Source organism: Cynocephalus volans, chromosome 14, assembly GCF_027409185.1.
Source record: "Cynocephalus volans isolate mCynVol1 chromosome 14, mCynVol1.pri, whole genome shotgun sequence".
NCBI classification, from domain to species: domain Eukaryota; kingdom Metazoa; phylum Chordata; class Mammalia; order Dermoptera; family Cynocephalidae; genus Cynocephalus; species Cynocephalus volans.
The window spans coordinates 29,995,341-30,139,519 of record NC_084473.1 but is presented as its reverse complement, the minus strand read 5'-3'; the positions used below and the strand labels follow the sequence as shown (position 1 = coordinate 30,139,519).

Here is a 144,179-nt window from a genome sequence, read left to right as displayed (position 1 = left end):
ATGATCATATTAAAATGAGGTCATTAGGTAGGCCTTAAGACAATATGACTTTATTCTTATAAAAAGGGGAATTTTGGAAAGATGTATGTTAAAATTTTTCTTTTTAATTTTGATCTATTTTTGTTTTTAATTCCATCAGTTTTTGCTTCATTTATTTTAAGCTATGTCACTGGATGCATACATATTTAAGATTGTTATATCTTCCTGGCAAATTGATCCTATTATCACTACAAAATATTTCTGTTTCTCCACTAGTATTTTTTGTCTTCCAGTGTACTTTGCCCAATATTAGTACAGTTATACCAACTTTTTTGTGCGGGTGCTTGCACAAAGTATCTTTCTCTATCCTCTTACTTTCAATCTTTCTGTGACCCTATAGTTAAGTGTGTCTCTTACAAATGGCAGATAGTTTTTAAAAGATTCAATCTGAACTTTTTTGTCTTTTAATTGGAGTTAAGTTTAGGTTTACATCTATCTCCTTACTATTCATTTTCTATGTGGAAAATATATCCATTTTATTTTCTTCTTTCTTTTCTTTCTGGCCTTATTTTCTTTTTTGATAACTGGCTGGTATGGTATCTGAATCAGTGAACTTGGAGTTATAAAGCAGCACTCTAACCAACTGAGCTAACCAGCCAGCCCTGCTTTCTGGTCCTCTTTTGGGTAGTAAACTTTTTAAAAATTATTTCATCCCTACCCTCTTTATTAAGTTGTTAGTTATACGTTCTTTTACTATTCTTTTATTTTGGTGGTTACTATAGAGACCACAACATAGGTATTGCAGTTCTCCAGAGAAATAGAATCAACAGGAAAGGTATGTGTGTGTGTGTGTGTGTGTGTGTGTGTGTGTGTGTGAGAGAGAGAGAGAGAGAGAGAGAGAGAGAGAGAGAGAGAGAGAGAGAGAGAGAGAATGTATGCATTTACTTATTTATTTTAAGGAATTGGCTCATGTGATTGAGAAGGTGTGGTCTAAAAATCTGTAAACTATGTTTCAGGCTGGAGACCCAGGAAAGAGTTACAGTCCAAGTCCAAAAGTGGCAGAATTCTTTCTTCTTCTGACGAGGTCAGTCTTTGTTCCATTGAGGCATTCAACTGATTCTATAAAGCCCACCCACATTATGGAGTTTAATCTGCTTTACTCAAACTTCACCCATTTGAATGTTAATCTCATCCAAAAAACACCTACCCAGAAATATCCAGAACAATGTTTGACCAAATATCTGGGCACTGTGGCCCAGTCAAGTTAACATATAAAATCAATCATCACAACATGCATCCTTGACTTCTTATACTCTAATACAAATGATTACTTTTTCCATTTTATTGACGAAAATAGAAGCTTGGGATATTTGACTCTATTTTCCTCTTCCTGCTTTTGCTTTATTGGTGTTCGACACCATATTTATTTCTATATTTTAAACCTCGCAAATCTTAGTAAGTATTAGTTTTGTGATACTGATGTGCATCTTTCCCCAGCTTCACCTAGGCTGGCACTGGCAAACCCATTGGTAACTTGGTCCTTCCCAGTTCACACATGAAAGCTTACCCTGTCTACATACATCTTAGACTTTAATTACTCACTTTAGCTCCAGATATCCTAATTTGAGAATTAGAATTTAGCAAAGACCATGGGTTTAATCAAGTGTGTATTTGCACTTTCTCCTACCAGTCACCAGAATGGTTAAAGGTTTGAAAGGGCTGGACCTCCATTTGCTTCTTGGACCACTTGAGCTGTCTGTAATTCACAATAAAGATACTTCAATTATGAATTTCTATGCACTAAACAACAAAAGCAAGTTTCTTAAAGTATAAAATATAAGAAATATAAGGAAAGATAGGTATAATTATACAAATAATAGGAGACTTTAATATAATCGAATACAAATCAAGTGGACAAAAATATGCCTGAATATATAATATCTGAATAACAAAATTAATAAGGCAGATATAATAGCTATTTTGATCTTTATACCCTGATAATAGAGAATACATGTTCTTTTCAAGTAAATATGGAATATTTGCAAAAATTGACTATATATTAGAAAACTTCAGTAAAAAAAAAGTAAAACCAATACAAGCAATATTCTCAGACCATGGTGCCATAAACTAGAAACTGTTCACAAAATTTTAAAAGGGTCTATTGCCCTGAAAGTTAAAAAAAAAAAACCCAAAATCTCTTCATTAACTCTTGAGTCAAAGAAGTGCAACCTGAAATTATAAAACTTCTAGTATATACTACTAATAAAAACACTACTTTTCAGAATTTATGAAATATAGCTAAACCAGTTGTCAGAGGAAAATATGTAGTCTTAAGTAGTTATATCAATAAAATGAATTAAAATAACTTAAAATTATAAAAAGAAGTAAATTAGAATAAAACAAAAGAAATTACTAAAGATTAAAACGGAAATTGATCTTGAAAAGAAAAAAATCCAAAAGAATAAATAAATAAATGAATAAATGGATGCTTTGAAAAAAATATCAAGTAGGCAAGCTACTACCTGAACTAATTAAGAAAACAATCACAGATGGGCAAAATAAGCAGAAATAAGGGAGAAATAATTACTGAATTAGAAGAATCTTTAAAATGAATCACAGGACATATTCGCACAATTTTATGTAAATTAATTTGAAGAGTGGCCTGAGTGGAAGCCCAGGTGAGTGCTGGTTCTGCATGATGCCATTGCTGCTGGCCCACACCTGAGCCCTGGAGAGGCCTACCCACAGTCCAAGTGGGAGCCCAGGTTAATGCCATCCCATGCACTGATGCTGCTGCCACCATGGGCCCATACCTGAGCCCTGAAGAGGCCCACCCACTGCCCAAGAAGGAGCTAAGACATAAGGAACTGCACTGAAACAAGAAGAGTCACTAGCATTGCCTATAAATAGAGGAGGAAATCTTCCCCCTCATAGCCCACTCCAGAGCAATAGAAGAAACAAGTGTCCTACCAGATGACCAAACATCAACAAAAAAATACTAGAACTGTAAATAAACAAGAAGATATGACACCACTGAAGGCATATGATAATTCTCAAGTACCAGACCCCATAGAGCAAGAAACCCTTGAAATGTCTGAAAGGGAATTCCAAGCACTGAGCTAAAGAAAACTCAAAGAGGTAAGAGAAGAATCAATTGGAGAACACAGTGAAGCAAGAAAAAATATCTAGGATATGAAGGAGGAAATTTACAAAGAGATTAATACTTTAAAAAAGAATGTAGCAGAGGGCCAGCCCATGGATCACTTGGGAGAGTGTGGTGCTGACAACACCAAGTCAAGAGTTAAGATCCCCTTACCAGTCCTCTTAAAAAAATGTAGAAGAACTCCTAGAACTGAAGGATTCACTCAATGAAATAAAAAACAGAACAAAAAGCTTGAACAGCAGGCTAGAGCAAGCAGAAGAAAGAATTTTGACCTCAACAATGGTTTTTTTGAAATAACCCAGGCAGACAAAAAAAAAAAAAAAAAAAGATAAAAGAAAAAAGGAAGAAAACCTAAGAGAGCTACCAGACAATCATCATCCCCATGATTTGGATGCACAAATATCCTAATCATGGGTAATCCAGAAGGGGAAGACACAACAAAAAGCATTAAAAACCTATTCAAAGAAATAATAACAGAAAACTTCCCAGGTTTAGGGAGAGACGCAGACCTTCAGATCCAAGAGCCCAAAGATCCCCAACCAGATTCAATCCGAAAAGATCCTCTTGAAGCCACGTTATAGTTAAACTGGCAAAGCTCAAAGACAAAGAGAGAATTCTAAAAGCAGCAAGAGAAAAGTGTGAAGTCAACTCTAAGGGAACCCCCATCTGACTAACACAGAATTCTCAACTGAAAACTTACAGGCCAGAAGAAAATGGGATGATATATTCAAAATACTGAAAGAAAAAAATTGCCAACCAAGAATTCTATACTCAACAAGGTTATCCTTCAGACATGAGGTAGAAATAGTGTATTTCATAGACAATCAAAAGTTATGGGAATTCACTACTACATGACCAGCTCTGCAAGAAATTCTCAAAGCAGTCCTTCATCCAGAATCTGAAAAATAATTATCACTATCATGGAGTCACAAGAAAGAGCAAAGCCTGCCATTAAAACTCAAATGCAAGTGAGAAAGAGAAAGAAGCTAAATTATGTCACTTCAAAAATCCAACTAACATTGATAATGAAAAATTAAAGGTGAAGAAAGGAAAAAATGATATTAAAAACAAAGAGCAATTTAATGACAGGAGTAAACCAATATTTGTCAATAACAACCCTAAATGTAAATGGATTAAACTCCCCATTCAAAAGACACAGACTGACTGACTGGATTAAAAGTCTTGACCTAAGTACTTGCTGTTTTTGAGAGACCTACCTCACCTATAAAGACACACACAGACTAAAAGTGAAGGGATTGCAAAGGATATAACACGCAAATGGAAACCAAAAAATGAGCAGCAGTAGCTAGTCTTATATTGGATAAAATATGCTTTAAACCAAAAACCATAAAAAGAGACAAAGAAGGCCATTATATAATGATAAAGGGATCTATCCAGCAAAAAGACATAACAATCATAAATATGTACACAGGCAAGACTGGAGCACCTAGATGGAGCACCTAGTAAAGCAAATACTCTTACACCTAAAAAAAGAGATAGATCCTAACACAATAATAGTGGGTGACCTGAATACCCCTCTTTCAGCATTGGACAGATCTTCCAGGCAACAAATCAATAAAGAAAAACAGGATTTAAAGTATACCTTAGACCAACCGGGCAGACATCTACAGAACATTTCATCCAACAACTACAGAATACACATTCTTCTCATCAACATGTGGAACATTCTCCAGGATAGATCATGTGTTAGGTCACAAATCAAGTCACAGCAAATTTTAAAAAATGAAATCATTCCAAGTATCTTTTCAGACAGCAATGGATTAAACTGGAAATCAATAACAAGAAAAACTCTGGAAACTATACAAGTGCATGGAAACTAAACAACAGACTCCCAAATGACCTATGGGTCCAAGAAGAAATTAAACAGGAAATAAAAAATTTCTTGAAACTAATGAAAATAAAGATATATCATACCAAAACGTATGGGATACTGCAAAAACACTACTAAGGGGGAAGTTTATTGCAGTAAATGCTTACAACAAAAGAATGGAAAGACTTCAAATAAATGACCTAACACTACACCTCAAAGAACTAGAAAAACAACAACAATCCAATTCTAAAAGTAGTAGACAGAGAGATATAATTAAGATCAGAGCAGAACTAAATGAAATAGGGACCCAAAAAACTATACAAAAGATCAATGAAACAAAAAGTTGTTTTTTGAGAAGATAAATAAAATAGACAAACCATTAGCTAGGTTAACCAAAAAAAAAAAAATAAATAAATAAATTAAAAAAAAGAAGAGAGAAGACCCATATAACAAAAGTCAGAAATGAAAGGGGAGACATTACAACTGACACCACAGAAATGTGAAGAATTGTCAGAGATTATTATGAACAACTGTATGCCAACAAATAGGAAAATCTGGAGGAAATGGATAAATTTCTGCACAAAAACATACTACCAAGACTGAACCAAGAAGAAATAGAAAACCTGGACAGACTAATAACAAGTAATGACATTGAAGCAGTAATCAGCAATCTTCCAACAAAGGAAAGCCCAGGATCAGATGGATTTACTGCTGGATTCTATCAAACCTTTAAAGAAGAATTAATAGCACTTCTCTTCAAACTATTCTAAAAAAATGAAACAGAAGCCATTCTCCCAAACTCATTCTATGAGGCCAGCATCACCCTGATACTCAAATCAGATAAAGATACAACAAAAAAAGAAAATTACAGGCCAATGTCCTTGATGAACATAGATGCAAAAATCCTCAACAAAATATTAGCAATCAGAATACAGCAACACATTAAAGAAATTTCACACCATGATCAGGTGGGTTTCATCCCAGGGATGCAAGAATGGTTCAACACATGCGAGTCAATAAATATGACATACCACATCAACAAAATCAAGGATAAAAATCATATAATTATCTCAATAGATGAAGAAAAAGCACTTGACCAAATTCAACATCACTTCATCATAAAGACTCTCAGCAAATTAGGTGTAGAAGGAAATAATTTAAATGCAATAAAAGCCATTTAAGACAAACCAATCACCAATATCATCCTGAATGGAGGAAAGCTAGAACAAGACAAAGATGCCCACTCTCACTAGTCCCATCCCATTTAACATAGTATTGGAAGTACTAGCCAGAAAAATCAGGCAAGAGAAAGGAATAAAGGGCATCCAGATTGGAAAGGATGAAGTCAAACTGTCCCTGTTTGCAGATGTCATGATCTCGGATACAGAAAAACCTAAAGACTCTACCAAAAAACTCTTAGAGCTGATTAACAATTTAGGTAATGTTGCAGGATACAAAATCAACACCCCAAAATCAGAAGTGTTTTTACACTCCAGTAACAAATTAGCAGAAAAAAAAATCAAGAAATCAAGTCCATTTACAATAGTCACCAAAAAATTAAAATACCTAGGATCAATTGAACTAAAGAGGTGAAAGATTGCTACAATGGGAACTACAAAACACTACTGAGAGAAATTAAAAAGTACACAGAAAGGTGGAAGACATGTCACGCTCTTGGATCGGAAGAATTAACATCATGAAAATGTCCCTTCTACTCAATGCAATCTACACATTCAATTTGATCCCCATCAAAACCAATAACATTCTTCACAGAAATAGAAAAAGCAATCCTAACATTCATATGGAACAACAAAAGACCCCAAATAGCCAAAGCGATCTTGAGCAAAAAAAAATAAAGCTGGAGGCATAACACTACCCAGCTTCAAATTATATTACAAAGCTATTGTAATGAAAACAGCATGGTACTGGCATAGAAACGACACTTGGATCAATGGAACAGAATAGAAAACCCTGGAATCAACCAATATTCTTACAGCCAAGTGATCTTTGACAAAGGCAACAAAAATATACATTGGGGAAAAGACTGACTCTTCAATAAATGGTGCTGGGAAAATTCAACATCCATATGCAGAGAATGAAACGACCTGTATGTCTCACCATATATGAAAATCAACTCAATATGGATTAAAGACTTAAAATATAAGACCCAAAACCATAAAATTACTAAAGGAAATCATAGGGGAAACACTCCAGGAAATAGAACTTGGCAAAGACTTTATGAATATGACCTCAAAAGCACAAGTAACAAATGAAAAAATACAATGGGATTATATCAAACTAAAAAGCTTCTGCACAGCAAAGGAAACAATCGACATAGCAGAAAGACAAGCTATGGATTGGGAGAAAATATTTGTAAGCTATACATCCAACATGGGATTAATATCCTGAATATATAAAGAACTCAAACAACTATACAGTAAAACAACAAATAACCCAATTAAAAAATGGGCAGAGGAGATGAATACACATTTTTTCAAAGGAGGACATACAATGGCCAACAGGTACATGAAAAAATGCTCAGCATAACTAGTCATCAGAGAAATGCAATTCAAAACCACATTGAGATATCATCTCACTCCAGTTAGACTGTCCATTATTAAAAAGTCCGAAAATAACAAATGCTGGTGAGGATGTGGGGAAAGGGGAACTCTTCCACACTTCCATAATGGCTATGCTAATTTACAGTTGGTGGGACTGTAAATTAGCATAGCCATTATGGAAAACAATATGGAGGTTCCTTAAAGAACTACAGATAGATCTTCCATATGATGGAGCAATCCCACCATAGGGTATATATCCAAAGAAAAGGAAATCATCATGTCGAAGGGATACCTGCACTCCCATGTTCATCACAGCTCTATTTACAATAGCCAAGAATTGGAACCAACCTAAGTGTCCACTGATGGATGATTGGATAAGGGAAATGTGGTATATATACACAATGGAATTCTACTCAACCATAAAAAAGAATGAAATTCTGCCATTTGCAGCAACATGGATGAGTCTGGAGAAAATTACGTTGAGTGAAATAAGCCAGACAAGTAAAAAGAAATACCACATGTTCTCACTCATAACTGGATGCTAAGAAGGAAGGAAGGAAGGAAGGAAAGAAAGAAGGAAAGAAAGAAAGAAGAAAGAAAGAAAAGACCATAACAACATGTTGAACTTTCAGAAGAGAGAACAAACCTAAGAATACTAGAGATGGGGGGAAGGGAGAGAGGGGGTATGAGGAGTGATAGGTAGGGTAAAGAGCATAAAGAAAAATAATGATTTGCAATAATAAATATGCTAATAATAAGAAATAAAACTAAAAAAAATTTGAAGAGCTAGACGAAATGAATAATTTTCTAGGAAAACATAATTTTTTAGACATTATGAACATGAGCCCGAAAGCACAAGCAGGAAAAGAAAAAATAAACAAATGGGACTATATGAAGCTAAAAAGCTTCTGCACAGCAAGGAAACAATCAACAGAGTGAAACAACAACCTACAGAGTGGGAGAAAATTTTTGGTAACTGTGCATCTGACAAGGGATTAATATCCATAATATACAAGAAATACAAGAAATTATACAGTAAAAAAAAGAAATAACCCAATTAAAAAATGGGCAAAGGGGCTGAATAGACATTTTTCAAAGGAAGACATACAAATGGCCAACAAGTACATGAAAAAATGCTCAACATCACTAGTCATCAGGGAAATGCAAATTAAAACCATGTTGAGATACCACCTCACCCCAGTTAGACTGGCTATAATCAAAAAGATGGTGAATAACAAATGCTGGTGAGGGTGTGAAGAGAAGGAAACACTGCTACGCTGTTGGTGGGACTGTAAATTAGTACAACCACGATGGCAACAGTATGGAGGTTTCTCAAACAACTACAGATAGAACTTCCATATAATCCAGCAGTCCCACTTCTGGGTGTATACCCAGAGGAACGGAAATCATCATGTTGAAGGGATACCTGCATTCCCATGTTCATCGCAGCTCTGTTCACAATAGCCAAGACATGGAACCAACCTAAATGTCCATCAATGGATGACTGGCTAAGAAAACCGTGGTATATATGGGCCAGCCCCGTGGCACACTCGGGAGAGTGCAGAGCTTGGGAGCGCACTGGCGCTCCCACCGCGGGTTCGGATCCTATATAGGAATGGCCAGTGTGCTCACAGGCCGAGCGCAGTGCGGATGACACCAAGCCAAGGGTTGCGATCCCCTTACCGGTCACAAAAAGACAAAAAAAAAAAAAAAGAAAACTGTGGTATATATACACCATGGAATTCTACTCTGCCACAAAAAAGAACAAAATACTCCCATTTGCAACAACATGGATGAGCCTGGAGAATCTTATGTTGAGTGAAATAAGCAAAGCACCGAGGGATAAATACCACATGTGCTCACTCATGTGTGGGAGCTAAGAGAGAAAGAAGGAAGGAAAGAAAGACCACAGTAGCGCACTGGATTTGCAGAGGGAGAGAACATTCCTTGGGCTACAAAATAGAGTGGAGGGGAAAAGGGGAGGGAAAAGGAGGTTGGGGGTAATTGGGTGGGGGACACGGGATACAAATGAAATTTGTGGTAATGGGTATGCTGCCAGTATGAATCTGCCCCTGACATCAAGGGCACGAGGGATGACAATCAGCTTTGTATCACATGAATATTCATAACCCAAAAAAACCAAAAACCCCAAACAAAATCGATTCCAATAGAAATAGGTAAGTCTAAACAAATCAATTTCAATGGAAGAAATAGAGAAAATTGTCAAAAAGATTTTCCAGTGGCTTCATGCCCCAGTAGCTTCATAGGAGAATTAAACCCAGAGACCGGAAAAGCACAGTCGACAAACAGCTCTTAAACATAAAAAGTTGTTCATCCTCACTTATAATAAGAGAAATGCTAATTAAAAGTACATCTATTATCTATCAGCTTGGCAAAAATACAAAAATTTGACAACACATTCTGTTGGCTAAGCTGTGAGGGGAGAATCATTGGTGGGAGCACAAATGGTACAACCCCTGTGGAGGAAAATTTGGCAATTATCTATTAAAATTACATGTGCATTTACCTTCTGATCCAGCTTCCACTGCTAGAAATCTGCTGTTAATATACATTTGGCAAATAAGAAATGATATATGCACAATATTATAAATTGTATCATTGTTTTATTTTTAAAAATGTTGCTGTATTTTTTTATTGTGGTAAAATATATATAACATAAGATTTGCCATTTTAACCATTTTCAAGCATACAATTACGTTCACAATGCTGTGTAACCATCACCTCTATCTATTTTCAAAACTTTTTCATCATCTTAAATGTAAACTCTGTACCCATTAAGCAATAACTTCCCATTATTTCTCCCCCACCCCCAGTTTCTGGTAACCTCTAATTGTAACATTGTTTCAAACAGTATAATATTGGAAATGATCCAAATGTTTATCAGTATAGGGCTAATTGAATAAATCATGGATAACCATATCATGGAGCACGATGCAGCCACAAAAAAGAATGAGGACTATTCCCAGTTACTGATATCTATCTGTTCTTAGTTACTGATCATCTCTAGGGTATATTGTTTAAAAAATGGTGCATATAGTATGCTATCTTTTGTATAAAAATGGGGAGGAGAAAGTATATACATACATTTGCATATATTTACAAAAAGAAACACTATAAGGATGAACCAGAAATGAATAAAAAGTGGTTACCTGAAGGGTACAAGAGTATGGGCTGAAGTGAACAGGTGTGAAGTGTAGGAAAGACTTACATTTTAAAAAAGATGTATACTTTTTAATATATAATCTTATATTTGGAACCATATGAATATTTTACACATCCAAAAAATTAAATGAAAGAAAAAAAGCAAATACGAAAATTGAAGACAAATGAAAAGAAATGAACTTACCTTTGTATCTAATTTTTAACAACCGCACAGAGAAAACAATAATTCCAAATGATTCTAGAACTCAGTCCTGTACTGTACTGCAAAGAAATCTTAAACTTCATTCAGTGAATTTATTTTAGATTGTATTATTATTTTGAAACTACAGAAGAAGAAAGCAAACAAGTAATTATGTTCATGTTGTTAGAATCCAATATTTTTGGCAAAGGAGAGAAGAGATAAAACAAAATTAAAAAACATAGGTAATAATCTTATGATGTTTAATTTGAATTGGAACTAGAAATATAAACTCATGATTGAAACAAACATATTTCATAGTTCTGGCCACTCAAAGGATCTTACAGCAATGACGTCTAGGGAGCAGAATACCTCAAGTGGCCAGATTTTGGGTTATAAATACTATTTCTGGGGGAGATGGCTGATTCCAGGTCTGGGACAGAGAATGTATAAGGTGATCCTGGAATAACTTGTTCTGCAAAAAGCATATAGGTGCTCTGAGACTAAGGTGGTCATGTCAGAAGGACCACAGGAGCCAGCGTGAAGTGTCCCACTGGCCAAAGTTGGGACACTTGAGGATCAAAAAGAAAAATGACTCTAAATAATCAAAACATATTAAACATCTAAAAATCAAGCCTCTAATTATACTGAGAAAAACCTAAAACAAAGCAAAACCTTACTTACTAACATTGGGGATGAGTGCTACGGCAACTTCTTACTCTGAATATCGGTAACTAGAGGGGAAGAATCAAGCACACAGTCTGTCTTCCCAGTAGGTACTGTGTATCAGGACAGTGACATAGACCCAGTGGTTAAGGGAAAGCTCTTCCTTACTGGAGAACGCATGCTAAAAAACAGAAAGAGACAGGGAGCTGGGTAGATACAAAGTGTCAACACACAAATCTGGTGCTGGTCCCAAGGAGAAAAATATGGATTTGCGGTGAAGGGCTCTGGCAATCACCACTTTAGCCCGATCATCAAATCAACTTCCCTAACGGTGGGATAACCAGACAACACTCACTGTCTCTGGATGCGATGCATGGTGACTCACACAGTATCTCCTACAAAGTACTCTTGCCTGAAATGTCTGCTCAGAATCTAATGAAGCCTTTAGGTCTAACTTCAGTTTACAGAAAATATAGGGGATACAGAAAAATAAATAAATAAAGCCACAAGGAAACAGACAAGTGAAGAGGAAAAAAAAAAAGAGGGAATGGCTGTTCTCAATTAAAAGAAACTTAAGAGACACATTCCTCAAATGTAAGGTGTGGCACTTGATTAGACATTGGTTTAGAATAAACCTGTTATAAACACATTTTGGGGGGGATAATTGGGAAATTTGAATATAGACTAGGTATTAGGTGCTATTAGGGATTATTATAAATTTTACTATCAATAAATAGCACAGAAACGATATTGTGATTATGTAGAAACAGGTCCATCCTTTTCAGGCATGCATAATAAAATGAATAGGGGTGAGAAGTAATATTTCTTCTGCTAAAATACTTCTAGCAGAAGAAAATTGAAAGAAGCAAATACGGCAAAAATATTAACAGTTTTAAAACCTAAATGAGGGTGTATGACTGACTGCTCATGGCACCATTTTTCTCTACTCTTCTTTATAGTTTGACTGTTTCAAAAATAGAAACTTAAAAAATATTTTGTAGTTAAAGGTGTCTGACAACTGAAATGTCTGGCTGCCTGAGTGTATCCCTGGCTAGTCTTTGAGATTAGCGGAGATGGAACTGGAAGTTATTGGCTAGAGTGATAGAATTGTTTCTTCACTGGCTGTGAACTCTGGTGCCCTTACCTACAAGGTTGGGATGTGGCCAGCATGGCAACTGGCCAGGACAAAGATCACAGGGTGTCACTGTGTATCCAAGGATTTCTTCCTCTCTCCATCCTGCCCCGAGGCTTTGAGTTCTGTCTCACTGGGGGTCAAACTGTCCTGGACAGAGTCCCTTAAGCAGTGAAGCATTCAGATGGTCTTTTCCTGCTTGTGGCCTCCACTATACCCCATTAGGGGGGTTTACCTGGGATCAATTAGTGGTCCGTTACCTCTATCCCTGAGAGTCATTTATCCTCACATATCTGTGTCTCTGGCCTGATAAAAATTTGGGGCTAAGGAGAAAGCATAAAATTCCTCTCATAGAACTAAATCACTATCTTTCCTGGAAATACTAAACTTGAGAGAAATAGAGACTGTGGTATTTAAAAACTCTAGTTGATACTCTAGTTTTGAACCTCAGTGGATCCTACACAGATTCACTGTAGGACATACCTAAAAATTCTAGGTGACTTTCCCATTTTACAGATGAAGATAATTAGGCTCAAAGTATGGTGTTTAGAGCTGGGGCTAGAATTCCCTCTGAGCGCAAGCTCTTTTCAACCTATCACACTTCCTACTCAGCTGCTCCAAATTCTTGCTTCCATCCAGATCCTTTCCTGGTGCTACAAGAAGTTTTCTAGTTATTTCTGCTCCTGTGCACCTTGCAACCTACTTTGATAAACATTTAAAAGATCAGATTGTGTTTAATTAGAAAACCATGAGTGAAATAGCAACACAGAGCAGCATATGCAGAGGACAAGTGAATAACGAGTGTCGATGACAGAGGATGCTGCTGGAAAAAGGCACAGCGTTGGGTTGGTTGAGCCTTTAGGTAGTTTCTCAGTGAGATCCTCAAATTGTAGTTAGCCTTGCTGGGCAAAAAACTTGGTATTGCCTATGTTTCCAGAGAGCACAAGGCTGCCTAGGCCCAATCCACCCAAGCGAAATTCTCAAGAGATGGCTGTGAAAACGAGAAGGCCACTTTATTTGTTTTGAGAAGAGAATATGTCCAACCGGGGGCCCAAGTATTTGTGTCTGTATTCATGGCATTCTCTCCCTAAGAAACAGGGAGGTAAAATCATCACCAGCATTTTGCCTGGTGATTTTTGAATCAGAGCAAAGAATGTCGAGTAGACTTGGAGGGCAGCTCACCTTAATGTGACCATACCCATTAATCCATTCTGTTCAGTGTCTTCACTGTATTGCCTTTGGACTTGGTGGAATCACCACTGTCAAAGCTTGCTCTTTGGTTTCTGTTGATCACATGTTAATATAGTTGATTAGAAGACAGGTTTTTTTCAAGTTCATTCATACTTTGATTTGACTTCTAGGTCATTCTTCCTGCTTTGATTAAGCAGTCATCATGCCCCTCTGGGTAAAAATATCCTCTATTTCATGACACTTTCGCTAGTTCAATACCTAGATAGTAGCTTATGTCAAAGACCCAGTGATGTCCCACTGTGGGTCCCACCAGGCACCAAGCAAATGGGAAAGGCTCTAGGCCAGTGTTCCCCAGATAGGGAAACCAACTGGGGCTATGTGTTCATTTTCTATTGCTTATAACAGAATACCTGAAACCAGGTAGTTTATAAAGAAATGAAATTTATTTCTTACAGTTTCAGAAGCTGGGAAGTCCAAAGTCTAGGGAACACATCTGGTGGAGGCCTTCTCCTGGGTAGGCACTCTCTACGGAGTCCCATGGTGACCAGTGTGTGACATGGTGAGAATGGGCTGAGCAAGAGAGAGTTAACTTTCTCATTCATTCTCCTTATAAAGACATCAGAACCACACCCATGACCACCAATGAAAACATCAACACATTACTCCATGAATGGACCAATCCATTCAGTAGGGTACCTCTTAAAGGCCCCAGTTTTCAAATACAATAATTGAATTTCCCACCCTCTTAACACTGTTATAATGGGAATTAAGTTTCTAATACACCAACTTTTGGGGGACACATTTAACCCATAGCAGGCTATGACTGTGAGAAAGTTTTCCTTGGTTAGAAGTCATTTGGAAGCTCAATGTGAGGCTGACATGGCTCTATCAGCCTTTCTCCATAGCTAGTTGCCAGCTCTGCTATCTCTGAAGGACCATTTTGAATAGGACTCCCACATCACCTTGTCAGAGTTGTCTTCTCTCCAGGAGCACATGGGGAGTAAAACTGTCCATAAAAGGTGCATCGAATGGCATGTACATTTGGAGCAATGGCTATAACACAATTGGGCTTTTAGGGTTATTTGCTACTACCTCATAGACAGGAGAACTGAGGCACATGGATGTGAGGTGAGGTGAGATGGCATGAAGTGATAATACCCAAATATAATGTTACAAATCAGTGGAGGATTTGATACTAGAACCTAGAACCATATGCTAGCCTGTTTTCAGCTCCAAATAACATTCCCAGAAGCTGGAAATAGGCCAGGAATTCTCATGGTTAGTTTACAGTCAGGAAAACAAAAGGTGAGGGCCAAAGCGGACCTATGTGATCTCATCTAAACACCGGGGAGAAGGGGAAAACATCTCAACAAAGGCTCCTCAGAGCCCCCATGTCTTCCCCACTGTGGTGGCCAGTGTCAGGCCACCTGGCTTCTCTGGGGACTGTGCTGAGAACTGCTGGCCAGGCTGCTTCTCCAGCAGAGACAGTGCGATGCCGAGGGCTCTTGGAATCACACCTCCGGCTGGTGGCCTCCCCAGGTGCTCTCTCTGACTTGTCGCCCACCAGGCTATTGGCTATGGCTGGAAATCCTGCTTCCTGCAGGAAAGTATTGCACAATGAAACAATTGCTTCCTCTGTGCTTTGAACACACTTTTCCCCTTGGGTCTGAGCCAGGGCCTGTCTTTGGGGACAGGAGCAAGGGTGGGTTACTTTCTGGGTAAGAACCATCTGACTTCAAGTCCTTTCTGTGTCAGGTTCCTCTTGAGGTTTGAGCTCACCCCGGCATTGCAGATTCTGACAACACCAAAGGCAGGAAGTTTAAGGGAAGGAGATCTACTGGGAAAAGCACAATGAGGCCCACTGTTAAGGCCCCCGAATGGCCATGAGCATTCCTCTGAGGCCACAGAGGCCCCTCCACATGACAGAGCTAGTTCAGATTTCTAGGTGTCAAGCATGACCCTGGGGCACTGAGCCCAGAATTTGAACTTGGTTTTGGAGCAGAAGTTCCAGATGCTTATTGCCAAGACTGTGCCAGTCCACGGTGACATTTCATGGGGTTCCAGGAACCTCCAGCATCAGGTTGTCACTGTTCTTTCTATCATGGAAAAGACTTTCCTTTATTTTGTAATTGTATTTTTTCTACTTTTTGGATTCCAGTATGAAATTAATAAAATGACAATCATTCATTTTTTTAAAAAATGTATTCAATTAGCAAAATAAGGTTAGCAATTCTTACATCCTAATTTTAAAAAATTAAGTTTAGTTTGTGAAATTATTGTGTGAAAACTACTGTTTTTGGCTAAGGGAAAATTGGTTTCCTAGAGGCTTGGGATTAGGAGGGGTATTTTTTAGAAGAGGTGGGTTTAGAGCACCTTGCTCCTAGATTCGTTCAGCTCCTAGTCACAACATGCGCTGCTCCTTTATGAGACCTTATCTGCCCTTAGTCTTGACCCAGTTTGTACATCGAGTGAACCTGCTCCTCCAAGAACACAGTGAACTTGGCCCAGCAGAGTTGTGGTCTGCATCCACCCCCAGAGCTTATATCCTTTGATGTTTACACTTCCGCTTGACTAATGGCTTGTCCATTCTCCTTCAAGACAGAAAGGGATGTCTCCTGTTCTTCCTAATGATATTTTTGGCCAGCTACTAGGGAAAAGGGTCACATTAATACATAAAGTGTCCCATGGAACAGATTCTAATTTGGTGATATGATTTGAAAGCTCTGTGTAACCTTCAAATATCTTCCAGAAAGATCTGCTATCACGTCTTAAATCCACACTGAGTCATTTTTCAGCAGTCTTCCAAAAAAAGGAAAAATTAAATTTAGTTAAGGTTTGATATTACCTGGAAGGGGTAGCACGTTGGCATAGTTTTATAGAGCTACATAGCCTACTATCCTGAAAGAGTTTATTTGATCCTCATTTTCTTATCTCAGTTAGCATATCACAGGGCCCCAAGGGAGTGGGACGGGGCACGTAGGTTTTGATGTTGGGAAGAAATGGAATGTGCATTAGGGTTTTCTTTTTTAACTAGGTTAGATTTCAATTCTGGGCAGAGTTGGTTGCTGAAGTCACGACGTGTATGTGAGTATGTGTGTGTGTCCAAGCACAGGGAGGGAATGAAGATTTGTAAATAAGGCAACAGGAGCTAAAAGAAGACATGGCCAAAAACATTTGAGTAAAGGCATTAGCCACAACTCTCCTTGCTTCACAATTCTTTCCAGAGGTGGCCCTTAGGGTGAGGAGAAGGTTTGCCCCTAACATTGACAAGGCTACCTAAGAATCTAATTTCACCTGTCTACATACTTAAAAGTTATAAATCAAACATATGAACTATTAAATAAAATATATTCTGTCTTCTTAATTTGACAAATGTACAATTGATCCCCACTGTTTGTGGACTCTGAATTTACCTGAATTTATCCCTACTTGCTAAAATTTGTAGACACCAAATCAATGCTTGGAGCACTTTTATGACAATTCAGGAACATGCAGAGTGGCAAAATATTTTAAATACCCACTGTTTGAGATTGTTAAATTCAATTTGTGATGCCATGTAACAGTTTTATTCAGCTCTGTGGTTAGTGTTTTGGGAGACTTTTAATCAGGAGAAAAACTTCTACTTGCCGTTTTTGTCGTTTTGCTTAAGTTTTGAATGGATGTGGGCTTTTAAAGTGCCTGTTCATTTTGTGGACAGTATTTCTGGTTTGGGAGTACCTGCTTTTGTCAGTTCTGTCCTGTTTTTTGCAGTTGTACGGGCGACAGTGTTGGTGGTGGTGGTTAGAGGAAAGAGTTGGTGTGTCCTGTTTTTCTTTCATTTCTGTGGAATCCCTAATTTCTCCCTCTTAGTTCCTTCCTTTCCTTCATTGTCTCCTTTCCAAGGAATAGAATTCTTTCTCTAATTCTTCTATAGATTCTGCTTCTCTGAGGCTGTTACTTCTGGACCCACAAACTTTCGAGTATTTTCTGCATAGCCAGGGTTTTGAAGTATCACTTTCCAGGCTGCTGTGTTTAGTATTTTTGTATCTATTATTTTATTTTCTTGTTCTAGAGTTGATTTTTGCTTGTGTTTCCTCTAAGTTCCCCTTCTCTTTTTTTTCATTATGTCTTTTTATTTTTCCCTCCCCATCTCTTCACACCCATAGGATTGTGGTTATGGCAACAGGTTGTTGGTAGAAGCCCTGTTGAACTTTGATTCTTTCTTTCCCCTGAAGAAGCTTAGTTTATTTCTCTATTTCAATTTTTTACATTTAATTCTTCAACTGATTTGAAATTATAAAGTAAGGATCCAGCATTATTTTTTTCCTCAAATAGCCAATGTTGAAAGCCATGTCTTAATATAATTAGGTATTCATTATTTGGCTTGTGATGGTTACTTTATTAAATACTAGAATCTAGGTTAGGAGTATCTATTATATTTCATTAAATTCAAATACCAGTTCTATAACATGTTCTGATGCTTTTAAGACATAAAATTTAATTTTAGATTAGTTTCAGATTAACAGAAAAATTCTGAAGATAATGGAAAGATCCCTTATACCTCACACTCGGTTTCCCTGTTTTTTTGTTTTCCCTTAGTAATAAAGGACCTTACATTAACACAGTACATTTCCTACAATTCTTACAATTAATGAACCAATATTGATACAATATTGAAATTAACTAAACCCACAGTTTATTTAGATTTCCTTAATTTTAAACTAACGGTTTTTTTTTTTTTTTTGTATTCCAGGACCCCATTCAGGATACCATATTTTATATTTAATTGTTATGTCTTATTAAGATCTTCTTGGTTATGATATATTCTCAGATTCACCTTGTTTTCGATGACCTTGATGGTTTTGTTGAGTACTGGTCAGATCTTTTATAGAATGTTTCTGAATTGAGATTTGCTTTTTTTTTTTTTTTTTTTGGTTATGTTTGTTTTTCATGGTTATACTAGGGTTATGGATTTTGGGGAGAAAAATACAACAGAGGTAAAGTGCCATTTTCAACATTATATCAACGTTATATATAGGGCACATACTATCAATATGACTGTCTTAGTTTGTTTGTGTTGCTATAACAAAATACCTGAGACTGGGTGATCAATAAATGACTGAAGTTCATTTCTCACAGTTCTGGAGGCTGAGAAGTCCAAGATCAAGTTGCCTGTAGGTTCAGTGTCTGATGAGTGCCTGTTCTCTTTGTTTCCGAGATGGTACTTGTTGCTGTGTCCTCCAAAGGGGCTAAATGCTGTGTCCTACATGGAGGAATGATGGAAGAGAAAAAAGGCCTATGTTAGTTCCCTCCAGTCCTTTTATAAGGCAATAACCCATTCATGAAGGCTCCACCCTTATGACTTAAATAATTCCCCCAAAGGCCCCACTTCTTAATACCACCATAATGGGGATTAAGTTTCAACATGAATTTTGGAGGGGACACATTCAAACCATAGCAATGATTTCTATCATTGTTGATGTTAACTGATTTCTTTCTTTTTTTAATTGCGCACTTACAACTAATTTGAAGATTGTGGTGTACTCTAACTCCTAGTAATGTTGAAGTTGTGTGTCCTGTGTGGTTTGTGGCTTTATTGTTCTCCTTCTTAATTTGAATTAATATTTGGGGTATAAAAGGGCCCCATCTGCCATTTTTCTCCAAACCCCTAAATTCCCAGCTTTACATTTAAAGTGAATTTCTTGCAGACTGCTTAGAGTTGAGTCATGTTTTTTCTCCCCTCCTGAGAATCTTTGCCTTTCAATTGGGGTTGTTTACACACTTTATATTTAAAATAATTATTGATATAGTTTTTAAAAGTCTATCATTATGCTATTTGTTCTGTATTTTTTCTATTTTCTATTGTCTTTTTCCTGTTTCTTTTTGATTGTTTTATAATTATATTTTATGGTTATTATTTTGCTAATTAGTTTTATCTTTTTGATACTTTTTGTGATTGCTCTAGGTTTCACTATTTATATCTTATATTTTACCTTCGAATAATATTATATATCAAATGTTATATTTCTTTATCTATACTGTAAAAGCCTCCCCAAAATACATTTTTATTTCCTCCTTCTCCTCCTTTATGCTGTTTATCAAACATTTTACTACTGCATGTATTATGAAACTACAATACATTGTTTCTAATTTTATTTAGTCAGCTAATTATCTTGTAGATGATTAAAACTAGGGTAACAAATGTCTTTTATAATTACTCTAGTACAAATGTCTTTTATAATTACTCTAGTTTTTTTAAAACTAAGTTTGATGCTGTCCTTTTTTGAGTATATAGATTCACACTTTTATTTAGTATCATACCTATTTTAGCTAAAAAACTTACTTTACTATTTCTTACAGTGTATACCTGCTATAAATAAATACATTCATCAGGATAATTTCGTTTGACCTATATTTGAGTTTGTTGATCCCTACCAAAGCTTTGTCTTGACTGCTGATAAGCCCATTGAAAGAACCCTTCATCTATGATTCATGTGTTTTGTTTCTAGATTTTCTATTTGGCATTTTTGTAAGAAGAGTTTTCATCTCTCTAGATAATATTCATTATCTTTTCATGCATGTTGTCCACTTTTTCCACTAGAAATTTTTCATATTGACCAAATTTTTATTCCCAGTCTGATAGTTTGAACACCTTGGTAACCTCTGAGTCTGCTTCTGTTGACTATTTTATCTCTCTACAATGGAACACTTTTTTTTTTGCCCTTTTGTTTGTCTTGTAGATTTTGATTGAAAATTGGACAGTGTGTGTAGAAGGAAATAATTTGTGTTTACATCTAAGAATTTACACCCCGACAGCCTCTTCTGTTAGGCTATTAGTGTAGGGCATTAAGTCAATCTAGTTGGTAGTTGAGCAAGGTTTGGGTTTTGCTGCTGTTGTTACTTTAGGTGCACCACAGGCTTCAGATTCCTCCAGAGATGCGGGTACTAGAAAGTTTTTCTCAGTGTTCCTGCTCTACCTTTAGCAATCAGTTGTGTCACAGATCTCTCTTTCTCTCTCTCCCTCTCCAGACTCCTGTCCTTTTCTTATAACTAGAAGCTGTTGATTGTTACTTGGTGTTAGGCTCGTGGTGTGTCATGGAATGATTCTTGGTTCTCCTGTTTCACTGTCAGTCTTAGGGCCCTGTGCCTGGTCTTTGAGGGTAGAGCCCTCTCAGCATTCCTGCCCTTTCATCAATGGCAGTTCAATTTTGGTTTGCATCTGTATTAAGTCTTGGTCAGGAGAAGACACCTTGCATTTCACTGGTGGTAGAAGACCTCTACGTTGTACTGAGACAGGATCCTGCTCCTTACCCAGGAACAGAGGGCCTTGCTTCTGCCTTTCCCTTCAGAGCAGTGGGTCTCTGCCTGGTTCCTGGCATGCGAAGGATTTCCCATCTCTCTCCCAGATACAAAAATATTTTGCTTCTATCCCACCATCAGAAGAAGTGGATCTTTACCTGTGGCTTGGGGAATGAAAATTTCGTACCCCTCTCTTAGCCGATTAAGTCTTTAAATTCGTATGGGAGCAGGGTGTGGAAAAGTGGGCAGTGTTTTGTGGTTGTTTCCCAAAGGTAGTTATCAGCACCTGCCCACTGATGCTGCCAAAGGAGGATCTCTCCAATTTTCTGCTTGCCCTCATTCTTTCTTGCAAGAACACTGTGGAGGCCCATGGAAGGAGCTTGGATATAACTGAACCTGATAGGAGGGCCTATCAGGTTCCTAGTTATTCCAAACTCTTATCCTATCCTACACTCAGCTTTTAAGAATTTATTACAATTTTTAGCTAATTAGTTTTACCTGAGTTTTGGTAGCCTGTTCCTCCCTTATGTTGCCAAGTGTCAAATAGTTCATGTTTAGTGTCTTTCCTCAGATAGGTTTGTTATTTTGGAATTTAGTTCACTTGATTGCCTTGCAACTTCAGCTCGCTGATGAATTCAGGAAAAATTATAATTTTATAGGTTATCTAACCTTTTCTTGTCAGGATGGGGGTGACAATCTTTGGCTTCCATCCTAAATAGAAGTAAAACATTCCTGTCCAATTTTGATGGTAAATGGAAAAGTGTGACAGCCACAGCTTGAGAAGGGCATGGTGTCTCGGGTCAATGTTCCTCAGGAATGAGGTGTCAGCTGAGGGTGAGTGGAATCTAGAATGGATAATAGAAGAGGGAGACAGTGAGTACCAGTCATGGCTTCAGAACTAGTTGTAGCAGCAGGGACTGTGATTTATTAACTGCACATATCTTCCCCTTGTAAGTTTCCCTCAGGAAAAGAGTCCCACCAACATTCCCAAGGAGCTGCTCCCAGAACTTACACAAAGCAAGTGGATCCAAGAAGTGCAGGGATGCACTACGGTAGATGTGTGGCATGCCATCTAGTCATGCCTCTTTCTCCAAGTGTTCGCTCTCGCGTAGGAAGAGTGGCCTTGTTCCTTCTGAGGGGCAGCTTTCATTCAATGATTGCTTGATGTGGGGGTCTAAAGAGCTGACTCCCTTGCAGGGCTGGCTACATAATCTCTATGGCCCAGTGTAAAAGTGAAAATGTGGGATCCCTTGCTCAAAAATCAGAAAAAGGTGCAATTAAAGGCACAGAATTATAGATTATGCATATGTTTTGAAGATAAAGATGACTTGCTGGGGAATGGAATGTGGGATGTGAGGGAAATAGAGAAATCAAGGTTGAATCCAAAGATTTTGGGTTGATTGGTGAGATCTGGAGATCTTTCTAGGATGTCTTCACTATGCAGAATGCTGATGAAAAAAATGATGCGCCTCCCCAGGCTCTGCTTCCTCCTGTGGCTCTGCCTGGAACTGGGTGAGAACATTTGGGGGTTGGAGGTGGGATAGAAAGCGCACTTCAATCTCTAGTGCAAGCTTTGTTCTCCAGTTCAGCTTTATTATGAACACAAGGGATATTTCTTCTCCTACTTGACTCTTGTATCTGCTTATCAATTTGGCTCAGAACTTGGAGAAGAAAGGTGTGATGAGTTAATACCTGCAACTTCCAACACGTGGTGCTGGGAATCCTTCAGAATAGATTCTTGTTTGGTGACCAGATTACCCTGTGGCAAGAATGAGCCTTGCGGTGTGACCAGAGTAGAGGATTTAGAATGTCATTGACTGGTGTGGGCTGCTGTCCATTGTTGAGAGCAGTTATCATGGGGTTGCCTGAGACTGGCATTAGATCAGAGTGTTTTACTTCTAGTAAAGTCTCACTTTGGAACACATGGTGCTTCAGTAAAAAGGCTTTTTAGGCTTGAGGGCATACAACAATTTTCTATCAATTTGTTTTTAACATTTATCTTTTTAAAATCTAGGATTGCTGGATGTCACTGCTGTGAAAAAGTGGTGACAAAGGAGTGCTTCTAAAATCTTGATGCTGCATTTCACTCAAGCCTGTAAGATCCATATAGCAAATGGTTTTTGGTGCTTTGCTCACATCCTCTCAGCACTCAGTCATGTATCAACTGGCAGCTTCCTACCAATGACTCTGAGCTAAACTCAGTCCACGATGCTTTCTCCACTATTGTGCTTACCCTGGTTCCTGCTGCCATTGTTGTAAATGAGGGATGCAACTTTTACATCTCAGGGTGAGCCCCTCACCTGCAAGTAGGTATTCTTGCTAGCACTTTCTGAGATTTGGCACTGCTGGGCTTATGGTCCACTCTCTGTACTTCTGCTTCTGTGGTTTCTGCCCAGTTTCAACTTTGCTCATCCTAATTTCTGACCCCATTTTTGCAAACAACAGTATAACTTATGCACTTCTGATGAGTCTTTGGGAACTGTATTTTTTTCTGGCACATTATGAACTCTTCTGTTGCTGGCTCCTCTCTCTACTCTGTACTTCTCTTTCTTGCATTAGCTCATGTCTGATCTCAGCTACTTTTGGCAACCCTTACATATATTATGAAGTTTAAAAATATTATCTGTCTCTTAGTTGTGTTAATAATGGAGTTTGCAGGATATCTTTTATTTTACTTATTTTCATGTCTCTTTGCATAAGGACAAGGGGTAAGATCTTTATTTATGCAAATATGTTCATACCAGAAGTCTTGGTGGTTGTATGATTCAAGGTTCCATTGAGAGACAAAAATTATATCAATTATTTTTCCAAAAATAATCTATTATAAAGAAAAGACAAAAGGGAGAGTGAGGTATCCCAGAGGCAATAATGGCAGGAAGCAGCTGCCACACCTAGAGCTGAGGGAACAAAGAGAGAAGAGGTTGGGTTTGATAAAACTTCCAGGCTTTGGAGAAGGGTCCCTGAAGACCTGGCACTCAGAGTCTGGGGTGGGGTCACCCTTCTTGGTTGGTATGTACCTGCAGAATTAGGAGCACAGGCCCATGAATTTGGAACTCAGACATCTGAAGGGTGAATAGCTGCTTGATTGGAGCTGATTTCTCAGGGTCTTGGAAGAGGAAACCCTTGGAGCTGAGACCTGGACCTCTGGGGAAGAGGTATGGGCTGGCTGGTGTTGGTAGCTCTTAGTAGAGGGCAATGAAACCAATTTTGGTAGTGAGGGAAAAATGCAAACTGGAATCAACTGGTGCTCCCAGTAGATGAACCATTGCTCTAGTGACACTGATAGGATCTGGGATTAAACAGGAAGAAGCAAATCTCTTGTCCTACCTGCAGGCCCCCAGTCTCACATGAGTGCCGCTTATTGGCAGAGAGTAACAGGCGGCCAGCACCATCATGTAGCAGAGTAAAGAGGCTGGGTTCGAAGCTGAGAGACAACAGGTCAATAATCAGCACAGTGGTCCCTTTCATGTGAAAACACATAGCTTTCTTTAATTCTGAGAAAATTGGCATTTTTGTTTCTTCAGCTAATTCATTCTCTACTTTCTTCTTTAGATCAAGGTTGGTATTTTGGGATGTACTCTCCATGGTCTTTATCCTTTTATGCTGCATGTGTTTTTAGCTTGATCTTCTAACTCACTGATTTGCATTTCAACTATTCAATTAGGTAGTTGATAACTGACTTTTTTCATTTCAATGATTTGTTTTCATTATTAAGGCCTCTAATGGCTCTTTCATATCTACCTGCTCTTGTTTCATGGATGTAAAATCCCTCCTTATCTTTCTGATAAAATGTCCTTATTTTAAGATGCTGGGCCCTCAATTCTTTTGGCTATAGGACTTCCATTTCCATTTAAGAATATAACAAATATAACTGGAAATACGTTGCTGGATAGTAAGTGCATTTTTTTTACCAACTCAAGCACAAATAAGTCCTTGCAAAATTCACCACTTGGCCAAGTGCAAAATCTACCCATTTTCCTGTGGAATCTAATGTCAGTGTTCTCTTCAGCAAATACATTTGAATGAAGAGCAGTGACCTATCTTTACAAGCTCAGAGGGGTGGGAAGAGCTGGCTAGGGCAGACTTAGATGCTGTCCATAGCTTTGAACTTGAAAGATTGTGCAAGGTTCATGTACTTCTTCTTTTATCCTGTTTTTCTCCCTTTACCAAGGGATATTTGCCAGGCATCCCCATCTTCCATGACACACACAGAAGCCATACCTTGAGGAAAGCCATACTCTGAGACTGCTGGTATTCGATGGAAGTCTTATAGGATGCTTCACTGACAGCAGCACCGCGTTCATCAAATTCTTGGCTGCCTGGATCAGCGATACAGTGTTGTCCATCCCAGAGATGACAAACTCTCCACTAAGGTTCTGAACCTTGGCCTTGACTGTGCTGTAGGTACTGGTGGGCTAGCAGGTATGGCTTGCAGGCTGAGTCTGAGCAGTGCTCTGTGAAGGTGAGGCTAAAGTAATCCATCCTGGATCTTGTCTTAACATTTAAAAAAAAAAATTGAAACGTAATTGTTTATACATATTTGTGAGGTACAGAGTTGAATATCAATATCTGTGTACAATATGTGATGATCAAAAACATGAAAATTTGTATGTTCATCACTACAAAATGTAATCATTCTTTGTGTCCATTAACCAACTTCTCACTAACCTCCCTCTCCTTCCCTCTTTCTCACCTATAATAACCACAGTTCTGCTCCCTCAAAAGCTCAACATATTATTTTGTTCTCCCTTCCTTCCTTATTAATTAATTAATTAATTTATTTTTTAGCTCTCACTTATGAGTGAGAACGTGTGGTATGTCTCTTTCTGTGCCTGGCTTATTTAACTAAACATAATTTTCTCCAAGCTGATCCAAGTTGCTGTGAATGGAAGAATTTCATTCATTTTTATGGCTGAGTAGTATTCCACTGTGTATATGTACCACATATTCTTTATCCATTCGTCCATTGATGGACATTTAGGTTGGTTCCAACTTTTGACTATTGTAAACAGAGCTGTGATGAACATGGGAGTGCAGGTATCCCTTTGACATGATAATTTCCATTCCATTGGGTATATACCTAGAAGTGGGATTGCTGGATCATAAGGTAGATCTATCTGTAGTTGTTTGAGAAACCTCCATACTGTTTTCCACAGTGGTTGTATTAGTTTACAGTCCCACCAACCATGTAGGAGCGTTCCCTTCTCTCCACATCCTCACCAGCATTTGTCATTCTCTGTCTTTCTGATTATAGCCAGTCTAACTGGGGTGAGGTAATATCTCAATGTAGTTTTAATTTGCATTTCCCCGATGATAGTGATGTTGAGCATTTTTTAAAGTGCCTATTGGCCATTTGTATGTCTTCCTTAGGAAAATGTCTATTCAGCTCCTTTGTCCATTTTTTAATTGGGTTATTTGTTTTTTTACTGTTATTGGTATTTTGATGGGGATTGCATTGAATCTGTAGATTGCTTTGGGTAGTATGGAAATTTTCACAGTGTTAATTCTTCCAGTCCATTAGCACGGAATGCCTTTCCATCTTTTTGTGTCCTCTTTAATTTCTTTCATCAGCGATTTGTAGTTCTCACTGTAGAGATATTTTACCTCCTTGGCTAAATTTATTCCTAGGTATTTTATTTTCTTTTGTTAGCTATTGTAAATGGGCTTGCTTTCTTGATTTCTTTTTCTTTTTCTTTCTTTCTTTTTCTTAAAAATTTTATTTTGTTGATATACATTGTGGTTGATTATTGTTGCCCCTTACCAAAACCTCCCTCCCTCCTCCCTCTCCTCCCTCCCACCAAACAATGTCCTTTCTGTTTGCTTGTTGTATCAACTTCAAGTAATTGTAGTTGTTATATCTTCTCCCCTCCCCGTTTTTTCTTGTGTGTGAATTTATTTATTTATTTATTTATTTATTTATTTTATTTATTTATTTTTTTAAAATTCTATTTTGTCGATATACATTGTGGCTGATTATTGCTCCCCTTCACCAAAACCTCCCTCCCTTCTCCCTCCCCTCCTCCCCCCCAACAATGTCCTTTCTGTTTGCTTGTCGTATCAACTTCAAGTAATTGTGGTTGTTATATCTTCTTCCCCCGCCCCGGTTTTGTGTGTGTGTGTGTGAATTTATATATTAATTTTTAGCTCCCACCAATAAGTGAGAACATGTGGTATTTCTCTTTCTGTGCCTGACTTGTTTCACTTAATATAATTCTCTCAAGGTCCATCCATGTTGTTGCAAACGGCAGTATTTCATTCGTTTTTATAGCTGAGTAGTATTCCATTGTGTAGATGTACCACATTTTCCATATCCACTCATCTGATGATGGACATTTGGGGGGGTTCCAACTCTTGGCTATTGTAAAGAGTGCTGCGATGAACATTGGGGAACAGGTATACCTTCGACTTGATGATTTCCATTCCTCTGGGTATATTCCCAACAGTGGGATAGCTGGGTCGTATGGTAGATCTATCTGCAATTGTTTGAGGAACCTCCATACCATTTTCCATAGAGGCTGCACCATTTTGCAGTCCCACCAACAATGTATGAGAGTTCCTTTTTCTCCGCAACCTCACCAGCATTTATCGTTCAGGGTCTTTTGGATTTTAGCCATCCTAACTGGGGTGAGATGGTATCTCAGTGTGGTTTTGATTTGCATTTCCTGGATGCTGAGTGATGTTGAGCATTTTTTCATATGTCTGTTGGCCATTTGTATATCTTCCTTAGAGAAATGCCTACTTAGCTCTTTTGCCCATTTTTTAATTGGGTTGCTTGTTTTTTTCTTGTAAAGTTGTTTGAGTTCCTTATATATTCTGGATATTAATCCTTTGTCAGATGTATATTTTGCAAATATTTTCTCCCACTCTGTTGGTTGTCTTTTAACACTGTTAATTGTTTCTTTTGCTGTGCAGAAGCTTTTTAGTTTGATATAATCCCATTTGTTTATTTTTCCTTTGGTTGCCCGTGCTTTAGGGGTCGTATTCATGAAGTCTGTGTCCAGTCCTATTTCCTGAAGTGTCTCTCCTATGTTTTCTTTAAGAAGTTTTATTGTTTCAGGGTGTATATTTAAATCCTTAATCCATTTTGAGTTGATTTTAGTATATGGTGAAAGGTATGGGTCTAGTTTCATTCTCCTGCATATGGATATCCAGTTATCTCAGCACCATTTGCTGAAGAGGCAGTCCCTTCCCCAGTGAATAGGCTTGGGGCCTTTGTCAAAGATCAGATGGCAGTAAGTGTGTGGGTTGATTTCTGGATTCTCTATTCTATTCCATTGGTCAGTGTGTCTGTTTTTATGCCAGTACCATACTGTTTTGGTTATTATAGCTTTGTAGTATAGCTTAAAGTCAGGTAGTGTTATGCCTCCAGCTTTATTTTTTTTGCTGCTTTGGCTACACGTGGTCTTTTATTATTCCATATAAATGTCTGGATAGTTCTTTCCATTTCTGAGAAAAATGTCTTTGGAATTTTGATGGGGATTGCATTGAATTTGTATATCACTTTGGGTAGTATGGACATTTTCACTATGTTGATTCTTCCAATCCAAGAGCATGGGATATCTTTCCATCTTCTTGTATCCTCTCTAATTTCTCTCAGCAGTGGTTTGTAGTTCTCATTATAAAGATTTTTCACCTCCTAGGTTAACTTAATTCCTAAGTATTTTATTTTTTTGGTGGCTATTGTAAATGGGCAGGCTTTCTTGATTTCTCTTTCTGCATGTTCACTATTGGAGAAAAGAAATGCTACTGATTTTTGTGTGTTGATTTTGTATCCTGCTACTGTGCTGAAATCATTTATCAATTCCAGCAGTTTTTTTGTAGAGGTTTTAGGCTGTTCGATATATAGGATCATGTCATCTGCAAACAGGGACAGTTTGACTTCATCTTTTTCAATCTGGATGCCCTTTATTTCCTTCTCTTCTCTGATTTCTCTGGCCAATACTTCTAACACTATGTTGAATAGGAGTGGTGAGAGTGGGTATCTTTGTCTAGTTCCTGTTCTTAAAGGAAAAGCTTTCAGCTTTTGCCCATTCAGAATGATATTGGCAGTGGGTTTGGCATATATGGCTTTAATTATGTTGAGATACTTTCCCTCTATACCTAACTTATAGAGGGTCTTTGTCATGAATGAGTGCTGAACTTTATCAAATGCTTTTTCAGCATCTATAGAGATGATCATATGGTCCTTGTGTTTGAGTTTATTAATATGGTGTATCACATTTATTGATTTGCGTATGTTGAACCAAGCTTGCATCCCTGGGATGAATCCCACTTGATCGTGATGAATAATTTTACGTATGTGTTGCTGTATTCTGTTTGCTAGTATTTTAGTGAGGATTTTTGCATCTATATTCATCAAGGATATTGGCCTGTAGTTTTCTTTTTTGGTTATATCTTTACCTGGTTTTGGTATCAGGATGATGTTTGCCTCATAGAATGAGTTTGGGAGATTTGCGTCCGTTTCAATCTTTTGGAATAGTTTGTAAAGAATCAGTTTCAATTCCTCTTTGAATGTTTGGTAAAATTCAGCTGTGAATTCATCTGGTCCTGGGCTTTTCTTTGTTGGGAGCCTTCTGATAACAGCTTCAATCTCCTTTATTGTTATTGGTCTGTTCAAATTTTCTGCGTCTTCATGGTTCAGTTTTGGGAGCTTGTGTGTGTCCAGAAATTTATCCATTTCCTCCAGATTTTCAAATTTGTTGGTGTATAGTTGTTTATAGTAGTCTCGAATGATTCCTTGTATTTCAGATGAATCAGTTGTAATATCACCTTTTTCATTTCTAATTTTTGTAATTTGAATCTTCTCTCTTCTTTTTTTTGTTAGCCATGCTAATGGTTTGTCAATTTTATTTATCTTTTCCAAAAACCAACTTTTTGATTCATTGATCTTTTGTATTGTTTTTTCGGTTTCAATTTCATTTAGTTCTGCTCTGATCTTAATGATTTCTTTCCGTCTGCTAACTTTAGGTTTGGATTGTTCTTGTTTTTCTAGATCTTTAAGGTGAAGTGTTAGGTTGTTCACTTGCCATCTTTCCATTCTTCTGAGGTGAGCATTTAATGCAATAAATTTCTCCCTTAATACTGCTTTTGCAGTATCCCACAGGTTTTGGTATGATGTATCATTATTTTCATTAGTTTCAATAAATTTTTTGATTTCCTGCTTAATTTCTTCTTGGACCCATATGTCATTAAGTAGAATGCTGTTTAATTTCCATGTGTTTGTATAGTTTTCAGAGTTTCGTTTGTTATTAATTTCTAGTTTTAATCCATTGTGGTCTGAGAAAATACATGGGATAATTCCAATTTTTTTGAATTTGTTGAGACTTGATTTGTGACCTAATATGTGATCTATCCTGGAGAATGATCCATGTGCTGCTGAGAAGAATGAATATTCTGAGGTTGTTGGGTGGAATGTTCTGTAGATATCTGCCAATTCCAATTGGTCTAGAGTATTGTTTAGATCTTGTGTTTCTCTGCTGATTCTTTGCCTAGATGATCTGTCTAATATTGACAGTGGGGTGTTCAGATCCTCTGCTATTATGGTATTAGTGTCTATTTCCTTCTTTAGGTCTAATAGAGTTTGTTTTATAAATCTGGCTGCTCCAACATTGGGTGCGTACATATTTATGATTGTTATGTCTTCTTGATGGATCAGTCCTTTTATCATTAAGTAGTGTCCCTCATTGTCTCTTTTTCTGGTTTTTAGTTTAAAGTCTATTTTGTCAGATATAAGAATAGGTACTCCAGCTTGTTTTTCTTTTCTGTTTGCATGGGAAATCTTTTTCCATCCTTTCACTCTTAGTCTATGTGAATCTTTATGGGTTGGGTCCTCCTTTTTAATCCAGTCAGCCAGTCTGTGTTGATTGGGGAATTTAAGCCTTTTACATTAAGAGTTGTTATTGAAAGGTGTTGATTTATTCCTAGCATTTTATTGGTTGTTTGGTTGTCTTAGGTGTCTTTTGTTCCTTTCTTTCTGATTTACTGTTTGTTTTCTGTGTTTGTTGGTTCCTTAGGTAGTAGATAGCATTTTTGTTTGTTTGTTTTCTCTTCACGAATGCCATTTTTATTATACTAGTGGGTTTTGATTTTTCTTGGGTTTTTACGGCAGTGGTAGTTATTTTTCAGGAACCAAACCCAGTACTCCCTTGAGGATTTCTTGTAAGGGTGGTCGTGTGGTAGTGAACTCCCACAGTTTTTGTTTGTCTGAAAAATATACTATTTGCCCTTCATTTCGGAAGGATAGCCTTGCAGGGTAGAGTATTCTTGGCTGACAATCTTTGTCTTTTAGTATTTTGAATATATCATCCCATTCCTTTCTGGCTTTTAGGGTTTGTGATGAAAAGTCTGATGTTAGCCTGATTGGGGCTCCCTTATAGGTGATTTGACGCTTCTCTCTTGCAGCTTTTAAGATTCTCTCTTTGTCTTTGTGTTTTGCCAATTTGACTATAACATGTCTTGGAGAAGGCCTTTTTGGGTTGAATACATTTGGAGATCGTTGAGCTTCCTGGATCTGAATATCTGTGATTTTTCCTATACCTGGGAAGTTTTCTGCCACTATTTTGTTGAATATGTTTTCAATGCAATCTCCGTTTTCCTCCCCTTCTGGAATACCCATGACTCAGATATTTGAGCGCTTAACATTGTCTGATATCTCTCTCAGATTTTCTTCAATGTCTTTGATTCTTTTTTCTTTTCTTTTTTTTGGTCTGCTTGTGTTATTTCAAACAGCCCATCTTCAAGTTCAGAGGTTCTCTTTTCGCCTTCGACAAGCCTGCTGGTTAAACTCTCCGTTGTGTTTTTTATTTCGCCGAATAACTTCTTCAGTTCAGCAAGTTCTGCTACACTTTTTTTCAGGACATTGATTTCCTTGTACATTTCCTCTTTCAGGACCTGTATACTTTTCCTCGTTTCATCATGATGTCTGCTGAGTTTTCTTGTATCTCATTCAGTTTCCTTAGAATTATCACTCAAAATTCCTTGTCAGTCATTTCAAGGGCTTCTTGTTCTATAGGATCTAGAGTTTGAGATTTATTAACTTTTGGTGGTGTACTTTCTTGATTTTTTGTATTTCTGGTATATTTTTTTTGATGTTTATTCATTGTGGCAGGGAGTTTCACAGTCCACCGGTTTGAGAGTATTGACTAACTAAGATGTTGCTGTGGTTGCCAATTTGGTATAGCTACCTCCGTGACTGCTCAGTTGGCCTCTAGTGCCTTGTGTGTGTGGTTGCCTCGGGTCTTGGGCCTCTCTGGGGAGCCTCCTCTTTGGTCAGCTTGGACTCTGCTGGGCTGCTGGATCACGGGGCGGTACCGCAGGGTGTGTGGTCTCTGCTTAGCTTCCACTTCCCATGCAGGACTTCTCCCTCTTCCCTGCGCTCGGGCCCGGGGTGCTGGATCACACAGTGGCGGCCCCACAGGTTGTGTGTTTTCTGCCGAGCCTCCACCTCCCTAGCCTGACGTCTCCCTGCTCTGTGTGTACTGGGGTGGGCTGGGACGTGTTTTCTCCAACCCTCGTCTATCAGCCGGGCCTTCAAGACCCTGCTCGGCACCGCCTCACCCAGGAAATCTACCAGGTTTCTGCTAGGCGCAGATGACTGGTCGCTCTGGGTGCCTTTGTAGCACTGTGTAGATCTTTCTCCGGACTTATTACCTTCCTCCTGGTATCGCAGTTATTTGTGTACTTGTCTTATCTTCCACACCAGAGCGTGAGCTCCTCTGGGTAGGAGCCTGCAGCACACGGTTCACCTTTGAATCCCCCCGGGGTGGACCGACTCCGGTGCCCACCCGCAGTTAGCTCTCCAGCAGGTTCAAGTGAACTCGGGAATGCTCCGACCACACTATTCCTAACCAGAAATCGGTTAGGCGTTTTTCTGCACTGGTGGCCACAGAGATGGTATCTGCCTCCTGGTAACAGGAAGTTTACCAGGGGCCGGAGCCCAGGGTGCGGTGGAGTGACAGTCTGCCCGGCCCACACTTCCCTGCCCTCCTGACGCTGGCTGGGGATGCCCCACGCCACCAGCCCTGCCAGAGAACCGTGGAGGGAGTGGGAGGGGAGGCCGGCCTTCAGGCCCCGGGAAGCCCCGCATTGGGGCAAGCAAGTGGGAAGGCTCAGTGAGGAGCCGAGCCGGGTGAGGAGGACAGGCCTGGCCGAGCCGGGCTGGAGTCGCCACCACTCAAGAAAATGGAGGCAGCCCCGGGGCTGGCGAGTGGCCTGGTGGGGCAGGCAGAAGCCGGGTGGGTGTCCACCCTGCGAGCAGGGCCGCGCCAGGGGTCACTCACGGGGCTGGGCTGGGCCAGGTGGCTCCCTCTCTGCCTCCACGTCGTCGCCTTCCCTGTTATCGGCTGCTGCCGCCTCGGGCTGCTCGCTTGGTCCTGCGGCGCGGCTCGGGCACTCCCAGGACTTTTCTTTTATGCTGGCCTGAAACCTCGAATCCTGAATAGGGCAGCTGGCCGCCTTCAGTGTGGCCCTGGCCTCTGGGATCCTGGAAGTGTCGACAGTGGCCCCAGTGCCATGTTCCCTGTTTAGAAACTTGCTTTTGCAGCTAAGAAACAGTTCTTTTCCTGCTCCACACTTCAAAGCTGTTGCCTGTAAATGAGGCAGCCTCTCCTGCCAAGGGCAAAGTGGCAGTCAGCCCCCACAACCGGCCACCAGCAGCAGTTCTCCCTTAAGAGATGGCAAGAGGAATGTCTACAAGTTTCCCAGCTGCCTAACCTTGATTTATTTTTCTGCTAGTTTGTTGTTGGAATGTAAAAATGCTACTGATTTTTGTATATTGATTTTGTATCCTGCAATTAGTTTATCAGCTCTAAGTTTTTTGGTAGAGTCTTTAGATTTTTCTATATATAGGATTATGGCATCTGTGAACAGGAGCAATTTGACTTTGTCTTTTCTAATTTGGATGCCCTTTCTTTTTCTTGCCCGACTGCTCTGTCTAGTACTTCCAATACTAGGAGTGGTGAGAGTGGGCATCCTTGTTTTGTTCCTGTTCTTAAAGGAAAAGCTTCCAGCTTTTCCCCATGTAGAGTGATGTTGTCAGTGGTTTTGTCATATATGGCTTTTATTGTGTTGAGATATTTTTCTTCTATACCCAATTTGTTAATAGTCTTTATCATGAAGGGATATTGAATTTTGTCAAATGCTTTTTCTGCATCTACTGAGATAATCATATGATTTTTATCCTGGACTTTGTTAATGTGGTGTATCACATTTATTGATTTGCAAATATTTTGTATGTGTCCTTGCATCCCTGGGATGAAACCTACTTGATCACGGTGTATAATCTTTATTTATTTATGTTTCGTATAATCTTTTTGATGTGCTTTTAATTCTGTTTGCTAAATTTTGCAAAGGACTTTTGCATCTATGTTCATCAAGGATATTGGTCTGTAGTTTTCTTTTTTTGTTGTGTCTTTGTCTGATTTTGGTATTAGGGTGATGCTAGCCTCATAGAATGAATTTGGGAGAATGGCCTCTGTTTCAATTTTTTGGAATAGTTTGAAAAGGATTGGTATTAATTCTTCCTTAAATGTTTGGTAGAATCTAACAGTAAAGCCATCTGATCCTGGGCTTTTCTTTGTTGGGAGACTACTGATTACTGCTTCAGTCTCATTGCTCATTATTGGTCTGTTCAGGTTTTCTGTTTCTTCTTGGTTCAGTCCTGGTGGTTTGTATGTGTCCAGAAATTTATCCATTTCCTCCAGGTTTTCAAATTTATAATAGTCTCTAATGATTTTTTATATTTCTTTGGTATCAGTTGTAATGTCTCCTTTTTCATTTATGATTTTTCTTATTTGGATCTTCTCTCTTCTTTTTTTTGTTAGCCAATGGTTTGTCTGTTCTGTTTATCTTCTCAGAAAACCTACTTTTTGTTTCATTGATCTTTTGTATCTTTTTTTTGGTCTCTATTTCATTTAGTTCTGCTTTGATCTTAGTTATTTCTTTTTTGCCTACTAATTTGGGGATTGGATTGTTTTTCTTTTTCTAGTTCTTTGAAGTGTAATGATAGATTGTTTATCTGAAGTCTTTCTATTCTTTGATGTAAACACTTATTGTAATAAACTTCCCTCTTAGTACTTCTTTTGCAGTATCTCACAGGTTTTGGTATGATATGCCTTTATTTTCATTAGTTTCAAGAGTTTTTTAAATTTTTTGTTTAATTTCTTCTTTGACCCATAGGTTGTTCAAGAACATGTTGTTTAATTTCCATGTTTTTGTGTAGTTTCCAAAGTTTCACTTTTTATTGATTTCTAGTTTTAATCCATTGTGGTCTGTAAAGATACTGATATGACTTCCATTTAAAAAAATATGTTGAGACTTGATTTGTGACTTTACATGTAGTTTATTCTGGATTATGTTCCATTTGCTGGTAAGAAGAATATAAATTCTGTAGTTGTTGGAAAAGTGTTCTGTAGATGTATGCCAAGTCTAATTGGTCTAAATTATAGTTTAAATCCTATGTTCCTCTATTGATTTGTTGCCTAGATGATCTGTCCAATGATGAGAGAGGAGTGTTGAGGTCTCCAACTACTATTGTATTGGGGTCTGTATCTCTCTTTAGGTCTGATAGTGTTAGCCTTGTATATCTGGGCCAATCCTTTTCTTGGCAGCCCTGATCTTTTCTGATGTGTATCTGAGTGGCCCTTTACATCAGGTAAAGCCAATCATCTCCATCATTATCATGCACATCTGCATTGCCAGCATCCAAATTGCTCTTTTCTTCTTCTTCTAGTTGTTTTATTAAATATTTTCCCTCAGTGGCAAATTGTATCTGTTTTTCTTTCATGTCTCACTGTTTAGAAATATGAATATTCTCAGCTATGGGATAATTTTTGTAGATTAGATTTCCTGTTACATAGCCACTTTGTTGTATAGAACATGGAGCAAAGCTACTATTAAGTTTTGTGCTTTGTACTGTTTTTTTCTGAGAGTGAGGGATGGGTAGGACAGGCCCTTAGGCATTATGCACCATCAATTAATCTTCTGCAGTAAACTGTTATTTTCACCCTGAAATTAGCAGATACCAAGGCACTTCACTATTTGTCTATCCTAGACACTGATCCCTTGTTATTGATTTCTAGTTTTAATCCATTGTGGTCTGAAAAGATACTAGTATGATTTCCATTTTTTAAAAATATGTTGAGACTTGATTTGTGACCTAACATGTAGTAAAATGCTGGAGACAGCATTTTCTGTTGCAGTTGATGGCCTGCAGAAGACCGATGGGAATCTCTAGCTAGTCAACCAGCCTGTTTGCTTCCCCTGAGGTAGGCCTACAAATTTCCTCTTTATTATTCCTTCGCCCCTCCTGATCCCAGAGTCTTCCACCTGTAGATGTAGAGCTCCCATGATGGTGAATGCTCTCTCTGTGGTTGTGCCCTTCTCTGGGCTCTCACCTGCTAGATAGTGTATGGTTTTTCCTCTTCTCTCCAATCCTGTCTCCTCTGTGTCTTGAGGATGTCTCACAATTTCTGATCCTTTGAAAACTTGTACTGGCTTTGTATTTATTTGATTTTAATAATTATCTTTAAAATTATATCTAGGGCTGGAGAGAGTAGAGCATATAGCACACAGTTGGCTTAGAATATGGAAACTAGAAACCTTCCTTGGAATTTTATATAGTGGAGTTAGGAGGGCAATGTGTTATTACTTCTCAGCTCATGGAACTGAAAGTATGAGAATTTGTACTATGAACATGTGTTCCACAGAAAAACTATCCACAGCTGGAAAGGAATGAAGCTAAACATAGGAGAGAGAAAGAAGGCCCTGATAGCACAGATGGAGCACAGTTCTTGAGGTCAAGGAGCTGCTCTGGTCCTACCTTTCTTTCTGCACTTTTAGTGACTCATCCCAGGATCCTTCTGGTTTACTCCTCCTTCCCCCAATTTTGACCCTTCCCACTTTTTATTTTGCTTGAGCTGCCATATATGCCCTACTTCAAGGTAGATTTTTTTACCCCTATAATTATACCTCAGAAAAGCATTGATCATGTTTAAGGCACCCTCCCAATTGTTTCATTTTGAATAACAAATTGCTGTTTGGGGAACACGTGAACCAGGAATAACCTCCATCCAGTACCAGTTTTGGGTGCTATAGAGTAGATTTTATTAGAAATCTAGTTAAAAAAAGGACAAAAATTTAACATGATTTTGGATGCCACAGTAATACAGTAAAAGGTTTACTTATGAACATCAGAAATATACAACTCCAGGGTGAATGGAGAAAAAATACTCTGTTCTATATTATGTGAATATTCTTCTGGTTTGGGACAAAACTTCCCGGGAAAGTATTGTATACAGATCCAAAAAAATGCTATCTCTGAAAATCTAGAAATCATGATATACTCTGGGAAATCTGTTGAATGTTTTAGTAATAGTAAGAATGCATCAGAAGAGTCTGGATGGAGTGATTTAAAGAAATACATAACATTCTTTATAAAAATATTTAACACAATCATCTCTCACAATATTATTTTATGTATGATTTTAAATGTACATGTAATAGAAATAACAAATCAAGTATCATACATAGATATTTGACTATTTTATCTAAATTCCTTAAAGCATATATATTCATGGTGGGTCAAAAATTAATTTTTTGATTTGAAAATTTCCTCATTGGGAAAACAGGAAACTGTAGCTGAATATACAAGAGAGTGGAAGTTGGATGTCAATTGCTAGCAACAAGAATGGTCCTGTCAATATGTCAGGAGCCCGTGGGTGGGGTATCTCTAAGTGAGATAATCAGTAAGGTGTGTAACCAGCTTGAAGCAACTGATTGTCACTGTTTCTCCCTCATGAAGTTCAGCTGAGTGAAATAGTTATTCTTTTCTTAAAGTATTAAGATCAAGGCCAAGGGAAACGGAAGAGCCAGCAGCTACTTATGCTGTGGGAGAGATAGTACCACTAACTGATAATCCACTCCAATTAGGAAGTGTGGTGTAGTGAAGACCATGGTAGAGAGACATGGTCCTGGTTCTAGAGATAAGAATGTAGCCCATGTGTGGAGTTGGAACTGTGGAGTTTATTGAGGGCTGTGAATTCCAGTAGCTGACCAAAGTGAGAAATCCAGGAAAGAAAAGCATATCTTAGAATCCTTCCAAAGGCCCTTTGTCTTCTGCTAGTCTTTTCTGGGAATGCAGGTGCCATGGCAACAAAAGTACAAAAAACTGTACAGACAAAATTTCAAATAAATGTTCAAAAATGCTACTCAGAGGGAAAAGCATATTTTCATATTGTGACTTGGAAGCTTCAAACAGAATTGAAGCTCAGAAGAGTTTAAATGTCTCAAGGAAAGGACAGCAGTGTTCCTAATGATGTTTAGGTTCAAGTCCATAGATGCTCAAGCCAGAGAGGCCATAAGACATCCAGCAGTTAGGCTGCCCTCTTCTGAGGAGAGTGAACTGAAACAGTCCTTTTATTTTTCAGATGATGTGACTCTGGCCCTAACTGCTGATCCTTGGTAACACATGTTTAGGGAGAAACCACATATGGGCTGAAACTAATGGAGCTGGACTGCTTTTGATATGGCCTGGCATGAAATTCGGTTCATAATGAGCAACAGAAACCAACTCTGGCGAGCTCAGTCTTCAAACACTGGATGCTGTTGCCATGCTGAAGTGTGGTTGCTGGGTGGCAGACTAGGGGCACTAATTTGCTAAAGGAATCACTCCCATATACATGATTGGACTAGACTTAAAGGGATTTCAACACTGAAAAATATTTTGTCTCCTCATGTATGTAATCCAAGAAGAAAACAGTATTAAACCACAAAATAAGCAAACATTTAATTTTTCTTGGGGTGACTATTTTAATTCTTCTTTTGAAATCTCAAATAACAGATTTTTAAAAAAAATTTTCCCTTTCTTTTGATGCTTTTACTATGCTGGTGCCTTTAGAACATGCTGAATTTATTTACTGGGAAATTCAGCACCACTGAAACACCAGCCCCACAATGAATCATCCTCATAGAGTGTTGAGGAGGTATGTAAATTGTTAAAACCTCAAATGAGGGCAATTTGGTAATATTAGCAAAATAAAACATGCCCATACCCTTTGGCCCAACAATTCTATTTCTAGGAATTTATCTTACAAACATGCTCATGCCTGTGTGTGCACAAGGTTATTTATAATAGTAAAGGTAGAAACAATCTTTATGTACATAAAAATTAGCATCAGGGAAATGCAAATCAAAACCACATTGAGATATCATCTCACCCAGCTAGACTGGCTATTATCAAAAAGGCAGAGAAAAACAAATGCTGGTGAGGATGCAGAGAAAGGGGAACTCTTCTACACTGTTGGTGGGACTGTAAATTAGTGCAGCCATTATGGAAAACAGTGTGGAGGTTCCTCAGACAACTATAGATAGAACTACCATACGATCCAGCAACCCCACTGCTGGGTGTACACCCAGAGGAATAGTAATTATCATGTTGAAGGGACACCTGCACTCTCACGTTTATCACAGCTCTATTTACAATAGCCAAGAATTGGAACCAACCTAAATATCCTTCAGTGGATGACTGGATAAGGAAAATGTGGTACTATACACAATGGAATATTATTCGGCCATAAAAAAGAATGAAATTTTGCCATTCACAGCAACATGGATGAACTTAGAGAAAGTTATGCTTAGTGAAATAAGGCAGGCACAGAAAGAGAAATACTGCATGTCTTCACTCAAAAGTGTGAGCTAATAAAAAGAAAGAAAGAAAAAAGAAAGAAACCAAGAAACAAAGATAGAAAGAAACAATAATCACAATAATGTGTTAAACTTTTAATAAAAAAGAGAACAAAACTGGTTATTAGAGGTGGGATGGGGAGGAGGGTTAGCAAGAAATCGGTCAAGGGTCACAAAAGTTGATTATGTTTTGCAAACACGAGTATACTAATTAACCTGATTTGATCACCATGTATTATACACAGGTATTGATATTCAAATCTGTACCCCACAAATATGTATAATCAATTACGTTTCAATAAAAATATTCAAAAAAAAAGACTATAAGAAATGTAAAAAAAAAAAAGACATCCAGAGAGTGAACAAAAATGCGTTTGTTAGAAAGAATGAAATAATTCCTTATATATTTTTAGAAACATTATCTCCAAGATATAATGTTAAATAAAAAGTGAAAGGTACAAGATAAAGTAAACAATTTAATGCCATTGCATAACACACATTTACTTCTGTATGTACAGAATACTTCCAGACAGATACATAAAAACAGGTGGCGGTGCTTGTCTCTTAGGAGTGGAACTGAGAAGTTTGCCAACAGAGATGAGAAAGGAACTTGTTTTTCACTGTATATCCCTTTTTACCTTTTGAAATCCATAGCATTTGTGATGGGCTTTCCAAAGAGAAATAAAATCAAATAATCTAGGCAAACCAACTAATTTTTGCTTTAGCAAATGACAAACCACCAAGTCTTGGACCTTTGGAGTGACTTAATAGTTAAAGCCATGAAAGGAAAAACTGGGAACCCAAGGGTATGTTTTACTAAGAAAGGAAAAGATGGATTTTCTTATATGATTCTTATGACTGCACATGTGTTCCGTGGACTGTCAGCATGGGCCTCATTGGGAGCTTGTTAGAAATGCAGAATTTCAGACCCCGTCCCAGACTCACTGAATAAGATTGCAGAGCATTAAGAAGATTCACAGACTGAATGCCTGCTAAAGTTTGAAAACAATATATTCCTCTGCTAGTAACCATCATGGTGTTCATGGTTCACCAGCATTGTTTTCTTTTTAACCAGTGGTAGGTGTTTGGGGAACCAACTAAGCTTTGCTTGACCTGGCACAAGTGGCACTAACAGAAGCCAGAAGTCTAACCTCAATTCCTTTTATATTTTCTCAGACTATATACTTTTTCCTCTACCACATACTGGCTATATTTGTTCTCCTCATCCTCAGAAATAGAACCCCTAATTTTTTGTCAGGCTGCCCCCCAAAACGATTACGTTCCTCAACCATCCTTGTAGCCAGGTGATTATGTTCTGGCCAAAGAGTTGTTTGTAACTCCTGGGACATGTCATTAAAGGGAGAGACAGAGCCCTTTTTGAATGTTCATCCTTCATTTTACCTGAAGTATGAATGTAATGTGTAGAGCTCTAGCAGTCAACAGGTGGCCTTGGGAGTAGGAACCATGCACAGGGAGCAAGATCAGAAGAATCCAAATGCCACCATGAGATCATGGAGACTAGCAAATGCTAGGCAAAGCTCAACAATTACCTAGTTAATGATGAATTTTGCATCTTGAGGGTAATTTTTCGTGTAAATGAAATTCTGAAGCTTTTGAATATAGATGTGAAAAGAAGGCACCTGATTTCTCAGTGTGTGTGTGTGTGTGTGTGTGTGTGTGTGTGTGTGTATGTTAGGAGGGGGTTATTGGAGCATCATAGCTGATTGATGGGCCATGATAAACTGAAAAGTCATGTTTATTATTTAAAAATATTGTTAAAATACATTCAAATGTAAGATTTCCCTAGAAAAAGTAAAAAAGATGAGGGAGGCAAGGTTAAAGTCAGAACTTCAAGTGATTTCAGTATAGTAGAAGGAAATTAATGAGGTAGGTGGCATAGAAGTGAATTCAAGACAGAGCCCTCTTCTGCAGGAATATACCCTAAGGTAAAGAAGCCACTCGTGTGTGTGTAGTCATGTGTGTACATTTTCTATGCACATGTATGCTATATGTGAGTCACGTACACAAACACACCCTCCTCCATGGATTGTGCATTTGCTATTTTACTCAATACCTATTTTATCTCAGGTGCTAGGTGGGTGCTGATGATATCAAGATAATAAAAACTAGCGTTTTTGAGGAACTCATATTCTTCAAGCATTATGTTCAAAGCTTTAGAGTATCTCATTAAATCCTCCCAAGAACACTTAGGGGGAGGTGTTTGTAGTAAACATCTCTGACTTTCTAAAAGACAGAATGAAAGTAAAGTTTTATTTTTCTTTGTTATCCACAAATGCTTCTAGTGTTAGCTCCTGACACAAATTGAAATAAAAAGAGTCAAATATATGTTTATCAGAAAAATAACAAACGGATGTCCTTTAAAGTAGAGGCTTGTCTTCAAAGCCTGAGACATGCAGCTCAAAATATTGTGCTATGTGTTAATAGGGAAGCAAGTGTAATGACAGAACTAGTGTTATAGCTGACACTTCGTTGCCTCAAATTGTGATGTTTGTAGGCATGCCACTTTTATCTTCAGAAAAGAATAAGTTGTTAAAGACTAAACACATTAACACTTGTAATCTTGAGAAAAATCAGTAATCTTGCCTTTGGATGTAAATGTGAATGTATTATTTATGAATATTTATTTTTCCTGAATCAATTTAGAGAAAGATGAAGACCATGCCCCTTTGTCCTTTAATTCTTCAGTGTGCATTTCTGGGAATAAGGACATTCTCTTTTACAATCAGTATAATTATAAAATCAGAAAATTTAACATTTATATATTAAGATGATCTAATCCACAGCCCATATTTAAGTTTTATCAATTGTTTCAAACATGTCTTTAACAGCTGTTCCCCCTTCCCCAACCCCCCCACGCTGGCTCCAGGTCCATCCAGGATCATGCATTGCATTTAGTTGCCCTGTCTCTGTAGTCATTTAGCTGGAACAATATCTCAGCCTCCCTTTGTCTTCTTGACCTTGATGTTTTTTATTTTATAGTCTCTCAACTTGGGTTTGCCTGGGGTTTTCTCATCACTATGTTCAACTTGTGTCTTTTTGTCAGGATTACCACAGAAGTGATGTTGCAGCATATCAGTCTGTTTATGTCAACATTTACAGATTTAATTTTGATCACTTGGTTAAGATGGTGCTTACCAAATTTCTCCACTGTAAAGTTAACTATTTTCTGCTTATAATTAATAAATTGATTATGGAAGATACTTGGAGGCTATTTAAATACTTAGTTCTTTCTCAAATTTTCACACACTCATTTTAACAACCATTGATGATTTTCTTTATTTTATTTATTTAATGTTTAGATAGAGAATTATTTTCTCAACATACAAATGATGGAAAACATCACAAATTGAATTTAAAGTTAATTGGTAAGGAACAAATTTAACACACAAAGATTGACATCCTTAATGCGTAAAGAACTCTTAAAAATGAATTAGAAAAATCTTAACAGAAATTTGGTGAAGGACATGAGCAGACAAGTCACACACCCCAAAGAAACACACGTGGCTATTAAATACATTCTAAGATGTTCTTGTGGGTGGGGAGGCAGCGACGCTCCCATCTCAGGACCCCTGGCATGCTCCATTGCTTGCCTGAATGTGAGTGGGGGCGGGGGGTGGGGGTGGGTGGTTGCCCAAGGCTCCCTTGCCAGGGCCCAGGTGTGCACCCTTGATGATTTTCTAATTCTTTCCTCTCTTCTATATTTATTACTTGCTATTCTATTGTAAGAAATAGTGTTCCTCTCCCCATTTATTAATTGTTAATTTGCTTATTCATATCAGTACGGACATACAGATTCTATTTTATTCAGTGGGTTATAATCTGTTATCACAGTTACTTATTTGAGGCTCAAATCGCCCCAGATTTAACCTGCAATAGACTCCTGTGTCTATTTGACATATCCCCGTCATTCTTTGAGTGCCTCTTTACTTTCTCGCATAGCAAGATGTTCTGCACTCATTTTGTACTTTTCCTGCCCGTCCTGGAATTAGCCTTTTCTCCAAGAACGTTTGTTCATTTTGGTGGAGAATGCTATTTAGAGATTAGGATTTAGGTACTATGTGTCTACATTGCTCTTAGGCATTCTCAGAAGACAGGACTAAAAAAATATAATACACAGAGATATACAACCACACACATATCTATATTTATTTCCTTATTTATCAATCTATGTGAAAAAATTCCTGTGTTCATGCTGACTGCTCCGATTACAATTCAACACCACACAGTACATTTCATCTCCTCTTTTCCCATATTTGTAATTACTTTATTTAACAATGAGAAATCTGGCTCTGATCATCTTGAATATATTTATACATTTACTCAAGCCAAAAATGCACAGGGAGTAGGTTGGTAATTCATACTTTTGTGAAAAACAAACCTAACAACTAAGCTAATGTTCATTCACAATTTTCTTTGAGGTAAATTTTATATATAGTAAGATGCACAAATCTTAGAACTATTTGATGAGTTTTTATAAATGCATGCATGCGTGTAACTAATGCAAACCTTTATCACAATATAGAATATTTCTATTGTGCGAGAATTTCCCCGTCCCCCCTCCCATGCAATGTCTCCCTTGCCCTAGATAACTATTTTTCTGTTCTTTTTTTCACCATAGATTAATTCAGCCTTTTCTAGAACATCTTATAAATGGAAGCATTCAGTATGTATGCTTCATTGTAGAGCATAATGTCCATGGGACTGATCCACATTTTTCTGTATATCAGCAGTAGTAGCTATTTTTTGGCTGAGCAGTAGTAGCTATTGTTGGAATATATCACATTTCTTTTGTCTACTCTCCTGTTAGGGAACATTTGGGTTATTTATAGTTTTTGGCTATTATGACTAAAGTTTCTATGAATATTCTCCTACAAGTGTATGTGTGGATTTAAGTGTTAATTTCCTTTGGGTAAATACTTATGAGCTGAACTGCTGGATCACAGGGTAGGAGTGTATTTAACCTTATAAGAAACTGTTTACATTTTTGCCAACATTTGCTGGTGTCAATTTTTATTTATTTATTTTTTATTTTTTATCTTTCAGTCCTATTTTCCACAAACGTTTTTTGTTTTAATTTAACTTAATTTTATCAATATACAATGTGGTTGATTTTTGTGTCCCTTTACTGAATCCTCCCTCCTCCTTTCCTCTCCCCTCTCCCTCTCCCCCCTCCCTCCCATCAACCTCATATCTGTTCGCACCTTCAAGGAATTGTGATTGTTGTGTCTTCTTCCCACCCCGCACCATTTGTTTGTGTATTTATTTATTTATTTTTAGCTCCCACAAATAAGTGAGAACATGTGGTATTTCTCTTTCTCTGCCTGACTTGTTTCACTTAATATAATTTTCTCTAAGTCCATCCATGTTGTTGCGAATGGCAATATTTCATTCTTTTTTTATAGCAGAGTAGTATTCCATTGTGTAGATGTACCACATTTTCCATATCCACTCATCTGATGATGGGCATCTAGGCTGGTTCCAACTCTTGGCTATTGTAAATAGTGCTGCAGTTTACATTGGAGTACAGGTATACATTTGACTTGATGATTTCCATTCCTCTGGGTATATTCCCAGCAGTGGAATAGCTGGGTCATATGGTAGATCTATCTGCAATTGTTTCAGGAACCTCCATACCATTTTCCATAGAGGCTGCACCATTTTGCAGTCCCACCAACAGTGTATGAGAGTTCCTTTTACTCCACAACCTCCTCAGCATTTATCTTTCACAGTCTTTTGGATATTAGCCATCTTAACTGGAGTGAAATGGCATCTCAGTGTGTTTTTGATTTGCATTTCCTGAATGCTGAGTGATGTTGAGCATTTTTTCATGTGTCTGTTGGCCATTCCTTTGAGAAATGCCTATTTAGCTCCTTTGCCCAGTTTTTAATTGGGTTACTTGTTTTTTGCTGTAAGGTCATTTCAGTTCCTTGTATATTCTGGATATTAATCCTTTGTCAGAGGTATATTTTGCAAATATTTTCTCCCACTCTGTTGGTTGTCTTTTAACTTTGTTAATTGTTTCTTTTGCTGTGCAGAAGCTTTTTAGCTTGATATAATCCCATTTGTTTATTTTTCTTTTGGTTGCCTGTGCTTTGGGGGTCTTATTCATGAAGTCTGTTCCCAGTCCTACTTCCTGGAGTGTTTCCCCTATGTTTTCTTTAAGAAGTTTTATTGTTTCAGGGTGTATATTTAATTCTTTAATCCATTTTGAGTTGATTTTGGTATATGGTGAGAGGTATGGGTCTAGTTTCATTCTCCTGCATATGGATATCCAGTTTTCCCGGCACCATTTGTTGAAGAGGCAGTCTCTTCCCCAGAGTATGGACTTGGTGTCTTTGTCAAAGATCAGATGGCTGTAGATATATGGGTTGGTTTCTGGGTTCTCTATTCTGATATCAATTTAAAAAATTTTTTTAGCAATTGTAATATAATAGGTGCATAATAGTATCTCATAGTGGTTTTAATTTAAATCAACGTGATAACTAATGATATTGAGAACTTTTCCATATGATTATGAATGATTTGTACATCTTCTTTTGTGAAGTGTCTGTTTTAGTATTTTGACCATATTGTAATTGTTTTCTTTTTTATTATTGAGTTGTAAGAATTCTCTGTAGATTCAAGATATAAGTACTTGGTTAGAAAGGTCAAAAAGATTGTCTCCTATGTTTTCTTCTAGAAGTTTTATAGTTTTATGTTTTATATTGAGCTCTATGGTCTATTTTGAATTTGTTTTTGTATATGCTGTGAGTTATAGATCACATTTTTAGTATATGGATATCCACCTTTTTCAGCACTATTTGTTAAACAGTCTTTCCTTTCTCAATTGAGTTGCTTTTGAGCCTTTGTCTAGCTCAGTTGACCTTATTTGTGGATCTATTTCTGGGCTATATTTTGCTACATTTATCTATGTTTCTGTCTTTTCATCAATACCACATTATCCTGATTATTATATATTTTTAGTTTGTCTTGAAATCAGCTTGTGTGAGTCCTCTAACTTTGTTCTTTTCAAAATTATTTTGGCTATTCTAATTCCTTTGATTTTCCATATAAGTTTAGAAGAAGCTTGATATTTCTACAGAAAATCTCGGTGAGATTTTGATTGGGATGGCATTTAATCTGTGGATTAATTAAGAGTGAATTGACATCTTAACAATGTTGAGTCTTCCAAAGAATTTTTTTTTTTCAGGAATGGATTTTGAATTCTGTCAAAGCTTTTTCTGTATTCATTGAGATGATCATATAGCTTTTCTCTTTGCTCTAGTTTAATCTGTGAATTTTATCCATTTTTAAATGTAGAACCAACTTCTCTGTCTGGGAAAAACACCACTTGCTCATGATGTATTGCCTTATTTCATATATTTCTGTAATTGATTTGCTAATACATTATTGTGGATTTTTTGCATCTATGTTCAAAAGGGATATTGGTTTGTGTTTTTTCTTTCTTGTCATGTCTTTGTCTGCTTTTGGTGTCAGAGAAATGCTACTTAATAAAATTAATTTAGACATGTTTTCTCCTCTCCTATTTTCTGGAAGAGTTTGTATAGAGCTGGCATTGTTTCTTCCTTAAATGTTTGGTCAGTGAAGAAATCAGCACCTGGAGTTTTCTTTGTGAGAATAATTTTCATTACAAGTTTTATTTCTTTAATAGAGAGAGGACTATTCAGGTGGCCTGTTTTTTCTTCACTGAGCTTTGGTAGTTTGTGTCTTCCAAGGAACTTGTCCACTTCATCCAAGTTGTTGAATTTATGACCATATAGTTGTTTATAATAATCTCATATTATCGGTTTAATGTTTGTAGAATATATAGTGATGTTCCCTCTTCCATTGCTGATATTGGTTATTTGTCTTTTTCTATTTTTGCTTTATTATTCTGGCTGGAGTTTAAAAAAGTTAAACAAAATCTTTTCAAAGAATCAGGTTTTGATTCCACTGAGCTTTTCTATTGCTTTTGTGTTTTTAATCTACTTTCCCCCCCCAACTCTTGACTTTATCCTTCTTTCCTTCTGTACTTTGGGGTTTAATTTGCCCTTCATTTTCTAGTTAAAGGTGGGAGTTTAGATCATTACAAAATCTTTTATTTTTCAAGATAAGCATTTAAATATTGCAAATACTTCTTTACCTACATCTCACAAATTTTGATATGTTTATTTTAATTTCCATTTAATTGAAAAAGTTTTCTATTTTGTCTTGTGATTTCCTCTTTGACCTATGAGTTTTTAAAACTGTGTTGTTTAATTTCAAGTAGGTATTTTTTCAATATCCTTCTGCTATTGATTTCAGCTTCATTCCAACTTGGTCAGAAAACATTATATTTTATATGATTTTGATTCTTTTCATTTTCTTGAGACTTGGCTTAAGGCCCAGGATATGGTCTATTGCATTGAATGTTCCAGGGACACTTGAAAAGAGTGTGTTTTCTGCTCCTGTTGGTGAAGTGTTTTATAAATGTCAATTAGGTCAACTTTATTGAGGGTGTTCAAGTCTTTAGTATTATTACTGACCTTCTGTTAAGTTATTTTTATTGATTACCAAGATAGGAGTGTTGAGTTATCTAATTATGGTTGTGGATTTTTCTATTTTTCATTTCAGTTCTATCAGGTTTTACTTTACATATTCAAAGCTCTGTTGTTAGGTGCATATACATGTTTGATTATTAAATTTTCTACATGGATTGAACTTTTTATCATTAAAGTGACATCTCTCTATATCCTCGATAATATTACTTGTTATGAAGTCTACTTTGTTTGATATCAATATAGTCAATCCAGCTTTCTTTTTGATTGATGTTTGCTGGGTATATCTTTTTCATTTTTTTACTTTTCGCTTATCTATGCCTTTTTGCTAGAAATTCTTACAGACGACATATACTTGGGTTTTTTTTTATTCATTATGACAATCTCTGTCTTTAGTTGACATCTTTAAGCCATTTGCATTCAATGTAATCACACCAATAGTTGATACAGTTGGATTTAACTCTATCATCTGGTAGTTATTTTCCATTTCTTCCACATTTCTTTTTTTGCTTAACATTTCCTTTTTTTAAAACCTATTTTGGATCTATTGGCTATTTTTTATTGTTCTAATTAATATATACTACTGGCTTTCTATTTATACCTCTTTAACATATTCTTTGTATGGTTGTCCTAGAGTTTACTATATGTGCTTAAATAATTGTTGCTACATTTAAATAATACAAGGGGTCTTCAAAAAGTTATGGAAAGATTCATAGTATCTTTTAATTCTATTTTCCCACAAACTTTTTGAAGTACCCTCATATTATACCGTTTCCTGCATAGTGTAAGCACTTTACAATAGTGTACTTCTAATTTCTCCATGCATTTTATTTCTGCATATATTATAAATCTACTATACAAGTGTACTTCAAAAGTTCATGGAAAATTTTGCATTATGTTTTAATTCTATTTTTCCACGAACTTTTTGAAGTACTCTTGTACATTGGTACTATTTTTACTTTAGAAAATTAAAATTTTAAGGCAAACATTTTCTGTTCTATATTACTATCATTTTAACCATTTCTGTAACTTTTATTGTGTAAACCCAAGTTTCTAGAAGGCTTGTATCATATTCCTTTTGCCTGAAGAAATTCCTTTAATATTTCTTGTAATGTAAGCCTACCAGGAACTAATTATCTCAGCTTTTGAAGTATGAAAAATTATTTTGTCTTCCTTTTTCTAAGATATTTTCACTGGGTATAGAATTCTGGGCTGATAGTTTTTCCTAATGTATTTTAAAGATGTCACTCCATTGTCTTGTTTGCACAGTTTCTAACAAGAGGTCTGTTCCTCTTTAGGACATGATTTTTTTTTTTTTAACCCTGTCTGCCTTCTAGATTTTGTCATTATTTTTGGTCTTTGAAGTTTAAATATGATATGCCTGTGTGTTTGTGTGTGTGTGAATATGTACAGACACATTTAGTATTATTTAGTATTTATTTTGATTCTGGTTGTCTGAGCTTATTAGAAGTGAAGTTTGATTTCTTTCTTATTTCTGAAAAATTTTTCACCACTATCTCTTCAGATATTTTCCTCCTGTGCTCTCCATTTTCTTTTTCCAGAATTCCAATTACACATTTATGAGACCATTTAATACTATTCCACAGATATTGATGCTCTTCTCTCTCTCTCTCTTCTTTTAACCTTTTCCCCTTCTTTGTATTTTAGTATCTGTGATTTCTTTTGATTTATCTTCAAGTTCAATGATTGTTTTCTTAGAACTGTCCAGTCTAATTAATAAGCCTGTCATAACAATTCTTCATCTCTGTTACTATGTGTTTTATTTCTAGTGTTTCCATCTAACTTTTTCTTGTAATTTCAATCTCCCGAAATTCTCCTATTTGTGCATATTGCGCACGCTTTCCACTGCAGCATATTGATTATAATTACATTAAATTCACTGCTTGACACTTCTAACGTCTAGGTTATCTTTAAGTCTATTTCTGTTCATTGCATTATCTCTTGTCATGGGTTGTTTATTTCTTTTTTTGTGTGTCTCACTTTTTTGATTGAATGTTTTGACATTGTTTGTAAAACAGTAGAATCTGGGGTAAATAGTATTTATGCTAGCAATGAGAATACATCTTAGTGTGCTTGGCTGTGAGTGTGTGTGAAGTTGAGGTGGGTTTTACTTTTGTTGGTAGGGCTGTGTTAGTGAATCACTATTTTCAAATTCCTCTGTGTTATTCTGTGCTTTGAGTGAAGGGTAGGATGTAAGCGAGTTTATTTAAATGTTCCTGATTTGGTCTCAGCTTTTGACCTTTCCTATATGTCTGCATCATAAAGGTTTTTTTTTTTTTTTTTTTTTTTTTTCACATTCTTACCCTTCTCCTATTGATAGACTGCTATTGCTTATTATTCAGTGTTTGCAGGATTGGTGTTGGGGGTGGTGTTTTTCTTTATTATCATGGTCCAGCACCAGTCTAGTTTAAACACATTTCACTAATAAGAACTTCAATTTTGTTTGAAACTGGGAGAGGAATATCAAACATTTAAGAACTCTATATAGTTCAAAATATGAATAAAGTGTAATATTAGCTAATAATAAAGTCCTTGCTACATGTCAAGCACAGTTCTAAGTGCTTTACATACATTAATTCATTTAATCCTAGAAGCAATTCTGTCAGCCTAATGTCCTTCTATCACTGCAAGTAAATTTACTAATACTATGTGTTTTAGATTTTTCACATATAGATTTTAAAACGCATAACAACTGTTCGGCCAAGAAACTTTGGACATAACTGTTGAAAAATTATATCACTTTTTGGACAACTCTTTTTGCATAAGTTTACACCATGAAATACCCTAAATAAATGCGGCGTAAGAAGAAATATTGCAATTTTATGATTTTAGGCAAAGATTCATCAATGTACTTTACAGATAATTTTTTAAATCAGAAGATATCATGTGGAACAGATTTGAATTGTACAATATGTTTGGATGAGCCCCAAATATTTTGCTTAATGTACATATGCTAAGGAAGAAGGATGAAGAAGTAGCATATTTTAGGATTCTTCAATCTGATGCATGATTTCCTGTGTTTCAGAATGCTCTTATATTTAACTTTTATTTTGTTCTACATGTGTTTTTCTTTTCATTAAGTGCACTTTCAATGCAAGATAATCACAAGCCTCCGAAAGATTGAAGTATTTGTAATTACTGGGTCATATGGTAAATGTATGTTTAATTTTATAAAGTACTATATACTGTATTACTAAACAGTTTACCAATTGCATCCCCATAAGCAGTGTATGAGAGTTCATGTTTTTACACATCCTTGCTATCACTTACTGCTTTCACTTTTTAATTTTAGCCACTTTAGTGAATATGCGGTAGTATCTCATTGTGTTTTAACTTACATTTTTTCTGATTACTAATGGTTTTGAGAATGTTTTCATGTGTTTATTGAGAAGCTGTAGGTTTTCTTTTGTGAAATATCTATTAAAATATTTTACCCATTTTATTTGGTTGTCTCCTAATTACTGAATTGTAAAAATTCTTTATATATTCTGGATATAATTCCTTTGTTGAATATGTGTGTGGCAAAGTTTTTTTCCAAATGTGTGCCTTGCCATTTAGTTTTCTTTTCATTTCCTTTTTTTTATTGACACATAATTGATTATACATATTTGTGGGGTACAGAGTTGAATATCAACACCTATGTACAATAGGTGATGATAAATAAAATTAGTATATTCATCATTACAAAATGTAATCATTCTTTGTAACTCTGTATTAGTCCATTCATGTTGTTTATAACAAAATACTCGAAACTGGGTGATTTATAAAGAAAACAAAATTTATTGCTTACAGTTTCTAAGGCTGGAAAGTCCAAAGTTTAGGGAACACAGCTGAAGGCCTTGGTGGTGGTGACAGTGATGGCTGAGTATAACATTGCAAAAATGGTGGAGCAGAGGGAGCAGAGAGAGAGAGTAACCTTCTCATTCACTCTCCTTTTAAAACCCTACAAACCATGCCCATGACCACCATTTTTAATCCATTCACTAGGCCTGGTCTTATAATCTAATCACATCTTCAAGGCTTCACCTTTCAATTGCCATAATAGGATTTCCCACCCTCTTAACAGTCACAGTGGGGACTAATTTTCTAATACATAAAACTAGGGGGGCACAATTCAAGCTTCAGTGAGTTTGCGGGGCGGGGGGGGGACATAATTCAAACCACTATAGACTCTTTACCAATTTCTCAGTAATTACTCCCTTTCCCACCTTTAGTAACCTTAGTTCTGTTCTCTTCTTTTGAAAGTTCAACTTATTATTGTGATTGTTGTATCTTTCTTTCTTTCTTTTTTATTGATTTATTTTTTAGCTCCCACTTATAAGTGAGGACATGTGGTATTTCTCTTTCTGTGCCTGGCTTATTTCACTTAACACAATTTTTTCCAAGCTCATCTTTGTAACTGTGAGTGACAGAATTTCTTTCTTTTTTATGGCTGTGTAGTATTCTATTGTGTACATACAGCAAATTATCCTTACCCAGTCATCTGTCTCATCTGTCAATGGACATTTAGATTGGATGCATGTCTTCACTATTGTAAATAAAGCTGCAGTGACGTGAGAGTGCAGATATCCCTTTAACACAACGATTTCTGTTCCTTTGGGTATGCAACCCAGCAGTGAGATTTCTGGGTCATATGGCAGTTCTAGCTGCAGTTGTTTGAAAAACCTCCATACTGTTTTCCATGATGACTGCACTAATGTACAATCCCACTAATAGTGTAGGAGGATTCTCCTTTCTCCACACCCCAGCCAGCATTTGTCATCCTCTCACTTTTTGACAATAGCCAGTCTAATTGGGATGAGATGATATCTCAATGTGGCTTTGATTTGCATTTCCCTGATGCCGAGTGATGTTGCGCATTTATTCATGTACCTGTTGGCCATTCGCATGTCTTCTTTTGAGAAATGTCTTTTCAGCTCCTTTGCCCATCTTTTAATCAGATTTTATGAATTTTTACTGTTAAGGTGTTTGAGTTCCTTGCATATTCTGGATATTAATCCCTTGTCAGATGTATAGTTTGCAAATACTTTGTCCCTTTATGTAGGTTGTCTTTTCACTCTATTGATTGTTTCCTTTGCTGTGCAGAAGCTTTTTAGTCTGATACAATCCCATTTGTTTATTTTTTCTCGTGTTGCCTGTGCTTTGGGGATCTTATTCTTAAAGTCTTTGCCTGGTGCTACATCCTGAAGTGTTTCCCCTATGTTTCCTTCTAGGAGTTTTATAGTTTTGGGTCTTAAATTTAAGCAATTCATTTTGAGTTGATTTTGGCATATGGAAAGAGGTACAGGTCTAGAGAACATGTGGTATTTCTGTTTCTTTGTCTGGCTTATTTCACTTAACATAATTTTCTCCAGACTTATCCATGTTGTTGCAAATGGTAGAATTTCATTCTTTTTACGGCTGAGTAGTATTCCATTGTGTATATATACTACATTTTCTTTATCCAGTCATCCATTGATGGACACTTAGGTTGGTTCCATATTTTGGCTATTGTAAATACAGCTGCAATGAACATGGGAGTGCAGGTATCCCTTCAACATTATGATTTCCATTCCTTTGGATATATACCCTGTAGTGGGATTGCTGGATCATATGGTAGCTCTATCTGTAGTTGTTTGAGAAACTTCCATATTGTTTTCCATAATGGCTGTGTCTTTTGCTAATATTTTAAAAGGATTTTTGCATCTATGTCCATGGGGAGTAGTGACCTATTATTTATTTATTTTTTTTGTAATGTCTTTGTCTGGTTTTAGAATCAGGATAATACTGATCTCAGAAAATAAAATGGGAAGTATCCCTGAGTATATGTTTTTAAAAACATCTTATTGAGATATAATTTACATACCTTAAGCCCATCCATACAAAGTATACAGTTCAGTGGTTTTTGGTATGTTCACAGTTGTGAAGTCATTATCAGAATAACATTTTAGAACATTTTCATCGCCCAATATGAAACCCCATACTCATTTGTAGTCACTCCCTACTCTCTCCTACCCTCAAGCCCTGAGATGCCCCAATCTACTTTCTGTCTTTATAAATTTACCTATTCTAGACATTTCATATTAATGAAAACATACAACAGGTAGTCTTTTGTGACTGGCTTCTTTAACTTAGCTTAATGTTTTTAATTCATATTGTGTCATTTATCAGTACTTCACTGCTTTTTAATTGCTAAATAGTCTTCCACTGTATGAATAGGCCACATTTTATTTAGCCATCCATCTGTTGATGAACATTTAGGTTGATTTCACTTTTTGGCTATTGCGAATAAGAGTGGTATAAACATTCTGTGACCAAGTTTTTATGTGAATATATATGTTGATTTCTCTTGGGTACATAACTAGGAATGGAATTGCTGGGTCATATGGTAACTCTATATCTGTCTTTCTGAGGAACTGCCAAATTGTTTTCCAAAGTGGCCACACCATTTTATATCCCCACTAAAAGTGTATCAGATTTCTAATTTCTGCATATCTTTGCTAACATTTGTTATTGTCTCCCTTTTTGATTATAAACATCCTAGGGAGCATGAAGTTGTTCCTCTTTGTGGTTTGATTTTGATTTGCATTTTATTAATGGCTAATTGCGATGAGCATCTTTTCATGCGTTTTTTAGTCATTTGTACCAGGATACTTCAAAAAGTTCATGGAAAAATAGAATTAAAAGGTAATAGAATCTTCCCATGAACTTTTAAAATCTTTCCACAAACTTTTTGAAGTGCCCTCATATATTTGCTTTGGAGAAATGTTTATTTAAATCCTTTTCCCACTTCGAAATTGGATTATCTTGGCATTAAAAGTTTAAAAAAAATATATTCTGGATTCTAGACCCTTGTCAATAATATGACTTGTAAACATTTCTCCAACTTGTGAGTTATCCTTTAACTTGTTTAGATGGTATTATTGTCAGCATAAAAGTTTTTAGTCTTAATGAATCCCAATTTATTTTTTCTTTTGTCACTTGTGCTTCTATGTTCTGAGAAATCATTGCCTAATTTAAGATCATGAAGATTTATGCCTATGTTTTCTTCTAAAAGTTGTATAGTTTTGGTTCCTACATTTATGTTTTTTTTTTTTCCATTTTGAGTTAGTTTTTGTATATGATGAGAGGTAGGAGTCCAATTTCATTCTTTCACATCTGACTGTCCAGTTGTACAAGCACCATTTGTTGAAAAAGCTATTCTTTCCCCATGAAATTATCTTGGTACTCTTGTTGAAAATCAGTTGGCCGTAGATGTATGAACTTATAGCTGGACTCTCAATTCTATTCCATCTGTTTATATATTTATTCTTATGTTGGCACTACGCTATTTTGATTACTGCTGCTTTGTAGTAAGTTTTGAAATTGAGAACTGTGAGTCCTTAAGTTTTTTCTTCTTCTTCAAGATTGTTCTGTCTGTTCTGAGTCTTTTGCATTTTCATATACATTTTCGTGCCCACTTTTCTATTTCTGAAAAAAGGTTAGCTGGAATTTTGATAAGGGTTGAATTTAATATGTAGATCAGTTTGGGGAGTGTCTTAGTCTTCTCAGGCTGCCCTAACAAAATACTATAGGCTGTGTGGCTTAAATAACAGGAATTTATTTCTCGGAGTTCTGGAAATTAGAAGTCCAAGACCGCGGTGCCAGTAGGGTCATTGTCTGGTGATGGCTCTCACCTTAGGTTGCAGATAGCTGTCTTCGTGCTGCATCTTCACCTGGCAGAAAAAAAGAGATCTCTCTCTCTCTTTTTCTTCTTATAAGGCCACAGTTCTATCAGAATAGGAATCCACCTATATGACCTCATTTAACCTTAGTTACCTCTAAAGATCCTATTTCCAGATATAGTCACATTGTGGGTTAGAGCTTTAACTTATGAATTTTGGGGGACCACAATTCAGTTCATAGCAGGGAGTATGATATCTTAATATTGTCTTTCAATCCATTAACAAGGGATAGCTTTCCATTTATTTGTCTTATTTAATTTCTGTCTACATTGTTTTGTAGATTCTAGTGTATAAGTCTTACACTTTTTTTGTTAAATTTATATCAAGTATTTTGTTCTTTTTGATGCTATTTCAAACAGATTACTTCTAAATTTTATTTAAGATTCTCATTGTTAATGTGTAGGAATACAATTGATTTTGTACATTGATCTTGTATTTTGTAAACTTGTTGTCTTGGATTGAGTCTCCCCCTAAAACATGACCCTCACTGTGACAGTGTTAAGAGAGTGGGAAATCCTATTATGGTAATTGAAAGGTGGGGCCTTGAGGAGGTGATTAGATTGTAGGACCATGCCATAATGCATGGATTAATAATGGTGAGGGGTGTGGTCCTGAGGGCTTTAAAAGGGGAGCACAAAAAGTCTGTCTCTCTCTCTCTGATCTGCTATTTTCTGCCATGTGAGAACCCTGGGTCACTGTCACCACCACCAAGGCCTTCCCCAACTGTGTTCCTTGGACTTTGGACTTCTCAGTCTCCAAAACTGTTAAGTGATAAATTTCATTTTCTTATAAATTATCCAGTTTCAGGTATTTTGTTATAAGCAACAGAAATGGACTAATACACTTGCTGAACTCGTTTATTAGTTTTATATGAAAGATCATGTCATCTGCAAATAGGGACAGTTTTGCGTTTTCAACCATTAATGGTTAACCATTAACCATTAAGCAATTTCAACCATTTAACTCTTCTGTATTTTGTTCTTCTGTTATTCCTTTCCTACCTTCCTTTTGTATTATTTGGTTCTTTTTAAGGTTTGATTTTAATTTTTCTATTGAATTTAGAGTTATTATTGATTATGTCCTTTTTATAGAAGTGCCTTAGGGATTTCAATACACATTGATAACTTTCATAGTGTAGTTGTAGTTGTAAAGCACTAGTTCACATAAAAAATGAAATCTTGCAACCTTATAAATTCATATCTCTTCATCCTTTATGTTATGATTGTTATATGAGGGTACTTCAAAAAGTTTATGGAAAGATTTGTATTATCTTTTAATTCTACTTTCGTGGAAATTTTTGAAGTACCCTCATATGTGATACATCAACATACATTATGAATTTCATTAAAAAATGTTATAATTTTTACTTATAAGTAGTTATATGGTGTCTTAGTCAGTTTGAGCTGTTACAAGACGATACCATAGACTGGGTGGCTTAAATAACAAACATTTATTTCTCACAGCTTTGGAGGCTGGGAATCCCAAGATCAAGGCACTGGCAGATCTGGTGTCTGGTGAGGATAGTCTTTCTGGTTTGCAGATGGCTGTCTTCTTGTATCCTTACATGGCTGGAAGATCATCTTTCTTGTGCTTCCTCTTATAAGAATACTAATCCCATCTGTGAGGGCTTCACCCTAATGACCTACTTAACCTCTTCAAAGCCTTACTTCCTAATACCATCACATTGGGGCTTAGGGTTTCACCATATGAACTTTGGGGGGCATAAATATTTATTCCATAACATATGAATTAAATAATATTAAGAGCAAAAAGGCAAAATTAGGTATTCTTTCATTTACTCAGGTGTTCATTTCTGATGCTCTACATTTTTTTTTGCCAAGGATTCACATTCTCCTAGGTATCTTTTCCTTTCAGCCAGAACAACTTTCTTTAATATTTGTTGTAGTGTAGTTATAAATCCTCTTATTTTTACTTATCTGAAAATATCCTTATTTTGCTTTCATTATTAAATGATTATTTTTGCTGGATCTAGGTAAAATTGTGGGCTGCCATTTTTTCTTTCACCATTTTAAGGATGTTCCACTCTCTTCTGGTCTACATGTTTTCTTTTCTCTTTTTGGCAGCAGACCAGTATGAGGATCTGAACCCTTGATGCTGGTGTCACGACACTGTGCTCCAACAAACTGAGCTAACTGGCCAGCCCAAGGTCTACTTGTGTTCTGATGTGAAGTTAGCTGTTAATCAGATTGTTGTTCTCCACATATAACATGTTGTTTTTATTTGACTGTTTTTAAGGTTTCTGTTTGTCTTTGGCCTTCAATATCTTAAATATGAAGTGCCCCAGCATGGACTTCTTTGTGTTCTTTTGCTTGTTACTTATTGAGAACCTGGAATCTGTAAACTTCTGCCTTCTGTAAAATTTTGGAAATATTTCAGCCATTATTTTTATTTTTATACATTTAATCTCTGGTAATTCCAGTTACATATACAGATGACTGTTTTATTTCATCTATAAGGTCATTGATGCTATGTTTATTTGTTTTCCATCTTTTTTATAATGATCTATCATCAAGTTTATTACTTTTCTCTGTCTTCTTTGTTTAGCTATTATGTCTATTCTACAATTTTTATTTCAAAAATTGTATTTTTTGGTTCTAGAATTTCCATATTTAAAAAATCTCTTTTATATCTCTGCTGGGATTTTCATACGTTGGAAGCATGCCTTGTTTTATACTTTACTGAGGTTAGTTATCGTTATGGGTTGAATTGTGTCCCCCTGGAATAGGCTGGGACCCTAATCTGATATGAATGTGTCTTTATAAAAATGGGAAATGTGGACACACACACTCACAAACGCACATACACAGAAGGCTGTGTGAAGATGAAGGCAGAGGTTGGGATTATGCTTCTACATTCCAAAGAATGCCAAAGATTGCCGCAAACCACCAGAAGCTGGAGGAGAGATGTGAAACAGATTCTCTCTCACAGGCTTCAGAGGAACCGACCCCACTGACGCTTTGGTCTCAGATTTCTAGCCTCCAGAACTGAGACAATACATTTTTCTTGTTTAAGCTACCCAGTTTGTGACACTTTGTTATAACATCCCTAGCAAACTAATAGAATTATAATAGCCATTTGTCTGTTAATTGTAAAATTTGGTTTGTTTTAGGATCAGACTCTTTGATTTTTTTTCTCTTGAGAATGTGCTTAATTTTAATGATTCTTCTCATGTCATGCAATTTTGGATTGTCCTGGACATTATCAATGTGAGGCTGTAGAGATTATATTTGTATTATTTTTCTTTCATTAATATTGTTTTTTTTCTTTTAGGAGGTAATTTGCTTGGCTGGGCTTAAACTCCAAACTCTGTTTCTTGAGACTCCGTTTAGAACTTTTGTCTTAAGATGAGCTTCTTTGAGTCTGCTCTGCACATTGCTGTTCAAGGGCCAGCCAGAGGTGTGCACAGACAGAACTTGGGGATTCCCCTCTCTGGCTCTTCCATATCCAGGAGTATGGAAGGTTTTTTTCACGTGGGTGTCTACTGCTGCTGTGTGCTTGCTAAACTCCATTTAGCCTAGGCTAAAAAAGTCTCATGAAGGGGGACCTTATGCCAGTAGCTGTTAATTTCCCCTTGTCCACGTGCGCATGAATTCTCCATCAGTGTCTGCCTGTTAGTGTTCATTCTACAATACCTTCACATAGGTTTTTTTCCCTAAGTTTTATCATTGCTTTCTGCAGTGTGTTTGTGTGCGCGCATGTGTGCATGTGTGTCCAGTAAAATCTTGGTTCATTGTGCCTGGATGCAAAATTCTTTACCTTCATTTTTGAAGGATATTTTCATTGTATATGAAATTTGTGGGTGAATTTTTGTTCTTTGAGGACTTTAAATATATAGTTCCATTGTGTTCTGGGTTGCATATTTTCTGAGAAATATATTGTCTTTTTAACTTTTGTTCCTCTGCATCATTTTTTTTCCCTGTCTGCTTTTAAGATTTTCCCCTTTATCTCTGGTTTTCAACAACTTGATTATAATATGTCTTAGTGTTATTTAGGGTGTCTGTGTTTATCTTGCTTGGGGTTTATAAAGCTTTTGTCAGATGAATCTGTAAGATGTAGTTTTCACTAAATTTGGAAAGTTTTCCAACATCATTTCAGTTATTTTTTCTGTCCACCTTCCTTCCATTTCTGGGATCCATTAGATATATGTCAGACTTCATGATATTGTCCTACAGATCACTGAATCTCTTTTTTTTTTTTCAGTTTTTTTTTTCTTTGTGTGCTTTCTTTTGGATAGTTTTTATTACTCTGTCTTCAAATTTACTAATCCTTTCTAATTTGTGTCTAACTATTAATCAAATCCAGTGAATTTTTCATTTTAAACTTTTTCGTTCTAAGAAATTCCATTTTTAAGTCTTCCATTTATCTCATTATGTTCATTTTTTAAAATTCCTAAGCATACTGAACATACCTGAAATAGGTATTTTAGAGTACTTTTTTGTTAATTCCATCATCTCTGTCATTTCTAGATCTGTTTCTATTGACCAGTTTTCTTCTTGGTATGTGTCACATTTTCCCGTTTCTTCACTTGTATGTAGTGAAGAATTAACTTACCCAAAAGAGGTCAGGCCTTTGGCTCAACTCCTGGGGAGTAGCCTCTAAACCTTGGGAATAAAGAATTTGGTTGGCCTTGTCCCCAGTTTCTGGGAAGTGACCTCTAAATCCTTCGGATTTCCTGAGTGTTAGGAGTGTCTTAACTATTCACAGTGGGCCATGATAGTTTGTGCTAATGAGATGACTCAGAATAAGGGCTGGCTATGGCAGGATGACCAAATGTGTGATTAGAGGGTTGGGGCTTTAAGCTACATGACATCAGCCTGACCTCTGGGGAGGGATGGGGGTTAGAGACTGACTTTAATCATATGGCTAATGATTCAACCAATTATCCCTGCATAATGAAATCTTAATAGAAGCTTGGGCAAGCTTTCCTGGTTGGCAATAATCTGCATATTGTCACACATTGATGTGCTGGGGACATCATGTGCATCCTGACTCCCTGGGGATAGGACAAGAAAGCTTCATGTTTGGGGACCTCCCAGACTTCACTCTGTGTGTATCTTCTTTTGGCTGGTTTTAATTTGTATCCTTTTGCTATAATAAAACCTTGATTGTAAGTATAGTACTTTCTTCAGTTCTGGGAGTTGTCATGAATTATCAAACCTGAAGTGTCAGTGCGGACCCTCAAATTTGTAGCCAGCTGTTCTGAAGTACAGGTGGCCTACAGTCTTTGAATATGCAGCTGATAACTGAAGTAAGAGAAATCTTGTGGAAGATTGTGTCCTTAACATGTGAAATTTGGCTCAACTCTAGTAGCTGGTGCCAGAAGTCAATGCAACACGTCTAGTAATTTTGAGAATGTTGGATATTGTGAAAGGCTACATCGTTACTTGTCTGGATTTAATTGTCTTCCTTTAAAGAGGGTTGGGCTTATTTAGGTTACTGGTAAACCATCTTGATCTTTTTGGGGATTAATTTTACATTCTGCTAGGGAAATGGCATTCACTCTAAAAATAGATTATTCCTATCATTAACGCATGACTTTCTGGGATCTCCACTGAATTTCCCAGGTGATTTCTCTATCTATCTATCTATCTATCTATCTATCTATCTATCTATCTATCTATCTATCTATCTATCTATCTATCTATCTATCTATCTATCTATGTATCTATCCACCTAACCCCTCCACATGTCAATTATATATACATTATATATACTAATTATATATATGATATATAATTACATACATATTATATATATTCCTGTAATAAACCAAAGAGGCAGACACTAGAATATACACTTTCCTCACTGCACTTAATAAAGATATTTTATTTGGACTTAAATAAAAAGAACAATTTGGAACATAAGATTTTTGTAATTTTGGTATTCATATTATCTAGTGATTATGGGCATTGGGGAAGCCAATGTCCTTGGCACAAAGATAGCAGGAAGCCCCAGATCTGTCCAGGGACTTTTCCAACATAATAGGTGATTGTTGTCTGTTAAGAAGATGCCAAAAAATCTCAAAAAGAAGATCAGATAACCAGATAAGAATCCTGAGGACAAACATGTTTTCCAAGTTCCATTATACTGATCTCTTTTAACAACTTCCTGCTTGTTGTGTGATGTGAGTTGTTATGGTAAGGGAGTAGAGCTGAACCAAGAGAAGACTGTGATGTTGAGGGGACAATAATCTACATTAATGTATACAAAAGTTTACCGTTTGAATGTCCATTGTTCTGAACTAAATGTCTGTGCCCCACAAAATTCACATGCTGAATTCTTAACCTTGCTGTTGCTGTATTTAGAGATGGGGCCTCTAAGGAAGTAATTAAGGTTAAATGAGGTCATAAGGGTGGGGCCCTGTTACAATAGGATTAGTGTCCTTATGAGAAGAGACACCAGAGAGTGCTCTCTCTCTCTCTCTCTCTCTCTGCATGCACGAGGAAAGGCTGTATGAGGACATAGCAAGAAGGCAGTTGTCTGCTTGCCAGGAAGAGAGCTTTTTCCATAAGCTAAATTGGCCAGAATGTTGATCTTGGACTTCTAGCCTCCAGAACTGTGAGAAAATGAATTTCTGTTATTTAAGCCACCCAGTCTATGATATTTTGTTATATAGACTGAGCTGACTAATACACACATCAACAATAGATTAGTTAAATAAACTGTAGTATATTTACATAACACAGTGCTACAGAACATTGAGAACGAACAAACCACAAGCACATGCAGTAACATGGATGGATCACAGGCACACATACACAATATTAATCATGCCTTTTTATTTTCTGTATTTCTGATGTTTGACATCTGGGGCCTTGCTGACACTGAAGGGCCTGCCCCTAGAAGGGCTAGCTAATTCCTAGAGAATATAAATAACTCTAGTGCACCTTTCATATGCAAACCAACCAATCCAGAGCCATATTTCAACCACCTTCTTTATCAGGCTGTTACACACTGGGCCACTAATCCCCTGCCCTAAGGTGGATCCAGGCCCAGGTGGCAGCTATATCCCTTATATCCCAGAGCCTGCTAGAAGTATTCGAACTAGCTTATCCTCAGTCTGCTTACCCTGCCTTGCCCATTTCTTCCTGCAGAAACTACAGCAAAGGCTCTTGCCGACATTTCCCCTCACTCCCACTGCCTCCTGACTGACCCTTGCACTTCCTTGTGTGGTCTTGTGTGGCATGCTGTGTCTCCTCTTTCTAGCGATCTGTGAACATAAACTTTTTCCTTGATGACAGTCATTTCTGTGTCTGTGTGTCTTACCATACATGATTAAAATAGACCCAAGTATCATTAAAACACACTTAAAGAGATCCCAGGTACAATTAAAAAACACACAGATCACACTGTGTGGTTCCATTTATGTAAACTTCAGAACCAGGCAGAACTAGTTTATGGTGTTAGAGGTCAGGGTTATTCTGGTTATTCTGAGAGGGGGATATAAGGAGGCAGGAGTGGAGTTCCTCGTATGCTGGTAATCTTCTTTCTTGACCAGGTGTGAGTTACAACAGTATGCTAAGTTTGTGCAAATCATTTAAGCTGTATGTTTACAATTTAGGCACTTTCTTTTTGTATGTAATACAGAAATGCAGGGAAAAAACAAAAACAAACTGTTGTTTTTATACTGTTACTCAGTAACAATCAAAATCAACACAGAAAACCCACTTCTGTGACCAAATGTGTGGGAATTTCTCCCTACCAGCAAGCAAGCAAGCAATTCTCCAGTGGACACCAGCTGGGGGGGTTTCCTCCAGTTCGATTCCAATACTATCTGGGGATAGCACCAGATCCCACAGGTTGAGGGCTCAGTCCCCAAGACTGCCCTGCCCCCCACCTTCTGATGTCAACCGAAAACTACAGATTGTCTTACCCATGCTTCTGACAGGATGGCTATAAACTGGGATTCCCACAACCCCCTCCTTGGGTTTGATGAATTTGCTTGGCAAATCACAGAACTCAGGGAAACACTTAAGTTTATTGGCTTATTACAAAGGATACAGATGAAGAGATGCATAGGACGAGGCATGGGAGAAGGGGTACAGAGGTTTCATGCCCTCCCTGGGTGCGCCACCCTTCAGGAACCTCCATGTGTTCACTATCTGGAAGCTCCCTGAAACCTATGATCTTTTTATGGAAGCTTCATTACATATGCATGATTGAAGCATGGACGACCATGTAGAAGTGGGATTGGACAAAAAGGGTATGGTCTAACACTAACAGCCTGGGTAGGGAAACCCAGCAAGCATGTCTGTTCAGATTCTTCTTGGACCCTCTGTGTAGCATTTCACCCTCTCGGTATGGGGCAAGACCTCTCCTGAAATGGGAGTTTTATGACCTACAATCAGACAAGGTAGGTCAGAGAATTTCTTTATGGCAAGCTCCAGGACAGAAAGGTGGGGGATGGTTAGAACAAACCAGGAATAGTGGATGAAAAACCAAATATACATATCATAATATCACAAGAAGAATAGCATTGTTGGCTCCAATTTTCTACCTGTCCCTACATCCTTGCCCTTTGTAGTGTAACTTTGCAGTACTCTCCCAGTCTTACTCTGGAATCCACCAAGTGACTTGATTTGGACAACAGATTGAATAGGAAGTAAGAATGTGCCAGTTGTTGGCCTGAGCCTCAAGAAGCCTTGTGGTTTTATTAAGCCGTTAACTTTTGGGGTGGTTTGTTATTCCGCAAAAGCTTACTGTTACCGCAGTGGAAAAAAGATAATGAAGACCCAAACTGGGCAAAGTTAGGAGAAAAGAGAGGAAATTGAGACAGAGAAGTTTCATTTAAAAAAAGGACAGAGAAGAGGTAACAATCAGGAACACAGAAGGAGGATTTGGGAGTAGGTGGGGTGGAGGGGAAGGTAAATGGGTTCAATTTTGAGTAGGTTGAGTCTGAGGTCGCCCTTAGAAGGACATCCAAGTGGAGTCTTCCAGCAGGCAGGAAATGCAGAACTGGAGCTCACGTCTTTGCTGGAGATCTAGATTTGGGCGTCCTCAGAAAGCAGTCGGTAACTGAGGAAGCTGGGACTGGACCTGCAGTAAAGCCAGTGCATAAACATCAGGAAGCAGCTGTGATACCCGCGTCTGGTTAATCCATGGAAAATGCTTCAGTCATTATGGGTGAGTCCTATGTGCTGATCAATTAAAAACCGAAGCATGATTTTTATTTAATTTTTAACCCAACAGGGAGATGATAAATACCTCTTGATCAGCAAGCAGAGGGTGCCCTGTAGCACTAAAGCATCACGATATACCATGTGTCCCAGGAGTCAGCAGACACCCCCAAACGAGCAGGTAAAGGAATGCGCCTTCCAGTGGAACAGCTGGTATGACCGGACAGGAGTGAATAGGGAAGTACTGAGCGGGGTCCTGAGAGGTGGTGAGTTGGAGCAAAGGGGGAAGGATAAAGAAAATTCCAAAGTAAAGGGAGAGAGAGAAGAGGGAAGGACTGGGTTGAAGCCCCAAGCAGGGACCCGATGCGAGCGCCGCTGGTGTAGTGGTATCATGCAAGATTCCCCCAAGCAGGGACCCGAGGAGAAAACGGGGATAAAGTAATCAAGGACTGTGGGACAAGAGATGGAAGAGGTAAAGTGCAGGTGGGAAGAGGAGCAACCCAGGAGAAAGCCACGTCGACGAAAGAAGGGAGAGAGAAAAAGAAGGGGCACAAAACAGAGGAGACAGCCAAGGAAGTCTGGATGCTGAATCGGGGAAGACGTAGGAGATCGAGAGGGTGGAGGATGAGGAAAGGAACGGAACTGGAAGGGAGAAAGCATCCTGTCTGGGTGCGCAAAGGCTGCACAGGTCAGCTGCATCTCCAACGCTTGCACCTCCTGACGCGGGAGTGGGAAAGGGCGTTCCGCGGAAGAGGCCCTAGACTTTAGCCTGAGTCTGAACCAGCTCCGCGAGATCTGGAGGGGAGGGATGCGGGGCAGGGAAGGCCCGGGCAGACGGACAGGACGACTTCTCCAGGCTGCAGCCTGTGCGTCCACACGGAGCAGATCGGATGCGCCTGTCTGACCAAGACGGACGGTCCAGGGACGCATGCGGGGATGCGAGGAGAAACTGCGGCCGAATTAGGGTCAGGGAGAGGCAGAAACTTGCTTGCGGGGCGAGGTGGGTGGGGCGGAGGGGCAGTGACACTGAGAGTGGTGAAGGAGAGTGGCACCCCAAGTAGAGGGGACGCTCGCGGACGCTCGAAGCTCCAGGATCCAAGAGAGGGCCCAGGGTCCGAGGAAGACCGCAGGGTTGGGTGGGAGCGGCGGGGAGTGAAGAAGCGTAGGGGACGGGAGGTGTTGGGGAGGTCCCAGCTTGGGGGTTCGAGGGCGCGGGCTGGGTGTCGATAGTGCAGAGAGCGTGTGTTGGGGCGGGGAAACGACCCTGGCTTAATCGTCCCAGTGATGTTCTCTTCCGATTTTGTAGGCCCAGAAGTTGCAGCATCAGAGGTTGCTGGCTGAGGAACAAGTCGCGCGAGCGGAGGCGGGGGCCCCGGGACACTTTTTGGCATCAAAATAGCTTCGTCCTCCCCCTTCGCTCTGGCTGCATCCCGAAGCGCCAGCCTGCGAGAGGGCATCGCGGAAGAGCCGAGCCAGGGTCTGCCACGCAGAGCTGGGAGGCAGGGTAGAGGGGCGGGAGCCGAGGCCGAAGGGGCGGACACGGGGTGGCGTCTGGTGCTCCATAAAGGGGACGCGGGACCCGCGCTCTCCTCTGCGCGGGCGGCAGCCACCGGCGAGGAACACGGCGCAATGCCCGATCGGTGCCAGCAGAGCCCGGTGCTGGCAGGCAGTGCCGCTTTGGTCGCCTTGGGGTTAGTGACTCTGTACTGCGGGGAGCCCTCCGGCTACGGAAAGTACACGGAGAACCTGCAGCCCGGGGCTTTCCGCCTGCCCGCCCGCGCCGCCTGGTTCCTGCAGGAGCTGCCTTCCTTGGTGGTGCCCGTGCGGATGCTCGCCCGGCAGCCCATCTCTCTCTTCGGACCGCCGGAGACTATGCTTATGGGACTCTTCTGCGCACATTACTTCCACAGGTAGCATTTTCCCCCTGCGGGCGCCGAGCGCAGCGCACCGCCTGACTCCTGGCGTCCAGGAGCGCAGCGCAGCGCACGGCGCGCACCGAGGAACGCCGAGGGGGCAGCGCGCACCGCTGCGAGGAGCCTGGAGTGGGGCGGGCGGGCAGCAGCTGGCGGGGACCGGGGCTGGGGGTTGGACGCGGGCGAGATGGGAAGCTACCGCGGGACAGAGCCGCCTTCACCCCCCCCCGCCCCCGGGCCGTTCCAAATCCTCTGGCTGCTCAGGAGAAGGAGGCCCTGCAGGGCTGCAGGCGAGCTGGAAAGGTCAGGTCGGGCAGAACTACTGGTCGGACTGTTCCCTCTCCAGCTGCGCGCAGTCCGGGGTTACCTGTGGCGTCTCATGCTCCGTACCCATGTCTTTCTTCCTTTCCCTTCCTTCCCCTTGCAGGGTGCGAGCGGGTTGGTTTGGGGATCTTGGGAGAGTCTAAGTGTTGGCACATCCTGAAGGAACTTGGCTCACAGGGACTGATCGTTTAGTCTTTGTGGGTCTGAGGAGCGAGGTGATCAGAGCCCAGACCAGGACTTCACAGGTGGGAGAGTATAATGGAATCTGCATGGCTTCAGCAAGATTCCCGCTTCCTAGGCCCCTCCCCAAAGGGACCTAGCTCACCATCAACTCATCTACCTTTCCAGTTCCCCTGGGACTTGAACTATGAGTGGGTCAAAGTCAACTCGAAGCTCAAATGTTCTAGATTAAAAATTCCGAGTTCAGGAGAACTTTGCCTTCTGGTCTGGGAAAGAAAGCCAGGAAAGAGACCAAGGGATATCAGGATTCAGAAAGTGACTGTCAAACCCAGCAGAAACTCACAGAGCAGTGGAAGAACACATTACTAAACTGCCTACCACGCCCAATTATTTATTATGTATTGTTTTATTTAGCCCCATTGTAACCTTGTGAGATATGTATTTATTATGCCCACTTTACAGACAGACTGAAGGCTAAGTAAAGTTATGTAACTGGATGAAGATGATGCAGCTAGTACCCAGCAAGTTCAAACCTGAGCCTGTGAATTTCCCTGGTTCAAGTCCTTTTAACTATTTTAGGTAGGTAGATACTCCACGCAAGGAGAGAATAGAGTCTATGGACAGAGAAAGGTTGCCAAACCAAATCAAGACCTTGAAGCACTGCCTTATTTTGAGTAGAGGATTCCTAGGGTCAATATATCAAGGAAATTTAGATTAGAAATTAGGCTAAAAAATGTCTTTGGAAGCTTAAAGGCATTATCCTCTCTCGTAAGGGAAAAGTGATGCCTCTGGATCTTCTTTATTGGTCAAGACTTAATATTTGTGTGATCTTAACTGAATTATCACTCTTTTTAAAGGATAAGTATTGAAAAGCAATGATAACTAAAATTTCAGAAATGGGTGTTCTTTTTACAAATATTTACTAAAAGCTTGTTGTGGTCAAGTTTCCAGGATAATTATTGACCATTTCACTTTACTAGATTTAGATGGTTTAATCTGCATAGAAAGAAGGATTTGGGGTGCAGGAGATGAGAGACCAGTTTCTGATTTCACTTATGTTGCAAGACATTTGACAGAAAAATATGATTGCATCAGCAATTAAACTACTGTCTGTGAGCACCATAAACGGTATTTTATAAGGTCATTCCATCTTAGAGTAATGGCTAGTGTTTTCTGACAATCCTATGAACATAATTTTAGACTTGTTTTTAAGACCAAAAGGCACTTTGCACAATAAATTATGACCAATACATTAAAAAGGAAAAACCAAGTAAGGAATGTCCTTAAGGCAAAAATATCTATGTACTGTCTATCTTCTTCAGGAGAAATTTTAAACTATCAGAAAAGCATGTGGGGATTGATTCTGCCTGAGGGAAAATTGCTCACTGAAAGCACAACTCTGACTTACTTGGTCCTGAGTCATCGGGATGTGATGTTTGTTCACCTTTCCCTTTGTTTGAATTCTTTCTTTGAGATCACTGGAGCAGTGGATCTGTTATCATTTTGAGTGCTTACCAGATGTTATTCTCTGTGCCAAACACTGTACATGAATTTTGTAATCCTCATACCAACCCATTTACTAAGGTACTGTTATCATCCCCATTTTGCAGGTGGGAAACTGGGGCAAGAAAAGGTTAAATAACTTGCCCAAGGTCACACAGTAACTCCAGGAATCAAGTTCAAACCCAAACAGTTTGAATCCAGATCTCAGGCTATTAACTACAATGATAAATTTTTTTATAATTGTTCTCACTACCTCATCTTTGCTTTTAAAAAGTTATATTTTAGCTTAACATGATTATTTTAAAATTATGAATATAATTTAATTACAAAAAATGTGTCTACTAAGGGAAAAATGGAAATAAAAAAGGTAGAAAAATACTCATAATTATAACATCAAAGTATATTAACTATGACTATTTTGGAACATTTCCATCAAATCTTTCATATTTCTTAGTTGATTTTTACACATGCTTATTATATTGAATTTTGTTTTTTGTTCTCCATGATTACTTAACTTTTCATAATAAGTACTTTCCCACGGTATCATAAAATCTTTGTAAATATCTTAATTGCCGCTTAATATTTCCTCTCACGTAAAAACAATAGTTTACTTTTACATTCATTTATAGTTGGACCTTTAATTGCTTTTTTGGGGGGGGGTCTTTGTTAAATAAAGGTGTGATATGTATTTTTGAATCTAAGTTCTTTTCAGAATTTAGTACTATTTTATTAGTCAAAATTCCCAGAAGTGGTTCAAAGGCTATGAGCATTCTTGAAAGTCTTGATACATACCTGCTTTGAAGCTTTAGGAATCATTTGGCTTGATAATGAAGGTGTACTAAAGGAAAAGCATCAGGCTGTCTTGGTTTTACCCTGTCCTGTGCATTACTGTGACACAGAAAATAAGATGGAGTGACAAGGTCTCAGGAGCAAAGATGGTTCAGGTTTGGCCCAGACCCTTTTGCAAACTGTCCCTTGGGGACTGTTTAGAACAGCAGTATGTCCCATTGGATAAAAGTTAAAACTTATTACATTTTTCTCAGTACAAGTATGATACACTAGAATGTAAGTTTCACAAGGGCAAGGGTTTTTGTCTCATTTCTTTATGGCTGTATCCCCAGTATATAGAAAAGTGCTGGTACATAGTTGGCACTCATTAAAATTTGCTGAGTGCGTGAATGAATTCCACTTGCAACATCAGTACAGACAGAATTGTGGGAGAGCTAGAAATTACTTGGGAATCATTATTGCTGAGATTGCATAGCTTGGTGAACTCAGATAACTCTCCTCCTTCAGAATCTATTGTTATGTTTGTTTAGATTGTTTAGATTGTTTAGTCACATGAAAATGACTGCTGCCTAAGCATATTGCCTAATCCCATTGCCAAAGTCATTTGAAGTCAGAGTTATTCTCCCTTCTTTTTCACCTTAATTATAACCCTGGACCTTTCCCCCCAATTCTCTGATTGATCTTCACTTTCCCCAAAAGTCCTGGCATCCCAGTGGTCATCACACCACTTATGCTTGTGGTGCTGATGTCTTTTTCAGGATTTGGATGTGACCTTGATGATTAAATGAAAAAGAGAAATCTTTTCAAAAAAAGGTGATTGTATTGTGAAAAGGTGTCGGGCAGTATGACCTTCCATCATACACAACCAGAAGCAGAGTGTAATGCACACATTAGCCTGTGTTTGAATTCAGAGAGATCTTTCCTGGAGTTTAGATGCTGAAACATTTTCCTAATCAGCCAAATGAAATGATGGTTTCAGTAAGGTGCCTTTTTGCCTTATTGTTCAGTTCATTCTCCAACAGCATGAATTCCTCCTCATCCTTCAAAACTCAGATCAGACATTGTTTTCTCCAAGAAGCCTTTTCTGAGTCCCTTCTCTGTAAATTCATTTGTGATGTTGTTCCTTGGGCTTTCATAGCATCCATGGGCCTTTCCATGAGGTGCTTCACACTGGATCATAATTATCTGTTCCAAGGAAACTTAGTCCTAATCTGTCCAACCTCCTCATTTTATGGAAGCAAAGCACAAGAGGTTAAGTCAGTTAGGGGCCAAGAGGGGATCTGGGACTTAAGACACTTAATGGGCTCCTTCCAGTGCTTCTTTTGTCTCATGAGAGGTGCAGGTGTCTCAAATATTCAGAAGTAATCAAACTTCACTAAGGAAACTACTCATTGGCTGAGAATCAGAATGACAATTAATTCCCACATCAGAGACAGTAGACAAATCTCTACTCTTATAGAGTAAGAAGAGAAGCCCTGACAAGATAAGCAACTTTCTTCTGGTCATTTAATCATGTGTTAAGGACATTCATGAGGCATAATTTGGATCAATTAAGATTACCTAAAGGATTTTTCAGAGTTTGGAGTCAGAAATCTTTTTCCATAAAAAGTCAGATCACAACTGTCTTAGGATTTCCAGCCATATGGTGTGCGTTGTAACATGACAACTGGACTCTGCTATTGCAGTGGAGACGCAGCTACAGACATTATGTAAACAAATGAGTGTGGTAGTATTCCAATAAGACTTTATTTACAAAAACAGGCATGGGCCAGATTTGGCCTGCGGGCCATAGTTTGCCAGATCTTCTGTAAGAAAACCATGAATAGCATAGTTTTACATTCAGTGTCCTGGTAATCTACAATAAAATGTGGTTAAATTCTATAGCAAAGCAGTGGGCATATTTTAGGTGGGATCTTGGTAGTAAACATCTTTTTCTGAGAATTCTTAGGCTCCAACTCCTTTATTTGAGCGTTTATGGGAAATGGTAGGAGTCTTGGAGTTTTCATTCTAAAAGGGATGTCATCATAAGTACATCTGAAAAATATATAGCTATGTTTGCCAAAAATATAGACAAACTTTGGAGATCTTGACCTTTTCACTTTCACCACGTGGAAGAAAGGTCCAACTTCTTGCTCATTTTAAATCTAACTTATTGTCACTTACAAAGAACTAACAACCTAAGGAAACAGGGATCCAGATTGGCAGAGGGACATCTAATGAGTTACATGGCAAGGAAGGGGCAGAGGAAGGCTTGAACCCGGGAGACTCTCAATCTTTATCAGAGTTCGACATACTCAAAACTATGGGAGACACAAAAGAAGTACAGTGCCTGGTGCCTGCCCTCCAGGAGGAAGGCAGGAAAGAACCATCATTGTGTGCCTATCACTCTTTCTGGTGTGAAACTTAGGTGGCAGCAATGTCAGTGTGAGAGTACCAGACAGGGGAGAAAATGTAAATGAAGGTAGAAAGGGGCCTGAAGGGACCACAGTCTTGCCACTGAACATGCTGAGGGCCCTGGTGCTTGTCTGTGTTTGAGTGTGCACGGGACAGAGGGCAGATGGGTGGGTGGGTTTTGAGGGGGCCCCAAAATGGCACCCCTCTTTCCCACCCAACTTCAGAACCAACCTGAGAGATAGACCCAGAAATTAGACCACTAGAGACATACCGCCCTTATTACTGGTAAAGCTGGTTTAGGGGAATATGGCTTAGGTTTTGGATCATGTGGACCTCCTAACGCTTTACCTCAAAAACACTCAGCTAAGACCAGGGCTGGACAACCTCAGGCCTCTCCCAGTGGTGCCCGTTCTGAAAAGACAGCAGACCAGAAGAAGGGCTGTGCCGTGCACACCCTTTGAGAGGTCCTGCTCTCAGATGGACCAATCAGGTAATTCACTTCTCCTTCCCTAAGGAGGACTGGGGGAGGGATAGCAGAAAGACCGAGAGGGATATGTTGATAACGGGCCCTTAGCAAGTTGCAGGGGGAGCATAAGTGTTTGTAGCTACCAGACAGAGTACGAAAGTTGTCTACCTATTATATATTATTGATTGTTGCCAGGGCCTGGCAACGTGCTTCTGGAACCTGGGGCACTTCCCATCCTGCTGTTGACTCCCTGCCGTGTGTGGCAATGGGGACATCAAAGTCCGGACTCCAGTCATTTAAGAAGTTTCTGTGCTCAACCGAGGAGCCTTTAACGAGACTCAGCTCAACATAGGAGCTCTAAATTTTAAAAACCTCTGAACTGGGGCCAGCAGTGCAATTTGCCTCCCATTTGGTTATGGAAGGGGGAGAAGTGAAGGGGAAACCAATATTTATTGAGCTCTGGGTGTTCCAGGCATTATGTTATGGGTTTTACGTTGGTTATCTCATTCTGTCCTTGAGAAAATCACTATTATTAGTGCCATTTCATAAGTGACTGCAGTGCACAGGATTGGTGGGGGGTGAGTGGGAGTGAGGATGGGAAGGCAAGCCCTTGAGCTGGTCCTCAAGGGATGGTCTATTCCAGATTTGTGGGTGGGAATGTGATGTTCTGTCAGGAAAAGGGGCCCATTTGCTAATCTATGACTTATAATTGTCCTGTATTCCATATACTCGGAACTGGAATATCTTGCCACTTTTTACTTTCAAACATCTGTATCTATGCCACACTATCCAAACCAATATTACTACCCGAGCCTTAAATCAGGCTCTGGGCCATTTTCAAAATTGTTCTATTGTACTTGCTCCATATTGTCAACGCTGATCCTAGAAGTTACTGTGAAGGAAATAGGGTAATTTGCTTTCAACACTTTTTCCTTTCTCGCTGTGAAACATCTCAAGACCCTTTTCTGTGTACAGTCTGTTTTTCTCTCCTGCCTGGCTTCTTTTAACATCAGTACACCATCTTACTTTTTCTGTCCTTCAAAGCTTACCTATTCTGCGCCTCAGTCTCTCAGTGAAAGTTCTGTACTTGCCAAAAGTTACATATCTGAGAAACAAATCTAAATATCAGTGTATTGAATTGTTTGTTTTCTTGCTATTGAGTTTTGAAAGTTGTTAATATGTTCTGGATACAAGTATTTTACCAGGTATGCATTGAGCAAATATTTTCTCCCAGTTTTTGGCTTGGCTTTTTTACTCTCTTCACTGTCCTTTGAAAAGCAGAAATTTTTAATTTTGATGAGGTATGAATTTTTAGTTTGCTTAGTGCTTTTGGTGTCCTATCTAAAAAATCATTACCTAACCTAATGTCATAAGGATTTTCTCTTTTATTTCCTTCTAGAAGATTTATAATTTTAGACTTTACATTTAGGTCAATGATCCATTGTCAGTTAATTTTTCATATAGTCTTAGAAGTATGAATCAAAGTTCGTTTTTTACATAGAGATAGCCAATTTTTCTAGTACCATTTGTAGAAAAATACTGTTTTTTCTCCAGGGAATTGCCTTGCACCTTAAATTTAAATATGAGAAAATTATATGAGCAAATACTTTGCCAAAGAAAACATATGAATGGCAAACAAAAACATGAAAGGATGCTCATTTCTAGTCATTAGGGGAATGCAGCTTAAACCATAATGGGGTATCACTATGCACCTGTGGAGTACACATAAAGCAAATGTACTTCACAGGGCCTGGTTTTCCAAAGCCTTGCAGTTTCAAATATTGGCCATGCAAAGGACAGGAAATTTTCCCCAGGCTATATAGTCTCTGTTGTAAGATAAGGAATTATAACACAGCAAGGTTGCTGGCTCAAAGACAGACAGGTTAGTGATTAAAAGATAAAGATACTGGGAGATTGCTGTAAGAAGAGAATGTTTGCTAAAATCAAACTTTTGTTAGTGGATCGACTTAATTGCATTATAGAAGTTCACCTTGCTTGTCTTACTGAATGTTACCAGCTTCTATTGTTAAACTTGTTAAACTATACTTAGCACAAACCCCACCTATGTTCTCGTCCTGTAACTTCCTGGTCTGGAGAATAAATGCGGGAAGAGAACTCCAACTTGGAGTTAATTTCCCAAATGGAAGGAATGCCTCTCTCTTGAGGGTTCTGGGAGATTAACCCCTTTTTGGGGCTTCTCACTGCTCAGAAGAGATGTGCTTTGAGTAATCTTTGGTGGCTCCTTCACCCAGGGGGAAAGGGGTGACAAATCCATGTGAGGTGAAGCAACAAATGGTGACCCCAACGTGATGAATTCTGGATCCACGGATTGGAGACTGACCTGCCAAGCCTTGGAAAGGAAAAGAAACAGGATGTCCACCACTCATCCTGACAAAAGGGAGGCCCTGACAAAAGGGGGAAAAGAAACAGTACACCCAGAAAAAGGAAGAGGACATCTACTCATCCCATCAAGAGGGAAATCCCGGTAAGGGGGACTCACCCCAATAAACAGGATCACAGGTGACTTTCGATTAAGTGATTGCACGCCTGCTGCAGTGTCTAGCTAGGGCTTTGCCTGGAAGTTTTGCTTTCTTACTCTCTCAATTTTCTATTTATTCTTGTGATTATGGGTAGTTTACTGTCTAAGAGGGAAGGTCAACATGGTTCAATCCTTCTATATCTCCTTAAGGCAGTAGGTTATAAAGTAACTAACCGTCATCTAACTAAATTGTTATTGATTATGGTGGTTTGGAAATTTTGTCAAATTGCTTTAAAAATTATTCAGAACCTTAACAAAAGGAAAAAACATCTTTATGCTATTAAAGAGGATGAAAAACAATCCTCGCCTCCTCTTCCTTCTCCTCTCCCCCCGTCTCCACCTTTGGACACAAATAACTCATTTGTTCCCTTGATGGAGTCCTGTCTTAAAGAAGGACATAACATGGGAGTTGATGGTCATCATGTCTTTTCTGTTGTAATAACTGGGACTCAGTTGAGACATGAAAACCTCCCATTCTCCTTGTTTGAAAGATTTAAAAAGAGCATCACAGAAAATGGCTTACATAGTATTTTTACTAAGGAATACTTAGAATCAATTGCTAAGGGGTATAATATGACCCCTTGGGAATGGAAAACACTTGGAAAAACTGTTTTAACTCCTGCTCAATATACTGTATGGCTACAAGAATATCGGGAAGACTTACACACTATTTCACTCGAAAATTTACAAAATGAGGTTCAAATTAGCATGGACATGTTACTTGACCAAACAACTAGAGCAGCCATAAAGGCTTGGAACAAAATTCCTGAAACAAAATCTAAACTTCAACTTCTTGCTTCCCCTGATGCATTTTGGATACAAATATTAGATAACACTCAGCCACTGTTGAAATTATCGTTGAACAAAAATTAATTACAGATTCGGGTGCTGATGTCACCATAATTGCTAAAAAGGATTGGACTCCATTATGGAAAGTAACTTCTTCACCAGTTACACTTAATGGATTAGGCAGGTTCAAAATCCCTTGTCAAAGTAAAAATCCTTAGTTGTATATTGGCCCCGAGGGACACACTGCCTCCATTATGTTCCAGATCTCCCTCAAACTCTATGGGGCTGAGACCTCCCTGCTCAACAGGATATTTATGTTGGGACATCTCCTTCAAAATTGATCATGATGGCCACGGCCACACTCCAACCATTCAAGTTACAATGGACCCCTGGTCCTCTGGTTTGGGTGGAACAGTGGCCCCTTAAAGGGGAGAAATTAAATCAAGCTACTTTACTTGTTAAACAGTTACAAATGGGACATTTAGAGCCATCGCATAGTCCCTGGAATACTCCCACTAAGTCTTTTGCTACTGTTAGACAGGGACCCATTGAGCCTTATGTAGATTTTATTAATCATCTTCAAGATGCTATAACTAGACAAATTGACAATGCTCATGACAATCCAGAACTGCTATCACAAGTTTGTTTACATTTAATCAAACAAGTGAATAATGCTGGTTTACAAATAGCTCCAGATAAAATTCAAAAAAAGGACCCTTGGAAATACCTTGGGTTTTTGATCACTCAGAGAAATATATGGCCACAAAATATATCTTTCCATATTCAGGGGCCTTTTACTCTAAATGACTTACAAAAATTTCTTGGCCACATTAACTAGCTCCGCCTTTCTTTGGGTATTCTTACTTATCAATTATAACATTTGTTTATTACTCTAAAGGGTGACTCTGATCTGTCCTCCCCTCGTTACTTATCTGAAGAAGCAAAATTAGAATTAAAACAGACAGAATCTTTTTCACATTCCAGAAATTTAACATGTATTGTTAAATCTCAAGTCATTCATTTCATTATTTTGAATATCCCATATATTCCCACAGGTTTGCTTTGCCAATTTCTTCCTCAAATAGGAGTCACTGAATGGATTTTCTTACCCCATCAACAGAAAAGGAAATTATATACTAAATTAGAACAATGTATTCATTTACTCACTAGGGGAAGACACTGTTGTCAAGTACTTACCGGGTATGATCCTGATATTATTAATCCTGGTCTTTCTAAAACTGATTTTTACACTGCCCTTGAACAATCAGAGTCTTTACAGATAATGATGGCTGAGTTTGTTGGTAAGATACAATTCTCATTACCCCATGATAATATCCTACAAGGACTCCAAATACTGCCCATACAATTAAAATCCTGTTTATCTCCTATTCCCCTCCTTGAAGCACTAACTGTGTTTATCAACGGTTCTGGCAGATCAGGAAAGGGATCTATAACATGGCAGGAACAGGGAACCTGGGAACATTTTGTTACTATCCATCATAAGTCCACTCAAAGGGCTGAATTGGGAGCTTCCATTGCAGCTTTACAACATTTTTATAATCAGCCACTTAATTTATTAGCTGACTCTGCCTACATAGTTGGAGTCTTACAGGTAATTCAAGATGCATCTATCCATGAGGAAAATGATTTTCTTTTATTTGAAATGTTTTGACATTTACAAAAACGTATTCAAAAAAGACATCATCCTTTATATGTAACTCACGTGCATTCTCATTCTGGTCTTCCTGGCCCTTTATCAATTGGAAATGATATGGCTGATCACTTTGTTATGTATAATAATGTTTTACAGAAAGCTATTGATTCTCATCAGTTTTTTCATCAGGGTGCACAAGCTTTGGCTAACATGCATCAGATCTCTTACAGGCAAGCTCAAGATATTGTTTGTGCTTGTCCTGATTGTCAGAGATTTTCTAAATCTAATTTTGCTGGAGGAGTTAATCCTTGAGAAATAGAAGGTAATGAAATTTAGCAAATGAAAGTCACTCACTATTCCACTTTCAGACGTCTTACATATTTACATGTTACTGTTGATACTTACTCTGGTCTTATTCATGCCACTGCCCAAACAGGAGAAATTGCTAAACATGTTAAAAAAATTATCTTTCTGCCTTTGCCGCCATGGGGATTCCAAATCAAATTAAGACAGATAATGGACCGGCATACACCTCCAAAATCTTTCAAATATTCTATGACAACTGAAACATTAAACATTTCACAGGAATCCCATTTAACCCCACTGGCCAGGCAATTGTTGAAAGAGCTAATGGCCTTCTTAAATCTCAAATAAGTAAACAAAAGAGGGCTAATATAGGTATAGGCCTGGCCTCTCATGAACAGGTCAAAGCTCTATTTACACTAAAGGTTTTAAACTGTAATTCCCCAAAATTAACGGCCACAGAATGACACTTTATACCTCCTAAAAAGAGACCTAGACCCTTGGTTTTATTCTGCCACTTGCCGATGGGACCACAATGGTTGAGACCTGTCATGTTGTTAACGTGGGGGAGAGGGTATGCGTCTGTTCTCTCACCCACAGGCCTGCTCTGGATTCCTGCTAAGGCTGTTAAACCTTATATGGAACCCAGACTAGATGAGGAATTGAATCTGATCCCAAAATCTCAATGCCTCGCCATCACACCTCAATCCATCTCACCAGGGATGGTACACATCAGATCACCAGTGATGATGGTGCCAACAATCACTTCCACTCTGACCTACATCAGACCACCAGTAATGAAAATAATGACAACAAGCTCCAAATTGACCTGGGGTAAATTAAAAAACTTCAACAGTCAAATAGCTTTCAATAGCTCAGCCCTTAAGCTCAGTAACTCATCTGAGAAACAAAAACTAACCTAAAATCTACCTGTTTAACTAGATGGTCTCAAATTTTCTGGCATCCAGCTGGTTATCTTAAACAGACTTCTAAATTCTCTTCTAGTCTCATCTATGTATTTCTTCACAAAATCCTATGTGGTAGAATTCTATGCTATTTTCTTAAAAGGAAGAAAATCTTCTCTGCATCTTCTTGAAAAGGATTGCATACTTTGCTTTACAATGTAAATTTGTTATCTTGCTTTCTTTAAGGCAGGGTGAGGCCTCACCAATGTCTTTTTAAAAAAACACAATCTAAACCCGACTGTCGTTTTTACTAGTGAGCTATTTTTACATGTTGAACAAAACCTATAAGATCCTTATTTGTTCTTGTTGTTTATGTCTGCATATATGCATGTGTAAGCTGTATGTTATGTCTGTATGTTCATGTCTGTATGTGTAATTGTGTTGTTTGCAAGGCACCAAATTGGCTTATAATTAATGCACGATCATTAAATAAATAAGTATACTTTTCAAGTTCACATGACTTAAATTTTCTAAAGTTTTGATAAATATATTTTCAAAATTTGATTTAAACCTTTTACCTAAATTTGTCTCTAGGTCAATATGTTTTCTTGTTATCTCAGCTCTGCCTCCTGGCCATGCTGAGAGAAACAATATCTTTTAGACATTATCTTTGTAAATACCACCCTCTGTCTTATGCTCCACATGGCTCCAGATGCCACATGGAAACCTGGGACCCAAAATGGCTAGTGAAAAGAGATGTATGACCAATATCACATAGGCCCTAGTTAACAAGTAACTGATAAGGGTATAGATCTAATACACCAAGTTTTTGGCTGGGAAACCATAGATATGTATTTGGTAAAAATAGCTGAAATTCAAACTGGACTTTGCATAATTTGCTCTGATAAATGGACACCTATTTACTAACCTGAATGTATAAAAATGTTCTTATCAACACACATCATTGCCTGGGTTTACTAATCCAACAGGATTACTAGAAGTCTTTTCACTTGACTGCTCTTAATACAAAATTGTAAAAAGTTTCCTTTGTCACTTCGATAGCTGTTTTAAGAAACTTATTTCATGATAATTTCTTGTACTCTCTGCCTTTGAAACCTTTTGTCACTTTGGTTTTATTTTTGTAATAATTTGTGATTTTATTCAACTAAGTGTTTTAAGCCTTTTGTTATTTGACAAAGCTTTCCAAAACTGAAAGCTCAACCTTTTGGTTTAAACAAACTTTGAGGAGTTCCAAGGGCCTGGAACTTTTCAAAGGCTGTATAAAAGATGTATCAAAACTAATTGGCTTATTTGATAAATTAGGACTATATGGGAAAGCATTGTCAGTACTGAAGTTGTTATGGATATGTGTTCCAAAATCTTGTAAGGTTCCTGAAAATCTGGATCTTGATATAAATGCTACCAGTCATTATCTTGGTTTAATTATAATTTTAAAATGTTATGTCTTCAAATATTTCATGAAAAAACTCTGATAGGTACAGTTTCCAGACAAACTTTGAGATCATAGCTTTAAACTGAAGTTCCAAAATTCTAATGAAGAAACTCATGGGTTTGTGAAATTGTTCACAAAGTTCAAAACAACAAAAGTTAATTAGTGGACTAATTAAAAAGAATTATGGGTTTTTACATTTTCCTTATTTTGAAACACTGCTGGTTCTCTTAATGTTTTGTTTTCCAAATTTAAGAAAACCCTCTCTTTCTCTCTCTCAAGCTATCGATAACTAACAACAGTTTGTTTAAAACAGAGATAAAAGTATTCATTTTCTCCCTATTTGTTCCCCCCCCAAATTTAATAACTTTAAGTATCTTTATGGTTATTATGACAATGTGGCTATTTTTATAAATTCAATGAAAATTAACTCTCTCTCTTTATAAAAGGATATAATTTAAAACTTTGGATATAAAATAGCATGTCTCACTTCTAAGTTGCTGACCCCTCATTCATGTTGTCTTAATTTGTCCTAACTGCTGCTTTATCCTGCTGTTCATCTTTCCCCCCGATGTGGGACACAAAACCACCTGGGAAAGAGCCCTACCAACACCAAGGGATTTATACAAAAAAAAGTAAGACCTTTTCAACCAAGATATTGATTATCAATGCTTTTATGAGGAATGCCTTGATCGTAAAAGGGGGAAATAACATCTTCTCTACAAAAGCAGTTCTCTAAATTTTCCTGGCCTTAAAGAGGGTGTTTGTAACTTGGATGAGACATCCTGTTCTTAAACAAAAGATTTATAATTGATCAAAAATTTTACAAAAGACTAAATGCTTTGGAAGCAGTAACGTCCTGGACAGGTGAACATTAACAAACTTTCTGGACTCAGAATCAACTATTACATGGAGCAGAAGCCCATTCTGGAGTTTCAACAATTGGCAATCACACCCAATTCACAGCACCTGGAATGATGCAATGAAGCCACTCTGAGACAATGACATCATCAGTCCTCACCTGAAGCAAATTAAAGGGACTTGCCATGCTAAATTATACCAACTTTGCTTTAAATGCTTTTGTCTTAACTGTGAAAACCTGATCTATAGCTTTACTTCTTTTAAATAAATAAAATGGGGGGAGATGTGGAGTATGCATAAAGCAAATGTACTTCACAGGGCCTGGTTTTCCAAAGCCTTGCAGTTTCAAATGTTGACCTTGCAAAGGACAGAAAAATTTCCCCAGGCTATAGTCTCTGTTGTAAGATAAAGAATTATAACACAGCAAGGTTGCTGGCTCAAAGACAGACAGGTTACTGATTAAAGATAAAGATACTGGGAGATTGCTGTAAGAAGAGAATGTTTGCTAAAATCAAACTTTTGTTAGTGGATCGACTTAATTGCATTATAGAAGTTCACCTTGCTTGTCTTACTGAATGTTACCAGCTTCTATTGTAAAACTTGTTAAACTATACTTAGCAAAAACCCCACCTATGTTCTCGTCCTGTAACTTCCTGGTCTGGAGAATTAATGTGGGAAGAGAACCCCAATTCAGAGTTAATTTCTCAGATGGAAGGAATGCTTCTCTCTTGAGGGTTCTGGGAGATTAACCCCTTTTTGGGGCTTCTCACTGCTCAGAAGAGGTGTGCTTTGAGTAATCTTTGGTGGCTCCTTCACCCAGGGGAAAAGGGGTGACAAATCTGTGGTAAGTGAAGCAACATGTACCTGCTAGACTGACTAAAATTAAAAATACTGACCATACCAAGTATTAGTGAGAATGTGGAGAAACTGGAACTCTCATATATTGTTGATGGGAATGTAAAATGACAACCACTTTGGAAAACATTTTGACAGGTTTTAAAAAAACTTAAACACACACCTACAATATGATCTAGCCATTCCATTCCTGGGTATTTTTCCAAGAAAAATAAAAGCATATTTTCATACAAAGGCTTATATACAAATGTTTGTAGCCTCTTTATTTGTAGTAGCCAAAACTGGAAACAACCCAAATATTGACCAACAGGAGAATGGGTAGAACTGTGGTATAACTGTATAATGGAGTACTACTAGGCAATAAAAATGAGTGAACTATAGATGCATGCTACAGCATGGATGAAATGCGAAATAATTATTCTGGGTAAAAGAAACCAGCCCCCCCCAAAAAAGTGTGCTTTATGATTGCATTTATATAAAACTCTTTGAAATTCAAACTATTCTATAGTGACATAGAGTTCATTAGTGGCTTCTTGAGGACAGGGGATGGACAGGAGAGGAGGTGTGACTACAAATAGTATGGAGAACCTTTTGGTGGTTTTGGATATGTTCGATATTTTGATGTGATATGATTTCATAGGTATATACGTGTATGAAAACATCACATTGCACACGTTAAATGTTGAGTTGATTGTTATTAATTATACCTCAATAAAGGATGAGAAAGTGGTAGATAGGTTTGTGAGAAAATTGTATGTACTGTGTATGTGGTCCTGTATCATATTGATTATAATCAATATGATTAAATGTCATATATACTTCAAAAATATTAGCCGCATGAATTATACCTATGTATGGAAATATATAATGTCATTTAGTTAAAAATAGCACATAAAGCGTATACTCTGAATAAATCCATGTCAACATGCATGAATTAATATTGATAATGATTGGAATATAAAGTGATGTAAATAGCTGATATTTTAAGTTCACGTTTTTTTCTTGTAATATTATGAAAGTATTTAATGATTTAACTACTACTATACCTAATAGAAGAAATAATACTGATATTACAAGATTTTAAGAAGTACCTTACAAACTGACCATGCAATTAAATATCAACAGAGATCAAATCACCCCTATAAGTAAGCACTACTTTGAGGGATTTTGAATGTCACTCTTTGCATGTAAGATCTCCCCCATTAAGCCACTATGACGCCACCACCTTCTGAAATTGTCCTCTTTCATGCTCCTTTAAAATGTTGAAGACCCCTTAAAATGCAGTCATGTTTTAAAATGTCCACAAAAATATCTTTTTAATATTTGTCAAATCTGTCGGGATATCCCCTGTCCCATTCTTGATAATGGTAATTTATGTCTCACTTTTTCTCCTCGTTGTTCTGACCAGAGCTTTTTCAGATTTTGGTTTCATTGAGCTTCTCTATTAATTTTGTTTCCTATTTAATTGTTTTCTGTTTTGATTTTTATTATTTCCTCTCTTCTGCTTACTTTGGGTTTAATTTGCTTTCCTTTTTCTAGTTTCTTAAGATGGAAGCTGAGATTATAGATTGAGACCTCTTTCTTCTAATATGAACATTTATTACTATGAATCTCACCTGAAATACTATTTTATGGTGCCTCACAAATTTTAATATATTGTTTCAATTGTAATTTATTTAAAAATATTTTAATTTCTCTTTTGATTTCTTCTCTTATCCATGAGTTATTTAGAAGAGTGTTATTTAGTTTCCAAATGTTTAGGGATTTTCTAGATTTTTTTTGTTATTAATTTCTGATTTAATTCAATTATGGACATAGAACACACTTTGTATGACTTAAATTCTTTTAAACTTGTTCAATTAAAAACTTGTTTAATGGCCCAGAATTTGGTCTATCTTGGTAAATGTTCTGTGTAAATGTGAAAAGAATGTATATACTGCTGTGAGGAGGGGGTTTCTAAAAATGTCCATAGGTTAATTTGATTGAAAGTGCTTTTCAAATCTTTTGTATTCTGCTAATTTCCTAACTACTTTTTCTATCAATTATTGAAAGAGAAGTATTAACATATCTGATCAAAACTGTGAACTTGCCTATTTCTCCTTACACTTATATCAGTTTTTGCTTCATGTGTTTTGAAAGACTATTATAATATTTATAAACATTTAGCATTTTATGTCCTCTTGATGAATTGATCCTTTTATGATGATGAAATAATCCTCTTTATCCCTGATAATATTCTTTGATCTGAAATCTAATTTTGTCTGATACTGATATAGCCACTACAGCTTTCCTTTAACCAGGGTTAACATGGTCTACATACATATATTTCCAATATTTTACTTTTATTTTATTTATTTATTTATTTATTTTTTAAAGAAAGATGACCGGTAAGGGGATCTCAACCCTTGGCTTGGTGTTGTCGGCACCATGCTCAGTCAGTGAGCAAACCGGCCATCCCTATACAGGATCCGAACCCGTGGCCTTGGTGTTATCAGCACCGCACTCTACCGAGTGAGCCACGGGCCGGCCTCAATATTTTACTTTTAATTTGTTTCTGTCTTTAAATTTAATGTGTGTGTTTTGAGCGTAGTATATAGTTGGATATCAGTTTTTTTCTTCACTCTGAATTCTCTGCTTTTTACTTGAGGTAGTAGAATGTTAACATTTAATGGAATTGCTTATACAGTTGAGTTTAAATCTATTGTTTTGCTGTTTTTTTCTATTTGTCCCTCTGTTATTTGTTCCCATTTTCTGTCTATATTCCATCTTTTGAATTGAGTGTTATTTTATTTCATTTTATATTCTTTGTTGACGTAGTAGCCATAACTTTCTTTGGTTAGTTTGCTTAAAGGCTTATAGCATATATCTTAAATTTATCAGTCCACCTTAAGGTGATATTATACCACTTCATGTATAGCATAAAAATCTGAAATAATGTATAGTCATGCACTGCTTTGGTGACTGACAGACTGCATATATGATGGTAGTCCCATAAGATTATAATGGCTATACATATAGCTTAGGTGTGTAAGTACATTTAGGTTTGTATAAGTATACTCTATGGTCACACAATGACAGAATTGCCTATTGACGCATTTCTCAGAATGTATCCCTCTTGTTAAGTGACACATGACTGTATTTCCATTTCTTCCCTCTTGACCTTCATGCCAATTGTTGTTATTTTACATATACACATACTATAAAAGCCTCAGTCTATTGCTATTATTTTTGTTTAGTCAATTATCTTTTAAATAAATTTATATAAAATAAAAAACTTATAAGAGTATATTTAGCCATGTAGTTGCCATATTTTGATGCTCTTCATTTTGGGAGGTTTATTCATATTTCTATCTGGTATCATTTTTTCTTTTGTCTGAAAAGCTTCCTTTTTCCCTTTAGAATGGTTATCCTGACTTTTTATTTCTGAAAATGCATTTACTTCTTTGTTTTTGAAGATATAGAATTGTAGGATACAGCATTCTAGATTAACAGCTGTTTTCATTCAGTACCTTAAAGATATTGTTCCACAGTCATCTTGCTTGCATTGTTTGCAACAAGCAATCTGCTATGTTCCTTATCTTTGTTCCCCTGTGTTTTTTTTTTAACCTCTTACTATTTCTAATATTTTCTTCTTATCACTGGTTTTGAGCAATTTTATTATGTTCCATTGTGTAGGTTTCTTCATGTTTCTTATGCTGGGGTTCTTTAAACTTCTTGGATCTATGGGTTTAAGAATTTCACTAAATTTGGACAATTTTCGTACATTATTCTTCATTTTTCTTCCTTACTTCTCTTTCCACTTATTCAGGGACTTCAATTACATATATGTAAAACCTACATGTATAGTAAGCTGTCCTGAAGTTCACTAATGCTCTATTCATATTTTTGAACTCTTTTTCTGTGTGTCTCATTTTGAATAATTTCTATTGCTATGTTTTAAAATTCATAATCTTTTCTTCTGCAAAGCCTTATCTGTTGTTAGTCTCATCTCATCTGTTGTTATTTTCATCACAGACACTGTAGTTTTCATCTCTAGAAGTTTGAATTTTGGTCTTTTTTGTCTTCAATGTCTCTACTTCATTTTATGAACATATGGAATGCATTTATAATAGCTGTTTTAATGTCATTGTCTGCTAATTCTAACATATGTGTCATATCTGTCTCAGTCTTAATTGATTATTCTTCTTATTACAGGCAGTGTTTCCCCACTTTTTTGCATGCCTAGTGATTTTTGTATGGTCATAAATTGTACCTTGTTGGATGTTGGATGTTTCTGCATTCCTATAAATATTCTTGAGCTTTGTTCTGGGATGCAGTTAATTACTTGGAAACAATTCAATTCTTTCAGGTCTTGATCTGATTTGTTAGGTGGTTCCAGAAGAGTGCTAAGGCTAGGGCTAATTAATCCCTTTCTCTGATGTAAGGCCTTTTTGAGTACTCTCCTCAATATCTCATGTATTATGAGGTTTTTAAAAAAAATCTGGCTGGTGGGAATAGACTCTGTTCCTGGCCATACAGCACTGGGTACTCTTCCCTTGAATACTCTTGAGTGTTCTTTTCTCACACAAATGTACTAATTTACACTCTGCTGAATACTTGAGGAGGACCTTCTCCAAGTCACTTTTTGTCTCTCTCCTCTTCAGTGCTCTGTTCTGAAATTTCTAGGCATCTTGATCTCATGAAATTTGTTTTGTTTTCTCAACTCAGGAAGTCTTCTAGCTTCTGTCTGGGATCCCCTCCCCTGTATCTGGACCTGGAAATTCTCTCAAAGCAGTAATCCGGGTTAGTTGTAAGCCTCACATAACTTATTTCTTATCTCTCAAGGATCACATGTTTTGTAGCCTGATTTCCAGTGTTTGGTAAATCAGTGTTTCATATAAAAAAAATAATAGGCCTAGCTTATTTTTTCCATACTGGAGGATAAATCCAGTGCCTGTTACTCCATCTTGACTGGAAGCAGAGGTCTCTCCAATGAGTTTTAATATTTATCTTTGCTAATTTAATCATATGCAATACTGGTTGATTTGTTGGTTTTAGTGGCCTCTGTTTGTACTCACTGTCATGTCTAAGCCCATTGGTTTGTATCTCTAAACTTTCCATCAATTTTCCCCGAGTGTCTGTCTGTTCCATTGTAGCCCTATTTCTTTTTCCATTCTGAGTCTGATTCGCAATCACTTTTGGGTCCTGTTTTACAAGTTGCTAAGCTTTTGGAGGGCTAAGCATGGTGGGAGAATGGTGACTTTCTTTACATGAGTCCTACGGCTCCATGTAGCCATGGCTAGCAAGGTGTCCATAGGGCTAAAGAATGGGGGATAGAGAGTGGGAGATACCAACAGGTGCTTATGAATGACCAGTCAGAAACTTTCACATGGCAAATTCTGCTGCAGAGACCTCTTTTCTGGAACTACCATAAATGTGTAATTTGTTCACTTGATGGTGTCTGATAAGTCCTTTAGGTTTTCGTCACTCTTTTTTGTTCTTTCTCTTTTTGCCCTTCTGACTAGATAATTTCACATGACCTATGTTTGAGTTCACTAATTGTTTCTTCTGCTTTCTCAAATCTGCTGTTGAATCTCTCTGTTGCATTTTTCAGTTTAGTAATTAGATTCTTCAGATCCCAAATTTCTGTTTGTTTCTTTTAATAGTTTTTATCACTTTGCTGATAATCTCATTTTTTCATGTATTATTTTTCTGATTTCCTATAATTGTCTATTTGTGTATTCTTGTAACTCATTGAGCTTTTGTATGATGAGTATTTTTAGTTCTCTTTCAGGCAATTAAGAGATCTCCATTTCTTTAGGGTCAGTTACTGGAGATTTATTCATTTTTTTCCTTTGATTGAGTCATGCTACCCTGATTCTTTTTTTTTTTTTTAATTTTATTTTGTCGATATACATTGTGGCTGATTATTGCTCCCCATCACCAAAACCTCCCTCCCTTCTCCCTCCCCCCCTCCCCCCCAACAATGTCCTTTCTGTTTGCTTGTCGTATCAACTTCAAGTAATTGTGGTTGTTATATCTTCTCCCCCTCCCCCCGGTTTTGTGTGTGTGTGTGTGTGTGTGTGTGAATTTATATATTAATTTTTAGCTCCCACCAATAAGTGAGAACATGTGGTATTTCTCTTTCTGTGCCTGACTTGTTTCACTTAATATAATTCTCTCAAGGTCCATCCATGTTGTTGCAAATGGCAGTATTTCATTCGTTTTTATAGCTGAGTAGTATTCCATTGTGTAGATGTACCACATTTTCCGTATCCACTCATCTGATGATGGACATTTGGGCTGGTTCCAACTCTTGGCTATTGTAAAGAGTGCTGCGATGAACATTGGGGAACAGGTATACCTTCGACTTGATGATTTCCATTCCTCTGGGTATATTCCCAGCAGTGGGATAGCTGGGTCGTATGGTAGATCTATCTGCAGTTGTTTGAGGAACCTCCATACCACTACCCTGATTCTTTATGTTCCTTGTAGTTCTGTCTTGGTGTCTACACATTTAAAGAAACAGCTATCTTTCCCAGTCTTTATGAAGTGGCTTCAATAGTTAAAGACCTTCACCAAACATCCTGGCTAGAGATTTTGGGACCCTCTCAACCAGCAAGACAACCACCCTTTTCTTTTGTTCTTAGCTGCTCCCACAATTTTGTCAGTGCTCCAGGTGAGGTGGGACAGAGATGGACTGCTCGGGCAATGTATTGAAAGACAAAGAAGATGGAGGCATACACCACTCCTCTCCTTCTCTCCTTGGGGAGATGCCTCAGATTCTACACCTTATTCCAGTCTTTCAGAGCTGTGCCAAGCTGTAGCAATCTGCCTGCTCCCTTTTCTTTGTTCTTAGTTGTTCTGAGGTTTGACCTGTCAGTGTTCCATGTGAGGCATCACAGAAACTGGCCCCTTGGGCAATGTACTGAAAGGCCAGGTGTACTGGATGGTAATTCCATTCCCCTCACTCTCCTCAAGGGAAAAGTGTGGGCTGAGTTGATCTCTTTTGGCACTGTGCTGTGCTGGCTTGGGGAAGGGACTGACACAAAGTGAAATTTCTTTTCTTATCTGTTTCAATGTAACCTTTCTTGTTTCTGTGCTCATCTGTGGTACTTGCAACCTCCCTATAAAGATATTTTGTCTGTATATCTTTGTTGTCAGTGTTTCTGTGGGAGAATGAAGGCTGAGATTTCCTATTCTGTCATCTTGCTGATGTCATTCTCCTGAAGTGCAAAAGTTTTTAATTTGATGAAGTTCAATTTATGAAATTTTCCTTTTATGGATAATGCTTTTGGTGTCAAGTCTAAGACCTTTTTGCTTAGCTATATATCCTGAAGATTTTCTTCTGGATGAAGGGCTATCTTTCCTCCATTGAATTGCCTTTGCAGCTTTACCAATTTAGTCTACATGTGTGGGTCTATTTCTGGGTTCTATATTCTGTTCTATTGATCTATGTGTATATCTTTCCACAAATATCACACAATCTTGATCAGTATAGCTATATAATAAGTCTTGGAATCTGGTAGGCTAAGTCTTCTCACTTTATTCTTTTTTTTCAAAACTGTTTTTGTTATCTTAGTTCCTTTGACTTCCATATAAGTTTTAGAATTATCTTTTATATATATAAAACATATGAATGTAAGTATATATATAAGCTCATTATACACACACACACACACACACACACACACATATATATAATTCTAAAACATATATACACACACTTCCGGGAACTTAATAGGAATTGCCTTGTCAATTTGGGAGAGAATTGACATTTTTCACTATGTTGAGTCTTCCAATCCATGAACACAGTATGTCTCTATTTTTAAAAGATCTTTGATTTATTTCATTAATTCTTTGTAGTTTTTATTATAGAACTCCAGTACATGGTTGGCTAGATTTACACCTAAGCATTTTACTTTTGTGCTACTGTAAATATTATAGTATTTTTAATTTCAGTGTCTACATGTTCATTAGTAGCATGTAGAAATTTAACTGTATGTTCTGTATCCACTGGACTCACTTATTAGGAGATTTTTTTTTTTTGTATATTATTTGGTATTTTCTCCCTAGACAATGGTGTCATTTGTGAACAGGGACAGTTTAATTTCATCTTGTCTAATCTGTAGGCTTTTTATGTCTTTCTTTCCTTATTGCACTGACTAGAATTTCTAGCACTTTGTCAAATGAGTGGTGAGAATGGACATCTTTCTCTTTTTCACCATCTTAGGGGAAAAGCATTCAGTCACTGACATTCAGTCAATGTCCACTAAGTATAATATTAGCTGCAGATGTGCTTTAGCAAGAGCTTTATCAAGTTCAGAAAGTATTCCTCTATTCCTATTTTCTGAAAGTTTTTACCATTTATAGGCATTGAATTTCATGAATTTTTATCAATGATTGTTATGATCAGGTGGTTTTTATTTTTTATTTTATTAATATGGTGGATTGCATTCATTTTTGTTTGAATAGTGAACCCATCTTGCATTTATGGAATAAACCCCACTTGGTCATACTATACAATTATTTTTATGTATTGCTGAATTCTGTTTGTTAAATGTTTTTGTGTCTACATTTATGAGGATTAGTGGCCTGTCAACTTTTTCTTATTTTTCTTTGTACTGTTTTTGTGGGTTTTTTTTTTTTTGTATATGGGTAACACAAGCTTTTTAAAATAAATTAATAAGTTCTTCTATTTTCTGGAAGATATTGTGTAGAATTGGTGTTAATTCTTCTTTAAATGTTTAGTAGAATTCTCCAGTGAAACAATCTGGACCTGAAGGTTTCTTTTTTGAGAGATTTAAAATTATGTAATAAAATTTCTAATTCATTTTATATAGCTGTTACAAACAGAGACAATTAAATGTAGTTTTTGATTTCTCTTGAGGCTTTCTCTTTGAGCTGTTAATTATTTAGAAATATGCTATTTAGTTTCCAGTTTCTGGAGAATTTCTTGTTATTTTTCTGTTTGATTCTATTGTGCTCAGAGAACATGTTTCATACAATTTTTTGACATTTGTCTTATGACATAAAATATGGGTTTATCTTGATGTATGTCTCATGGGCAGTTGGAAAGAATGAGTATTCTGCTGTTGTTGGGTGGATTGTAATATAAATGTTGATGATATCTTTTTGGTTGATGGTGTTATTGAGTCCTTCTATATCCTTACTGATTTCCTAGTTTTTTTGTTTTTCTATTTAGAGTTGAGAAAGGAGTGTTGAAGTCTTCAACTATAATAGTGGGTTTATCTACTTTCCTTTAAATTCTGTTTGTTTTGCTTCACATAATTTGCAGCTCTCTCATTTGGTGCATATACATTTAGGATTGCTACATCTTCTTGGTGAATTCACCCTTTCATTATTATATAATGTCCTTCTCTGATTCTGGTTTTATTTGCTCTGAAAATTATTTATTTGAAATTACTTTTTTTCTTTTAAATTTATTATTATTTTTTATTGTGGTAAAATACATACAACATAGTATTTACCATCTTAGCCATTATGAGTGTACAGTTCAATGATATTAAATACGTTCACAATGTTATGAAACCAAACATCATTCATGACTCTTTTCTATTGTAAAACTGAAACTCCATACTATTGTTCCTATGATTTCAACTATGCTCACTATTTCATATAAGTGGAATTTTATAGAATTTTTCTTTTTGTGACTGGCTTAATTCACTTAGCACAATGTCCTTACTGTTCATTCATGTTGTAGCATATGTCAGAATTTCTTTTTTTAAAGCTTAATAATATTCCACTGTCTATATATACCACATTTTGCTTATATGTTCATCTGTTGAGGGACAATTGGGTTGCTTCTCTGTTTTAAATATTGTGAATAATGCTGATGTGAACATGGGTATACAAGTATCTTTTTGAGATTCTGCTTTCAATTCTTTGGGGTATATACTCAGAGATCGAATTGCTGTTTCATATGGTAATTCTATTTTAAATTTTTTGAGGAACTGAAATAGTGTTTTCCACAGCACTTGCACCATTTTGCATTCCCACCAATCAGTGCACAAAGGTTCCAATTTCTACACATCCTCATCAACATTATTTATTTATTTATTATTTTTTTTCTTGATAGTATCCATTATAATTAGTGTGAGGTGCTATCTTATTGTAGTTTTGATTTGCATTTTGTAATGATTAGTGATGTTGAATATCTTTTTATGTGCTTATTAACCATTTATGTATCTTCCTTGGAGAAATGTCTATTCAAGTCTAGTTTTGAATCAGGTTGTTTTTATATTGCTGAGTTTTAGGAGTTCTATACATATTCTGGATATCAATCCCTTATCAGATATATGCTTTGCAAATAGTTTATCCCATTTTGCCACTTGCCTTTTTACTGTTAATAGTGTCTTTTGATGCATGAAAATTGAAAATTTTCATAAAGTCAAATCTGTCTATTTTTTCTTTTGTTGCCTGTACTTTGGTGTCATATCTAAGAAATTATTGATAGATCCAACATCATGAAGATTTTACCCTATGTTTTCTTCTAAAAGTTTTATAGTTTTAAGTCTTACATTTATCTTTGATTGATTTTGAGTTAATGTTTCTGTATGGTGTTAGATAAAGATCAAGCTTCTTTATTTTGCATATGTGTATTTGATTTTTCCAGTACAATTTGTTGAAAAGACTGTTCTTTCTCATTGAGTGTTCTTCTTTGCACCTCTTTTAATCAGGGTTCTCCAAAGAGATAGAACCAATAGGATATGTGTCTCTTTATACATATGTATATATACACATGCACACATATACATATATAATATACATATATTGTGTGTGTTTCTGTGTGTGTATATATATATATAGATAGATAGATAGATAGAGAGAGAGAGAGAGAGAGAGAGACAGAGAGAGAGAGAGAGATGAGAAGGGATTTATCAGGGGTATTGGCTCACTCAATTCAAGGAAACTAAGTTCTATGATAGGCTGTCTGCTATAAGCTGAAGAACCAGGGAATCTGGTAACATGGCTCAGTTCAAGTCCAAATGCCTTAGAACCAAGGAAGCTGATCGTGTAACTCTCAGTCTGAGGCTGAAGGCCCGAGAGGCCAGGAGGCTGCTTGGTGCAAGTCCCAGAGTCCAAAGGCCAGAGAACCTGGAGTTATGATGCTCAAGAACAGGAGAAGAAGGGTGTCCTGGCTCCAGAAAAGAGAGCATGAATTATTTGCCCTTTATCCACCTTTTTGTTTAATGTAGGCCCTCAGCCATCCATACTGGGGGCAGATCTTCATCCACTCAAATGCCAATCTCCTCCACAAACAGGCTCACCGACCCACCAGGGATAACCTAATCATTCTACTCAACTGCCAAACCACCTGTGTTTCCTTTTCACAGAAGAGGGATGAGTCCAGTGCCTGCTGAAACACTGAGAATAATTAATGATTTACCAGCCATCTGGGTGTCCCTTAATCTAGGCAAGTTGACACTCAGAATCAACCATTGCAGAACTTTTGTCCAAAATCATTTGACTGTATATGTGAGGATTTACTTCTGGGCTCTCTATTCTATTCTATTGGTCAATTTGTCTGTCTTCATGCCAGTACAACACTGTTTGGATTACTGTAAGTAATAAGTAAAATTAGAAGAGAAACACACATCAAATTTATTAAGGGACTGGCCAGGTAGCTCAGTTGTTTAGAGCATAGTGTTGTAACGCCAAGGTCAAGGGTTTGAATCCCTGTACTGACAAGCCACACACACAAAAATAGCATAAAATTAGGAAGTGTGAGTCTTCCAGCTTTGTTCTTTTTTGAGATTGTTTTGGCTACTTGGAGTCTCTTCAGATTCCACATGAATTTTGGGATGGGCTTTTCTATTTCTTTAAAAAATTTCATTGTAATTTTGATAGGGGTTGCATCAAATCTATAGATTGCTTTGAGTAGTATGGTCATTTGAAGAACATTGTCTTCCCATTCAGGAACATGGGACGTGTTTCTATTTATTTATGTATTTAATTTCTTTCATCAATGTTTTATAGTTTTAATTGTACAAGCATTTCACCTCCTTTGTTTAGTTTATTCCTAAACATTTTATTCTTTTTGATGCTGTTATAAATGAGATTGTTTTCTTAATATCTTTTTTCGGATTGTTTATTTTTAGTGGAGAAGTGAAACTTATTTTTGTGTTCACCTTGTATCCTGCTACTTTGTTCGATTCATTTTTTAGTTTAACAGTATTTTTCTGTGGAATCTTTAGGGTTTTCCAGACACCCAATCAAATCATCTATTAATAGAGATAATTTTACTTCTTCCCTTTCAATTTAAATGCCTTTTATTTTTATTTATTTATTTATTTGTTTAATTGCTCTGGCTAGTACTTCCAGTACTATGTTAAATAGAAGTATCAAAAGTGGGCATTCTTGCCTTTTTCCTGATCTTAAAGGAAAATCTTTTGGTCTTTCACCATTGAATATGATGTTTGCTGTGGGTTTTTCATATATGGCTTTTATAATGTTGAGGCAGTTTCCTTCTATTCCTAGTTTGATGAGTCTTTTTTTTGCTTTCTCTTTTTTCATGTTGGAAGAGTGTTGAATTTTGTCAAATGGTTTTTCTGTATCAATGGAGATGATCATGTGTTTCTTTTCCTTCATTCTGTTAATGTCATGTACAACATTGATTGCTTTTTGTATTTTGAACCATCCTTGCATTCCAGGAATAAATCCTGCTTGGAAATGGTGTGTAATCCTGTTAGTAGAATGCTGAATTTGGTTTTCCAGTATTTTGTTGAGGATTTTTTCATCAATGTTTATTAGGGATATTGGTCTGTTTTTTAATTTTATTGTACTGTCTTTGTCTGGGTTTGGTTTCAGGTCTCATAAAATGAGTTAGGAAGTTTTCCCCTCTCTTCAAACTTTTGGAAAAATTTGAGAAGGATTGGTGTTAATTCTTCTTTAAATGTTTGGTAGCGTTCACTAGTGAAGCCGTTAGGACCCAGGCTTTTCTTTGTTGGGAAAGTTTGAAAACTGATTCCATCTCCCTATTTGTTATAGGTCTATTCAGGTTTCTTTCATTTAGTCTTGGTATGTTTTGTAGATCGCTTTGGGTAGTATGGACATTTTCACAATGTTAATTTTTCCAATCCATGAGCAATAGAATGTCTTTCCATCTTTTTGTGTCCTCTTTAATTTCTTTCAGCGGTAATGTGTAGTTTTTGTGGTAGAGATCTTTCACCTCCTCAGTTAAATTTATTCCTAGGTATTTTATTTTTTTTGGTAGGTGTTGTAAATGGGCTTGATTTCATGCTTTCTTTTTCTGCTACCTTATTGTTGGAGTATAAAAATGCTACTGATTTTTATATATTGATTTTGTATTCTGCAGCTTTACTGAATTCATATATTAGCTCTAAGAGTTTTCTGTTAATCTTTAGGTTTTTCTATATATAGGATCATGCAAACAAGGACAATTTGAGTTCATCTTTTCCAATTTGGATGCCCTTTATTTCTTTCTCTTGCCTGATTATTCTGGGTAGTATTTCCAATACTATGTTAAGTAAGAGCGGTGAGAGTGGATACCCTTATTTTGTTCCTGTTCTTAAAGGAAAAGTTTTCAGCTTTCCTCATTCAGGTTGACATTGGTGATGGGTGTGTCGTATGCGGTTTTTGTTGTGTTGAGACACTTTTATTCCACACTTAATTTGTTAAGAGTCTTTTTCAGAGAATGGTGTTATAACAGTAAGATCAAGGATCCCTTCCTTACATTTAGAATTACATACTATAGTGTATTGGCATCTATGTTTGCTCTTTTTTTCATTCAATTTGAAATCTTTCCAGTTCTTATATGATGAATGATTTTTGATTGAAACCTGAACATTTTGGGTTTTATATTATGAGACTCTGAATGTGGAAGCTCCTTGTTACTATCTGTAGGGCAGAGAGTTCCGGCTTCCTACTAGTCTTCTGCCGATACCTGCCTGGCTAGGGGAATTAGGAGCATTTCTTTTCTTCTCTAGAATGGCCTCCACTGATACTGTAGAGTGGGATGGGGTGGCTTCATTACCACTGGGAAGTGAACAATGTCCTGACACTCCACTGGGCTTTCCCTGATGCTACCCAGGTCAGGAGAGGATGTGGAGTTAAGAAGTATAAGCTCCCCATGTGGTCTGTACTAACAGTGTGAGGAGATGGGATGAGCTTGTTATTTCCCAGTAGGAATGAAAGTCTTGGCTCCTTACTCAGCCTTCTCTCACACTCTATAGGGGTTTTTAGAGTGCTAATCACAGCGTGGTGAGGGGGAAGCCTAGTCTTCCTACTGAACTTTGCTGGTGGGGTAGGAGTAGGGCCACAGTTTTTCTGTGGTGTTTGGCTGTAGTAAAGCACCTATTTTAAAAAAGTTTTTGTCTTGTTAGCTTGCCCCTTGTCCTGGTATTTCGGCTAGAGAGAGCAAGATTTTGTTGGGCCTCTTTTGTTTGTGCCTGTTGCATTTTGTGGTTGCCAACTTTGGTTGGCAGCTCCAAGTCTAGAATATACCAGGCAAAAAGAAAACCTAAGGAACTCACTGCTGTGTTTTTCTTTAAGTCCTGAGATCTCTAGCCTGTATGTCTTGTTCTCTCTACCTCCCAAAATCTTCTTATGTTTGTTTTATAGATAATGTCCAGAAACTTAATAGTATGTAGCAGAGGAATAGGGGAATAATATGTCTACTTCCCTTCCTAGAAGTGGAAGTTATGATACATATTTAATTGAATATAATTTGAAGATTTGTTTGCATATGACATATACTATTTATAGCCTATGATAGACTATTTCCTTTGTTCAACATTCATTATAGGCCTACTGTGTGCTATGTAGTGTTCAAGTTACTGAAGATACATTGATGAACAGGACAGCATTTCTCTCTTTGTGGAGCATGCATTCTTGGGGAAGAGACAAACAATGAACAAAATATAGTATGTTAGGTAGTGAAAAGTGCTATTCGAAAAAGTAAAGCAGCTTTATAAGGATGATGAGTACTGGAGGCATTGGAGGTTTGCTCTTTTACATTGGGTCGTCAGGGAAGCTAATATCTGAGTAGAGACCTGAATAAAAGCATGAGAATGAGCCCCGTGGATATCTGTGGAAGAGCTCCCTAGGGAAGTAACAAAGGCTGAGGGGCACCTGTTGGGCCTGTGTAGGTAACAGCAAGGAGGCCAGAATGGCTAGAGTGAGGTGGACAAGGGGAAAAGTGGTATGAGGGGGATTTTCAGAGGAGAGTAACATGACAGCTTATAGCTGTATATATCTGTCATATGGAGAATAGACAGTAGTGGAGAAAATGTGGGGGTAAAATGAGGAGGCTTTTGCAAATATCCAGGAGGAGTTTCGTTGGCTTGAACTCAGAGTAGTGGAGTTGCTGAGATGTGGCCAGATTCTGGAAATATTTTGAAAATAGAGGTGAAAGGATTTGCTAGTAGATTTCATTGAGGTGAGGTGGGGGGGGGAAGGAGAGAGAGGAAAGGGAGAGAGAGAGAAGTCAAGGACAGTCCAAGAACAAATTTGACATTTACTGAGATGGGGAAGACTCACAGAGTTGCAGGTTTTAGAAAGAGTGGGGAATCAGGAGTTTGGTTTGGGATGTGTTAAGAATGAGATTCCATTAAACTAGATGTCTAGTAGGAAGTTGGCTGTATGAGTCTGAGTTTAAGGACTGCTGACATTCTGTCTAGAGACATAAATTTGGGAATTGTTATTCTATACATGATTGTCTGTTTTATGCTGCGATAACAGAATACATGATACCAGATAATTTACAAAGAACAGAAATTTATTTCTCACAGTTCTTGGGGCTGGTAAGTCCGTGATCGAGGCACCAGCATCTGATGAGGGCCTCCTTGCTGCGTCTTCACATGGCAGGAGATGAGAGAGCGAACCCACTCCCACAAGCCCTTTTATAGTGACATTAATCCATTCATGAGGGTGAAGCCCTCATGACCTAAACACCCCCCAAAAGGCCTTACTTCCCACCACTCTTGCATTGGGGATTAAGTTTCTAACACATGAATTTTAGGGGACACCTCAGACCATAGCAATGGTATGTAACGGTATGGGACTAGATGTGACCATAGAGACAGTGAGTTTCAATAAAGAAGAAAAGAGTCCTGAGTGCTGGGAGCACTCCAGTATTTAGAGGTCAGGAGGATGAGGAGAAACCAGCAAAGGAAAATGAGGACAAATTAGTGAAGTGGAAGAAAGTGTTTCCAAAAGGAGGGAGTGATTAACTTGTTAAATAAGAGAGCTGAAAATTGGCTCTTGGTTTTGGAAGTATAAGGGTCTCAGGTGGCCTCACCAGGATCTGTTTCTGTTGGGGAGAGAGGTAGTGGAAAGAGGAGGAGGAGAAGACATCGATGCAGCAAGTATAGACGCTCTGTGGAGGAGTTTTGCTATAAAGGAAAGCAGAAAAATGGAGTAGGACATGAAAGAGGATGTGGGGTCAAGGAAGGAGTTATTACTCTACAGAACAACTAAATATATACAGGGAAACCTTGTATTTATATACAGAATTTGAATTTATTTTGATTGACAATGAAGTCTAAAATTTCATATAGTGAAAATTCTTCAATAGACTTGTTAATCTTAGCAATAGCATTTATGTTTGAAGAAGACTTAGTTAAATATGAGTTGGTCTATGAAAGATGTGTAATTTTAAAGTTTTTTCTTTCGTTTAATTTGGATTTGCAATTTCAGTTAACCCTTTCCAATGAGTCCCCCCAAATGAATATTTACTTAGCAGTGATAGCAAGCATTATATTTAAAGAGTATTTATCAGTCTCTGTATTAGAACAAACATAAAAGAATGAAGATTTACATTAGAAGTATAGGAGAGAATTAAAGAGATGTGGTCCCAAACCAGGGAAACTGAGTCTCGGGTTGTAGGTGACGTATAGAGTCTGAAGGGAAACTTACCTACAACTCCGCAGCACTAATTGCCTGCCTCTTGGGCTACTTGACTCTCTTCCCCTTCTCTTCATTATTTTTGTCTTTTTCTACACTGAAACATACTTATTTTGAACTGTTTCTAGCTTTCCAGCAGCAAAGTCATTTGGATAACTTTATTTGTTCTCCGGGACTTGTGGCTCTCCAGAGCCTTCTGCCTGTGCCACATGCTCACCAAGCCTCTTTTCCTTTTCCTGCTGGGATATCCAATAGGCTACATTTTCTCAGTCTCCCTTGCAGTTGCGCATGGCCAAAGGAATGAGGGTGGGAGTAATTTACACCACTTCCAGCCTGAAGCCTGGTTCTTAAGTAAACCTTCTTCACACTCCTCCACACTCCCTCTTTCTTTGTCTGCTGGCCAGCTGTGGAAGATCCCCTGGAAGAGCCTGGTTCTGAATGACTGTGGGACAGAGCATCACACCTGGACAGCATTGCACTGTAGCATGAGCGAGAAATGAGTTTTTTTTACCTCGAACCTCTGCTGCTTTGCAGTTGTTTGTTTGAGCCTGCCCGGATTAATACATACTCCTTTGGATGAGATGCAATGGGTATTGACTTTGCATTCAGACTTAGAAGGCCCAGAGGGTAAGTGTGGGTGGTACATGATTTAATCTGGAAGCATGGCTACATGCCTTACACTCTGGTTTTAGGAAGGCAGGAACTTTATCTTTTGGGCTTATTTGGGAGGTGTTGGTGGCATTGACAGGACGACGCTGGGAGGTAAACAACTATTTCTTAATGTCTTTCTGTAGACTTCCAATACCCTTTCCCTCTAAGAACTTGAGCTGCCTCAGGTCCCCAAAGTTCTCATGGATTGTGAACGTGAGGAGAAATAAATATTCGGCAACAATCCTATGTGAGGTACTTCTCTTGCATCATCTTACTTAATTTTTGCAAGAATCCAGTGAGGTATAATAATTAACTTCAGCTTACAAATGAAGACATTTGTCCATGATCACAGAGTTATATAATAGTGGGATCCTTCCAGCCAGGCCATTCTGACCAAGAAGCACTTGCTCTTTCCAGTGCGTCTTCACTCTGTTCTGTTTCCCTCTGGGAGGGAGGGGACTCGTGACTAATTTGCTTATGCACACTCTCCTGTTAGAGACTCAATTTCCTCTCCGCTCTTATGTGTACATGCATATTGAAGGGGGTGAGAAACAGAGAAGGAAATTATTTACTCAAGGAATTGAAGTATAGGCACTGTTGTGATTGAGCGGGGTAGGAGGCCTTCTGCAGATGACATAGGGGCAGGGAGGCAGCAGATAGTGTTCAGTTTCTAAGGAGACAGCACAGGAAGCTGCCCTTTCCTCTTTAGTTATTTTTAAAAAAATTATATATATGTCTACACAATGGAATTCTACTCTTCTATAAAAAGAATGAAATACTACCATTTGCACCAACATGGATGGTCTTAGAAACAATTATATTAAGTGAAATAAGTCAGGCACAGAAAGAGAAATACCACATGTTCTCACTTATTTGTAGGAGCTAAAAATAAATAAATAAATACACAAACAAATGGGGGGCGGGGAAGAAGACACAACAATAACAATTCCTTGAACCTGTTAAGACAAGTGAACAGATACGATGTTGATGGGTGGGAGGGGGAGAGGGGAGGGGGAAGGAGGAATCTGTAAAGGGACATGAAAATCAACCACATTGTATATTGATAAAATAAAGTTAAAAAAATAAAGTATAGAAACAATTAAAAGAGTTAAAAGACAACCAACAGAGTGGGAGAAAATATTTGCAAAATATACATCTGACAAAGGATTAATATCCAGAATATATAAGGAACTCAAACAACTTTACAAGAAGAAAACAAGCAACCCAATTAAAAAATGGGCAAAAGAGCTAAGTAGGCATTTCTCTAAGGAAGATATCCAAATGGCCAACAGACATATGAAAAAATGCTCAACATCACTCAGCATCCGGGAAATGCAAATCAAAACCACATTGAGATACCATCTAACCCCAGTTAGGATGGCTAAAATCCAAAAGACTATGAACGATAAATGCTGGCGAGGCTGCGGAGAAAAAGGAACTCTCATACATTGTTGGTGGGACTGCAAAATGGTGCAGCCTCTATGGAAAATGGTATGGAGGTTCCTTAAACAATTGCAAATAGATCTACCATACGACCCAGCCATCCCACTGTTGGGAATATACCCAGAGGAATGGAAATCATCAAGTCGAAGGTATACCTGTTCCCCAATGTTCATCGCAGCACTCTTTACAATAGCCAAGAGTTGGAACCAGCCCAAATGCCCATCATCAGATGAGTGGATACGGAAAATGTGGTACATCTACACAATGGAATACTACTCAGCTATAAAAACGAATGAAATACTGCCATTTGCAACAACATGGATGGACCTTGAGAGAATTATATTAAGTGAAACAAGTCAGGCACAGAAAGAGAAATACCACATGTTCTCACTTATTGGAGGGAGCTAAAAATTAATATATAAATTCACACACACACATACACACACACACACACAAACCGGGGGGGGGGGAAGAAGATATAACAACCACAATTATTTGAAGTTGATACAACAAGCAAACAGAAAGGACATTGTTGGGGGGGAGGGGGGGAGGGAGAAGGGAGGGAGGTTTTGGTGATGGGGAGCAATAATCAGCTACAATGTATATCGACAAAATAAAATTAAAAAAAAAAAAGTATATACAATTTAAAAAAAATTATATATGTTTTTATTTTATTACTTATTTAAACATTGAAACACATCAGCAAGAACAAAAATAATTATATTCACTTGTCTATGCTATTTCTCAACTTTCAGCAATATTAAAAATAAATAAACTATAGTTTTACACATTTGTGTCCTCTTCAGCTTTTTAATACAGAGAATTGAAGGTTCTCACAATCCTAAAACTGGCTTGGAGAGTGGAGAGTAGAGGTGAGAAGTTCAGCATTCTGAGAACATCTGGGCAGTCTTTCTTGTTTGTTTGGTGGCTGGCTGGTATGCGGATCTGAACCTGTGACCTTGGGGTTGGTTATAAGGCTGCACTCTAACCAACCGAGGTAACCGGCCAGCCCAGGGCAGTCTTTCTGTTCCAATAGGGTTGTCCATGCTCAAGCCAAGAGAGGACAGATGTGGAACTTCTGTTCTTAAGGGAGAAAGTGCAGATCCTCAGGACTACATTTAATGTGATGTTTATAAAATTTGGCTCACATGTAATATAGCACCTGCCTATGTACTTTTGCTAGTCACTCTACTGTTTAACACATTCTTCTATACATATCATCTAATTTGATCCTCACAGCAATCTTGGGAGGCAACAGGAAAGGAATTATTATCCCATTTCCAGGTAAGGGAAGGGTGACCCATGTTCCCTGATCTGATGTCCAATGCTTTTCTCAGGTTTCCTGCTTTTGATGATGAGATCGAAGACAAACCTCCCAGACTTGAGGCTAGGAGTCCATATCCAAAATGCAACTGTGATTATCTGTGACAATCTCCAGACCTTGTCTGTTCTTTGTTATGTGCAAAAGGTCAGATGAATGCTTGTGAGGATGACTAGTGTGTGTGTGTGTGTGTGTGTGTGTGTGTGTGTGTGTGTGTGTGTGTGTGTATGTGTGTGTGAGAGAGAGAGAGAGAGAGATAGAGAGAGAGAGAGGAATGTGATATTTACAAAATCAACTATCAGTTCTCAAAGCTTCAGGATCCAATTGTCCATGTAATATTATCAGCCCATTTTGGGAAAGTGTTTTCTGGAGTTCAGCTCTAGTTCTGTGATGAGTGTGGCATGCTGGAATTTTCTTTTAAGAGTCACCATATGCTTAAGCATGTCGAGGCTTGGAGAAGTCCCACAGTAAGTAAATGTTGGGCCTTGTTTGATGTAACAGATCCCAGATTTGCTTAACTATGGAAACCCTTTCTTTGGGTGTATCACTCATTCCCATGTGGTGTCATTATGTCTTTTTAAAAAATACTAATTCAGGAGTAATTATGAAGGTTTAGTGTTGAGAACCGAGGTTATCAGAAGAGCTAGCTGTCATTCTTGCTCCATCACCAATGGGCGCTTATAATTTTGGATAAATTATTTAAGCTCTTTGGGCTTAGCTTTCTCATGTGCACAATTAAAAAGTTTGATAAGAAGATTTTAGCTCTGGAAATCTATCATTCTGTCTCTTTACTTTTAAAAACAGTGTGACAGGCTGGAGGGGGTTTGAATACGTATGTTTTAGTCTTAACTCTGCCTAATCCATTTTATAACCCAAACTTCATTTGCTCCTCTTTCTAAAACGAAGGTGCAGAACTTCACTGAGGTCTCTTCTACCTCTAAATTTCTGGGACTTAAATTTTTTCAACCATAAAAAACTTTCAAAATCTAAAAACTAACAGATGAAGGGTCATCTGTTTCCTGAATGAGATTTTAACTCTCCGTCACTAATTCTTTCTTGAATTGTCTGCTCAAGACTATTTGCTATTTCTTCCATGTATTGTGTTTCTTCTTTCAACTACTCAATTTTTCATACTTAATATTTTTATTTGTTTATAAAACTATTTTAATAGTTTAAGTGACTTTTTTCCTGCTTTGAAAGAAACATTTCTTAGAGAATAATTATTGTGCTTACTTGAAATTGTTATTCTGCTGTGGGAATTCCACTTTACAGTGCATGTTATTCATTACCTATTGCATATATTATTCATATATTATATATTACATGTTCTTGATTATTTCCTAGTGGTTGTACCTTTCATGGGTCTAATTACTTTGGCCTGTGATACGTATTCTCCTAGGGAGTGTGTTTGATAATGTGTGTTGGGTTAGGTCTAAAGGCCAGGCCCTAGGCCGGCCCATGGCTCACTCTGTAGAGTGCGGTGCTGATAAGGGCCAGGCCCTGATCTGTGTCCCTTCTGGCAAGCTTAAGGAAGAGGTGGAGATGAGGCTCAAAGGGAGAGCACAAGCACCACAAAGCTGCTGTCCCTGACTTCCCATGTCGTACAGGCGACTTGCTTTTAAACCCTTAGAAGCAGCACTGGGAGGAGGAGATTGTAGATTGCAATCCTCTAGCCCTGCCATTGGGATTTGGAGAGAAGAGGTAGGGAATGAATGTCTTTGGGTGGCTGCCTAGTTTGTACCTGTTTTCATCACTGCCCACCCCACTGGGATTTCCACACTCCTCTGATGTGACTTCATAGATCCCAGGCAATGTGGGCTGTTGCCCATCACAATGGCCATGGTGATGCTTTTCTCAAGGCAGAGGGGAAGGGTGGGCAAGAGTGGAATTTAAAAGTTCTCCTGTGCTGTGTCAGGTTACTGTTTGCCCTCAGATGCTGCCACAGCCCCCACTGTACCCACCAGGCTGTACTCTTCAGTCTGTTGAGGGGTTTCTCACAGTTTTGACATTACTGTCATTTCTCTAGGGCTGAATTTGAGAGCAAGGGAAGCAATAGCTCATGCTAATTTGCCAGATTGTGTGATGCCCAGATAATCAAAGGAAAAGGGAAAAATTCAGTCAGTGAATTCATTCATGATCCTGTTCAGTGAAATAATAATTTGAGCTTTCCAGGTATAGGGAGAGACATGGACCTTCAGATCCAGGAGGCTCAAAGATCCCCAACAGATTCAATCCCAAAAGATCCCTTCCAAGACACACTATAGTCATACTGGCAAAGCTCAAAGACGAAGAGAGAATCTTAAAAGAAGCAAGGGAAAAGCATTAAGTCAGCTATAAGGGAACCCCTGTCAGACTGACAGCAGACTTCTCAACAGAAACTCTACTGACCAGAAGAAAATGGAACAATATATATTCAAAATACCAAAAGAAAAAACCTGCCAGCCAAGAATATTATATCCAGCAAGGCTACCCTTCAGAAATGAGAGAAACATAGTATATTTTCCAGACAAACAAAAACTACAGGAGTTCACCACCACACGACCAACCCTACAAGAAATCCTCAAGGAAGTCCTGCATCTGGAATCCAAAAAATGATAATCACTACCACAAATACACAAGAAAGAACAAAACCCACTGGTAGAACAAAAATGCAAATGAGAAAGAGAAAGAAACCAAGTCTTACCAACACAAAGCCACAGTGACAGTTTAATAATGCCTCTACTTTATTGCTGATTTTAGTAATTTTGGTCTTTTCTCTTATTTCTGGGTTAGTCTAGGTAAAGGTTTGCAACTTTTGTTGATCTTTTTGAAGAATCAACTTATGGTTTTGTTGATTTTCTCTAGTGCTTTTTAATTTCCTATTTCATATATTTCTGTTGTAATCTTTGATATTTCCTACTTCTACTTGCTTTTGGTTTAATTTGCTCTACTTTTTCTATTTTCTTATTTATATTCTTAGTATAATTTTTACATTCTAAGATGTTGTTGTGGAGCAGTGGGGGGGCGGGGGAGGGAGTAGAGGGGTAGGGGATGGAGATGGGGTGGAGGGGCAGGGCCAGCCCACAGCCGTCTCCTTTGCTGGCCTGGTTGTGGAGGGCAGGGGGTGTGGCTGAGCCCCATGGGTCCCCCAACTTTGGCACCGGAGCCTGGAGGGTTTCCAATGGCAGCTGGGTTGTTACTGGGAGGGATGAGAATGTTTGGGGTGTGTTGGCTGAAGCCCTTGGTCCCCACCACCCCAGCTCGAGGACCCAGGGGTTTCTGGCAGCAGCTCAGTCATTGCTGGGCTGTATACAGGCATTGGGGGTGCCTGGCCGAGGCCCTCAGACCCCTGTTACCCTGGCTCAGGAGCCTGGGAGGCTTCTGGCTCTTCTAGGTTTTATAGATGTTCTTTGGTGGTGTTAGACCTTTACTGGCTAATGTCATAACTTTGTCTCTGATCTGTGGGTTTTTTGTGTTTTCTTTCGGTTCTGTGTTGGATTATTAGCTACCCCTACCGCTTAAACTCTGCACTGTATCTAATTTGTTGTCCTTTGCTTACTTCTAAAATGGGGAACTTCCTGTGGAGACCAGCACTTAAGCCCTGTGGTTGAGCTAAATTGCTGATTCTCTGTGGAAGGCTTTTTGGACAGCTTGGGTTTTAGTTGTTGAACTTTTAGTCACTTCTGGGTCTTGTGATTTCCAATATACCTGGGTTGTGTGGAAACTCTGGTCTGGTCCTGAGTCTTTTCAGCAAACTGTACCCCTTGTTGTTCTGTATCCCTCTCCAGTCTACACTGAGTGGGCCTGTGCTGACTGGAGGGCAGATCAGCTGTCCATGCTGTGCCCAAGTGTCCCCCTGGTGGGCCTGTCTGCCCCACCCCCTGCACTCCAAACACTTCCCATGGTGCAGGCCATGTTCCCGTCCCTTGCAAAGACTCACAGGCCTTTGAGTGGCTCCTTTTTTCAGTTGTCTGTGGCCTCTCACTCCTATGTGAGTCCACGGGAACCCTGTTATTGGTTTTGCTGGCCTGGGGCTACCAAGGCCCTCTTCTCCCCTGCAGTCTCCAAGCAACTTCACACAAAGGGCACATCTGTGGCTTTTGCCAGCTCTCGCTCTGTGTGTTCACCAGGGCCACCCTTGAAATGCTCCATGCTCTAAATAGTTGGGGCGATCCTTTCTTTCTCTCATCTTTGCGTTTTCCACCTTCATGCACTCCATAGGTCTCTCCTCCTCTTCCCCTGAGCTCTAGCAGCCCCAACTTGGCAGTAGTTGCTTTTTAATAGTTGTAAATTGGTTAACTGTGGGAGAGAGTAATGCTGGGGACTGTTTATTCCATCTTTATTCTCTCTCCTCTATTTTCTTAAGGTAGAAGTTTACATTACTCTGAAATATGATTGTTCACCTTTCTTAGGGTTTGTTGTTGCTGCTGCTGCTTATTGTTCTAAGTTTTGTTTGTTTACTTTGTGACTTTTCTGAACTTGTTCTGTAAAGTTTGTATCTTTGTTGTTGTGGCCACTGAAGTCACTGCTTGGTTAGCTTAGTGAGCAGTTACTGATTGGGCAGAGATTTCCTTAAATACCTGGAATCGACAAGGTTTCCAGTCTTTCCTAAGGCCCTCTGTGTGCATGTGAAGACACTCCTTCCACAACCATCCAGGTGGTTTACAACCCTGCTTTAGACTCACTTGTTACTTGTGCAGAGCCACAAGATCAGTGAGAGGTGAGAGCTTAGGACATTTTTGGATCTTTTCCAAGCATGTGCTTGGCCCTGCACATTTGCATGACTATCTAGAGTCCTAGGAATATATCTGAGCTTTTCAAAGCCCCTATGGAGATCTCATTCCTCAGCTTTTCCTCATAAGATTTTTGGTTGGTCTATTGTTCGCCCCACCTGTTAGCTATCACCTGAGGCCTCCATGTTGTTAAAACATGAAAAAACATCCCCTGCACTCAAAACTTCCAGCGCTGGGTATATTTAAATGAGGTGGATTAAAGACAAGCCTTTTGAGTGGGGTCTTCCAGGGAACCGCCAGAGAGGTAAAATAATGACTTCTCTTTGGGAATGAGATTTGAAAAAGTTCTATCCCTGTTTTTCTCGCTCCAGTTCTGGGAATGTGGGCTTTTATTTTTTCAAGGCTGTGCATACCTAGAGAGTTGGAGATAGGACTAGGATAAGTTAAAATGTCACAGAGCTTGCTGCACTTATTGAGATTCAGCCAATTCCTTGTCTAAATGTAAGCCTTTAGCTAATACCCAGAGTTCTGAAAAAGTCCATTCTGACTTTTTTTTTTGGCTGATTTTTCTTAACTTTTATGGACGGGTTAACTCTTGGAGGTCCTCCCTCTGCCATTTTTACTCTTAATTAATTTTTAAATTTAAGAGTATTTCTAAAATGTGGTGGTTCTGCAGTTGACTTTAAAGTTCACATGAACAAATAATTAAGAGTAACTTGAAAACTATAATGATATAAAAATAGCCTCACCCAGTATTAAGACATATTTTAAAATTACAATTATTAAAACAGTGTGGTACTTATAATAAATAGATCAATGAAACAGAACCAAGAATCCAGAAGATCAATACATATGATAATTTAGTGTATAAAACCAATGGTGATGTATATCAGTGGGAAAGATATATTTAGTAAATTTACTAGCACCAGAAAAAAATTAAGTTGGATTCTTATCTCACTCCTTACAATAAAATAAATTTTAGATGTATTAAAGGTTTAAATATAAAAGAAAAATCATTAAGATAACAGGAAAGTTGGGAGTTATAACAAAATAATCTGAGTGGGTACAATCATTCTAAAAAGAACCCAAATTTCTGTCATAGTAAAATAAAGTAAAATAGATAAACAGATGTGGTATATTCATATACAAGAATAATATACAACAATAAAAATAAATAAACTACAATTGTACAAAGCAACATGCTCGAGTCACACAAAGAATAATTAGTTAAATAAGATATTAAAGAATACTCTAAGACTCATCGAGTATGATTTCATTGATATGGAATGATAAATGAGCAGAATAAACTCTACTTTTAGGAATGAGTGTAAATGTGGTAAAAGTAGAAAGAAAAAAAAGAGGACTTCCAGTCAAGATGGTGCAATAGACAGTCCCCAGAGTCACTCTCTCCCACAAATCAAGCAATTTACAACTATAAAAATATAACACCAAGTGCATATGGAGCAGGGAGACATCCAGCAGGGGAGGCGGAAGCTCCACAGAGACCAAATGCCCTGCAGGGCCGCCACCGCGCAATCCAGTAGGTAGGCTTCACTGCCACCACCTGGCTCCATCCCCAGCCTGGCCCACTGTGCATGGAGCAGGGAGATGTCCAGCAGGGGAGGCAGAAGCTCTGCAGAGACCACAAGTTCTGTGGTGCCGCTGCGTGACCCAACAGCTTGGCCCAGTGTGCACGGAGCAGGGAGTCATCCAGCAGGGGAGGCGGTAGCTCCACAGAGACCACACACCCTGCGGTTGTGCCACTGCTTGATCTAGCAGCCCAGCCAAGTGTGCACGGAGCAGGAAGATGTCCAGCAGGGGAGGTGGAAGCTTGGCAGAGACCACACACCCTGCGGTACCACCCCATGAGCCAGCAGCCTGGCCGAGTGCATGCTGACCAGAGAGGTGGCTCCCCAGAGAGGCCCAAGACCCAAGGCAACCACACACGCAAGGCACTAGTGGCCAACTGAGCAGACACTGATGTAGCCATACCAAATTGGCAATCCCCACAACATCCTAGTCAGACAATAGTGTCAAACCTTTGGGCTGTGAAACTCCCTGCCACAATAACTAAACATCAAAGAAAAGATACCAGAAATATGAAAAATCAAGAAAGTACACCACCAAAGGGTAATAAGTCTCAAGCTCTAGATCCTATAGAACAAGAAGCCCTTGAAATGTCTGACTAGGAATTTTGAGTGATAATTCTAAGGAAACTGAATGAGATACAAGAAAACTCAGCTATACAACATGATGAAATGAGGAAAACTATACAGGACCTGAAAGAAGAAATGTAAAAGGAAATCAATGCCCTGAAAAAGAATGTAGCAGAGCTTGCTGAACTGAAGAATTCATTCAGTGAAATAAAAAACACAAACAAGAGTTTAACCAGCAGGTTTGCAGAAGTAGAAAAGAGAACTTCTGACCTTGAAGATGGGCTGTTTGAAATAACACAGGCAGACAAAAAAAAAAAAAAAAAAAAGAAAGGAAGAAAGTAAAAAGAATCAAAAGCATTGAAGAAAATCTGAGAGAGATATCAGACAACCTTAAGCGCTCAAATATCCGAGTCATGGGTATTCCAGAAGGGGAGGAAAAAGGAGATTGCATTGAAAACATATTCAAAAAAATAGTGGCAGAAAACTTCCCAAGTATAGGAAAAGTCACAGATCTTCTGATTCAGGAAGTTCAAAGATCCCCAAACATATTCAACCCAAAAAGGTCTTCTCCAAGACATGTTATAGTCAAATTCGCAAAACACAAAGACAAAGAGAATCTTAAAAGCTGCAAGAGAGAAGCATCAAATCACCTATAAGGGAGCCCCAATCAGACTAACATCAGACTTTTCATCAAACTCTAAAAGCCAGAAAGGAATGGGATGAAATATTCAAACTACTAAAAGACAGAGATTGCCAGCCAAGAATACTCTACCCTGCAAGGCTATCCTTCCGAAATGAAGGGCAAATAGTATATTTCTCAGACAAACAAAAACTGCAGGAGTTCACCACCACACAACCACCCTTACAAGAAATTCTCAAGGGAGTACTGGGTTTGGTACCTGAAAAATAACTACCACTGCCATAAAAACCCAAGAAAAATCAAAACTCACTAGTATAATAAAAATGGCATTTATGAAGAGAAAGGCTATCTACAACCCAAGGAACCAACAAATACAGAAAACAAACAGTACATCAGAAAGAAAGGAAGAAGACACCTAAGACATCCAAATGATAATCAATAAAATACTAGGAATAAATCAACACTTTTCAATAACAACTCTTAATGCAAAAGGCTTAAATTCCCCAATCAAAAGACACAGACGGGCTGACTGGATCAAAAAGGAGGACCCAACTATATGCTGCCTTCAAGAGACCCACCTCACCCATAAAGACTCACATAGACTAAGAGTGAAAGGTTGGAAAAAGATTTACCATGCAAACAGAAAAGAAAAATGAGCTGGAGTAGCTATTCTTATATCGGATAAAATAGACTTTGAATTAAAAACCATAAAAAGAGACAATGAGGGACACTATGTAATGATAAAAGGATTGATCCATCAAGAAGACATATCATAAATATATATGCACCCAATGTTGGAGCAGCCAGATTTATAAAACAAACTCTATTAGACCTAAAGAAGGAAATAGACTAATACCATAATAGCATGGGACCTGAACACCCCACTGTGAATATTGGGCAGATCATCTAGGCAAAGAATCAGCAGAGAAACACAAGATCTAAACAATACTCTAGACCAATTGGAATTGGCAGATATCTACAGAACATTCCATCCAACAACCTCAGAATATTCATTCTTCTCATCAGCACATGGATCATTCTCCAGGACAGATCATATATTAGGTCACAAATCAAGTCTCAATAAATTCAAAAAAATTGGAATTATCCCATGTATTTTCTCAGACCACAATGGATTAAAACTAGAAATTAATAACAAATGAAACTCGGGAAACTATACAAACACATGGAAATTAAACAGCATTCTACTTAATGACATATGGGTCCAAGAAGAAATCAAGCAGGAAATCAAAAAATTTCTTGAAACTAATGAAAACAATGATACATCATACCAAAACCTGTGGGATACTGCAAAAGCAGTATTAAGGGGAAAATTTATTGCATTAAATGCTCACCTCAGAAGAATGGAAAGATGGCAAGTGAACAACCTAACACTTCACCTTAAAGAACTAGAAAAACAAGAACAATCCAAACCTAAATTTAGCAGATGGAAAGAAATCATTAAGATCAGAGCAGAACTGAATGAAATTGAAACCCAAAAAACAGTACAAAAGATCAATGAATCAAAAAGCTGTTTTTTTGAAAAGATAAATAAAATTGACAAACCATTAGCATGGCTAACTAAAAAAAGAGAGAGAAGATCCAAATAACACAAATTAGAAAAGAAAAAGGTGATATTACAACTGATTCATCTGAAATACAAGGAATCATTCGAGACTACTATAAACAACTATACGCCAACAAATTTGAAAATCTGGAGGAAATGGATAAATTTCTGGACACACACAAGCTCCCAAAACTGAGCCAAGAAGCTGTAGAAAATCTGAACAGAGCAATAACAATAAAGGAGATTGAAGCTGTTATCAGAAGGCTCCCAACAAAGAAAAGCCCGGGACCAGATGGACTCACAGCAGCATTTTACCAAACATTCAAACAGGAATTGACACCGATTCTTTACAAACTATTCCAAAAGGTTGAACCAGAGGCAAATCTCCCAAACTCATTCTATGAAGCAAACATCATCCTGATACCAAAACCAGGCAAAGATATAACCAGAAAGAAAACTACAGGCCAATATCCTTGATGAATATAGATGCAAAAATCCTCACTAAAATACTAGCAAACAGAATACAGCAACACATATGTAAAATTATTCACCATGATCAAGTGGGATTCATCCCAGGGATGCAAGGTTGGTTCAACATATGCAAATCAGTAAACGTTATACACCATATTAATAAAATCAAACACAAGGACCATATGATCATCTCTATAGATGCTGAAAAAGCATTTGATAAAATTCAACATTCATTCATGACAGAGACCCTCTATAAGTTAGGTATAGATGGAAAGTATCTCAACATAATTAAAGCCAAATATGATAAACCCACTGCCAATATCATCCTGAATGGGGAAAAGCTGAAAGCTTTTCCTTTAAGAACAGGAACTAGACAAGGATGCCCACTCTCACCACTCCTATTCAACATAGTGTTGGAAGTACTAGCCAGAGCAATCAGAGAAGAGAAGGAAATAAAGGGCATCCAGATTGGAAAAGATGAAGTCAAACTGTCCCTGTTTGCAGATGACATGATCCTATATCTCGAACAGCCTAAAACCACTACAATAAAAACTCTTGGAATTGATAAATGATTTCATCACAGTAGCAGGATACAAAGTCAACACACAAAAATCAGTAGCATTTCTTTTCTCCAATAGTGAGCATGCAGAATGAGAAACCATGAAAGCCTGCCCATTTACAATAGCCACCAAAAAAATAAAATACTTAGGAATTGAGTTAACCAAGGAGGTGAAAAATCTCTATGATGAGAACTACAAACCACTGCTGAGAGAAATTAGAGAGGATACAAGAAGATGGAAAGATATCCCATGCTCTTGGATTGGAAGAATCAACATAGTGAAAATGTCCATACTACCCAAAGTGATAAACAAATTCAATGCAATCCCCATCAAAATTCCAAAGACATTTTTCTCAGAAATGGAAAAAACTATCCAGACATTTATATGGAACAATAAAAGACCATGCATAGCCAAAGCAATGCTGAGCAAAAAAAATAAAGCTGGAGGCATAACACTACCTGACTTTAAGCTATACTACAAAGCTATAATAACCAAAACAGTATGGTACTGGCATAAAAACAGACACACTGACCAATGGAATAGAATAGAGAATCCAGAAATCAACCCACACACCTACAGCCATCTGATCTTCGACAAAGGGACCAAGACTGTACACTGGGGAAGAGACTGCCTCTTCAGCAAATGGCACTGGGATAATTGGATATCAATATGCAGGAGAATGAAACTAGACCTGTACACTAAAGTCAACTCAAAATGGATTAAAGAATTAAATATACACCCTGAAACAATAAAACCTCTTAACGAAAACATGGGAGATACACTTCAGGAAGTAGGACTGGACACAGACTTCATGAATACGACCCCAAAAGCACAGTCTACCAACGGAAAAATAAACAAATAAGATTACATCAAACTAAAAAGCTTCTGCACAGCAAAAGAAACAATTGACAGAGTTAAAAGACAACCAACAGAGTGGGAGAAAATATTTGCAAAATATACATCTGACAAAGGATTAATATCCAGAATATATAAGGAATTCAAACAACTTTACAAAAAACCCCCCCCAAAACAAGCAACCCAATTAAAAAATGGGTAAAAGAGCTAAATAGGCATTTCTCAAAAGAAGGTATACGAATGGCCAATAGACATATGAAAAAATGCTCAACATCACTCAGCATCCGGGATATGCAAATTGAAACCACACTGAGATACTATCTCACCCCAGTTAGGATGGCTAATATCCAAAGGACCGTGAACGATAAATGCTGGCAAGGTTGTGGAGAAAAAGGAACTCTCCTATATTGTTGGTGGGACTGCAAAATGGTGCAGCCCCTATGGAAAATGGTATGGAGGTTCCTCAAACAATTTCAGATAGATCTACCATATGACCCAGCTATCCCACTGTTGGGAATAAACCCAGAGGAATGGAAATCATCAAGTCGAAGGTATACCTGTTCTCCAATGTTCATCGCAGCACTCTTTACAATAGCCAAGAGTTGGAACCAGCCCAAATGTCCATCATCAGATGAGTGGATACGGAAAATGTGGTATATCCACACAATGGAATACTACTCAGCTATAAAAACGAATGAAATACTGCTATTTGCAATGACCTGGATGGACCTAGAGAGAATTATATTAAGTGAAACAAGTCAGGCACAGAAAGAGAAATACCACATGTTCTCATTTATTGGTGGGAGCTAAAAATACATAAATAAATACACACACAAAAAAACACCGGGCAGGGGGGGAAGAAGACACAACAATTACAATCCCTTGAAGTTGATACGACAAGCGAACAGAAAGGACGTTGTTGGGAGGGAGGGGGGAGAGGGAGGGGTGAGTGAGGTTTCGGTAATTGGCCACAATAATCAACCACATTGTATATTGACAAAATAAAATAAAATATAAAAAAAGAAAGAAAAGAAAGAAATGATTATTATGAAAATCCAGATAGAGGTTCCATGTGGGATGATGGTGGTTCTGTGAACAGGGAGGGGACATTAGAAGCTTCTGGGTGATGGCAATGTTCTATATCTAATTACTTACTGGCTACATGGGTGTTATTTGATAGTTATTCATCAACTATTTACACAGGTTTATGAACTTTTCTGTATGACTGCTATGTTGTATCATAAGAGAAGAAAAACTGTAAAGGGTATGTAGTTTGTGGTCTAGTTTTTGGCATTATATCTTAGGTAAATTTTTATTTTGAGGGTATTTATATATTTTAAGCCCTTCTTCCTAGGTTCCTCTAGATTCATGATTCCTTTTATTTAGAGGGATTGCTCCTTTTTCTCAAGGGATTCTGCAGTCCACTTTCCAGGGAATGCTATAATATATTAAGTGATCCTATTAGACATTATGGAGCCATATGGTCAAATCGCTGCTATCCAGATGCCATTCTTCTGTTTGGGGTAAGCCAGGCTTCACCTTTCCTCCAGTAAAAACTAGATTTCACTTCTAAATTTATAGAAAGCTTATCTTCAATCCTGAGCTCATAGAATTGAATTTATTGGTTACTGGGGAATGATATTTACTTTTCAGATCTGTTGTGAGAATAAAATAAGGTACCAGGTGGTAGCTACAGTGGTTTTTTTATAAAGTAAGACTAATAGGACAAATGGTTGATCTAGAACTGGATAATAATGTTCTTTCATTCCACAAATTTAAGAAATGTGATTTGTGAAGACAAGTTTGATATGGTTATCTGCTTGAAACCTTTTCCTCACATTGTTTGACTTTTCTTTTTTTTTTTTTTTAACAATGAATCCTAACCTTTTCCCCCATATGTCCCAGGACGTTTGTTTACTCATTGCTCACTAGAGGGAGGCCTCTTCCAGCTGTAATCATTTTCAAAGGCTTTTTCTTCTGCTTGGGAAATGGATTCCTTCAAGGCTACTATCTGACTTACTGTGCTGAATATCCTGATGAGTGGTACACAGATATACGGTTTAGCTTGGGTAAGTGAATCTGAACTCTTCTCACCCGCTCCCCAGCTCGCACCCCTTGCCTCACTCTAGGTCACCATCACCTCTCCCGACCCTACTGCAATAACTTCCTAATGATCCCATCCTCTCCCTTTCTCACCCCATCCTGGTCTTTTCTCTAAATGGCAGCCAGAAAGATTGTTGAAAAATGTATCATGTCATTCCCCATCTCAAAACTCTTCAATAAATTGCCATTACTCTCAGGGTAAAATATAAATTTCTTACCACTGCCTATGAAACCCAAATGTTCTTGGTCTTTATTTCCCAACCTCCTTTCCTGTGCTCTAGCCCCCAGTGGCCTTCCTGCTATGATGGACATTGCCAAGCTGGTCCTGCCCCAGAGCTTTGCATGTGACTATTCCCTCTGCCTAGAAGGCTTTGCCCCCTTATGTTCATGGAGCTTGTTCCATCACTTTTCTTAGATCTCCATCAATTTGCTCCTCCTCAAAGAGACTTTTCCTGACCACCCTGTGTAAAGTAGTTGAAGACACTGATCATCGAATTTTTTTCCCATTTTTTTGTAAAAGGAGCTAAAGTCCAGGAAGGTTCAGTTCTTTGTACATTATTTTGGCTCAAATAAAAATAATAGGATAATAGGGATTATGCTTAATCCCTCTTCATATCACACATTATATTCTGTCTGTCAGTTTAGTGCTTCTGGCTCGATCTCCAGAACATGTGCCACTGGGCTCACTTCTCTCTAACTTCATTAATTTCATCCCAGTCCAAGCCACAGTTCCCTCTTGTCTGGACTTGGACAATAACTTCCAAATTGAACTTCCTACCTCCATTGCTGTCCTTCAATAACCCATTCTCCGCGCAGTAGTCATCGCGAACATTTGAAAATACGAAAGACCAGAGGATGGTTGCATGGATCCTGGCACCTACACGCAATAGAGTATTCTTTAACAGAAACAAAGATAGAAATTAAATAGATCAATTAGTTAATTAGTAAAGAAAGAAAGAAAGGAAGGAAGGAAGAAAGAAAGAATGAGAGGAAGGAAGGGAAAAAGGAAGAAAAGCGAAAAGCAAGGAAGATCTCTGTGTGCTTATGTGGAGACACTTCCAGGATATGTAGTTAAACAAAAATAAGTAAAGGTGTAAACCATGCGTATAGTATGCTGCTTTTTATGTAGGAATGAGATAGAAAGAAAGTGTCTGTGTGTGTGTGTGTGTGTGTGTGTGTGTGTGTTTAACTAGAAAAGGAAATATTGGAATTCTATAAGAGAAACTAATGAAGTTTCCCTATACATCTTGGGGTAAAGAGAGCAGGGTGGGCGGCCAGAGCTTTCCTTTCAATATAGTTTTGTCCTTTGAATCACGGATCTTCATTACTTAATTAAAACAAACAAAAAAAACTAAACTGAAGAAAAGTTTCCTAAAATTGAGAACAAACACGCAAATGTACTTAACTATATATTAAACAGGAAATGCTCACATAACCACACAGGAAAATGATTTATGCCTGTTTGCTGGAAATCAGCAGTTGGGGAAACAAGGTAAGCACACCCGTGAGGAAGTAAGCTAGTCATGTCTAGCAAAGGGGACATTATGGGCACACTGATCTCTTCAACAAATCAGTGTCCTGAAAAAAAGAAAAAGGTGGGGTCTGAGCTAGATTAAAAGAGTCTTAAAGGACAACAAGACCAGATGCCAGATGGGGCCCTGTATTGGACCTCGGTTTGCACAAACCACCCATACGAGGCATTTGGGGAGCCTCCGAGGAAATTGGAATATGGCCAATTTTGAGAGGATGTGCACTATGGTGTTTAATGGTGGTAATTTCTGGGTGGTAAGAATAGGTGTCTTGGCCTTCTTATTTCTGCTTATTAGTGTTTAATATTCTACACAACATATGTATTTCTTTTGCAGTCATAATAAACAGAAACGAGATCCTATTTCTCCACTGCTTAAAACCTACCAATGACTTTCTATTGCACTGAAAAATCCAAACCCCTCACCAAGGCCTACTATGCTTGATGTGACTTTTTGCTTGTCATCTTGTCCACTTTGCCTCGTTTCCCCTCTCCATCCTCAAGTTTCAGGTGTGCCGGGCCTTTGGACCTGCTAGTCCCTCTTCCTCGGCTTTTCCATCCTTGTTATTCAAATTACAGGATAAATGTCAAATCTTCGGAAAAACTTTACCCCACTTTATCTCATCACCCTACTTTGATTTTCTGCATTGCAGTGACCATTATGTGATTTTTAACCACGTAACTTTAATTTTTAAATTCATTTAATTTATTTGTGTGTTCCTCCACTAAAATAGAAGCTCCATGACAACAGACACCTTGACTATTTTTCTTGCTACTGTATCCCCCGTGCTTAGAACACAGCTTGGTACATAGTAAGCCCTAATGAATATTAGATGAATGAATGAATAAATAACTGAACATGAGAATGATCTCCATACCATCCTTGTCAGATAGGTACTGTTAGAATCTACATTTTACAGATGACAGAGGTGTAGTGACTTGCTGAAGGACACACAGACAGCTGGTCCAAGGTCCCTGCTTCCTGCCTTTGCTGTGCATGCTGTCCCCCCTTTTTGTTCCCCCACCCAACATCCCTTCCCTGGTGCCCTTTCTTCCAGGCCAATGATCTTTTGACTAGACAAGGTGGAAAATAATTGTTCCATATCATACCAAATAAGGGGAGAGTAGATCTGATTGTTTAATTAAACTGTTCTTGCTTTTTGCCTGATGTATTTTGATCAGCACAAATGCACTTTGTTGAGAGGTGGGATTGGGTCTCCATGTGGGACAGTGAGTATTTCTGGGCTGTGATAATGTCCATTGTGATGCAGGTACTAACACTCCTGATCCTGGCTCTCCTCACCTTAGACCAAGGCTCTTTCTGTACCAGTAGACGGTACATGTGGAGACACCTCTAGGATATGTGGTTAAATAAAATAAATAAAGGTGTGAGCAGTGTATGTAGTACGCCACTTTTTAATGTAAGAATGTGTGTGTGTGTGTGTTTGTATGAAATGGCAGTGGTGGAAATCAGTCAGTCATTTACCAAGCCCTCCAATCTAGCTAGATTACTTTCATGGGAATTGGGTGTATGCTCTCAGTGAGTCAGCTAATAGTGATTTAAATAATTCAGATTCATATTTCTTACATAACAAGGAGTTTCCAAAGGTAGGTGGCTTGTGCATTCCTGTGTATACCGATGCCATTAAGAAAACCCAGGCACTTTCCACTTTTCTGCTCCACTATTCTTAGCATGTTTGCCTGTGGTCCTCATGTTAGTCACTTCATTGCAAACAGTGCAAGACAGAGGCTGTAGCTCACATCTGGCAAATGAGGCAGGAGGAAGGAGGAAGTAGAGGCACAAGTCCCATCTGCCCTCTTTATCAGAAAAGCAAAAGATTTCCAAAGAAGTCCCCAAAGACCCATGGGCAGAACTAGGTCATGTGACCACCTTTCAACTTTCCAGCCTCTATAGTGGGGGATGGCAAAGGGGCAGGAGTTGGAATTGGCTGTTGAGTTCGCCAATCACTGATTATTTGTGAATGGGCCACAGGCTCGCTGGTATTCGTTCTTTCTCGCTGCTGTTTATTTGTTTAGGTATTGGACATGGTGTTGCCTCAGTCTCTCTTCTTCCTTCTGTCCTCATCGTGTGTTACTGTGCACTTTCAGCCTTTTGATCTAGAACACGGCACATCCATCCTCCACCCAAACTTTGGGACCAGGGGTTATTCCCTACACCCTCCCACCCCCCATCTTCTTGCCATATCTTAATACCATTCTTAGATTTATAAATCAAATGCCTCTCCCTTCATTTTTAGGAAAAAAATTTAGCTTGTGAGAAAAGCGTCAAAATCGGGACACATTTTTAAACTTTCCCCCCTTCTCTTCTTTGCCAAGGTACCTTCTTATTTATTTTGGGAATGGGAGTCAACATTCACAGTGACTATATCTTGCGCCATCTCAGGAAGCCTGGAGAAATCAACTACAAGATCCCACAAGGTAATGCCTCCTTGGTGCCCAGATTCCCACCCTTCCTTGGAGCGTGTCCCACGGATTATGCTATGAGTAACAAATGGGGAAGAGGCAGCCAGGGCAGAAAAGATACAGTGTGTACTGGCTTGCTCTTGGCGTCCCCCCATGTCCTGTCCCACTCACAGCACATTTGCATTTCCCATCTAAACGCAGAACCTTAGGAGAGCTACAGGAACCCTGAGGAAGATGGGAGGTAACAATACCTTGAAGGTGGGCGAGAGTGGCAGGTTTCGGTAGGGTGGGAATAGGCTGCAACCTCGTTGCAGTAGATAAGATCGTCACGTACCTTTCTAGGTTAGCAAATAAAGCTGAATCGCTCATGACCAACAAATTTATCCGCTCCAATTTATCTACACTTATGTAGTGACTAGTGAAGAGTAATACTTGTGTATTTCCTGCCACTTGTATACTGTTAAAGGGGCAGAGAACCATATTTACTTAATCAAATATTAGGATGGGAGGTCTTACAACTACAAATACATTTTTGGAGATTAAGGCACAGAATATTTGAAATCCTCATCGTTCCCAAGAATCCAGTGTGTGAGATTGACAAATACAGTCACGTGATGCATAAGGACGTTTCCATTAACAACAGAACACATATATGACAATGGTCTCATAAAATTATAATAAAGCTGAAAAATTCCTTTTCTATTTTCATATATATTTACGTACACAAATATTGTTGTGTACAACTGCCTACAGTATTCAGTACAGTAACATGCTGTAGAGGTTTGTAGCGTTGGAGCAATAGGCTACAGCATGTAGTTTAGGTGTGTGGCCTATCCATGTAAGTTTGCGTAAGTACACGCTGTGATGTCTGCACAATGCTGAAATCGCCTGATAACCCATTTCTCAGGATATATCTCTGTTATTAAGTGACGCATGACTGTATAAGCAGGCAGGAATGAATCGGTCTAAGTAATCTTTCAATACATTTAGGTGAGTATTTGTGTAGGTCAGTGGCTCCCATCTTTTTGGATGTGAATATAACCCTTTTTCTACACAAAAAAAATTTCTTGAACTACGGCATAGTATTGGTGCAGATTAATATCCACTGATTAAGAAAATAATGGCAAAGCTACTGTAAACTCGGTAATACATCTAAATGAATTTGAATGCTGTTGATATTCTAACACTACATCACATAACAAAAGTAATACAATAGATTAAGATATACCATTTATTCTATTCACAGACAATTTATAAACTCTTTGCAATAGATCAGTGATTCCTCCCAGGGTCTAGGCAATCGTAGGCTGGGAACTACTGCTGCGATGTCACCCTTAAGAAAGATAACTTTAAGGGGCTTTGCTTTTTTAAAATTTTCACTCAGTAACTAGACAAATAAAGAAGAGCAGAGAAAACTCTTAAGAACCAGATTACTAAGGTTCGTGCCCAACTTTTGAGTTATGATGGAGAATGATTTAGAAATAAAATATTTTTATATAACTATAGAAAGAAGAAAAAATTGTTTTGGTTGAATCTTCCCCAGTTTCATGTGGGTCATAAAATTTGAGTGTGGATATATTTAATAGTGCTGATTTCTAGATATAGTTCTGACAGAGGAAATCCCCGGATGGGTAGAAAATTAAACATTTATTTTAAAATCAACAGAAGCGAACCTCAGCAGCCTCCAGCAGGACAAATACCTGTAGCTCCTACTCCCTACTTCGAACTCGAGGTTCAGTGGGGATAGGGGGCTGCGGGGATGCCCAAAGAGAATCCGATTACTTCTCATATCAATTCAGATTTGTATTATTTTGTCGTAATGTGTTGTTTCATTTTGCATGCCTGTGAAGGTGAAATACGCTGACTGGCAGCATGGCTGTCCAGGGAAGGAGTGGGAAGGTAAGAAGTGGTCTGAAAATGTTCCTTAATAGAACGAAACAAAATCCAGACCTCCTCACCTCTTCCTTGTCCTGTCCAAAGCTGGTGGTCCAGCAGCTGTTAGAGATTTGGATGGAGCCCATCAAGCAGTTGGGGCCACGATTCCAGAATGTTCTAAGGACAACAGGCTGCTGTTGCTTTGTCTTCCTTTCTCCTGGAGTGGATTCCACCCACCTCCTGTGACTGTGGAGGGAGTGTCCAGCCTCACATTTGTCCTAGCTGCCTTTATGTATTTTGGAACAAAGTGGAGGGGTTTAACGTTGCAATGATTCCATTCTGATTCTGACTTTTTGATTCTTCTGCACGCAGGCGGCTTGTTTAAGTATGTTTCTGGAGCCAATTTCCTCGGGGAGATCATTGAATGGATCGGCTATGCCCTGGCCACTTGGTCCCTCCCAGGACTTGCATTTGCATTTTTCTCTTTCTGCTTCCTTGGGGTTCGAGCTTTTCACCACCATAGGTAAACTTTTCAATAAAGGTGGTGGCACCCATGTAACTTTCTTCTCCAAATAGGCTTTTAACACAGAAAGTCAGATTGAGAAACCTAAGATATTTATTTTCATAAGGGAAGGTTAATACAATAATCTGGATTGGTAAATTCTGACATTTTAGGCTTTTACGGCAGTTGGAATTTAGCTGGATGACAGTAGCAGTAACGATATTTATTCTAAGAGCAAAAATAAACCCAGGTAGACAGAGGCACCCGAGGTGGTGGGAAGCCACTGTGCCTGCCTTGCTGAAGACAGTGTCCCAGTGACAGGCACCTTGTGTCCATGTGAGTGAGCTGACCCAGGCTCTGTGCCCTCCTATAGCAGACTTACCTGGTGATCGTTACTGCTTGGCAGTGAGCTCCAGACAAGAGTCAAGAGGCAAAAGAAGTAACTCATTTTTTCACACCTCAATTCAATTTCCTTCCCCCACATTTCTTGAAGTGTGTTCTATGAGTGAGACCATGGCCAGCACTTTCCAAAGCTTCCCAGATAATTCTGAGGTACAGCCAGGATACAGAACCACTGGAGAAAAGCACTAGCCCAGTGCCTATGTGGCTGATAGCTTTAATTTGAGGTTTGGTGTTATCAATTCAGGTAATCACAGAGCCCTGGAAATTCCAGAAGGATTATTTCTCTGGAATCTGTGTAATACCAGGGTTTATTTTGGTACTCCCCTCTTTTCCTCACTCTCACTTTTGTCCGTAGGCATGTCTGGCTTCCTGTGAAGGTAAGGTAAGCATTTGGGTATGTGGTGCAATTTTAAGACTGCCCCATCTGCTGGGAAATGCCAGGAATCGCAGGCGTTTTGACCTTTCCTCTGAAGGTCAAGTCTAAAGCTTTATTAACTCCACTAACCTGGGGTGGGGTGAGAACAAAAGAGTTAACTGAATATTAAGTTGTTGTCAGGCTTTAAACCTGAGTGTATATTTCAGATCCTGTCCCTCAAATAGCTTTTGTAGCTCTTGTGGAAAGAGAAAGCCTGTGATTACTGGAGACAGGGAGAGGAGGGTGTGGATAGTCAAAGTGGGTAAGGACTTGAACCAGGGCCCTGGAGAAACCCTTTCAGCTGTTGCCTTGGTGTTTTAGTCTAGCTAATGACTCATTTCATTGCTTTGAAGGTTAATCTAAGAATGGATTCTTTTCTTCTGAGTAGAAATTAGGTGGAGACGGGTTCAGAAATGAATGAAACAGCTCTCCTCATGACCTGTTCCTGCCACCTCCTAGACTCTGTGGGGACGGTTCCCAGCCTATGAGAGTCAAAGTTTTTACCACCTCAGGCTGTGCCTATTGCCCACCAGAGGTAGAGAGGGAACGGGAGAGGAGAGGTCATCACCCAGCACTCAGAAGTTCTGTGCAAAGCCTGGACTTCGTCATGCTTAGTCAGGGAGAGACAGCGATTTCACCAGAAATTTCCAGCTGGTGCAAAAACAAAGTCCAAACTGAGGCTTCATGCTGTTATGTCGGACTGCCCAGAGGAGGGCCAGAGGACACGTGTTTTTATAGGGCTAACAAGGCTTTGGGAAGGCTCTTATAAAACAAAGCCAGGCAGTCACAGGAGAAGCAGCACATGCACAGGCAGCGCACCAGGCTTCTCGAGTCATGGCACCGAAAACCAGCCACCTTTGTTACCATATTATTATTTGCCCCCCAGTTCAAACTAAGGTACTTTAACAGTGTGTGTCATCTTGCTTATGCCTTAAGGGCTAGTTAAGAGGACAGCCTGGTAACTTAAGGAGAAACACTTCTCACAAGATGCATTAGTCTCCAAGGGCTGCCACAACAAATGATCACAAACACAGATTTATTCTCTCGTAGTTCTGGAAGCTAGAAGTCTGGAGACAAGGTGTCAACAGGGCCACGCTGTCTGTGAAGGCTCTAGGAAGGAATCTTTCCTTACCTCTTCCAGCTTCTGGTGGTGGCTGGCATTCCTTGGTGTTCCAGTGTACGGCTGCATCACTGCAATTCCTGCCTTTCTCACCAAGGTCAAGGGTTCAGATCCCCATACTAGCCAGCTGCCAAAGGAAAAAATAAGGATAAAAAATTATCTCCACCTCTCTCTTCACATGGCCTTCTCTCCTGTGTGTCTCTGTCTCTATGTCTCTTCTCTTCTTATAAAGACACTAGTCATATTAAATTAAGGGCCCACCCTGCTCCAATGTGACTTCATCGTAATGAATTGTAGCTGCAATGATCCTAGTTCCAAAAAAGGCCACATTCTCAGGTACTAGAGGTTAGTATTTCAACACCTTTTTGAGGGACAAAATTCAATCCATAGTATAAGATAACAGTTTCCTGGAATTCCCAGGCCTCATGAAGGGATATTTTCCTGGGAACATTGCTAGTTTTCTGGGGTTAATTTTGCCCATGATCTTTGAGATCTCTGGTTCCCTGTATTTCTCAGCTGAATCCAAATGGGTACTTCTTTCTGGCTATTACATTTTTTTATTCTGGTAAAATATAAGTAAAGTAAAATTTACCGTTTTAACCATTTTTAAGTGTAAAATTCATTGGCATTAGGTTCATCCATAATGTTTTACAAGCAACACCACTACCCTCTGGCTATTACTTTTTATTTCTCAACACAAGAAGCTTCAACATTTACAGGAGATAAGCTGTAGGAAGGAGAAAGAAATGGACAAATGACCATCTGGGCTAGTCAGGCCCTAAATAACTAGGTTGACTTGCAAGAAGGATTTCAGACACAGCAAACCTCAACTATGTACCACTTCATTACATTTCTAATCATTCCTTTCTTGTCTTTTAGATTCTACCTCAAGATGTTTGCGAACTACCCCAAATCTCGGAAAGCACTTATTCCATTCATCTTTTAAAGGCACCAAATAAAAAAGGAAAAAAGATCCTACAATACCAATGAAAACTGTCAAGCTGCTTAAACTGTAACTTTTAAAGTTCTACTGCTTATATACAGTAATAGACCTCTGGCTGTTCTGCCAGCTGGCCTGGGATTCTGAGTGATACCTGTTTAGAGTTTACTCCCAACCTCCCAGGGAGCCCTATTCTGATCGCCTATTGAAGATTCAAAAAACCCTCTTTCCAAATGGAGACGTTTGCCTCTTAGCTATTCTTCTTGGAAAGTGCAAAGCTTCCCCTATGTGTATATATATGTATTTTTCATTGGGTGATCCAAGTACATGTGGCTTTATATCTACTCTCTATCAAGATAGGACAGCTGTGTAATCAAGAATGTTTTGGGTTGAGGGCAGTGCTTACAGAACTTATTAAAGGTATACGTTTTGTACCTATACAGAGTGGCAGAGATTTAAATTCTGAAGCCACATAGACCTAGAGCAAACCGACTCCCAAATGAAAACCCACTTATGTCTTCCTTTTCCTTAGTTAATTAAGAAATATGTACAATTATTAGGCAGACCTTTAACAGAAGAGCTCTATCCTCATATTGCTGAAAATGTATTGATGTATTGACCCCATTTCAAATTTGTGCAATGTCTTAGTTGATGAGTACTTCTGTCTTCCAGATTTCATAATCCCAACTTGATATATCATAGCCTAACCCAGAAAACCGGTATGGGTTTTCTTGAGAGTTGGGTTTTAATGACCACAAAGAAAAAGACATGACCCTGAATGGCTACTGAGAGACTAAAGAAGTGTTTTACAACAGACTTGGCAAACTCTTACGTTCTTAGAAACTGGTGGGAATATCCAAATTATGAGAAATTGTCAAATATGGAAAATTAATGATTACAGTCACATACTGCTTGCCTCCATGAGATGTCTACAATGACACGAAGAACATCAGGAACACTGAGCAATTTTCCTCTTCCAGAATTTCTTCATCAAAGTCCTCAAGACGTGTTCAAGAGGCATCTCCTAGGGGCATCAGCACTCCAAGGTCCCTAGGGCAGAGGCTGAAAGCTGCAGATGGAGGGACACATATGGGCAGAAAACTTGTTTAATTTGGCTCAGACATATAGTTTGATTTTTTTTTTTTTTTTTTGCTTTCAAAGTTTCCAAAATTAAAAAAATTAGGAGGCTTCTACGTAGAACTCTGGCATTCTAGTTTCCTTTAAAAAGCTGGAGGATCTGTGTACACATAGCCTGTGTTCCCACATAAGAAGTGGACCTGAGTAGCTAGAGAGCATTTGAGTTTGCAACTTCTTGTGAAGGAACACCCTAGCATGGGTGCTGAGATATTGGACTTTCTATGGAAGGGACTGAACACGCATAATCAGAACATATGAAAATATTTACCTCTTCAGCCCTAGGTTTGTGGCAAGCATTAGCAATATTTAGCAAGCCCTTTGAGAAATGAGCACCAGTTTTATCAGATGTGGTGCTAAGTACAGAAACTCACTATACAAGATGTAAGCAATGTGAAAGACCCGAGGATAGTATAGATTACTGAAAACTACAAATTGTAATCATATAAATAAATGTTTTTGCTGTTCATGAAATGCCCCTCAAGTCATGGATAATAAATAATTTTGTTTGAATTAAAGGATTCTTAGATTTCTGGAGATTTTTTACAAGTTGTTGATCTGTGTTCCCCTACCCCCATCTCCTTTTTTCCTGTTTTTTAGTGTTGCTTCTTTTCTTTTCTCTTTATTTTGCCAACTTGAAATTGAGGCTGTGAGCTGGAAATAAAGAAGTATGACTTACAGAGCTTCTCAACCACAGCTCAGAACTCCAAGGAAGGTGCAGGAAAATGTGCTAAGGTTAGATACCACACTTGGCATTCAAAGGATACACAGAGGCCAAGAACACACTCAGTGAAATAAATCTTCAGGCGTGGCCTGAACTCTGTGAAATAAGACGTTAAAAACTGCCTTTCTTAAATCTTTTATCTGACTGCCACGTAAAACATCCAGGCTAGTCCTTGAAATGTAATAAGTGCTCATATAAATAAATGGCAGGCTATTTTCTGGTACTTGAATCTCAGGACAAAACTGCTATTTGGCAACTTCATTTTTTGCCACGAGAGGGCGCTTTCTAGATTTCTATTTAAGCCAACCTCGAGCTGATTAGTTAGGTAAATTATATACTCTTTTGGGGAACAAAATCCCCCAGAGTTAAGAGACAAAGAAAGGAAAGAAAGATGACAGTGGAGTGTTGGACTTGCAGAGGGAGAGAACAGACCTAGGGATACAACGTGGAATGGGGAAAAGGGGACGGGGAGGGAGGTCAGGGATAATTGAGGGGACAATCGGGTGGGGGACACAGGGTATAATCACCATTTGTGGTAATGGACATGCTGCCAGTATGGATTTGGCCATCACATCTTAGGCACAAGTGGTGACAATTTGCTTTGTACCCCATGAATATTCATAAAAACATTTACGAGAAAAATGGCCACAGCTTAAGTCCTGTGACACAATTCAAATATACACCTGTTGTCCTGCGCATATTCGTGTGTAATCTGTTTTCTCACTCTGTGGGAGGATCAGGCAAATGGGGGTATTCCCCACCTTGGTGTAGTGGGAAAGACATTTGAGTTCAGGATAGAAAAGGTTCCAAGTCACAAATTTCCCTTATCCCCAACACTTCTTAAGGAGCAACATTGGCTCCACTGTATTCTAAAAGAAAAAAGAGCTCTAATGAGAAATTTGCAATTAAATAGTGATGTAAATGGCTTAAATCTTTTCAGGAACAAATATATAAACACATGGTTTTACAACCCTGAAGTTTTATAATAGCTGTCTTGACTTTATGTGATTACCTCATGGCAATCTCACTAGGCGGCAGGAGGGCAAGCTTTTGGACACGAAAGAATGGACTCAGGAAGAGTCATTTCCTTTCCTGCCTGGCATTTTGGTTTTCTAACAGGCTATGGGCTGAGGCCCAGGCGGGGCAAATAAGCAGGGTAACAACACATGTGAAGTGAATCCTAGAGAAAGCTGCTGACTGCTTTGTGGATGGAGACACTGACATCTACACTGACATCTACACTGACATCTCATGCTAAAAGAAAAAGCCATGGAGCCAGATGGTCATGCGGGTGCTGGGAGGGTTTAATAGCCCATTGAGTGGATTTAATTTCTAAGTAAGAGATTTGTTCATTCTCTCTACAAGTCCACTGAATAGTGATCTTAAAATGTTCCATGTTATTTGTATTATGTTTCATTTCTTCCCATCAACCTTAACTTGGCATTTGGATGAAAGAAATAAATTGTTGTGGAAGGTTGAAGTATGCATCAAGCTGGGTTAGATCCTTTAGTCATATCCTTTTTGGGTTCAGAGGATGGTTTTGCTCAGTGTAGTCACATCCTAGATGGGGGATATCCTATATCCCTTCCCACATGGCAGGCTGGCTGAGAGGAGGAGTAGACCAGAGAGAAAATGGAGGAAGGTGAGGATTTATGTGTCAGGGGTGTGGGGGGTTGGCAATGAAGTGAGGCATTGGGCCTTGGAGGAGAGAGCTGCTTCCCTTTCCTTGTTCTAAACTGGGCGCTGATCCCTTCTTCACCCTCCCAGGAAAAGTCCCTTGAGAGAGAGAAAATAAGCTCTTCTTAAGCTCCACTTTCATAAGAGAAGAAGCTGAGTTTCTTTAAACACAAGCCATATGGCCATGCCTCACAATAAATAATTTAATTGTGTTTCTGTCAGCACACCTCATAAAGATCATTTTAGGTCTGCATAGCAGTGAGGAAAACGTGAAGTAATTGTTCTGAGAAGTTTGGGGAGGCCAGCTGAGAGATAGGAGCATTCAGAGAAATGAGGATCTATTGGAATTTTCCCTTTTCATGGCCTTTGTTTTCCTTTACTCCAGAGGCCCCAAAGAAAAGGATCCTTCCTTATAGGGATGCATCTTTTTTTCGTGTTGACTAGAAAGGAAATACCATTAAAACCAATTAAATTTCATTTATTCATTAAATAAGCTTTCGGTTGTTACAAGTTGCCTTTTAGATAGTATTTCATAAAAAAAATTCTTAGTGGTGATTTATGACAGGATAAGTTATCAATAGATAAGTGCAGATAAGTAACAATAGGAGAATAAAATAAAACAAATCCAGAGATAAAGTTAAAATGCAAAAATACATGCCAGAAAATCATATAACAGAGGTTAAATCGAGACCTGCTTGTAAATTGGGCACTGAATCTTCAAAGCAAAGAGGAAAGGATCACTTGCTAAATTCACAGCATCTGTAAGACTGAAAGAAAAAGAAAAAAAGGAGTTGGCCAGGGGAGCACAACTAGTATTGTTATTGAGACTCATGACAAATTTCATCACTGTCTGATGGGGGACCTACAGTCCTAAGAACATCTTTACAACAAGCACAGTGGTCACCTTTGTGCAGCTTCTTATAATGTCCTCCCATAAAGACAGCAATCTAATGCCACAGCTTAATTCTCTAGGAGCAAAAGGACCCGGGAGTTTTGGTTCCATTTAAGATGTAGAAAGCCACAAGAGATCATCACTCTGACTAACAATGAGAAAAAGCCAGATAATTTACAGAATCATGACTGTTCTGAGACTTTTAGTGAGCTGAGATAGGAAAGCAACCAAAAGAAGTGAATTCCACAGGGTGAGCAGGGATACACGAACTGTTTCACTTTCAGCAGAATATGGGAGGAAGAGGTGACCACTGCAAGAGTAGGAAAGACGAAAACTGGGAATTTTAATGAATACTTAATAGCTGAGTGGGAGTAGCATGAGAGTTTAGGAAGGCTGGGAATTTCAGACATAAAGGGCGTCTACTTGGTTGACCAACTATACGGATATGCCTGGGACTGAGGTTTCCTGAACACAAGACTTTCGGTGCTCAAACTGGGAAAGAACCAGGCAAACTGGGATGAATTGGTCACCTTAGGTCACTCGCCAGGTCTTTTACCGAGACATCCACTTGGAGCTTACAAGACATTGAGGACAGGAAAGGAGATGTCTACTTGGTGGTGCACAGTCACAAAAGCCCATCCTCTTCCCAGACCTTTCTCTCAAACAAAACAAAAGCTGCAAGACTCTTGGGGCAGAGCAGGAAGCCCTCATTGTGTCAGGAACCAAGCAAAGGTTATGCTACCTCTAGGGAAGAAGATAAAGCAAAAAATAACCACAGAGAGAAGGATCCAGGAAACCATACTGTCCTCAGTCCAGTTCCCTGTTATACTACGCCTGAGAAAGGGGTAGAAGCACAAGTTATTTCTCCCAGGGGCAGGGGCAGAAAATCCACCAGCTCCCACTATGAGCCAAGTAACAAGCATTAGCTTGTCCTGACTTCATAAGCCTGATCCCTGCTGGAGGAGGGTGAGGAATTTGCCCGAGTCCCAGGCCAAGTCACACTAATGCTGAGGGAGGGATAAAAACAAAAGCCACCTGCATTTGAGGAGAGGGCAGGAAACCCAATCAGGATCGGAATGCTTCAGGGATACCCAGAAGAGATCTGTTACCACTTGGGGTCTGGGAGGCAGGAAATTCACTCCTGTCAAAGACTCCCCCATAGTCAATCATTTGACTACAGGTGGGTGGGGTATTGGGCAGGAGTGCTGAGAAATCCTCACCATGGTGGCCCAGACCCATGGGGCCTGCATAAGACTGAAGCTGGAGCAGGGGAACTGAGAAACCGTACCAGGTCCATGCATGCCTCACACACAGTAATAAGCAACAGCAGTCACCACTGGGGTGAGTGCAGAGAGAACCCCCCACTGTGGACCAGGCATGCTGAAAGCCGAGGGCAGAGAAGAAACAAGGAATAATCCCTCTGGCCCTCTAGGACTCACACTAAGTACAAAGTAGCCGCAGCTTATCACCCAAAGAAGTTGAAGTGTTGCTTTATAATTAAATATAGTAAAAGAAAACCCAAACTCAGTTCAGTTGTGACTGAACTGACCAAACCCTTCTTCCTCCCCCCACAAATGGCCTGACAGAAAAGGCATGCTTAATTTGGGGTATGAATTCTATTAACCTCAGTATTTATTTTTTCTCTGGCATTCAATAAAAAAATTGTGAAACACACACATGCAAAACAAATAAAAAAAAAAAGATCCACCATCCAGAGACAAAGCAGTCCACAGAATGAGACAAAGAAATGACCTAGATACTAGGACTATCAGATAGGGACTTCAAAATAATTATCATTAATACACTGAAGGATCTAGAGGAACAGGTGGACGACATGCGTGAATAGATGAGGAATATCAGCAGAAAGATGAAACACAGAATTTTCTAACAGAAATGCTAGAAAATTCCCCTACAATATCAGAGATGAAGAATTTATGGGCTTAGCAGCCTGGAGATAATAAAGAAAAGAATCAGTAAACCTGAAGATAGATCAACAGATTTATCCAAACTGAAACAAAGAGAGAAATGTGTAATTTGAGTCCCAGAAGGAAAAGAGAGAAAGAGAGAGGAGAAATGTTTGAAGGTAATAGTTAAGACTTTTTCCAAAATTGATGAAAGACCACACACCACAGGTCCCAGAAGCTCAGAGCATTCAGAGCAAGATAAATACAAATATTATGGTCCAATTATTGAAATAAAAGATAAAGGAAAGATATTTATGGCTGCCAGAGAAAAAAAGAAATATTACATATGGAGAAACAATATCAAAAATGAAAGCAGAGGTCTTAGAAACTAGGCAAGCCAGAAGACAATAGAATATCATATTTAAAGTATTGGAAGAAATAAAAAGAATGGTAAACTCAGAACTTTATACACAAGAAAAATATCTTTCAAAAACGAAGGCAAAATATATGAAACAATATTTCCAGAATTGAACAATAGGCAGAGCATGACAGTGGCTCCTGAGCAGAGGGAAATAAAGTGAGCCCACAATCTCATTGCGAAGAACAGAATCCAGCAGTGAGTACAAGAAAATTTCACTGATCGCCATGTTCAATTTGCAAGAGTTGTCTGAGGCAGAGGTTGCTCTAGCAATTGTGTAATATTTGCCAGGGGGGAAAAATGACTAACTCCTTGGCACCATTCTTGCTGGCGAACTGCATTTAGTACAATTTTACATACACAGTTATTGAGTCTCTAGTGTCTCAGTGTAGGAAGATGAGATGTAGTCCCTGCCCTGAAAGCACTCAGAAATTTGTGGGCATATCAGACAAACGAAACTGTGATAAAGGCTACATACAACAGAGGTATAAAAAGTGCTGTGTGATAACAGGGAGGTGGGCTCTGACTGGAGGGAAGCGGCTGGAAAGAGATTCACAAAGAAGTTGAAGGACATGGAGGATTTTGATAGGTAGGGGAGCAAGAGGAGTTCTGTTCAAGGAGGGAGAAACAGCCTTAGCAAAGACAGAGGAAAGGATTCCTGCATGGAATTGTGAGTGGTTAAGGTGAGAAGCACAGGGGCTTGGAACCCCACCCAGAGCCAGAGGAAAAAGCCCCTGACGATGAGTGGGGACTAGAATGACAGACAGACCTTGGATACAAGACCAAGAAGTCTGGATTCTGAAGAAATGCTTAATCAATAAAACTTTTGGTATTTTCCATTTGAACACACAGCCCCAAGGCAGAGCCGGGAGAGGAACACATCCCAAATGATCTGGGTGAATCGTTGCTCTTTCTCAACATCCCATCACCTTAATGGGGCCGCAGCTCCTTGCCTGGCTTCCCTGCTTCTCTCACCCTCACAAGCCAACTACCACAACACAGTAAATCAGAGCTCACACTCCTCAGCTGAAAACCAACTAATGGTTTCCAGTTACCCTTTGAATAAAAGTCAAGCTCCCTACCACATCTTCCAGGCCCTACTCGATCTGGTCCCTGCCTTTCTTCTGGCTCCAACCCTCATTCCTGCCTTCACTCACTATGCTCCAGCTGCCCTCTCACTTCTTATTCCATTCCTATCGTGGGGTCTTGGCCCTTACCCCCTCCCCAAATATTTCCACGACGAATGCTCCTCATCAGTCTGACCTGAGTTCTAATGCATCCTCCTAGAGGGGTCTTCCAGGACCCTCTGATCTAAAGCAGCACCCCCCACCCCCCTAACACACAGCCACTCTCATGTCTCACCTTGTTTTCTTCTCCTCTTGGCTCTGACACTTGGCACTAATCCTTATCTTCTTACAGCACAATAAAAGAGGCTTTTGTCTAGATTATTCATGACTACATTCCTAGAATTCACAGCCAGGCCTGGCACACAGTAGTTGCTCAACAAATATTTCTTAAGCAAACGCATAAAGAGAAACCAGAGTTGGTACTGTCCTGGAAAGCTGGGAAATGGGTGAAGTTTCATGTGAACAAGTAATTATCCCCTTGCTGGATAGTGTCCCTCTCCTTCTCCCTCTCCTCTTAGGGGATGGATGATTATCCACTGTCCTTTCAGTCATCTGTCAAAAACTCTCCAAACTGTTAGCTGACGACAGCAGATGTTCTGATTGTACCCAGGAGATATTTGCATTTCACTGAGTGAACACTTGAATAAAAATGGAAGATCTTCAAGACCCACATTAATGAATTTATGATGAAATATCATACCCTGTCCGCAGCTGATAGGAGTATTTTGGGGGCCAGGATACGTCTTCTTAGACCATTTGCTGCACACCACTCAGAGGGGTGCTCGCAACAACCTTTCTGGGAGGAAGGCTGGGATTTTACGTGCCTTGTTTCCATTGTGGCTCAAGAGGGTTCAGTCACAGGGCAGAGGGTGCCTACAGCCATGGTCCTGACTCCCGGGTCAGGACTCTTGCTCCTGTGCCTTGTGAGACTGACAGCAGAAACTCAGAGATTCAGGGTCAGGACATGCCCCAGCCTCAGACAGTCCAGAGCACCTAGAACCACAAGCTTTCTCTCCAACGCTGTGCTCCTCAAAGTGTGGTTTGGGGACCCTTGCACCTGAATTACCTGTGTGCTCCCATTTGGTCTGATCTACCTTTGAAATTCAATCAGAATCTCACCACTGCCCCATCAACTTTTCAGAGCCACCACCAACTGTCACTGAGAATTGTTGCAAAAATCTCTTAACTGTTCTCCCTGCTTCTCGTACTTGCTCTCCCAGTTTATTCTTGACACAGCAAGCAGCCAGAAGGATGCTTTCATAATGTAAACTTTTTCACATCACCTTCGGCTTCCCATCTCATGCAGAGCAAAAGAGTAAGTCCTTGCAATGGCCTACAGAGCCCTCCAGAACCTGGACCCATTTCCTCTCTGACTTTATCTTCTATTGCTCTCCATGTGGTCCACAGTTCACTACCAGGATGACATCCTGAAGGTTCCCCAAGAACCCCACAGCCCCAGGATCTTTGCACATGCTCTCTCCTTTGCTTGGAATGCTCTTCTTTCATATACCCACGTGGCTCACCTCCCTTCCTTCAGGTGTCTGCTCAAGCATCACGTTGTAAGAAAGGCCTTTTCTGTCCCTTCTGTTCAACATAATACCCCCTCTTATACGATTGACACATTTTCTCCCTTATCACTATATTGGTTTTGCAAAGCACTTATCACCACCTAATATCCTATATAGTTCCTTGTTTACATGTTATTGTCTGTCTTCCGCCACTATGCTGTAATCCCCTGAGATCAGGGATTTTGCTGTCTGTGGTGTCCTTGGTATCTGCATTGTTGCCTGGCACAAAATGGGAGCTCAGTAAATATTTATTCTATGGGAGGAGTTAGAAATAGATTCTCTTTTATCTAAATGAAGGGCTCTTGCAGAGACAAGAACTCACAAAATATGGGTAAAATACATGTGAGCTTTGACCTCGCTTCCCATTGTCCTGAGACCTAGGAGGAAAAAATAGGAGGGATCCCAAGCCAAGGGAGATTTAAGTTAGGTTTTTCTCACCATTCACTTTGCTTGCATTACCCTTGTCCTGGTGCTGACAGAAGCTGAAAGGATAGATTTACTAAAACAGTTTTGTGTTTCTTAACAAGTCAAATCCGACAAACCCACCAGCTTCCAAGACCCTCTATGGCTTGGCTCTTTTCTTAGGAACCTCATCTCCACTCTTTCTAGAGTCCCTTCTTGTCATGGGACTGTTCTGCACCCGATTCCCCCTTCAAGCTTTTTTCTTCTTCCAGTCAAACCAAGAGTGCCTTCCCCTCCCCATGTCTTCTCCTCAGCGAATCCCAATCCTTCTTCAGAATCCCGCTAACATCTCACTCCCTCCTTTGAAGCCCCCCTGATCTCTGGAGGAAGGCCTCTTTCCCTTTGCTGGCTTGTTGTTAATGCACCTATCCCTGGTTGCATGCAACTTAGTCCTGAGTTACGTGCTGCCTTGGATGGCTTCTTTCTCATTTTATGGGTGCATGTTTTTTTTTCCTCTGTGGTCCAAGACCCACGTTTCACACTTGCATATTTTTTAACACAAAGCCCTGTGGGGAGCCACACAGGGCCTGGTAACTTCCACTGGTTGCTCCAGAATTCCCTTGACCAATAATTCTCTTTCCTTTGACTCTTTGCTCTTCTCTTTTTATTACCCACAAATCTGGGAGGATCCATTTCAGATTCAATTGGATTTGAACTAAACTTAAACCTATCGGCTTTGAACTCTAAATTCTAGGTATCAAATAGGACAAATTTTTGAAGAATCTGGAAAATCGTGAACACTTTCCTGCAAAGAGTCCTCAGCTAACTACGTGTAGAGCTAAAGACTGGGTAGATATGACCCCAATATACCTCCAACAAGTGTAAACAGCAGAAATGTTCCTTCCTGGAAATGTAGGAATTTGACCAAGGTTATCCCTGATGGGGTAGTGAGTAAAGTCGTGTGTGTTCTCTCAACATGTTTTCTCCATTCTATAGGCTATGAGTTGCTCCCTCTCCTCTTTCACCAAGAACCTAAAAACACACCAGGCTTCTTGTCACCAAGCTTATTTCTATACCAAGTAGCTTGCCTGTCTTATCTGCTTAGAATGTTGCAACCGGGAAGGAATGTCTGTGTGAAGGGCTCTTCATGGCTTACTGAATGTTTTCTCTAGCAAACAAACATATGAAGCTTAGAAGGAGAGCAGAGGGCTCTGGAACCAAGGGTTCTAAGAAAGAGAAATCTCATACAACCATCTTGGGCTTCTTTCTGCTGAGCTGGTCTTCAATACCAGAAATAGAGTTCATGTTTTGTTCCAAGATAATCATAATCAATAGGACAGCTAATTGGTTCTCCAAGCTTTTCCTTTGACCCTATCCATTTACTAATGAATGCCTCATTCTGCTGCAGCCTGAAATAAAACAGAATAATCTAATGCTGATTTGCTAATTGATCCTTTTCAGAATAGCCAATGCAGGGCATTTTGAATGGGCAAGAAGCTACCTAAGCTGATGTCTTCTGGGATAGTCAAGAGAACGAAACTGGTTGGGGAAGAAGGTTAGAAGGTCAGGTACTTGTCAGGCCATTTTTGTCCTTATGGTGTGCATACTAAAAAAGTGAACACCAGTCTGGGGAATGAGAATCAATCAATACATCAGTGGTTTTTTCAACTGAGATAATGATCTTTTGCCAGCTTCCAGGAGCCTCCAAGGTTAGCCACTTATGGCCATCACAGTTTCTTCAGGGAGTTGTGCAGAGGAAAAACTCTAGATGAAAACATTGTATTTACTATTGCAGTTTTTCTCTCTAATACTTGGTGAGCTGAGCTGATCACTAGGCTTTACATTGGTCTAATTCCGACACAAAAAGCAGGTAGAGGGGTTTGTTGATCCCCTTGCCCTGAACCACTCCCTATTTTCAACCTTGCGGGTGAGGAAAGGTGAAGAAAGGTAAAGTCAGTGAACAGTACATCAAAGACTAAAGGATAAAGGGGTTTTCCTGCTAAGGTCTGTCTCAGAGGTTGCCACTTTATAAGTCAATTTATAGGTAATTTATAAATAAATCAAGTCAATGTGCTTTCTTATCTTGGGATCCAAACCTTCCCAGCTGGTCAGGGGACAGAGTAGAAGGTTTCCAAACAAGAGGAAACACCAGAATGACCTCACTAAGCCAGCCAAAAACTGGACTCACAAGACAAAGAATACTAAACTCCAAGAGAGATGGTAGAAATAGAGGGCTCGTATCCGAGGCTGCTGAACATGTTACCAGTTGCACACTGCTGACACAGATTGTGCACTGCTAATGCATATTCACACAGGATAGAAATATATGTACGGATTCATCCATGGTCTTATGTATATCAGTAATTCATTATTGTTTTAATGATGAGTATTATTTCATGGTATTAATATACCATAATTTATTTATCTCCTTTCACTCATCGATGAACATTTGGTTTGTTTTCCATTTTTGGCTATTGGAAAAAAAAAAAAGCAGCTATGGACATTTTTTAGAAGTCTTTTTTGTGAACACAGCATTTCTCTTAGGTATATGCTTCTAGATAACAAGGTAGGTGTATATTTATCTTTATTAGAAATTGCCAATGGGGAAAAAAAAGAAATTGCCAATTAGTTTTTCAAAGTGAATGTGCCATTTTACACTCCCAGTAACAATGTACAAGAATTCTAACTGCTTCACATCCTCAGCAGTATTTTTATTGTCACTCTTTTAAATATTATCTATTTTATTGGGTTAAAAATGGTTTCTCATTGAATTTTTAAAAAATAAGCTTATAATGGTATAATTTACACTAATAAAATGTGTTCATTTTTAAGTGTGCTGTTGATGAGTTTCGAAAATTTATGCACCTACGTAACTACCACCCCAAACAAGATATAGTATATTTTCATCAGTTATACCCCTTCCCAAGCAATAATGACCTCATCCTCATCTCAACTTCAGATGTGTTTTTGTCACTATTGATTTGTCTTTTCTAAAATTTTATATAAATAGAATTGTACAGTATGTACTCTTTTCACTCAGCATGATGTTTTTTAGTTACAGCCGTGCTGTTGTGTGTATTAACAGTTTTTTAAATTGAGTAGTATTTCATTGAATGAATGTGACACAATATGCTATTCATTCACTTGTTGATGGACATATAAATTGTTTCCAGATTTTGGCTACTACAAATAAAGCTGCTATTGATATTTGTGTAAGTCCTCATGTGGACACAGAAGGAAGGAAATAATAAAGTCAGTAAGGAATTGTGAAAATAAATAAAATTTAGATAGATTCAACAACACTAAAAATTAGTTCTTCGAAGAGAAAAACTAGACAAACCCAAGAAAGACTGATTGTTGGGGGGAGAAGAAATATAATAATTTTTTTTACAATAAAAAGAGACAGAATTACAGATAGAAAAGCAATAGGACAAGTGACAACAAAGACCATTATGCCAATAAATATGAAAATTTATTTGTGATGAAAAAACAATATACCAAAATTATCTCAAGAAGAAAGAAAATCAAATAAATAAATAATAATAAGCTTTAGGAATAGGTGCAAATGATGAAACTGAGGCATAGCATGATTAACAACATTACATTGTTTGTAATGGCCAGAGCCCATATGCTACTGATAATCATTATCAGAATAAATTGCTAGTTAGAACTCTGGAAACTATATAAATACATGGAAACTAAACAATAGGCTCCTGAATGACCTGTGGGTCCAAGAAGAAATTAAACAGGAAATCAAAAAATTTCTTGAAACTAATGAAAATAATGACACATCATACCAAGACCTGTGGGATACTGCAAAAGCAGTACTAAGGGAAATTTATTGAAATAAACACTTACTTCAAAAGAATAGAAAGACTTCAAATAAATGACCTAATGCTATACACCTCAAAAAACTAGAAAACAACAACAATCCAATCCTAAAGGTAGTAGACAGAAAGAAATATTTAAGATCGGAACAGAACTAAATGAAATAGAGACCTAAAAAGCAATAGAAGAGATCAACAGAACAAAAAGTTGGTTTTTCAAGAAGATAAATAAAATAGACAAATCATTAGCTAGGTTAACCAAAAAAAAAAAAAAAAAAAAAAAAAGAGAGAGAGAGAGAAGACCAAAATAACAAAAATTAGAAATGAAAAGGGAGACATTAAAACCGATACCACAGAAATATGAAGAATCATTAGAAACTATTATAAACAACTGTATGAAAACAAATATGAAAACCTGGAAGATATGGATAAGTTTCTGGACACATACAAACTACCCAGACTGAACCAAGAAGAGAAAGAAAACCTGAACAGACCAATAATAAGCAATGAGATTGAAGCGGTAATCAGTAATCTTCCAAAAAAGAAAAGCCCAGATCCAGGTGGATTTACAGATGAATTCTATCAAACATTTAAAGAGAAATTATTACCAATTCTTCTCAAACTATTAATAAAAGTTGAAACAGAAGTCACTCTCCCAAACTCATTCTATGAGGCCAACATAACTCTGATACCAAAACCACATAAAGACACAACCAAAAAAGAAAATTACAAGCCAATATCCTTGATGAACATAGATGCAAAAATCCTCAACAAAATATTAACAATCAGAATATAGCAACACATTAAAAAAATTATACACCATGATCATGTAGAATTCATCCAAGGGATGCAAGGATGGTTCAACATACATAAGTCAATAAATGTGATACATGACATCAACAAACTCAAGGACAAAAACGATATGATTATGTCAATAGATGGTGAAATAGCATTTGAAAAATTCAACATCACTTCATGAAAAAGACTCTTAACAAAATTAGGTATAGAAGGAAAGTATCTCAACACAATAAAAGCCATGACAAGCCCACGGCCAATATCATTCTGAATGGGGAAAAACTGAAGACTTTTCCCTTAAGAACAGGAACAAGACAAGGATGCCCACTCTTACCACTCCTATTTAACATAGTATTGGAGGTACTAGCCAGAGAAATCAGGCAAGAGATAGAAATAAAGGGCATCCAGATTGGAAAAGATAAAGTCAAACTGTCCCTATTTGCAGATGACATAATACTATGTATAGAAAAACCAAAAGATTCTATCAAAAAACTCCTAGAGCTGGTTAATAATTTCAGTAACATTGCAGGATACAAAATAAATGCCTTTAAATCAGTTGCATTTATATTCTCCAATAATGATCCAATAGAAAGAGAAATCAAGAGAGTAAGTCCACTTATTACAACAGTCATGAAAAAAATAAAATACTTAGGAATCAATTTAGCCAAGGAGGTGAAAGATCTCTACAATGAGAACTACGAACCACTACTGAAAGAAATTAAAGAAGACACAAAAAAGATGGAAAGACATTCTATGCTCCTGGATTGGAAGAATTAACATTGTGAAAATGTCCATACTATGCAAACTGATCTACAGATGGAATTCCCATCAAAATGCCAAAGACATTCTTAATTGAAATAGAAAAAACAATCCTAACACTGATATGGAAGAACAAAAGACCCTGAATAGCCAAAGCAATCCTGAGCCAAATAAATAAATAAATAAATAAATAAATAAATAAATAAATAAATAAATAAATAAATAAATAAATAAAGCTGGACACATAAGACTACCCAACTTCAAATTATACTACAAAGCCATAGTAACCAAAACAGCACGGTACTGGCATATAAACAGACATTCAGACCAATGGAACAAAATAGAGAACTCCGAAATCAACCCACATACTTACAGCCAACTGATCTTTGATGAAGGCAGCAAGAACATGCATTGGGAAAAAGACTGCCTCTTCCATAAATGGTGCTGGGAAAACTGGACATCCATATGCAGAAGAATGAAACTAGACCTGCATCTCTTGCCGTATACCAAAATCAACTCAAAATGGATTAAAGAATTAAATACACATTTTGAAACTACAAAATTCCTAAAAGAAAACTTAAGGAAAACACTTCAGGAAGTAGGACTGAGCAAAGACTTTATGAATACAATGCCCAAAGCAAGGCAACAAAAGGAAAAATAAACAAATGGGATTATATCAAACTAAAAAGCTTCTGCACAGCAAAAGAAACAATAAAGAGGATGAAAAGACAACTTACAGAGTGGGAGGAAATATTTGCAAACTATGCATCCAACAAAGGATTAATGTCCAGAATATACAAGGAACTCAAATGTTGCTTTGCATCCCATGGATTTTTCACTCCTCTTCCCCTGGGTGATGGAGCCACAGAAGGATTACTCAAAGCCCATTTCTTCCAAGCAGTGAGAGACCCTGGGGGGGTTAATTTCCCAGAACACTCAAGAGAGAGGCATTCCTTCCTTTGGAAATTAACCATGAACTGAGGTTCTCACTTGGCATTTATTCTGCAGACCAGGAAGTTGCAAAAAAAGAACATAGGTGTGGCTATGGCTAATTATAGTTTAACAATAGAGGCTGGTAACATTCAGTGAAACAAGCAAAGTGACATTCCATAATGCAATTTGCAAAAGTTTAAGTCAATCCACCAACAAAAGCTTGATCTTAGCAAACACTGTTTTTTCCTACAGCAATTTCCCAGTATCTTCACATATCTATCAGTAACATGTCTGTCCTTGATCCAGCAACCTTGCTGTGTTACAATTCTGTATCTTACATCAGAGACCCTAGTCTGAGGAAAGATTCCTGTCTTTTGCAAGGTTAACATTTTATATAATTTCAAAAGATTAGGCTAAACCTGAAACTGTAGGGCTTTGGAGGCCCTGTGAAATACATTTGCTCCATAAATGTTAGTGCTCTCTACATCAAACAACTTAGTCAAAAAACAAATAACCCAATTAAAAAACAGCCAAAGGAGCTGAATAGGCATTTCTCAAAGGAATATATACAAATGGCCAACAGACACATGAAAAAATGCTGAACATCACTCAGCACTTGGGAAATGCAAACCTCAAAATCACATTGAGATATCACCTCACCCCAGTTAGAGTGGCTGTTATTAAGAAGACAGAAAATAACACATGCTGGCAAGGAAAGGGGAACTCTCCTACATAATGACGGGACTGTAAATTGGTGTAATCATTATGGAAAACTGAATGGAATTTCCTCAAACAACTACAGATAGAACTGCCACATAATCCAGCAATTCCTCTGCTGGGTACATACCCAAAGGAATGGAAATCATCATGTTGAAGGGATACCTGTACTCCCATGTTTCTTGCAGCTCTATTTACAATTTCCAAGAATTGGAACCAATCTAAATATCCATTGTCAGATGACTGGAAAAAGAAAATGTGGTATGTTTACACAATGGAATACTACTGTGCCATAAAAAAGAATGAAATACTGCCATTTGCAGCCACATGGATGAACTTAGAGAAAATTACATTAGGTGAAATAAACCAGGCACAGAAAGAGAAATACTACATGTCCTCACTTATAAGTGGAAGCCAAAAAAATAAACAAATAAATGAAAAAAGAAAGGAAGATACAACAATCACAATAGTACACTGAACTTTCAAAAGGAGAGAACAGAACTGAGGTTACCAGAGGTGGGAAAGGGAGGAATTGGTAAAGGGCCACAAAAATTGTACTCACATTGTATAATGTTGAATATACTAATTGTCCTGATGTGAATATCACATATTGCACACATGTATTGATATTCAATGCTGTATCTCACAGATATGTACAATCAACTATGTTCCAATAAAAAATGCAAAAAAACCCCAATAAAATTCTCAATGAACATAAAATTATTAACCATAAATTACATATTGAAGATTGCTGTAAATTTCATAATAAATTACAAATGATTGTATTGAAAAAAATATTAATTTCTGAAAAATATCAGTGATATACTATTACAAACAGATATAGGTTAGAAATAATTTTGTGAATATTAAGAAGATGAATTATTCTGCTTTTGTTTCTTTTGATGAACAGAGCCAATTTATAAAATTTAAAAATTTGTTTTTCTATATACAATGTTTATATTGTATAACTATTTTACTTTTCAGAAATAATTTTATTTTAAAAGATAATTTCAAGTTGAACTTTCTATAGGTTCACCAATATAATAAAATTGAATTACACATAAATAAATAAATATTTCTCAAATTAAAAAAAATAAAACAAAAGATTGGGAACAAAAATGGAAAATTGTCAGAAATTGTTAAAGCTGCCAATTTGTTGATAGATATAGCTTGTGTTATTATTCTCTATAGTTTTCTCTGGGTTAAAAAGTTAATCATTAAAAGTAAATGGGAAAACTACACTGCAAGAGGCAGTATTTTTAGAAAATGAAATTTCAAAGGCTCAGTAAAGATATTGCAATGTAATGAGGGAAGGTGTTCTACTCATCCTCGTGACCTGAAAAGACCCTGACGTAGTGACAAATGCTAGAGCTTTGGAATCAGATGACCTAGGTTTGAATCCTAATGGGGCTGCTTTTTAGCTTTGCAACTTTGAACAAGAAACTCAGTAATGTTAGGTTTCTGTTTCCATATCTGTGAAATAAGGATCACAATATCTGTTTACAGAGTTGGTATGATGGTCAAAGTAACATTATACATGTCAAGAGTCTGGCACAGTTCGCACTCCATAAACTGTAGGCTTATGTCCATTAACGCAGAGTTTTGTTCCTTTCCTTTATACCTCAGACCTTCTTATATACTCCCTACTTTTTCCCCCTACTTCAAAGCCAAGAGAAGAGGAGATCCACCTGAATAAGAATAAAACTACAAACGTAAGACACTGTGTCTCTGAGAAAAGTCAAAGGCTACTAACATAATGAACATACATGTTTTGGAAGAATGAAATTTAACCAAAACTTTTTTGTGTAATGGAATGAACACTGGCCCAATTGATCTTACAGAGTAGCTATGAAAACTAGTTATGTGATAAGTGTGAAATCTTCTCTGAACTCTAGCAAAGTCTTGCTACTTAGGCAGTGGTTAGTTTGTGGGACTTTCCCTCATTTTGGCAGTTTTGAATGGAAAAAACCCAGCCAGGACTCTGAAACCAGGACCTGGAATTGTAGAGATCTGGGTGTTTATCAGGATGGCTTTAAACCAGTTCTCACTGCGTGACAGCTGCCAGAATTGAAAATGTTCTTCAGTGCAATTGTCTCAAATGCTCCCCACAGATACGCAAAAGTGATATAATATATTCTTAAGATATAAAGTATTCTGCTTACTTGGATGCTTCAAGGACAGGCAAAACTGCCCGATTTCCTTCTTCTGACAGTGAGTCCACACATCCATCTATACACATAGTCATTCATCCTTCCAACCAGTCAGAGGGAAAGCGAACGGTAAAGGAGAACCTGCTATGTGTCAATCGCTATGTAAAATGCATTTTACACACAGTGTCTCATGTAACCAGATTATTACATGCCAGGTGCTACGCAAAGTACTAAGATTATGGAGATCAATGTGGCATGGCCTCTGAGTCAGAGCTGTTGGTAGAGTAACTGGGGTAATTTTACAAGAATATAAATAACTGACATAAGGCACAACAGAAAAAATACAAGGCACACACAAAAGTATGCTATAGGAATCAGAGGAAGGAGATGTCAAAACCAGCAAGCAGCATTAGTAAACAAAGAATAAAGTGGTGGCCTTCG

The 144,179-nt window shown here is 38.2% G+C and overlaps 1 protein-coding gene across 1 annotated transcript; it reads left to right on the top strand.

The window, feature by feature from the left end:
* Positions 1–66,867: 66,867 nt before the first annotated feature.
* SRD5A2 (steroid 5 alpha-reductase 2) lies at positions 66,868–124,717 on the top strand. Its single transcript, XM_063079024.1, has 5 exons — positions 66,868–67,148; positions 115,308–115,471; positions 119,371–119,472; positions 121,705–121,855; positions 124,651–124,717. The coding sequence occupies exons 1-5, from the start codon at positions 66,868–66,870 to the stop codon at positions 124,715–124,717; spliced, it is 765 nt and encodes a 254-aa protein (XP_062935094.1).
* The last annotated feature ends 19,462 nt before the right edge of the window (positions 124,718–144,179 follow it).

Coding starts and splice junctions, on each gene's coding strand:
- SRD5A2 (XM_063079024.1), top strand. CDS start 66,868: ATGCCCGATCGGTGCCAGCAGAGCCCGGTGCTGGCAGGCAGTGCCGCT. Junction 67,149..115,307: donor TGCGCACATTACTTCCACAG/GTAGCATTTTCC, acceptor CATATGTCCCAG/GACGTTTGTTTACTCATTGC. Junction 115,472..119,370: donor AGATATACGGTTTAGCTTGG/GTAAGTGAATCT, acceptor TTCTTTGCCAAG/GTACCTTCTTATTTATTTTG.